Source organism: Ranitomeya variabilis, chromosome 5 (genome assembly GCF_051348905.1).
Source record: "Ranitomeya variabilis isolate aRanVar5 chromosome 5, aRanVar5.hap1, whole genome shotgun sequence".
Lineage (NCBI taxonomy): Eukaryota > Metazoa > Chordata > Amphibia > Anura > Dendrobatidae > Ranitomeya > Ranitomeya variabilis.
In genome coordinates, this window is record NC_135236.1 from 457,941,453 (window position 1) to 458,085,631 (window position 144,179).

A 144,179-nucleotide genomic window follows, 5' to 3' on the forward strand; every position below is an offset into this window, starting at 1 on the left:
AGGTACATAAATCTGTGACGGAGCCACCGGGTGGACCTAGAGTCTCGGGGATCGGTGGGCTCTATGAGAAGTCCTGCATTTATCTTGATTTTTATTTACAGCCCATCGTACTTAAACTGAACTCGTATATACGCTACTCCTCGTTCCTGATCCAGCAGTTGGACCCTCTTGTATTACCTGATAATATCTGTTATGATCCTTAGTGGTTGAGGATCACAAATTACTCCAGCTAAGTAACAAACATAGGACAAGCTCTAGGGAGGTGGCAAACTGGACTGACCGCAAATCTGAACCTATCCAAACACACTAGAAGTAGCCGGTGAACGTGCCTAAAAATCCTAGACGTCTCGAGCCAGCCTGAGGAACTAACTACCCCTAGAGAGAAAGAAAGACCTCTCTTGCCTCCAGAGAAATAATCCCCAAAGATATAGAAGCCCCCAACAAATAATAACGGTGAGGTAAGAGGAAGGCACATACACAGGGGTGAAAGCAGATTCAGCAAATGAGGCCCACTAATATTAGATAGCAGAAAACAGAAAAGGGAATCTATGCGGTCAGTAAAAAACCCTTACAAAATATCCACTCTGAGATTTCAAGAACCCCCGCACCAACTAACGGTGTGGGGGGAGGAACTCAGTCCCCTAGAGCAACCAGCAAGCGAGGAAATCACATTTTAGCAAGCTGGACAAGAAACATGATGAATGCTGATAATCAAAAAATGAACAAACAAAAACTTAGCTTGTCTTGGAGAGACTGGGAGCAAGGTAGTCACAAGGAATCTGAAGAGCACTGAATACATTGATAGCAGGCAAGGAACTGAGTATCCAGGTGAGCTAAATAGGAAACCAACCAAGGATAACGAACCAGCTGATGCAGCCATCCTGCAGAAAGACAACACTACACAGTACCACTTGTGACCACTAGAGGGAGCCCAAAAATAGAGTTCACAACAGATATCATTCTGGCCACAATGGACGTGGAAGCATTGTATACTAATATCAAGCACGACTTAGGTATTTCAGCTATTGGTTATTTCTTGGATAAATTTACAACAGGGAGTAGGGGGCATGACTCATTCGTCCTGCATCTTCTGAAAATGGTCCTAGAGAAGAGTTACTTCACCTTTGATAGGGTGTTCTACAAACAAGTGACTGGAACAGCTATGGGGGCTAGGTGCGTGCCCCCATATGCAAATCTCTTTATGGGGTGGTGGGAGGAAACCCAAGTATCCAAGAATTGGTACTTTCGACAAAATGTTTTAAAGTGGTACCGATTCATCGATGATATTGTTGTTTTGTGGACAGGTACGGCGGAGGCGCTTGAAAAGTTTGTCGACGAACTTAACACGAACCAATGTAATATTCAACTGACATCTTGTTACTCTAGGAGTTCGGTGGACTTCTTAGATTTGAAAATTACAGTCAAGGACAACCATATTAACACCACCCTTTTCCAGAAAAAGACTGCCACAAACAATGTTTTGCATTGCTCCAGTTTCTACCCAAACCACTTACGCAACAGTATCCCAAAGGGACAGTTCCTCAGTGTGAGAAGAAATTGCAGCACCACAACAGATTTCCAGAATGAATCGAGACAGCTCACGAATCGTTTCCACGAACGTGGATATCCACGGAAGGTTATTTCAAGGGCTTTTGAAAACTCACGGCAGAAACCAAGGGAAGAAGTTCTCAAAGTACAACAAAGAGCCAATAAGGACCAACTGAGTCTTATAACAAGATTTAACAATCAGTGGGATGATGTACGTCGCTTGATGGATGTGAACTGGGGGTCTTTATTGAGTGACATGAGGTTGAGGGCACTTGTCCCTAACAGACCAAGGATTGTGGCCAGAAGAGCGAGAAATCTGAAACACCATTTGCCCAGGAGCCACTTCAGAAGGCCCACATCCAGAACCCACTCAGGTAATGTTATTCTTGGCTCATATCCATGTGGCGGGTGTTCTATATGCCCACTGATGTTGGCTGATACGGGTATCTCTGTTCCCTCTTTGCCCTTTGGGGTAAAATCGAGATCTTATTTCAATTGCCGTACACGCAACCTAGTTTATGCCCTAATTTGTGGATGTAACAAAATTTATGTTGGACAAACTACTCAAGAACTGCGCCACAGGGTGCAGCAACACATCTCGAGTATATCCACAGCCAGAAGTGATAGAGATAAAGGCAAACAGATGACTACTGTGGCCACCCACTTTCTGGAACACCATAGTGACAGCTCCAGGACTCTCCGTGTAATGGGATTAGAGGGGGTCACCCCGAACATTAGGGGGGGCAGAGTAACAGATGAGTTACTGAGGAGAGAATCCCGTTGGATCTACGAGCTTAAGAATCTGATACCGGGTGGCCTGAATGGCGAACTCCTATATACAGGCTTCTACAAAAGACTATAGGATTTTGACCTATGTGTTCTTTGTGGACTGTAATGGGTATGGACTTGGCTGGGTTTAGTATTAGCATTGCCCACATGTGGATATATATGTTTTTTACTTTTTTCGTTACAGACTCAACACGATAGGACTACCGATTCCCTCATCTACAGTATCTTTTTCAAGGGATATTTGAACATGTGGTTCTTCTAACAAACGGAATGGAGATGAGTTTTCCGCTGATGGTTGGATGCCCACAGGACAGATGTACACATTCCATATAATATATTGTGGATTTTTTATGCTGTTTTTTTTTTTTTTTTTTATATACAACATGTAGGGCATGTATATGTATGCTCCCAATGTCCCTTTTGTCTGAATGACTGGGCTAAGTCTCTAGTGGATTCGTTCACCTTATTACTACTCTCCATTTCTGTGGGGAGATTGTTAACCTTGCCCTGAGTGGGGTAATTACTTCTCCACCTGGTGACTTATTATATTGTCTAACGGTTTGTGTGGACACTGCATTAAGATGCTATATTGTAACTATAGGACTCCCCGTGGGGGGTAATATCTATTTAATATCTATAAATTCCGCTACGCTGTTTGATTACGTGTGTTTGCACGATATCAGGGATACATTTTTTGAGGGTCTGATGTTAGGCCTCTAGCCTTTCCTCCATTAGGGTGGAGTAACTTTACTCCATCCATAAAAATGTATGCGCATACATATTCTATGGTCATATTTATTCACCGTACACATACGGTCATCTCCAAGAGATTCGAGTCCGTAATGACAAATGCTTTAAGTCTCGGCGCATCTATCCATTGTCCTTTTTTTCTTTTCTTTTTTTGTTTCGGCATTACTTAGATTATTGTGAATAGGAGCGAACTTACGCCCGTCCCAGTCCGTAAGGATAATCGTTGTATATATATATAGGCGCATCTTTCTTCTGCGCCACTATTCGGACCATTGGGGATAGGGGCGAACGTGTTCCCGTTTTAGTCCACACTGGCAATCGCCGTATACATTTAGGCATACTGATATACTGTTGTGTGTGCCATTCCCTATACTATTATTAACGGGAGCGAGTTTGCTTCCGTTTTAGACAATAATGGTAATTGCCACATATATATATCTTGATGTTTCTACTTACTGTACTCTGCGCCATATTTAGACTCTTGATAACTGGAGCGAGCTTGCGCTCACTTCAATGTTGACATACTCCTGCACGTTATGTGATGATGCCGGTATTGGGGGCGAGGACATACACACTCTCTCTGACAACAAGTGGTGCATGGGTGTAGAACCCATAACCCAAACGCGCAGGCATATTGGGAACTGTGCGACGCTGATTGATAGAGCTGTGCCTCCATTAACGCGCTCATGTACCCTGAGCATATGCTCTTACTGTTACCAGCAGCCTGGGTGATGTTTACATAGAGACGGGGGGTGTATAATCATGTAGTGCGCATGCGCCGGCCACAGTTGCTGTGCGATGATGATGAGCGCTGACGCATCTGCGCAGTAGACTTTGTGAGACGCCGAGAATGGCGTGCCATTGCCGACATTACTGCTCACACCTGGTAGGTGTAACAAGAAATGATCTAGCTATTTAAGTTAGGGAACGCGCCGTGTATGTTATATTGACCTTGAGGAAGACGCTATAGGCGTCGATACGCGTGGGTCTCAACTATTATACAGCCTGACAGAAATCCACCGAACCAACCCTGCCAGGAGCCCTATTACCACCTATGTGTTAGGTAGCGTAAGATGTATAGGACCTCAATATTAGGGTCAAGGTATCCGTATGGTGCTTAGCACGTCTTAAAATATACCACTCATTATCTCTTTTTTGGATTCCTTTTTTGTGGGGCATAGAATTAGGTGCCTAGCTCTATTTAAGGGTATATAATCTGGTTTGTGGTACCATATCACACTATACAACGTCCATATGTTGGGAATATTGGTTCTGTGATCTGTGTATTTATGCATATTGGCTGTATAATGTTATATGCTGTGTTATAGTATTTACTTGTTATCTGTATGGACCCGTTACCCCAGGTCATATTATGAGGTTTTTAAATGTTTTTATGCTTTTTGTGTGGTGTTCCCTAAATAAAGATGTTCTTTGTATAAATTTTGAATTGTTGTGGTGATCCCAATTTGTATGCATACACTTTGTTCCCTCTGGTCCTACTTATACTCAGTATGCAGGTGGTGATCCCCTATAGTGTATCTCATATGCAGATGGTGCCCGCTCATTAAGTGTTGTTTGGAGTGGTTAGCATTGCAGCGCTGAGGTCCTAGGCTCAAATTCAACTAATGCCGGAGTCACACTAGTGTATGGCATCCAAGCAGTAGCCGAGTGTCATGCGTCTGTGCTCCGAGCCTCTCGCACAGAGAGGATTGGAGCACAGCTGTGGAGGAGGCGGAGAAATGAACAGGTGCCAAACAAACAAATCCTGGCTGCACAGTTCCGCAGTCTGCACTCTCCTCCAGACTTACTTTCTCCTCAGTGTCTCTCCCCAACTGACCTAACTGCTCCTCCAGACCAGAACACTTAAAGCTGGGGAAGCTCCCCTGAATCCGGGTCCTGAGCTCCTTCTTTTGGCCTGGATTTGGAATGTGTTGTGTGTGGGGGCCTTACCTGGTGAAGGGAACCCTCCTTGCCTCCAAGCATGATATTGCCCTCCCCGAAAGGAAGGCAACATCACTGTAGCAACCGGTTACCTGGGGTGTTACACTTTCTTCTGGCGACTTGACAATGCAGCCCATTTTTCTTCAAATACCTCCTTATTGTGCATCTTGAAACAGTCACACCACTAGTTTTCAGAGAGTCCTGTATTTCAGCTGATGTTATTTGTGGGTTTTTCTTTGCATCACATACAATTTTCCTGGCAGTTGCAGACGGCATTTTTGTTGGTCTACCTGACTGTGGTTTTGTTTTTACAGAGCCAATGATTTTCCATTTGTTAATCACAGTTTGACCGCTGCTGACTGGGATTTTCAATTCCCTGGATATCTTTTTGTATCCCTTTCCTGTATTATACAGTTCAACTACCTTTTCCCGTAGATCCATTGACAATTCTTTTTCTTTCCCCATGACTCACAAACCAGAAACATCAGTGGCTGAATGAAAGATGCAAGAGTCTGTCTGGATCCCAGAAACTCACTCAGATTTTATGCACATTCACTTATTGCAAGCAAACAGGTCCCAGGTGAGGATGTTACCTTTAGTAGCCACTCAAACCCATTTGTGTCAATTTCTGTGCATGCTATCAGGCCAAAATCACCAGGGTATGTGAACTTTTGATCAGGGTCATGTGGATGTTTTGGGTTGTAGTTATGATTTAAAAAGAGAAAACACAGTAGTTAAAATGGCTTCACCAAACCACTAACCATGAGTGGAGAAAATATTTTGGTGTTATCAAAAGGCCAAGAAAGCAAAAATTATGCCGCGATATGTAAACTTTTGAGCACAACTGTATGTATATATATAAAACAGGTAGCCTGCAGAATTTTTAAATAACTTGGAAAGCAGACTAAAATATACGATATATACTCAGTGGCCCAATATGATGGACATCTTATTGAGGATTATTATTTTTGGGGGGCATAGAAAGGTTTGAAAGGTTGCATCTTTTTTGCGCAATGCGAGTTTGCAAGTAAAAAATGACCTCATTTAGCATTTAACACCATTTTTGCCAAGCACTGACAAAATTGGCTGTGCTGTAGTGTGATGAGGCTTGGCTAACCCCGCTTGTCAAATTTATGACGAGCGGTGACCTTGGCTGTACCACAAATCTTACTCCAGCAGGTACTGGAGCAAGACTTGTGGTAAAGTGTACCCGTCTTAATGGATCAGGCGAAGCGTGTAGTGGCATGTGCCTCTGCGCATGTCTCACCACAAATCCTAGTACAGTCCCTGTTGGAGTTAGATTTATTGAGTAGCAAATGCCGTTGCCCATCATAAATTTGACAAGCGGGGGTCGTCGCTTAATGAATAAAGTGAGCTTGCTCCAAAACACCGCATCATCAAGACTGGTGAGAAAATCGCCAATCTTGAGGAATCGGGGCCCATTTATTAAAAAATATATTACCGTATCACTAATCTTTTAGCAATTGTGTGTGTAAAACCAGTTGCATTTTATACAAGTGGAGAAATTCAGCTTGTACTTGTCATGAAGAAAAATATTTAAAAGGAAGATGCAGAAAATTTGAAAATGCAGACAATACTAGACTGTGGGAGAATTTAACATCTTGCTCATTAATCTTTCAAAAGAACAGGTGGTTGGCCTTCCTGCCAGTGCTGTAGAAAGAAGTACACTATTTTATTAGCATTAGTCAGTAGAAATGTGTTATTTGAGTCCAAACCAAGATTGAAATGTTAATGCTCAGTAATATACATAAAAAGGTTTAATTCATCAGGTTTCATGAGCAAAATAAAGATTAACTACTTGAACAAGGCGACTAAGCACAACCACAAATTATGGCATAAAATTTATTTTACATGTTTGCGCCATCTTTGTAATGTTTTACGTAATGTCTCACAATGTCTTCACCATTAATGAAATGGTGCCAAGCTGAAGTTGATATCTTGCCCATTTTCCTTCATGTACCTGATATGGAATTATCAGATCATTTTAATGGAAACATACCTCATAAGGGTTGGAGACCGCAAAAGCCAAACATTGTTTTGAAGGACCAAAGATAAATCTTTAGCAACTAAAGAATTCACAAACACCGGTTCAATGGCATCTCTTAGAAAACAGGCTGTTGATCTTATTCACAAACTGTATAAAACGTAGCAACGTATACATACACATAAAACCGCTAAGTAGAAAAGCAAATACAGTGAAAACTACTCACTTTGAAAGATTTCTTATTAGCTGCACTCATCAGTTTTTTTCTAACCCATTGCTTACATTTTAGCATTTTTTTTCATTTTAATTTTTTCATTTAATTCATCAAAATTGCTGTAAGTGCATTGAAGGTATGTTGATATACTCTGAGCGCATCAATAAGCCTCCAAAACGTAAAAAAAAGACTACGGTACTTAAAAAAAGTGGTTTGAATCAACATTTTCTGAGACCAATAACATTTTATTCTGCAAGTTAAGCTTTCTTCTGAGGCTTTGTTTTTTGCAGGAAGAGGGGTCAATTTTATTAGTACAATAATGCAGATTATTGCTGAACGTAAGATGGCAGATTTAGACCTACAGAAGGCCTTGCAACCACGGTACCTTGAGGTTATGATGCAGAAGGGGATCGATGGATGGTATTGAGAGGCTACCCTTTCACCTATTTAACTATTTAGATTATATATTCACTATTGTAGTTATCTATATAACAAAGCCAGCACCTGTTGTGTATAAAGTAGGCTCAGCTCTTACTAAATGCTCAAGGACCTTATTGGAGTTATTGGTAGGAGCTGATAAAAGAGTTCTTGAGACCCTTGAAAAAGAGATTGAGACTATACGGGAGCAGATTCAGGGTACCCTCTCTTGTGATGAATGAAAGAGATTTGGTTTATTCCTAGAAGAGGATCTTTCTAAGTGGGAACTGGAAATACAAAACAATAAAACTAAAAAATATCTATGTGACCTTGAAGACTATCAATCAAACCGAATTTACCGGTGGTCATAACAAACAATCAAGATCACAATCGATTTCTAATCTTTCCACTACCTCAGAGGGAGCATGTGGAGATCATTTTTTAGACAAAGGACATGCACCAACTGGAGGCAGCCCTCCAACAGACCTCCGTTCCCAGCACTCCTATACACCAGTAATAAAATGAAAAAACATCCAAACAACATGAGAGTAGTGTTGAGCATTCCGATACCGCAAGTATCGGGCATCGGCCGATATTTGCTGCATCGGAATTCCGATACCGAGTTCCAATATTTTTGTGATATCGGAAATCGGAATCGGAAGTTCCCAGTGTATGGTTCCCAGGGTCTGGAGGAGAGGAGACTCTCCTTCAGGCCCTGGGATCCATATTCATGTAAAAAATAAAGAATAAAAATAAAAAATATGGATATACTCACCCCTCCGGCGGACCCTGGACCTTAGCGGTGTAACCGGCAGCCTCCGTTCCTAAGAATACAGTGAGTGTAGGACCTGCGATGACGTCGCGGCTTGTGACTGGTCGCGTGAGCGGTCACATGAGCGGTCACACGACCAATCACAAGCCGCGACGTCATCGAAGGTCCTTCACTCTGCATTCTTAGGAACGGAGGCTGCCGGTTACATCGCTAAGGTCCAGGGTCCGCCGGAGGGGTGAGTATATCCATATTTTTTATTTTTATTCTTTATTTTTTACATGAATATGGATCCCAGGGCCTGAAGGAAAGTTTCCTCTCCTTCAGACCCTGGGAACCATCCAGGATACCTTCCGATATTTGTGTCCCATTGACTTGTATTGGTATCGGGTATCGGTATCGGTGAAATCCGATATTTTGCCGGTATTGGCTGATCCAATCCGATACCGATACTTTCGAATATCGGAAGGTATCGCTCAATACTACATGAGAGAAAAGAGAACAAAGAGGTTTAAAAGGTAATCAATCTGTCTCAACACTCCCTAAATCCATCACAAATCGAAGTATTATCTAGAGGCCTTTCCTTCTCAAAGGTGGAGGGTTCTGACTGTTTTACCTTGATCAAAGATTTAGAGCTTTTTGCTAGAAAACTAATTTTTAAAAAACATTTCCCCCCCAAATCTGAATCTCCCATACCTCTGATTGAACTGCAGGCCTTGAACGATTTAGAATCTCTGGAAGCTGAGAATTCACACTCTAATTCCTCCCCCATTCCAATACATCTGCATCAGCGTTCATGTGTTTTTCCCCCCTTGTCCGCCTGTCCTCAAGTTGAGATCTTTGTGAGATTGGTCAGGGAAGATTTAAATAGATTAGATCCCTATGTTCATCATGACAATCTCTCACCTTCATTGAGAAAAGCTATTAAATAACTAAAAGCCATGAAGGATGTGGTTATAAAACGGGCGGACAAGCGTGTCAATGTGGTGGTCTGGCCGGTACGACTGTACGAGGCAGAAGCCTTTAGGCAGCTTTATAGACCTGACCACTACAAAAAGCTAGATGCTTTACCACTACTTCCATTTCAATGTGAACTCAACCATCTCCTAGATGAGGGGGAGGAATGTTCCACTATCATCAGTAAAATGAAGGAGGCGCTCTTGCCGGAATTCCCTGTCGTTCCAACTTTTTACTTACTTCCCAAGGTTCACAAGGACCCCTCATGTCCACCTGGCAGGCCCATTGTCTCGGGCATGGGAGGTCTTTGTGAGTCGGCCTGTCAGTTCATTGACTTTTATTTACAAAAATGCGTGGAGACTCTCTCGTTCTTTGTCAAAGACACCACTGATGTCATGAGAAGACTGGATGGCCTTACAATTGAAGATGACATGTGGTTAGTTACCTGTGACGTGGAGTCCCTGTACACGTCGATAGGCCACGACCACGGGATGTGGGCTGCTAAATATTTTCTTGATATGACGAATTTCGAACCTAATCTGATCAATTTCATATTGGATTTATTACAGTTAATACTTACCCATAACTTTTTTGTGTTCAAGGACCGCCCCTTCCTACAGCTCCAGGGCACCACAATGGGGGCGTCTTGTGCGCCCTCATATGCCAATTTGTTCCTGGGGCTGTGGGAGAGGGATACGGTCCTTGACACACCTGGTCACAGCTCCGTCATCTCATGGCTCCGCTATATCGGCGATATTTTTTTCATCTGGCAGCGCTCCACGTCACGATTAGATACGTTTTTGAACCACCTAAATACCAACACATCCAATATTAGGTTAACATGGAAATATAGCCAAACCTCCTTTGACTTTTTGGATTTGGAAATTTCAAAATCTATAGATGGTATCATAAATACAGATATTTTTTGTAAAAAAATGGCCACTAATGCTCTTCTGCACTTTTCGTCCTCTCACCCACCAAAACTCAAAAGCTCTATACTGATAGGTCAATTCTTACGGGCACGTCACATCTGCTCAGATGAAAGTAGCTTCCATAAGCAAGATAGGGATCTAGCATGCAGCTTCAGAAATAGAGGCTACAAATACTCGGACATACATAGAGGCTATTCACGAGCTCTACATTCTGAAATGCCCACGCTGTTAGTGGGACCATCCAGGAAGACCTTTAAAAACTCGGATTCAAAACCAAAATTTATTATCAGATTTAATTCCAACTGGTCCGAGATAAACAATATCTTCAGAAAACACTGGCCGATCCTGCTGACAGACAGGGACCTGTTTAGCCAATTAACCCCTTATCCTCTTATCACATGGCATAAATCCCATACATTAGGAGATATACTGTGTAATAGTCACTATGTTCCCCCTGTAAGCAATCCCTTTGGTTCCAAAAAAAATGGCCCCCCCAGGGCTGTTTTTCATGCAGTAATTGTTCAGCTTGCAATTTCATAGCAAGAACAAAAGAGTTTGTTAACTCGGCTAGAGATAAAACCTACAAAATTGTTCATCACATCACTTGCAATACAGAAGCAGTCGTTTACTACGCCCGATGTCCATGCGATAGCATTTATGTTGGCATGACGACAAGATCTCTGAAAACCTGTGTGCAGGAGCATGTAAGGGACATTAAAAACTCAGCGAATTGCTCTGAACCACACTTACTTAAATCAATCCCCAGACACTTTTTTTGAAATCCATCATTGCAATCCGAATGGCTTTAGAGTCTGCGGAATTGATCATGTCTATATGGGGATTCGAGGTGGGAATATAAAACAAAAACTACTCCAAAAAGAAACACGATGGATGGTCACTTTAGATACACTTGCACCAAAAGGCCTTAATGAAGCCATCAGTTTCAAGTCTTTTCTATGATTCATATAGTTTTTAAATTAACCTGGGCTGGGTTTTTTTTAATTCGTACTCCTTCTTCACTGACATTGTGTGCTTTTTGTATATTATTTACGTTTCTATTTACATAGATGCTCTTGTGTATTCAGTCACACCCCTTATTCACTTATCTGAGGGAACCTTTGGCGGACATTCTGTTGGACGATATGGTCAATTTTGAGGATTTCTGGACTCCTGTTATTCATCTGTTTTTTTGTCTCCTATAATCTAATATTTATGGAAATTAGCTGTTTATGCAATCATATAATGATATGTCTCAGATGTTCTTAGTGTTCTTGTGTCCTTATTTAGGGTGATGCTTCACCTGTCCCCTCTAGATCAACTAATATTGTTTATTATATTTGGAGACTATGATGAGGGTGATTCTACTTTTGTGATCCATAATTTATTTTAATCACCTAAATGCTCCCTATTTTGGCAGCATGCATATACAGGTCCTTCTCAAAAAATTAGCATATAGTGTTAAATTTCATTATTTACCATAATGTAATGATTACAATTAAACTTTCATATACTATAGATTCATTATCCACCAACTGAAATTTGTCAGGTCTTTTATTGTTTTAATACTGATGATTTTGGCATACAACTCCTGATAACCCAAAAAACCTGTCTCAATAAATTAGCATATCAAGAAAAGGTTCTCTAAATGACCTATTACCCTAATCTTCTGAATCAACTAATTAACTCTAAACACATGCAAAAGATACCTGAGGCTTTTAAAAACTCCCTGCCTGGTTCATTACTCAAAACCCCCATCATGGGTAAGACTAGCGACCTGACAGATGTCAAGAAGGCCATCATTGACACCCTCAAGCAAGAGGGTAAGACCCAGAAAGAAATTTCTCAACAAATAGGCTGTTGCCAGAGTGCTGTATCAAGGCACCTCAATGGTAAGTCTGTTGGAAGGAAACAATGTGGCAGAAAACGCTGTACAACGAGAAGAGGTGACCGGAACCTGAGGAAGCAGTGGACTGAGTCTGGTGTGGAAACATCCAGAGCCACCGTGCACAGGCGTGTGCAGGAAATGGGCTACAGGTGCTGCATTCCCCAGGTAAAGCCACTTTTGAACCATAAACAGCGGCAGAAGCGCCTGACCTGGGCTACAGAGAAGCAGCACTGGACTGTTGCTAAGTGGTCCCAAGTACTTTTTTCTGATGAAAGCAAATTTTGCATGTCATTCGGAAATCAAGGTGCCAGAGTCTGGAGGAAGACTGGGGAGAAGGAAATGCCAAAATGCCTGAAGTCCAGTGTCAAGTACCCACAGTCAGTGATGGTGTGGGGTGCCATGTCAGCTGCTGGTGTTGGTCCACTGTGTTTCATCAAGGGCAGGGTCAAAGCAGCTAGCTATCAGGAGATTTTGGAGCACTTCATGCTTCCATCGGCTGAAATGCTTTATGGAGATGAAGATTTCATTTTTCAGCACGACCTGGCACCTGCTCACAGTGCCAAAACCACTGGTAAATGGTTTACTGACCATGGTATTACTGTGCTCACTTGGCCTGCCAACTCTCCTGACCTGAACCCCATAGAGAATCTGTGGGATATTGTGAAGAGAAAGTTGAGAGACGCAAGACCCAACACTCTGGATGAGCTTAAGGCCGCTATTGAAGCATCCTGGGCCTCCATAACATCTCAGCAGTGTCACAGGCTGATTGCCTCCATGCCACGCCGCATTGAAGCAGTCATTTCTGCCAAAGGATTCCCGACCAAGTATTGAGTGCATAACTGAACATTATTATTTGATGGTTTTTTTGTTTGGTATTAAAAAACACTTTTATTTGATTGGTCGGGTGAAATATGCTAATTTATTGAGACAGGTTTTTTGGGTTATCAGGAGTTGTATGCCAAAATCATCAGTATTAAAACAATAAAAGACCTGACAAATTTCAGTTGGTGGATAATGAATCTATAGTATATGAAAGTTTAATTGTAATCATTACATTATGGTAAATAATGAAATTTAACACTATATGCTAATTTTTTGAGAAGGACCTGTATTGGACCTTTGAATGTTTCATATTTATATTTGACTGGACTCTTTATATATCATATTTTTTTTTATCTGTATTTAAAGCTACATTGCTTGCAGCCCTAGGCAGCCCTTTTATTCCAGCATGCCTTATGAAAATCTAGCTGTCTTTTTCCCTTTATCCGTGTGATCATGACTACTAGGAAATTATGCTCTTATCTCGTGGGTGTGCTGTACTGATGCTACGGTGCAGTTGACTGAACATGCTGCTATGGAGGTGGATCAAGAATAATCTATGTGTCCTCTGTTACTCCAAACATATGTTTCCATCCATCAGCTCAGTATTATACATAGATGGCAGCGCCTTCTCTTCTGGATGCATACTTACCTCTATGGAGCCTCCTCTGGTGCAGAGGTGTCCCACGCATGCGCTGTGCTGCTATGGCGGAGTCGCAGGCTAGATGCGTTGACATGGTGATTGGCGGTGATGACGCACGTCCTCCCGCCCATGGTCCGTGGTGTGCGGCGGCCCGCCCCACCGCTGGAGCACGTCCATCATGATGGGTCTGTGCGCCGATTCGCCGAGGGTCCCTCTCACTTACCTATAAAATCTCCAGCCCCCTTTTTTGACCACGCCTCCTGACGAAGCCAAGGCAGTGAAACGCGCATCGAGGCCTTTCCTTATCCTGACAGCATGTCTTCACTCCTCTGCTAAGATGTTCCAAGGTATGAGTATACAGCTATGATTGGCAGAGATTGATGATTTATTACTTTAGATCGCAGTCATGTTTTCTATCAGCTACTATCAAAAGCACTAGTGAACTATTGGCAGGCTATTTACCCTAGTTATTTCCTTAGCACGTCCTCCCTATAGACTATCATTCCATATATGATGGTTTAGCTCAGTGCATTGCAGGTGTTGCAGCAGGATAATCATGTTTGCTACCAGTGTATTTATAACCACCTTTATAACATCTGTGGACACTGGTTATTATTTTTTAGCTGCTATCATTCATCCACTGTATATTTTGTCTATGTGAATGTACATTTTTTTAAATAAAATTTGTTATACTTTATGATTAACCCCTATTTTGGCATTTATTTGCACAATGACATTGTGAACAACGGTATATTGTTCTGACATTATTTATTGATCCACTGCCTTGCCCGTTTTGTAGGTTTATAGGCTCAGCTACTGAGCCTGCAGTATACATCTTTATCTGTTTTGTTTGATGGAACTGTACAGGCTGCAGCTGCTGATTGTCTGCTTTGCTCATGTGATGTAACAATGTCATGTGACCGCTAGTTAACACAGTTTTGACATTCCTGGAACAGTGCCTGTGCAGGAGGTATGTGCTCCTTTTATTTTACTAGGGCCACTTTAGCATCTATAAAGGGGTTACTCAATTGTAGGCAACCCCTTTAACTTACAGCTTTCAGTGCAAACTTACACAGGAGCAGAGATGATTCTCACTTAGACTTATCATCCAAAAAGCCACTGGGCTATTTGCTATCCCTCAGAAAATTCACCAGCATACTTACTTTACTTGATTTCACAGAGCAACATACTGTATAAACTCATAGATGGTGAATATGGGGGAATTCAGTATTAGTACCAACTACAGCAGAGGCAGGTGTAAGCTGTATAATAAACGAGCAATGTAACATGATTATAATGATTATTCTTAAAAAATTGCATTGTAGTATTTCCGCTTCGACAAAATTACTCTCTAACATTTGTGAACTGAGCCAAAATTTACAATGAAGTGTAATTTTACAAGATGTGAATATAACCCATCTCAATGAGTAGTAGTACATTATATAAAAATGAATTTATACAAGTGCATACTCGAAAATCATGATTGTTAATCATCATTTAAAATTTTTATATTAAAAATCTTTCTGGTTAGTTGCCAGTTGATTTTTTTTCAAAAGCCTTAGGTTTGATCTTGAGCCATGGCAACTTGATGAATGATCTGTAGGAACATCAATCTTGTGCAAATCTAGATAGGTCCAACAGGGTCTTCTCCACTGTTACCTTGATAGCATCAAGCAATCGAGTTGCTATCTTCCTTTTCTCCTTTTTCCTTCTATTCTTCCAGCCATGATGTCCTTCTCCAGTGATTTCTCTCTATGATGAGTCCAAAGTAGGCAAGTTGTAGCTTTGTGATCCTTGCTTCTAGTGACAAGTTTGGCTTGATTTCTTCCAAAATTGATTTGTTTTTCTTGCCATCCATGATATTGATGACTTCCTTCTCCAGCACCATATTTCAAAGGCATTGATTATTCTTCTGTTTTGTTTCTTTATTGTCCAGGTTTCGCATCCATATGTTACCACAGAAAACACCAAATTGTGTTAAAGTCATCTCTTCATCACCAGAGATATGTTCTTGTATTTGAAGACCTTGTCCAGTGACTTTATTGTTGACTTGCACTATTCTTCTTTTGACTTCAGGGTCATCCCTGCATCTTGAGTAATCATCGATATGAGTAGGTTGAAATCGTTTACAGCTTCCAGTTCATCACTGTCTACCTCAAATGTGTCCCGGTTCTACCCTGCAATAGTCGATATCTTTGTCTTCTTCGTGTTGAGTAGTAGTCCCAAGTTACAGCTTGCCATCTTGACACTGCATAATATGTCCTTCAATCCATCAATGCATGTTGCTATCAATGTTATATTGCCCTCGTATTTATGTAGAATTGTACTTTCCTCTAATATATTGTTTATTAAAGAATAAAAAAACTATATATACTGTATCTTGGTCAACCATAATTAAATGATCCAAAAGTGTTATTGAAAAATTATGAAAAAAAAACAATAAACAATTTCTTCCTTCAATATAAACAAATGTTATAGCAAATATATGTTCAAAAGTATGTACAGTAGTATTAAGTTTAGTACACAATATTAAGAAAAGCCAGGCTGATTAATTTCTTAGACATGATTTTATCTGATGCGATTCTAAATCCAGACTCTAATCCCAATCCATCTGTGTATAAAAATATTCTTGCCTCCTTTCATCTCAAAGTGAAGATTCAACCAAAACATTTATTTTATTTACACCTAATTCTTAAATATTAATTTAAATATTTATTTCATAGAGTTTTATCTATCTATTTTTCTAGTTATATAATAAATAAGCAAACTTCCGCATATACAGTGGGTACGGAAAGTATTCAGACCCCTTTACATTTTTCAATCTTTGTTTCATTGCAGCCATTTGGTAAATTCAAAAAAGTTCATTTTTTCTCATTATTGTACACTCTGCACCCCATCTTGACTGAAAAAACAGGAATGAAGAAATGTTTGCATATTTATTAAAAAAGAAAAACTGAAATATCACATGGTCATAAGTATTCAGACCCTTTACTCAGACACTCATATTTAAGTCACATGCTGTCCATTTCCTTGTTATCCTCCTTGAGATGGTTCCACTACTTCATTGGAGTCAAGCAGTGTTTAATTAAACTGATAGGACTTAATTTGTAAAGGCACACACCTGTCTACATAAGACCTCACAGTGCATGTCAGACCAAATGAGAATCATGAGGTCAAAGGAACTGGACAAAGAACTCATAGACATAACTGTGGCAAAACACAGATCTGGCTAAGGTTACAAAAGAATTTCTGCAGTAGTCAAGGTTCCTAAGAGCACAGTGGCCTCCATAATCCTTAAATGGAAGAAGTTTGGGACCACCAGAAGCCTTCCTAGACCTGGCCGTCCAGCCAAACTGAGCAATCGTGGGAGAAAAGCCTTGGTGAGAAAGGTAAAGAAGAATCCCAAGATCACTGTGACTGAACTCCAGAGATGCAGTAGAGAGATGGGAGAAAGTTCCACAAAGTCAACTGTCACTGCAACCCTCCACCAGTTGGGTCTTTATGGCAGCGTGGCTCGACGGAAGCTTCTCTTCAGTGCAAGACATATGAAAACCTGCATAGAGTTTGCTAAAAAACACATGAAGGACTCCCAGACTGTGAGAAATAAGATTCTCTGGTCTGAAGAGACGAAGATAGACCTCTTTGGTGATAATTCTAAGCGGTATGTGTGGAGAAAACCAGGAACTGCTCATCTCCTGCCCAATACAATCCCAACAGTGAAATGTGCTGGTGGCAGCATCATGCTATGGGGGTGTTTTTCAGCTTCAGGGACAGGACAACTGGTTGCCATTGAAGGAAACATGAATGCAGCAGGTACAGAGATATCCTGGATCAAAACCTCTTCCAGAGTGCTCTGGACCTCAGACTTGGCTGAATATGAACATTCAAACAAGACAAAGACCCTAAGCACACAGCTAAAATAACAAAGGAGTGGTTTCAGAACAAATCTGTGACCATTCTTGACTGGCCCAGCCAGAGCCCTGACCTAAACCCAATTGAGCATCTCTGGAGAGACCTGAAAATGGCTGTCCACATTCACCATCCAACCTGACGGAACTGGAGAGGATCTGCAAGGAAGAATGACAGAAGATCCCCAAATCCAGGTGTGAAAAACTTGTATCATTCCCAAGAACATTCATGGCTGTGCTAGCTCAAAATGGTGCTTCTACTCAATACTGAGCAAAGGCTCTGTATTTATGTCTATGTGATATTTCGGGTTTTGTTTTTAATAAATTTGCAAAAATTTCTACATTTCTTTTTTTTCAGTCAAGATGGGGTGCAGAGTGTTAGGCGTTGGGATTCTCCCGCTGTGTGGGATAGAACCCAAGCATTGTCTGATGCTGTGGTCTCCCATTCAGGTCCGGCCGAGGCAGGTGCTGCTCAGCACAGACGTCAGTCCCAGCATCTTGCTCAGCCTCATGATATTCACTTTGTTTCTGCTGGCTCTCCAGCTCAGTCTTTCGGAACCAGTGCTGTTCTGGTGCAGCCTTGCACTCTGGACTCTAAGTCCAGAGATCACCTTACTGAGCATGTCCATGATGTGGCGTCTTCTTTCTGATGTATATACAAAAAAGGTTGCACTCTATCATGCCAAAGCATGTCTAATATGGAATACTTGAAATTTGAATAGCAAAATGGCTTTTGAACATTAGAAAATTATTTAAGAGACGCTTAGCACAGAATTTGATATAATCAAATAGTGTGTGCCCATCAACCGACGTCAAGGTGGTCTCATAAACTGATGGGTCCCTGACCTCCCTGTCCAAATGTGAACACTTACCAAAGGCCAATGTCTGTATGCCTGGGTGAATGTGAAAACCTCTGTTCAGCACAGCCTACATATGAGTTGGCCGGGACCAAGTGTAATGAGATGCAATTAAAAACCACATGGTGATGGGAGGAGTGCTCAGTCAATAAGCTAGCATTGAAATGACAGAAAAAAGACTCGCACATCCTAACTTGACGTCGGTTGATGGGCACACACTATTTGATTATATCAAATTCTGTGCTAAGCGTCTCTTAAATAATTTTCTAATGTTCAAAAGCCATTTTGCTATTCAAATTTCAAGTATTCCATATTAGACATGCTTTGGCACGATAGAGTGCAACCTTTATTGTATATTTATGTATGGAGGTAGCTGCTCCTGGTATGCACCTATTCACACTAGTTAGGATGTGCGAGTCTTTTTTCTGTCATTTCAATGCTAGCTTATTGACTGAGCACTCCTCCTGGCTGCACCTTCTCCTGTATGCGGTCACGTGGGGCCTCTCATTTACAGTCATGAATAGGCGGTTCCACCCCTATGGGAGGTGGAGCCGCGTGTTCATGACTGTAATCGGCGGCCCCACGTGACCGCATACAGTAGAAGGTGCGGTCAGGACAGGAAGCAGCGACAGCCAACGAGGGAAGCGGGTGAGTATTATCAGAACAGCGGGGGGGCTGTTATGGACCTGGTGGTTAGGTGCACCAGGAATGACCTGATAGTTAAACACGGAATCAGGACGAGCTCTGGGGAAATGGGAACTCTGCTGACCGCAAACCCTACTCCTATCAACACAACTAGAAACAGCCGTGGAGCGTGCCTGACTCTGCCTAGACGCCTCTTCACAGCCTAAGAGCTAACTACCCCTAAAGAAAGGAAACAAAGCCTTACTTGCCTCAGAGAAATTTCCCCAAAGGTAAAAGCAGCTCCCCCACAAGTATTGACTGTGAGATAAGAGGAAATCACAAACACAGGATGAAATAGGTTTTAGCAAAGAGAGGCCAGTCTAACTAAACAGATTGAGGATAGAAAAGGGATCTTTGCGGTCAACACAAAAAGCTACAAAAACCACGCAGAGTGTGCAAAAAATACCCCCGCACCGACTCACGATGCGGTGGTGCCCCTCTGCACCCCCAGAGCTTCCAGCTAGCCAGGTAGTTTCATGATAGCAAGCTGGACTAGAACTTAGAAAGAAAAACCATATGTAACAAATGAACAAGCAGGAACTTAGCTTGTGCTGGAGTAGACAGGTCCTCAGAAAGATCCAGGAGAGATCTGAACCAGTACTAGAACATTGACAGCTGGCATGGAGTAACGATCTGAGTGGAGTTAAATAGAGAATCAGCCTAGCCCCAAACGAGGGCAGCTGGAGAAGGAATCTCAGAACCAGCAGCTCCACTCACAGCCACCAGAGGGAGTCCACGGACAGAACTCACCGAAGTACCATTCACGACCACAGGAGGGAGCCCGAGAACGGAATTCACAACAGTACCCCCCCTTGAGGAGGGGTCACCGAACCCTCACCAGAGCCCCCAGGCCGATCAGGACGAGCCAAATGAAAGGCACGAACAAAATCGGCAGCATGGACATCAGAGGCAACAACCCAGGAATTATCCTCCTGACCATAGCCCTTCCATTTGACCAAGTACTGAAGTTTTCGTCTCGAAATACGAGAATCGAAAATCTTCTCCACCACATACTCCAACTCCCCCTCAACCGACACCGGAGCAGGAGGATCAACGGAGGGAACCATAGGCGCCACATATCTCTGCAGCAACGACCTATGAAACACATTATGGATGGCAAAAGAAGCAGGAAGGGCCAAACGAAATGATACAGGATTAAGAATTTCAGAAATCTTATAAGGACCAATGAAACGAGGCTTAAACTTAGAAGAAGAAACCTTCATAGGAACATAATGAGAAGATAACCAAACCAAATCCCCAACACGAAGTCGGGGACCAACACGGCGACGGCGGTTAGCGAAACGTTGAGCCTTCTCTTGGGACAAGGCCAAATTGTCCACCACATGAGTCCAAATTTGTTGCAACCTGTCCACCACAGAATCCACACCAGGACAGTCCAAAGGCTCAACCTGCCCTGAAGAAAAACGAGGATGAAAACCAAAATTACAAAAAAAAGGCGAAACCAAAGTAGCCGAACTGGCCCGATTATTAAGGGCGAACTCAGCTAATGGCAAGAAGGTCACCCAATCATCCTGATCCACAGAAACAAAGCATCTCAGATAAGTTTCCAAAGTCTGATTGGTTCGTTCGGTTTGGCCATTTGTCTGAGGATGGAAAGCCGAAGAAAAAGACAAATCAATGCCCATCTTAGCACAAAAGGACCGCCAAAACCTTGAAACAAACTGGGAACCTCTGTCAGACACGATGTTCTCCGGAATGCCATGCAAACGAACCACATGTTGGAAAAATAATGGAACCAAATCAGAGGAAGAATGCAATTTAGGCAAGGGTACCAAATGGACCATTTTAGAGAAGCGATCGCAAACCACCCAGATAACCGACATCCTTTGAGAAACAGGAAGATCTGAAATAAAATCCATGGAAACATGCGTCCAAGGCCTTTTCGGGACCGGCAAGGGCAAAAGTAACCCATACCTCCCAACCGTCCCGATTTCAGCGGGACAGTCCCGCTTTGGCACCGGGGTCCCGCTGTCCCGCTTCGGGCATTTAAAATCCCGAATTTGCGGCCGCCGGTGAAGCCCAGCCCACTTCCGGGACGTAGAGAGAGCCAGCCTGTTTTTTTTTTTTTTATAAAAGCTGCCTCCTGACCGCCCGCGCAACACCCCCCCCCCCTCCCGCCCCCTGTGCGGCGCTGCCACGCTGAAGGAGAGAGCCTGCAGCAATCAAGAAGAAAGGTCAGCGATTCACTACCTCTGGCTGTGTGTGCACGGAGCTCCGGCTTCTGCTCTTAGCTGCTATCCCGGCAGAGAAGGAGAGACGGGGGAGGTGCCGGGATAGTGCAGAGCTGTGAGCAGGAGACTGAAGACTTCAGCAGAGAGCTGCACATGGACATCAGCCGCCCCTGCATCACAGAGGAGATTGTGTGTGTGTGATGTGTGTGATGGCTGCGTGTGTGTGTGTGTGATGGCTGCGTGTGTGTGTGTGATGGCTGCGTGTGTGTGTGTGATGGCTGCGTGTGTGTGTGTGATGGCTGCGTGTGTGTGTGATGGCTGCGTGTGTGTGTGATGGCTGCGTGTGTGTGTGTGTGATGGCTGCGTGTGTGTGTGTGATGGCTGTGTGTGTGTGATGGCTGCGTGTGTGTGTGTGTGTGTGTGATGGCTGCGTGTGTGTGATGGCTGCGTGTGTGTGATGGCTGCGTGTGTGTGATGGCTGTGTGTGTGTGTGTGATGGCTGTGTGTGTGTGTGTGATGGCTGCGTGTGTGTGATGGCTGTGTGTGTGTGATGGCTGTGTGTGTGTGATGGCTGTGTGTGTGTGATGGCTGCGTGTGTGTGTGTGTGTGAATGATGGCTGCGTGTGTGTGTGTGTGATGTCTGCGTGTGTGTGATGGCTGCGTGTGTGTGTGTGTGTGTGTGATGGCTGCGTGTGTGTGTGTGTGATGGCTGCGTGTGTGTGTGTGATGGCTGCGTGTGTGTGTGTGATGGCTGCGTGTGTGTGTGTGATGGCTGCGTGTGTGTGTGATGGCTGCGTGTGTGTGTGATGGCTGCGTGTGTGATGCATTTGTGTCAAAGCTGCATGTGTTTGTGAGCTGCGTGCGTGTGAGCTGCGTGCCTGTGTGTGAGCTGCGTGCCTGTATGTCATTATACAGTCTGGAGCATCATGTGCGGTCATTATACAGTATGGAGCATCATTTGCGGTCATACAGTATGGAGCATCATGTGCGGTCATTATACAGTATGGAGCATCATGTGCGGTCATTATACAGTATGGAGCATCATGTGGGGTCATTATACAGTATGGAGCATCATGTGCGGTCATTATACAGTCTGGAGCATCATGTGCGGTCATTATACAGTATGGAGCATCATTTGCGGTCATACAGTATGGAGCATCATGTGCGGTCATTATACAGTATGGAGCATCATGTGCGGCCATTATACAGTATGGAGCATCATGTAGGGTCATTATACAGTATGGAGCATCATGTGCGGTCATTATACAGTATGGAGCATCATGTGTGTTCATTATACAGTATGGAGCATCATGTGGGGTCATTATACAGTATGGAGCATCATGTGCGGTCATCATACAGTATGGGGCATCATGTGCGGTCATTATACGGTATGGAGCATCATGTGCAGTCATTATACGGTATGGAGCATCATGTGCAGTCATTATACGGTATGGAGCATCATGTGCAGTCATTATACGGTATGGAGCATCATGTGCAGTCATTATACGGTATGGAGCATCATGTGGGGTCATTATACAGTATGGAGCATCATGTGCGGTCATTATACAGTATGGAGCATCATGTGTGGCCATTATACAGTATGGGGCACTGTGTGGCCATATTTTTTTGTTTATAATTATTGTATATGAAACAGTGTGATCGGCAGTGCTAAATGGGTGTGGTTGGGATGTGGATATGGGTGTGACTAATTATGAATGGGTGTGGTCAGAGGCGTGGCCTAAAATTTGCCCACCAAAAGGACCTAGCCACCAAATCTCTGGTACCAAAAATCGCAGGATGACCAGCCAACACCGAACAATGAACCTCAGAGATAACTCTATTAGTCCATCTATCAGGGACAAACAGTTTCTCTGCTGGACAACGGTCAGGTCTATCAGCCTGGAACTCCTGCAGCACCCACCGCAAATCAGGGGAGATGGCAGAAAGAACTACCCCCTCTCTGAGAATACCAGCCAGCTCAGGAACCCCAGGAGAATCAGGAACAAAACTCCTTGAAAGGGCATCAGCCTTCACATTCTTAGAACCCGGAAGGTACGAAACCACAAAATTGAAATGGGAGAAAAACAGCGACCAACGAGCCTGTCTAGGATTCAACCGCTTGGCAGACTCGAGATAAGTCAGATTCTTGTGATCTGTCAAGACCACCACGCGATGCTTGGCTCCTTCAAGCCAATGTCGCCACTCCTCGAATGCCCACTTCATAGCCAACAACTCCCGATTGCCAACATCATAATTACGCTCAGCAGGCGAAAATTTTCTCGAAAAGAAAGCGCATGGCTTCATTACAGAGCAATCAGAACTTCTCTGAGACAAAACAGCCCCTGCTCCAATTTCAGAAGCATCAACCTCGACCTGAAAAGGGAGCGAAACATCTGGCTGACACAACACAGGAGCCGAAGATAAACGACGTTTAAACTCCTGAAAAGCCTCAACGGCCGCAGAGGACCAATTCACCACATCAGCATCCTTCTTAGTCAAATCAGTCAATGGTTTAACAACACTAGAAAAATTAGCGATGAAGCGACGGTAAAAATTGGCAAAGCCCAGAAATTTCTGAAGGCTCTTCACAGATGTAGGCCGAGTCCAATCATAAATAGCTTGGACTTTAACAGGATCCATCTCGATAGTAGAAGGGGAAAAAATGAAGCCCAAAAAGGAAACCATCTGAACTCCAAAGAGACACTTAGATCCCTTTACAAACAAGGAATTAGCACGAAGGACCTGGAACACCATTCTGACCTGCTTCACATGGGACTCGCAATCATCCGAAAAGACCAAAATATCATCCAAATATACGATCATGAATCTATCCAGATACTTTCGGAAGATGTCATGCATAAAGGACTGAAACACAGAGGGAGCATTAGAAAGGCCGAATGGCATCACCAGGTACTCAAAATGGCCCTCGGGCGTATTAAATGCTGTTTTCCATTCATCGCCCTGTTTAATACGCACGAGATTATACGCCCCTCGAAGGTCTATCTTGGTGAACCAACTAGCCCCCTTAATACGAGCAAATAAATCAGACAGTAGAGGCAAAGGGTACTGAAATTTGACCGTGTTTTTATTAAGAAGGCGGTAATCTATACAAGGTCTCAGAGAACCATCCTTCTTGGCCACAAAAAAGAACCCTGCTCCCAATGGTGACGACGACGACGGGCGAATATGCCCTTTCTCCAAGGACTCCTTTATATAACTCCGCATAGCGGCGTGTTCTGGCACAGACAAATTGAAAAGTCATCCCTTAGGGAACTTGCTACCAGGAATCAAATTAATAGCACAATCACAATCCCTATGAGGAGGTAGGGTACTAGATTTGGGCTCATCAAATACATCCCGGTAATCCGACAAAAACTCAGGGACTTCAGAAGGAGTGGAGGAAGAAATTGACAGTAATGAAACATCCCCATGTACCCCTTGACACCCCCAACTGGACACCGACATTGATTTCCAATCCAATACTGGATTATGGACCTGCAGCCATGGCAAACCCAACACGACCACATCATGCAGATTATGCAACACCAAAAAGCGAATATCCTCCTGATGCGCAGGAGCCATGCACATAGTCAACTGGGTCCAGTACTGAGGCTTATTCTTGGCCAAAGGCGTAGCATCAATTCCCCTCAAAGGAATGGGATGCTGCAAGGGCTCCAAGAAAAAACCACAGCGCCTGGCAAACTCCAAGTCCATCAAATTCAGGGCAGCGCCTGAATCCACAAATGCCATAACAGAATAGGATGACAAAGAGCAAATCAGAGTAAGGGACAGAAGAAATTTAGGCTGTGCAGTACCAATGGTGACGGACCTAGCGAACCGCTTAGTGCGCTTAGGACAATCAGAGATAGCATGAGTGGAGTCACCACAGTAAAAACACAGCCCCTTCTGACGTCTATGTTCTTGCCGTTCAGCTCTGGTCAAAGTCCTATCACATTGCATAGGCTCAGGCCTCTGCTCAGAGGATACCGCCAAATGGTGCACAGTTTTGCGCTCACATAAGCGCCGATCGATCTGTATGGCCAAGGACATTGATTCATTCAGACCAGCAGGCGTGGGGAACCCCACCATAACATCCTTAAGGGCTTCAGAAAGACCCTTTCTGAAAATTGCTGCCAGGGCACACTCATTCCACTGAGTAAGCACAGACCACTTTCTGAACTTCTGGCAATATACCTCCGCTTCATCCTGACCATGACACAAAGCCAGCAAAATTTTCTCTGCCTGATCCACAGAATTTGGTTCATCATAAAGCAAACCCAGCACCAGAAAAAACGCATCTACATTTCGCAATGCAGGATCTCCTGGCGCCAGGGCGAATGCCCAGTCTTGAGGGTCGCCACGCAACAAAGAAATAATGATTCTTACTTGCTAAATAGGGTCACCAGAAGAGCGGGGTTTCAGAGCAAGAAACAGTTTACAATTGTTTTTGAAATTCTGAAATTTAGATCTATCCCCAGAAAACAAATCAGGAATTGGAATTCTAGGCTCCAACATAGGATTCTGAACTACATAATCTTGAATGTTTTGTACCCTTGATCTACAATAGAGGACAAACCTTGAATGTCCATATCCACACCTAAGTTCTGAACCACCCAGAGTTTAAGGGGAAAAGAAAGGCAAAACACACTGCAGAGAAAAAAAAAATGGTCTCAGAACTTCTCTTTTCCCTCTATTGAGATGCATTAACACTTTGTGGGCCAGCTGTACTGTTATGGACCTGGTGGTTAGGTGCACCAGGAATGACCTGATAGTTAAACACGGAATCAGGACGAGCTCTGGGGAAATGGGAACTCTGCTGACCGCAAACCCTACTCCTATCAACACAACTAGAAACAGCCGTGGAGCGTGCCTGACTCTGCCTAGACGCCTCTTCACAGCCTAAGAGCTAACTACCCCTAAAGAAAGGAAACAAAGCCTTACTTGCCTCAGAGAAATTTCCCCAAAGGTAAAAGCAGCCCCCCCACAAGTATTGACTGTGAGATAAGAGGAAATCACAAACACAGGATGAAATAGGTTTTAGCAAAGAGAGGCCAGTCTAACTAAACAGATTGAGGATAGAAAAGGGATCTTTGCGGTCAACACAAAAAGCTACAAAAACCACGCAGAGTGTGCAAAAAATACCCCCGCACCGACTCACGATGCGGTGGTGCCCCTCTGCACCCCCAGAGCTTCCAGCTAGCCAGGTAGTTTCATGATAGCAAGCTGGACTAGAACTTAGCAAGAAAAACCATATGTAACAAATGAACAAGCAGGAACTTAGCTTGTGCTGGAGTAGACAGGTCCTCAGAAAGATCCAGGAGAGATCTGAACCAGTACTAGAACATTGACAGCTGGCATGGAGTAATGATCTGAGTGGAGTTAAATAGAGAATCAGCCTAGCCCCAAACGAGGGCAGCTGGAGAAGGAATCTCAGAACCAGCAGCTCCACTCACAGCCACCAGAGGGAGTCCATGGACAGAACTCACCGAAGTACCATTCACGACCACAGGAGGGAGCCCGAGAACGGAATTCACAACAGGGGGCGCACAGGGAGTGGGAGGGCGATGGACAGATAGATCTTTCTTTTAAACACTATTATTCATATCTTCTATGCAGCAAACGCTGCTGCACAGAAGATATGAATCGCGGCTTCAGCACCATGTGGGGGGACAGCGCTTACTGTAGCGCTGTCTCCTGCACGCCACACGGAGAACGTCCGTGTGAGGTACGTGTTTTACACGGACTCATTGACTTTAATGGGTCCATGTAATACGTGCGCTCCCAAGAACACTGACATGTCTCCGTGTTTGGCACACGGAGACACGGTCCGCAAAAAATCAATGACATCTGCACAGATGCATTGATTTTAATGTGTCTACGTCTGTCAGTGTCTCCGGTACGTGAGGAAACTGTCACCTCACGTACCTGAGCCACTGACGTGTGAAACCGGCCTTATACTGTGTGAAGTTAACGCAGTCTGATTAAGATTAACGCTCACTGCTTTGTTCCGCCATTGTTCACACTAGCAGCAGTTATACATCTGTGCATGGTGGAGCCCGGGTTGCGATTGCACTTTATTATTTAATTTTATTTAGTGCAATCCGCCAACCGTAACACAGAGTGTACATCAATGAGAAAAAAATGAACTTTTTTGAATTTACTAAATGGCTGCAATGAAACTAGGAGTGAAAAATTTAAAAGGGTCTGAATACGTCCGTAGCCACTGTATTTTATACAGTGGGGAAAAATAAGTATTTGATTCATTGCCGATATTGCACATTTTCCCACCTACAAAGAATGGAGAGGTCTGTAATTTTTATCGTAGGTACAGTGAGAGACAAAATCTAAAAAAAAAAAAGAAAAACTGAAAGTCATATTGTAAGATTTTTAAATAATTAAATTGCATTTTATTGCATGAAATAAGTATTTGAACTTCTACCAACCAGGAAGAATTATGGCTCTCACAGAATTCTTCCTACTCTGCACTCATTATCTGTATTAATTGCACCTGTTGGCACAAGGCTGTGACAATAGGCATGCAGCTTGCTGAGAAGCTAACAACTGGTGGAATAATTATTAGAAAATGGAAGAAACACAAGATGATTATCAATCTTCTCCAGTCTGGGGCTCCAAGATCTCACCCTGTGGGGTAAGGATAATTCTGAGAAAGGTCAGGAATCAGCTCATAACTACAAGGGAGGACCTGATCAATGACCTGATGAGAGCTGGGACCACAGTCTCGAACATTACCATTAGTAACATACAACGCTCTCATGGATTAAAATCCTGCAGGGCCTGCACATGTCGAAGCCCATTTGATGTTCACAAATGACCATCTGGATGATCCATGGGGAGGCATGGGAGAGGGTCATGTGGTCAGATGAGACCAAAATAGAACTTTTTGGTATCAACTCCACTTTCCATGTTTGGCGGAAGACAAAGGATGAGCACAACCCCAAGAACACCATCCCAACCATGAAGCATCATGCTTTTCCGCAAAGGTGACAAGATGACTACCCCATCCATCGTCTTTTCAATACGGTGCAATGTATTGCAAGATTTTGGCCAACAACCTCCTTCCCTCAGTAAGAGCATTGAAGATGGGTTGTATCTGGATCTTTTAACATTTCAATGACCTGAAACACACAGCTAGGGCAAGTAAGGTGTGGCTCTGTAAGAAGTATTTCAAGATCTTTGAGTGGCCTAGCCAGTCTCCAGACCTCAACTCAATAGAAAATCTTTGGAAGGAGCTGAAACTCAATGTTTCCCGGTGACAGCCTCGAAACCTTGAAAGATCTGGAGAAGATCTGTATGGAGGAGTGGGCCAAAATCCCTGCTGCAGTGTGTGCAAACTTGATCAAGATCTACAGGAAACATCTGACCTCTGTAATTGCAAACAAAGGTTTCTGTACCAAATATTAAGTTCTGTTTTTCTGTTTTATTAAATATTTATTTCATGCAACAAAATGCCAATTATTTATGTAAAAATCATACAATGTGATTTTCTGTTTTTTTATTTTTAGATTCTGTCTCTCACAGTTGAAGTGTACCTACAATAAAAATTACAGACCTCTTAATTCTTTGTAGGTGGGAAAATTTGAAAAATCGGCAGTGTATCAAATACTTATTTTCTCCACTGTATAGTAAGATGATAGCTAGCTAGATATATGGATAGATGGATGGATAGATAGATAGATAGATAGATAGATAGATAGATAGATAGATAGCAACATGTATTTCAAGTATTTAACTATTCAAAGCTGCCGATGATTAATTATCACATCTTGTACTATCCTGAAAAGTGACACCACACAATGTATTGTAGTGTTATGTTATAGTGTATTGTTTAGTATTGTAGTGTACTGTATTACATTTCTTAATTGCCTGGTAACTAACGCAAAATCACTTCCAAGGGGATATTTCTTCATTCTAAGCCATGAAGGTTTTTCATATGTATCTTTTCCAGCCACAGAACATTAATACTGAAGGGATCCATTTCCACTGTCTCTTTGATACATGATGGTTACATGAACACTAAGTGTTAAAAAATTTATCAACATAACTAAGATCAAAAAGCCTAACTTCCAGTTGCCTTGAACTATGAATTTTAATGCAGTCTGAATAATTAGGACAGAATGTCATTCATTCTCATGCAACACTTTTTAACATTGTTATTTAAAGTAAGAATTCAAGCTATTAAAAGATGAGCAAACTAAATATGGAACAAAAACCTTAACAACCTTAACATTGTCTTATTATAAGCCACTAATTATAATGAGACATAAAAGGATTTCTTCATAATTGGTATAGCATACAGTAGCAGATCATTATGACTATAAGGATCGGGAAATTAGTTTCTTTATAATAGGGTTATTTGGAAGTGAAATTTTGAATAGAGGAGTTAGGCGTAGCCTTCTCTTTACATACAGCATGTGTAAGAGCAAGAAATGGAGAAGTTGAATTTTTGTTCCCATTTCTCACACTGGACACAAATACAGGTGCGCCTGTGATCACAGTCTAAGAGATCTGACGAAAAAGCTTTAGTGAACATATCATGCCATATAAAGACTTGTAATGAAGTCGATATACAATGTATGCAATATTTACAGTACATGATGCCTTTAGAGGGGTTGGCCACTACTTTATACAGTAAGTACCTTTCTTGTGAATTAACTGCCAAAGATAGACTCTTGTAAATATTTTGCCTTCCTAAATCCTTCTATAACATGAGCTGCTCTCCTGGTCACATCTGACTTCCTGTGATGTCACGTCAAGATTTCCATGACTTCCTGGATCTGGAATCTGAGGGGTGACTTTCTTGCTCTGGGTGGGCTGGGCTCTATTCAGTAGAGTTTAATCACTGCTTATGTGCATATGGCTACAGACACAGCTCTCACATCTCTCCCTCCAGAGGTCTCCCTGGTATCTGTATGCATAAGGCACAGAATATGCATTTATGTACACACCCTGTGTATTATATATATACTGTGTTATCATGCAAATTGGATTAAGTGTCGTAAAGATGTAGGTTGTTTCTCAAATAAACTCATGGATGGTGTTGTCTCAGGGCTCTTTGGATCACTGTAATAAATCTCAAATACCTGTGATAATTAGTTTGTCAGGTGAGCACAAATAAAGGAAAACTACTTAAGAAGGACATTATGAAACCTGCCAAAAGCAATATGGGAAAGAAAAAGAATCTCTCTGCTTCCAAAAAGTGTCAAATAGTGTAATATATTGGACAATGTAAATAATCATTAGATATTTAATGTATCTTTAAGGCATAATCATTATACTGTACAGATGGGTTCAAGCAAATAAAGGTATAATAAGGAAGATTTCTGCTAAACAAATTAATCAGATTAAGAGATCTGCTGCTAAAATACCATTACAAAGAAGCAAACAGTTATTTGAAGCTGCTGGTGCCTCTGGAGTCCTATGAACCTCAAGGTGTATGATGCTCCAGAGACTTGCAGTTGTGCATAAACCTACTATTCAGCCACCCCTAAACAGGTGCTCACATGCAGAAATTATTACAATGGGCTCAGACATACATGAACATTAATTTTAAAACAGTCTTCTTTACTGATAAGTGTCGTGCAACCCTGGATGGTCCAGAGAGATGGAGTAATGGATGGTTGGTGGGTTGCTACCTTGTCTCAACCAGGCTGCGACATCAGCAAGGTGGGCACTGAGTCATGTTTTGGGACAGAAACATGTGGAGAGAGCTGTTAGGCAGCACCCAGATCCCTGAAAGTGTTAAAATGACCTCGGCAAAGCATATAGAGTTTCTGACTGACCACTTTCTTCCACTGTACAAAAAGAAGACTTGTGCCTTCATGCATGACAATGCACCATCTCAGAATATCTCTGAGTCATTGGCTGTTAAAGGCATTAAAAGAGAGAAACTCATAGGTAGCCAGTAGTGATGAGCGAATATACTCGTTACTGGAGATTTCCCGAGCACGCTTGGGTGTCCTCCGAGTATTTTTTAGTGCTCAGAGATTTAGTTTTCATCGCCGCAGCTGAATAATTTACATCTGTTAGCCAGCATAAGTACATGTGGGGGTTGTCGGGTTGCTAGAGAATCCCCACATGTAATCAAGCTGGCTAACAGATATAAATCATTCAGCTGAAGTGAAGAAAACTAAATCTCCAAGCACTAAAAAATACCCGGAGGACACCCGAGCGTGCTCGGGAAATCTCGAGTAACGAGTATATTCGCTTATCACTAGTAGCCACCATCCGCCACTGACTTCAACCCCATAGAGAACCTTTGGAGTATCCTCAAGCAACAGATCAATGAGGGTCAGAGGCAGTTCCCATCAAAACAGCAGCTCTGGGAGGCTATTCTGACATCTGCCAAAGAAATACAAGCAGAAATTATCCAAAAACTCACAAGTTCAATATATGCAAGAATTAGGCGATGCCAAAGAAGGGTTCCTATGTTAATATTTAAGTTGGGCTGTTCAGATGTTTTTGATTGAAAAAAATTTTGATTTCAGTGAATGTGACCTCCTAATGCTGCAAATTCAACAAATGACCGGTTTCAGTTCTTTACAACCTATGAAGTTTTTTTTAATTAAAAAGACATCACCAATTTTCTAAGTAAATATGTTTCTAAAGATGCTATTGACATGAAATTCTGCCCAGTATTCTTGTTGGTAACAACCCACGCAATCCACAAAAGCAAAGAAATCAAAATAGATAAAATGTTGCAAACAAAGGATAATTTGCTACAATTCTTTCAGAATATATTGGTGAGTGATGTCTTCTTTTAAACATTTATAGTTCTGATCTAGATGTGCACCCTGGTGTTACTAACCTTAGTGATAGGATGACGGTTGTTGAGGAGTGCTTTGCTTAAAGGGAACCTGACAGCTGATTTATGCTACTCGAACTACAGGCAGCATGAATCAGAGTCTGGCTCCATCATTTCAGGCAGTATGCTGCAGCATTTCAGAGAAAGCATACATTTAGTTGGCAGGTGCCCATGCCACTTGAATGACTAGTCCAAGAGCCCAGTCAGTGATGGCTTCTCTCTACCCCGCTTCCCGGAGTGACAGGTCTCTCTTTACATGTGTGCATTGAGAGAGACCTGTCAGTCATGGGGAGTGGGAAAGACACAAACCACCAGGGAACGGCTGCTTGGATTGGTCACCCGGCAGGTAACCCTAATAACATGTCACTGCCAGGTCTTTAAATGTATGTTTTCTCCCAAACCCTGAGGTTAGAGAAAAAACTTAGCAGTCTGATTACTGCTTCCCCTAATTCTTGCAGCACAAACCAGCTTGTAGGTCCACTTTAATGTAGAGTGGGTATTCTTCAGACGTCTGAATGATATATTAGACACTATGAGCAATATAAATATCCATTTGTGGGCAAGCTAAATAGGAATTTTAACTAGCTACCGAACTGCAACCAAGCTGATGAAATGAGCTAAGGGCTGTAAGGATGCACGGTTGTGGTCTGTACATACTGCTCTGCCTAAACTGTACTTACAGTTCTGCTCTGAAAGTAAATGGTTTCATTTGTAATATTGTTTAAAGTCAGACTTGACAAGTTCTTGCAAGGTTTCCACAACAGCAACAAACAAAGCCTATAAAGGCTAACATCTCTGATTATGCCACCCTTCCTTCCTTTGTGCTGAAGTAACAGTTTCCATCTTTCTAACTGTAGTTTCCTCTCACACTTTCTACTGATGTATTCACTCTGAATAATCCTTATCTTTTAAAAACAAATCACAAATAAATGTATTTGCTATATGTGCATGAGAAGATGAGCAAGGAGAATATTACACTGAAATAAAAGTGGCATTTACAAAAGATTTGTCAGCCTTTATTACTTACATGCATTTATAGCAAAGATAGTGTTGCTATTTAATAACACATTTCTTCATGAACAATCTTATCAATATACAATTTTTTTATATTAAGTATTAGAACAAAGTAAGAGAGCAACCCTGGATCCATGTGAATGTTGTTAAACTTTAAAGTATATATTGTATATATTGTATATTCTTTATTTTAACTAATAGAAATAAAAGTTAAATTTTATGGTCTTCTCGTGATGCTTTATTCAGAGTTCTCCCCAATTTGGAAATTATATATATATATATATATATATATATATATATATATATATATATATATATATATATATATATATATATATATATATATATCCTTCCAAAGACCATCTTAGTTCCTCCATTATTTTTGTTATGTTGTTGAACTGTTTATATTCCAATCTCAAAACCCATCTGCTGCCTGCCCCAATCCTTTGACTGCCTAGTAATTTAAGATAACTGTTATGACTCTATTGTCAGTTATCCCCAGCGCCAGGAGCCTCTTCACTGTCCCTAATGCTAGGGATGCCCTAGCTATCCCTGTTCCCTGGATTGCTTCTAATGGTGAAGACACCGGGGTCATTTACCTTGCAGAGCTCCTGAATCCACCCTTAGTCTGTTCCCATCCCCCACCCAAAAAAGAGGGGAGTAGTAACATATAGCTATGCACCAACCAGACTAACAAGGTAAGGTGAGCAGGGATAAAGGAAAATGCCAGTCATACAAAAATGCAAACACAAACAACAGAGGTAGACAACATGGAGTAAAATATGGGAAAAAACAAAGTAGGAGAAGGAGAGGATTTGCACAGTTTTCTGGCTCCTCTCTGTCTTGGAAATCCCATGACAATAATACTGTCTACACTGACCTCCTACCTGTCTACCAATTTTAGAAAAGTCCACCTGTCCTGATTTCAGCCTGACTATGCTATATGCTTCTCCTACTGGCTTTATGTATTAAATTCACCAGCTGTTGATAATTGGACTGCTCTAGGGTTGTGACTTGTGGATTCCTTGCAGCAAGGTCCAGGGGTAAAACCAGGGAGTCCCTTAGATTCCACTGCCCAATTTCACATCAAGCTAAATCTATTGCAACTCAAAGAGTCCTTAACTTCCCAGGTAGGCCTGGTGTCAAACACTTACCAAACTTTAGACATTGCTATAGTGGTCAACTTTTACGTAGACATTTTGAAAACACTGTGATATGATTGTCTCTGGATATGCTTGGCGCCTTGGATTTGAATGTTACATCTATTTAAAGTCCTGAAACGTCTGTATATGTATATTGTGGTGTCTTGAAGTCTTGTACTTTGAAACTCGTTGAATAAATCCACGATCTAATGGCTACATATTTGGACCTTGAATCATTCAGCAGCGCAGTTTAAATCCACACTTTACCCCCTTTTTTTACCTTTATTCATAGTAAATGAAAGACAGAAAATGGCCTGACTATACCACATATGGAAAGAACACTGATATTTGAAAAAGGTATCATAAATCAGGTCCATCTAAAAATAAGGGAGTTTAACATAAAAAAATCAATGAAGACCCTTTAAGAAAACCATGTTGCATCTGTTGTATTACAAAAAGCCAATATTTAATAGCAAACCATTCATAAAGGAGTATACAGGAGTATACAATATCTTGCAGGACAAAACTGGCAAAAAAAATTGGGGATGAAAATATATACTGCATTTTTTTTCTTTGCCAACAGATTCCATAATAATAATTTTTATTTCAATGGTGGCAACATATTCCACCGCACTTTACATTTCAGAGGGGACTTGTACAGATAATAAAGACATAACAGACTAAACACGTAATTCAACAAATACCTTGAGGTGGTCACCAGCCAGTACATGAACAAGTGCAGACACAGAGGGCTATTAAATGCATGGAGGCTGCGTAAACAGATGTTACAAGGGACCAGATTTGGAAGAAAATTTTGGAAGGGCAAAACGGGAATAGTTAAATAAGTAGGGTGAAACAATAGGCCAGTGCAATGTAGTGCGTTTTTAGGGTACGCTTAAAACTGTGGGTATTATGAATTGATAGAATTGTCCTAGCTAGTGCATTCCAGAGAACTGGTTCAGCTTGGGAAAGTGCAGAAGTGTGGAGAGCTTTGTGGTGAGAGTGATAAGTTTATATTGGACTTTTTAGCGGATGGGCAATCAGAATGATGACTATCACAGGGTAGAGGCATTGGTATAGCAGTTGGAGAGGAATATGATCCTGGCTACTGCATTCAGGATGGATTGAAGAGGGGAGAGTTTGGCTCTTAAATAATTTTTTTTTATCTTAGTTACTACAACTTTTATGTTCATATCAGTAAATTATCATTTTATTTTTAACACTGACTGTGACAGGAAACTCCACTTCCTGTCAATTCATAATACTTAAAATTATGATGTTATCGTTCTATAAAAAAAATAGCAACCATTTATAATTAAAGAATAACTGACATTTTAATTTTTATCTAAGAAATCAATAGTAGCTATGAAAATAAGAAACTAAATAGTATTTCTTATCAGAGAAATTTGCCTCTTTAAGCTCGTGGATTGATTTTTCACTTCAATTCATGGGTAATATCTGAAAAAAACTTTATTTGTGAACACATACCGTATTTTTTGGACTATAAGACGCACCGGACAATAAGACGCACCCAGGTTTTAGAGGTGGAAAATAGGGAAAAAAATATTTGAAGCAAAAAAGGTGGTAAAATTTTAATAACATACTATTATATGTGGTGTTATTATATATAATAGTATGCTATTATGTTGGAAGCTACGGGACCAGTGTGGTGGCTGTAAAGTACTGTATGAAGACGCTGGAGGGTGAGTATAAGAATGGGGGCACAGGGCTTATATTTAAAGCACCACTCCAGCACTGAAAAATAACACTGGAGTGCTGCTTTAAGAACCCATGGGAGAACTATTACTCCCAGCATGTCCTGCAGATCCTATAGCTTCCTGGGAGTTAGAGTTCACCACAGGATTGGCAGAGTGCTTTATTGTGTTTTGTAAAGACTAACCTCTTAATTGTGGCAGCCAGCCAGCTGTGGCTCTTGTTGCCTCTCCACAGCACAGGAGGAAGCCAGCAGATTGTAGTGTGGTGTCTTCAGGACCTGTGATGACATCAGAGGAGGGAGGGCTCTGTGCTGCTATGTGATGCTCCAGCCCACCCACTCCTGACATTACACAGGTCCTTGTGCTGGAGCACTCAGCACCCAGTACAGCCCCGGCAGGCAGGTATGCAGCGATCTTGTGTCTCCCCTCTGGCCCCTGCTCCTGCCTCCTCCTCCACCAGACACACAGATCTCCCCAGCTGCTGCTGCAGCGCTGGGGAAACTATGTGTGTCCCTCTGAAGGAGTATCCATTTGCTGCTCCCTGCTCACTGCTCAGCTGACAGGTGGGCGGGGAAGCAGCTAATGAATATTCACTGCACTTTAATGACCGGGACCATGTGGTTTCCCCAGCACTGATTCCTGAAGCCCGGCAAGGACATTTTTCTGCCTCCTGCCTCCCAGTGCAATCCCACTCGCTGATGCCCTCTCCCCACGTTACATCCCTACCATAAGACGCACCCACACGTTCCTCCCAAATTTGGAGGAAAAAAGTGCATCTTATGGTCAGAAAAATACGGTATTTCCTAGAAATGAGCAGATCTTTTGAAATTTTTATTTGCCATCTTCTCTGAATTTTCCACAAAAATTAGATTTGCAGAGAAAAAAAATTAGTGCATTTTTAAATATTGGAAAGCTTGTAACTCATCTGAAAATATAAGTTGGTGAGAGAGAGAGAACATCGATGACATCAAAATCGTACACTTTACAGATAGGAGAGACAGTGGATCCTGTTTACCAGAAAAGGTTACACTTTACATTAGAGATAGATGACTCTAATGACCATAAAAATTTACACTTTACAAGTGAGACAGAAGACCCAGCTGACCATAAAAGCTTATTCTCCACAGGAGAGAGAAAGAGAGTACCCTGATGACCATAAGGGTTTGCATTCTGAAAAAGGGAGAAAGAGAGGACCTTGCTGACCATAATAGATTAACTTGTACATGAGAGCGAGGAGCACACTGATCAAACAGCTTACACTCTACAATGATAGAGACTTACCCAGTGACTATGGAGAAAACGACCCTGCTGTATAAACTGTGCTCCACTGGAAACTACTAATCTGTGATGGCTCAGGTACTGACCATCACTGTGCAATGTTTTTTAAGGGATTTATACCAACGAAATGTACCCAAGAACATGAAATACTCTATGGGTGTTCAATATAATAATGATAAAATTTTTAACAAGTTTTTTTGAGGGTTAGATACCAACTAAATGTACCTGAGAACACGTAACACTGTATGTCTGAGAAATATAACCCAGCAAAATGTTTTAACTTTTTTAGTGTTATATATCACAAAAATGTAAACCAGAATACCACCAAAATTTGACAGAAAGCACATAATACTGTATGGATGAATAATCTAATCCTGAAATATTTTTCTATGCTGTTTGTAAGTTTTACATACCACTGTAATGCAACAATAACCATGTTAAACTGTATGGATGAGTCAATGAATCGATAAAAAATTAGAACAAAAATATTTTGAAAGTGATGTACTTATACAGTCATAAAGGCTTTGCATAAAGTGCTAAGCCAGACAGAAATTATGAAGATGGTCATCCATGGACCCCTGAAAGGCAACAACTCCTGGGCCTCTTTAAAATATTGTCATCTGGTGTTGTGGAAAAGTGTGGGCTAATCTAGGCTTTGTTCATTTTTATGATAGTGACCCCTCCGATGGCACTAAAAATCCTCTCAGACAAGACACTAGCGGCAGGGCAGCACAACACCTCCAGGGCATAGAGAAACAGCTCATACCAGGTGTCTAGATCTTCCTCGCAGAGGAACTAGTGAGTGCACTGGTTATGTTGGCCAAGTATTGCATGACCATCTCTAAAAATGTTTCCCTCCTTGTCAGCCAGAGGGGGTGCAGGTACTGCTGTAGGAGGTGGATGAAACCCTGATAGAAGTAGGGCCAGCAATGCTGGACATCAGGAGCACATGTGTGGCACCCCAGGAATCCAGTTGCCACAGTGGCATTGCCTCCCTCACAGGGGGTGATGTCATGCCTGGAAGCAAGGAGGGATTCCCTTAGCAGGTAATACATCAGCATGCAACACCTTTCCTACTCCAGACCAGAAAACGGGCTCTAACACCTGATTTCAGGGGAGCTTCCTGATATAAGTTTTGGCCTGGAGGCAGAGTTAGAGCATTCTGAAGAAGACAGAGAGAGAGGAAGTCAATGAAGAACCTTAGGAGTGGAGCTGTAGATAAGCTCACCTCAGGGCCAAGTGCTAGAGACTGGACGCCGGAGTCTGTGGTTGTGTGGGTACTGAAGTCCCAGCAGCTAAATCCAGAGGGCAGGGGACTGCAGGTCTCCTGGCCCATCACAACACCTGAAGACACAGCAGCAAATGAGAGCCTGGAGCCAACATGAAGGAGTGACATCTGTAATAGGCTCAAGCTACCTGCCATACAGGCAAGTACTACAGACCAATAAGAAACAGAGGACTGAGCATAGCTTTAGGCAGCAAGGACCTTAGAGAACAGCGCAGTAAGGTGGCCTCAAAACCCATCTGGCTAGTGGATCCTATGTTGCATCCAGGCTCCCCGGATCTCCATTGTCATCTGTAACTAGTGCCCACAGCCTTCACTTCAAACTGTGAGTAAACTGTGGAAACTGCACCCTGCCTGCTGTGTCCTCTGAATTATTGCTGTGCCACCTGCCCTGCATCAGTACATCACCATCATTAACATTAACACCATGGTTGCCCTTGGGCCCAGCTCTACCTGTGGAGAGCTGTAACAACTCTGCTGCATCACCATCAGCCACAGTGGTTCTCTTAAGCAGCTTTGGCCATTCCTAGCCGAGTACCACAGATGGCATCACAAACAATTCCCCTATAAACTTTATTCCCACTTCATTTCATCATTTTCATTTGATGCCCAGGGCCACGGACCGGGTTACTGCTGCCATGACACATCCCTTTAAGAACCAGCTCGGTACAGAGAATCCCCACAGCCCTGGCGGGTGCTTAAAATGCACCGTGCCAGGGTATGAATCAGCCCCAACCCCCACAATGTTCACCCAGTGAGCTGTCAGGGAGATGTTGGGTCCCTATCCTCTCTCTTTGATATAATGAGTCTTTTCCTTTTCCTATCGGCTTATGCACATGTTCACCGAAGCATAATCAAAGGATAGCTCATGTCTAATTGAATATAGGAAAACTGACTGAACAGCAATCTAGTCTGAACTGGTGCATAACCAAAAAAATCTTATATAGCAAATAGATCAATGGCTGCACTCAATTTTACTGTGCTAAAGCAAGGAAATGTGCGATACATGAAATGTGAATAGCATAATGGCTTGTGAAATCTATGAAAAAACACATGAGATGCTTAGCACAAGATTTGGCCAAAAATTGTGAGCCCATCCACCAAACGTCAAGGTAATCTCAGATCGGATGGGTACCTGACCTGTCTGCCTAGTGTGAACACTTACCTATGGCTAATAACATGGTAAAGCCTGCATTTATAGGAAGGTCGGAAACCAACTGTGTTTGGATGTAATTAAAATCACAGCATGGTGAAGGGCGGGGCATTCAAGTCAGAAAAAATAGTACATAGTAAATATAGGAAAACTGACTGAACACATGTCTAAGGCTGGTTTCACACTTGCGTTTTTGTCTGCATGCGTTTTTTAAAAAAAACGCATGTGTGAAAAACGCATGTAAACGCGGTAAAACGCATGCGTTTTTTAGACGCATGCGTTTTTATAGAAAAACACAAGAAAACACAAAACACAAGAAAAAACAAGAAAACCCTAACCCTACCCCTACCCCTAACCCTAACCCTAAACGTGACTGAAATACGTGGCACTGAAATACGTGCAACTGAAATACATGGTACTTAAATACGTGGCACTCAAATACGTGGCACGTGGCACTTAAATACGTGGCATGTGGCACTTAAATATGTGCCACGTGGCACTTAAATACGTGGCACTTAAATACGTGGCACGTGGCACTTAAATATGTGCCACGTGGCACTTAAATACGTGGCACGTGGCACGTGGCACTTTAATACGTGGCACATGGCACTTAAATATGTGGCACGTGGCACTTAAATACGTGGCACGTGGCATACGTGGCACTGAAATATGTGGCACGTGGCACTTAAATACGTGGCACGTGGCACTTAAATATGTGCCACGTGGCACTTAAATACGTGGCACGTGGCACGTGGCACTTAAATACGTGGCACGTGGCACTTAAATACGTGGCACATGGCATACGTGGCACTGAAATACGTGATACGTGGCACTTAAATACGTGGCAATATGACTGTCAGAAAATGTTCATTAAACGGTTAGGGGTGAGGTTAGGGGTAGAGTTAGGGTTAGGGTTTGGATCCCTTTATCACCTTGATGGTGGTGGGTGGCTTTTCAGTGTGTTTTCTGTTTTTTTTCTATAAAAACGCATGCGTTTTTAGCGCAAACAAACGCATGTGCTTAAAAACGCATGCGTTTACATAGACAGCAATGCATTTTTTTGCCGCGAAAAAACGCATGCGTTTTTTCGCGGTAAAAAAACGCGCAAGAAAATACTGCAGGTAGCATTTTTTAAAATGAACGCATGCAGACAAAAAACGCATGCGTTTGAAAACGCGACCAAACGCATGTGCAAAAAAACGCATGCGTTTTCAATGTTAAATATAGGAAAAAAAAACGCATGCGTTTTTTGTGCAAAAAACGCTGCAGACAAAAACGCAAGTGTGAAACCAGCCTAATTGAATCATGTGCTTCATTTGTCCTTCCCCTTTTCCTGTTTGCTATATATGCAAATCATTTTGGACACACACATGGTCAGGACTAAAAGCTTTACAGCTTGAAACACGTAGAACCGTGTCCTTTATCTTTCCACCCCCTCCCATGTCTACCTCCCCTTCTCCCCATCTTTTTTGCCATGTTTTTGTTCTCATAATTTTAATTTTTTCTAATTAAAAGTCATGTTTTTACTCTACATAAATAATCGTACACTGGACCCCTTATGTTTTTCCTCTACTTGTTGCCCTGCTGCCGGTCTGGAATATGTGCATTGCATTCTCTTGATGGAGGGAATTTTGCTGGTGAGATGAATACTCTCTTTTCCCCTTTTTTCATTCCTATCCACAAGCACTTGTCCACATGTTGGTTGTTAAATGGACAATGCCAGTAAGTGCGTTTGTAATGGCACAGGTGATGTTTCTGAACATGTGCATGTACAAAGCAGGGATGCCACACTGGAAGAAAAACTAACAGCTGGGGACCAAGTACCAAGGAATGGCTGTCGCCCTGAATGGCAGGAAATCTTCAGTGTCTACCAGCTTAAATGGCAACATTTCCACGGCAAGCAGCCTGGAAATGTGCCCGTTTACCATTTGGGCCTGTGGGTGGCTGGGAATTCTATTTTTGTTCCAAGGCTTGAGGTAGAGACAGCTAGACGTTGTGCTGGGACAAGGATTTTAAAGTGCCTGTTGATGGTAAGTTAGTATGTGCAATAGGTGTAGGGTAGGAGGTATTTGGACCTGTGTTTTGGACAGTGGATTGTGAAGTACTTAGCACTGGAGAAGAGGCAGTGGTGTCACCTAATGGCATTAATCGTGGACCCTGAAATTCTGCCTACCAAGTCTGGTGCTTAGATGACATATTCCTGATCAAGTGGTGGTGGTTAGGTTCTTAGTGGTCTCAGAACTCACTTTCAAAAAGTCCCAGATTGGGAAACACCTAACTCTTTGATTGAGAAATTCAGGAGTGTCAATGCTCCATGGTACAGTTTACTGCCTTGTCCGCTGGTCACCCCACTGCCTTTTCCTGTCTATTTGGGGGATGTTGATCTCGTCCCCTCAGTGTTGCAGGCCTCGCTCTGCAGGCCAGATTTCCAGGTTGGGTCGGTGACTTTGTCATCCACCACCTCGTCTTCCACCACCGCACCCTGGTCCTCCTGACTTTGTGACTTAACAACAAAATTTGGCAGCATTACTGTCTCATTATCATCTTCCTCCCTATCCCAAATTTGCCATTCCGCACCATCATGTACTTGTGGTCATGGCTGCTCTAAATTTTGTGCATCACTAAACAGCATATCCTTGTGTCCCTCTTGGGGCATGCAGGTTGAAAGGCCACAATCAAGAAAAGATGTTGTAAAGAGCTCCTCAGAGTGTCCTAGTGTGCAATCTCTTGTCTCCTGGTAATCAACATGGTGAGAGGAAGGAGGATCAGGGTGAGGAATAAGTGATCAAGACATTCAGCTGCTAAGACTGGATGTGTGAAAGACTGGGGGGTGCTGCCAAACCTGCTATCCAACCAACCACCTGTTTGCACTGCTCTGGCTTCAGAAGTGATGTACCTTGCCTCACTGCAAAAGTGGGACAGTAACCTATGTGTTGTGGATGGACTTGTTTCTTGTGCTCCAGCATTAGGCAGAGTCGCACCTGTCCCACATCCTCGGCATCTGCATGCACCATCTTCAGCACTTCCACTTTCCCATCCCTTAAAGCATGTCTTACACATTTTATAATTTCTAAGTCTCCCGAAACCAAGTTTTAAAAAAAGAAAAAAAATTGGTCACCTGCAGGAATCATAGCAATTTTTCAGGAGTTTACTCCATTGTAATGTAACAGAAAGAATGCAAAGATGTATGGATGACAATCAAATTCAACCCAGAAAAATGTTTCAATGTTTTCTTTCAGTTTTATAGATCACAAAAATGTTCACTGACCACGTAACATTTATGGCTTTTGAAGTGGAAGCCTTCAAAATTTTTTAAAGATTTTTTCAGTTTTAGAGATCAAAGAAATGTTCACAGACTATGTATTACTTTAAAGTTGACAAATGGAAGCCTACAAAATATTTGAAAGCATTTTTTCAGTTTCAGAGAATAGAGATCACAAAAATGTTCACAGACCATGTAACAAAGTATGGCTGAGAAATGGAAGCCTCCAAAATTTTTAAAAGCTTTTTCTCAGTTTTTGAGATCAACTTGATGGCTCAGCTTCAGCACCAGTATCAAGACTACAGGCCTCTGATTCATTATACTGACTGTGCATACAATCATAGTCAAGCACTCTCTCAAATACTAAGTCACAGAGCTGTGCAATGGTGGCAGTGTGCTGAGCCAGTCGGCATCTGTTCTATTATTATAATTATAATTATTATTATTATTAATTTATATAGCACCATTAATTCCATGGTGCTGTAGATGAGAAGGGGTTACATCAAATTACAAATATCACTTACAGTAAGCAAACTAACAATGACAGACTGGTACAGAGGGAAGAGGACCCTGCCCTTGTGGGCTTACATTCTACAGGATTATGGGGAAGGAGACAGTAGTTTGGAGGGTTGCAGTAGCTCCAATGGTGTGAAGGAGGCTGCTGACTGGTGGGTGTCAATGGGGATGTTCAAGTCACCCACGATGATGGTGGGAATGTCAGCAGAGAAAAAATGAAGAAGCCAGGTGGAGAATTGGTCAATAAAGGCAGTGGCTGGGCCCGGAGGTCGGTATATGACAGCCATTTGGAGGTTTGAGGGAGAGTAGATGCGGACAGAGTGGACTTCAAAAGAGGGGAGGATAAGTGAGGGAAGAGGTGGGATTGGGTTAAAGGTGCAGTTAGAAGAAAGGAGAAGGCCCACTCCTCCACCATGTCTGTTGCCAGGGTCAGGAGTGTGGGTGAAGTGGATGCCGCCGTAGCATAGTGCAGCAGGGTAGGCTGTGTCAGAGGGAGTCAGCCATGTTTCGATGAGGTCCAGGAAGGAAAGATTATGAGAGGTAAAGAGGTCGTGAATCACGTGGAGTTTATTGCAGATGGAGCGGGCATTCCTGAGTAATCCAGAGAGTGGTAGAACAATAAAAAGATGGTCAAAACTATGTGGTGTTTTATTTCATTAAAATACTTTTTTTCTGCGTGTGTGTGTGTTTATTTAACCCTTTGACTGCTATAGGATTAGTAATGGATAGGTGTTTTATTGACGCCTCTCCATTACTAAGCTGGCTTAATGTCACCTTACAATAGCATGGTGACATTAACCTCTTATTACCCCGCTTGCCACCGCTACAGGGCAAGTGGGAAGAGCTGGGCAAAGCGCCAGAATTGGTGCATCTAATAGATGCGCCTTTTCTGGGCAGCTGGGGGCTGCTATTTTTAGGCTGGGGGGCCTATATCAATGGCCCCTTTCCAGCCTGAGAATACCAGCACCCAGCTGTGAGCTTTAGCAAGGCTGGTTATCAAAATTGGGGGGACCCCATGCCATTTTTATAAATTATTTATTTAAATAATTAAAAAAAAAATGTGAGGACCCCTCTATTCTTGATAACTAGCCTTGCTGAAGCTGAAGCAGGGGGTTGCCCCCAGCTGTGAGTTTTGTCTGCCTGGTTATCAAAATTAGCGGAGAACCCATGCATTTTTTAAAATTATTTATGTATAGCACAGGAGCAGGAGATGAATGCTCCCATCCGCCGCTCCTGCTCTCACTGTGAATAGCAGATGTAGGTGTCAGATGATGGAATCAGTAGTCCCATCAGCTGACACCAGTGATGGGAGATGAGTTTACACCTCCAATCACAGCTGAACGCTCCCCGCTGTCTTCTGACAGTGGGGAGCTGCGGCTCTCTGACTGGCGGGAAGGATTTCCCCGCCGATCAGAAGTGGTGTTTACCACGCTGTTATGCGTATGACAGCATGTCAAACACTAATGTTGGACCCCCATTCAAGTAAATGGGGGGTCCACTGCTGGATGACAGGCTGCATGAAAGCATCATGCAGCCTGCCATCTAGATGTAGCAGAGCTTGAGGTCACATCCGGCTGTCCTTGACTTTTCTGCAGCAAATACGCTGCAAGAAATGTCAGCCTAGCATATTTGCAGCATTTTTTCACCATCCATTCAAGTCAATGGGTGAAAATGCTGAAAAAACGCTGAAGAAGTGACATGCCCTATGTAAAACAATGCAGCAAAGCACAAAATACTGATCACACAAAAACCCAATGTGTGTGCATGAGATTTCTGAAATCTCATAGGCTTTGCTGGTACTGTAAAATGCAGCTGAAAAACCCCAGCAAAAACGCCCTGTGTGAACTTACCCTATGTGAGTTGTTGGCCCCTTCCAGATATAATATAATAGTTGTGCTGTCTGGTCTGTACCAATCAGATGCCGCCCACCTGCTGCTCCTGTTAACCTGCCTTATGCTGTTTCAATTAAATATTATGGGAAATTGCAGATTCTTACCCTCTTCTCTGTCTACCATGATACTGTTGATGGCTTGGTGTTGAGAAGGGGGAATGAAGAGCTTTTTGTGAAGTAATTTAATATTGATTGTTTTATAAACTCTACGGTTCATAGCAGTGTCGGACTGGGGTAACAAGGGCCCACCAGTAACAGTGACTTTGGGGGCCACTTTTCACCTGCATACATATTACACGACCCTCAATCTCACATTTACCTCTATCTCTATATAATAATACACTGGGCAGTTTGGTTAATGAATGATGAAACGCTGCTTTATTTCTGTACAGAGTAAATCGTGAAAATGCCAAGTACTGCCCATACAGGGGGATTCCCCTGTTACCTTATGGGCCAGTCCGAGCCTAGTTCATAGTGATGAAGCTAGAGCATGCCAAGCCAGATGTAGATACACCCCTGCAAAGTTGCTAATACTAAAACAAAAAAAGACACAGATCTATCAAGTTCAACCTATAACTGCAACGTGCTGATCCAAAGAAAGACAAAAAAACCTTTATGAGATGGATTTCAACTGCTCAATATCAGAGGGAAAATCCTTCCCAACTCAAAATATTGCAATCAGAATAAACCCCTTGGAAATAATTTCAGTACCCATAACTTTAAATACATTTTTCAAGAAAGGGATCCAGGCCCTTCTGGAAATTGTTTATTGAACCAATCATCACAATGAAAAAATTAACATTGTGTGGCAGAGTAATCCAAAGTCATACTGTCATGGGTCTATGGCGACAGAGAGGAGCCAGGAGACTTCACCTTCATATTGATCAGTGCAAGTTTCTTTTAGCAGTGCAGGTGTTAATCTGCTCATTTGAGTGCTCGTGGAAGCCTTCCTGTGTTCAGGCTCAATTGTGCACTGCTAGCTGCTCCCATTTCCTACATAACCTGGGGTCTAGCTAGCACTCATTGTCAGAGCAAGCTTTTGCTGCATGGCTGGAGGTGTTAGCGGTTATAATTAGAGAAGGCGTTTGATGGATTTATTTATTTATTTGAGTGTTAGATAATTCCTTTTCTTCTCCTACTTCGGTTTAACCCCATCCTCTACTCCCCAGTGCATTCCTCTGTTGTATGTGTGAGTATATTTGCATGTTTGGTATTTTTAGTTACCCCTTTTTGTATTACCTTGTTAGTCTGGTTGGTGTATTATGGTACACTACTACTCCCCTGTTCCCTGGGTGGGGGAAGGGTACAGTCTGAGAACGGATTCAGGAGTTAGGGCAAGGTACTTTGCCCCGGTATCTTCACCACCATAAGTAATCCGGGAAATAGTGCAAGCCCGGGTGCCCCTAACGGTAGGGACAGGTAAGGAGCCCCTGGTTCCGGGACATTCGGCAACAGAATCAAGACACATACTACTACTTACAGTAAAGAATAAAAGATGATGATGATGATGATGAAACCTTCTTTTGTTTAGACGTAGAGGATGCCTGCCACTATGCCAAAAGATTATTAGAAAGATCTCTTTACTGTTCATTCATATACATTGTGATCATAGGTGATTATATATATATATATATATATATATATATATACAGTTACGTCCATATATATTTGGACAGAGACAACATTTTTTTTTGTTATAGACATTACCACAATTAATTTTAAACAAAACAATTCAGATGCAGTTGAAGTTCAGACTTTCAGCTTTCATTTGAGGGTATCCCCATTAAAATTGGATGAAGGGTTTAGGAGTTTCAGCTCCTTAACATGTGCCACCGTGTTTTTAAAGGGACCAAAAGTAATTGGACAGATTAAATAATTTTGAATAAAATGTTCATTTCTAGTACTTGGTTAAAAACCCTTTGTTGGCAATGACTGCCTGAAGTCTTGAACTCATGGACATCACCAGACGCTTTGTTTCCTCCTTTTTGAGGCTCTGCCAGGCCTTCACTGCGGTGGTTTTCAGTTGCTGTTTGTTTGTGGGCCTTTCTGTCTGAAGTTTGGACCCCATGGCGGTGCCCCGTTTCTGAAGGTAGTAATCATCCCCAAAGAGAAAATAATTTCTCCAGAGGATGAACTCCAACAGTGTGATGACCGATAGTGCACACTCTGGGGCCACGTCCGAGCCCAATAGCACCACATCGACAGCCTGCAACCCTCTCTCATGTTCAATTGCGGTATATAATGAAACAACATCAAAAGATGCTAATATGGTAGTCTCACTAACCTCTACTCCATTTATCTTACCCAAAAAGTCACTCGTGTCTCTAATATAGGATTTAGCTGTTGTAGAAAAATCTCGCAACACTTTATTCAGAAAAATAGCCAAACCAAAGCAAACGTAACCTCCTAAAAAATGCAACATGGTGGCTATTTTTCTGGATAAAGTGTTGCGAGATTTTTCTATATAGGAGACAGATATACGTGCACTTCGAGTTTTGTTATATTCTTATTGCCCTTGTGTGCTGATGTATTTTGGTGAAACTACCATGGAGATTAAATCAAGGATAAGTGAGCACGATTAGGACTAGATTGTTGGTTTTACCAGTACCTAAACATTTTTGTGAGTTTAGACATTCAGTGAATCAACTCTGGTTCAGGGTGATAGATGGTGTCCCGTTACTGAGGAGGGGTGGGGATAGATTGAAACTATTGAAAAAGAAGGAGATGAAATGGATTTCTACCCTGGGGACTTTACAACCTAGGGGTCTTAATGTTGATTACAACTTACAAATTTGTATATCCTAACCCCTCCTTTGATTTTTTCCTTAGACGGCATTTTTTTGAAGTGTCATTTGATGTTTTTAACCATTTTTTTAGTGTATGATATTTACATATTTTTTCTTTTTTTAGATAGCGTTGATGTCATGGGGGTTTGAATTGAGGACATGGGGAATGAACTCCAGAAGATGATAGTGACATGATAAAGGAGTTTCTGTATTAATAAGTTATTTGCATTGATCTTTCCCCATGCCTTCTCTTTGTCTTCCCCTCTTTTGTTATTTTGACATTTGATGCTAGATTATTGATTTTTGATTCTTGTTTAGCGTGCTTGATGAACCCTTTCTCTGCTTGACACAGATGTGTAAGACAGAGGGATAATGAATAAAACATATGGGGTATATTTCCGGTTATCCGGATTAGACATATTTGCCAGGTGCCTTGGTGCTTTTCGTTTTTGATACATGAAGGTGTTAAATTTTGAGGGGAGTTACCCAGGTTGCTGGGGAGATAACATTATGCTCCCTGCTTTACAGGTTGTCAGGGAGACAACAGGACACTCTTTATGTGATTCGTCAGCTATGTGGCCGGGGATGGGAGTGCGGTCATGTGACTTGGGGTATGTGCACACGTCCGGATTTCTTGCAGAAATTTCCTGAAGAAAACCGAAAATTTTCTGCAAGAAATCCGCATTTTTTTTGTGTGGTTTTTTTCCATTTTTTTCGCGGTTTTTTTAGCATTCTGCAGGCGTAATTAGCTTGCAGAATGCTAAAGTTTCCCAGCGATCTGTAGCATCGCTTGGAAAACTGACTGACAGGTTGGTCACACTTGTCAAACATAATGTTTGACAAGTGTGACCAACTTTTTACTATAGATGCTGCTTATGCAGCATCTATAGTAAAAGATAGAATGTTTAAAAATAATAAAAAAAATAAAAAAATGGTTATACTCACCCTCTGCAGACAGCCAATCTCCTCAGCGGCGTCCGTTCCTATAGATGCCGGTGTGGTTCAGGACCTTCGATGAGTCACATGAGCGGTCACGCGACCAATCACAAGACAGCGACGTCATCACAGGTCCTGAACCACACCATCTATAGGAACGGAAGAGAGAGCATGCACCGGAGAGGCGGGAACACTTCGGGGGCCATCAGAGGGTGAGTATATCACTATTTTTTATTTTAATTCTTTTTTTTTTACCAATTATATGGTGCCCAGTTCGTGGAGGAGAGTCTCCTCTCCTCCACCCTGGGTACCAACCGCACATAATCTGCTTACTTCCCGCATGGTGGGCATAGCCCCGTGCGGGAAGTAAGCAGATCAATGCACTCCTAGGTGTGCGGAATCCCCGCAATTCCGCATTTTTAATGAACATGTTGCTTTTTTTTCCGCGATGCGATTTTTTTCGTGGAAAAAAATGCAACATTTGCACAAAAAATGCGGAATACCCTGTAAATAATAGGAGGCATATGTAAGTGTTTTTTTCACGTTTTTATCACGTTTTTATAGCGAAAAAATGCGAAAAAAACGCAAAAAATCCTGAACGTGTGCACATGGCCTTAGTCACGTGCAGTGCTTATGTCAGCGGCCTTTTGCGCGTTTGCACCAGGGACATGGAGGAGAGAGCGGCGAATAGGGATAGTTCTTAAGAGATACTGCTGTGAGTACTTGTGATTGGCCCATTGCTGGGCGTTTTGAGCACCAGCATTGATCTCCATGATGATAGGTTCTGGCTGTGTTTATATATGATAGTTGAACCCGATAGGCTCTTTGGTTTCTGTGACAACAAGGAAACCTGGCTGTGATTGGTCAGGTCTATATACAAAGGGTTAATATGCACATATTTCTTTTTGTTTATATTGTATTGTTCTGTTATTTTTTTGTTTTAATGTTGGAGATTTAAGATGAAGACATTGATGGGGTTAATTGTGTATTTTTAATGTATTTTATATGTATTGGGTAATGGGCGGTACCTTGATAGTGACTAGTGAGCTTGTGCCACCACACTATAAAAGGCAGCCATTATGTGTTTTGTGCATGCTTGCCAAAGACCATTTTAGGTCGAAACGTTGCATTATGGCAGAATAAAGATATTGGATTCTTTTATCACCTGGACTGGATGCTGAATCCCCTTTAAGTGCCGGACCCGGTACCGAGTACCCTTAGGCCCTGGCGGGTGACTCATGTCATTTTTTAATTTAACTCAATTTTAGTAATAACCTGGCTTTTTATAATCAACCTTAAACCCTGGACAACCCCATTTACATATGATGGGATATGAAAGTTGGCTTTCTCTTTTAACTGGAATAAAACTGAAAGAGATCTTACTCAAAGTGAAATAAATCATCCCTATGAAAGGTAATCAATTTAATGAAAACCTTTAAGCCAACAAGATGATTGTTAAATTTAGAGTTGTACTTCACCGTCGTTTGTAGAAAAATCTCTTTATGTTAACTGAACAATTCTTAGGTAAAAAAAAAAAAAAATCATTGTTTTTGTAAATAAGAAGGTAGAATTAAAGAAAATAACATACAAAGTAATAAGCAGGATGTGCACCTTATGCTTGTTTAGAATCTAAAGGCATTGTTTGAGGAGAAATATTATTAAGACAGTAGTTATTTAAACAGGAATTTCATTATGTGTTCTATAATTAAGACAGCATTTATTTAAACAGCTTTCATTAAATGCAATGTTCTAGTGTAAGGGGTGGTCATGGTTACAATATTGTATTTATTCTTATACAGTAGGTTTATAATTTACCTTTGTGGAAAATGTTCAACGTTTAATTATATTGTTCCTACTGATAATATGGTGCGCTGTCTTTGATTGCAAGGTTAAAATACATTCATTCAAAATAATATGGTTAGATTATGAGTTTTGACTCGTTTGCATTACTTTGTTTTCATCTGGATCATTTGAACTGATTCGGCCCACCGTACTGTGATTAAATCAAATATTACCACTTTGCTAAGAGCACTCTTTACTCCATAAACAGTGTATGTACAGTGGAATAACTGAGGGCTTAGCTTTTCTCTCCCTGACACAATACGACATTGCATTTAAGGTCTGCTTTCAGTAAGCTTACCAAGTTTGGCTAAAACAGAAGGACAGGAGCTACACTGTGTTTAGTCAAGTACCAAGATAGGCAAAATGTTTAATGCTCCTCTGAGTTCTTCTTTTATACAAGTAGAACATTTACATTGCACAGGGATTGAAAGAGATCGCAGTTCTCATGCATTTGAGTCATTTACTAAGTTGATGTCCAAAATGACTATAATATAAAGGTAAAGGTGTGTTTGCTTTGATAATGACTTATTAAAGCTAAAGTAATATTCCCTAAATAGCAATATATCCCCTACTCATGGGATATCTACTTAATCATGGGGCTACAACCACTGGTATACAGGACTATTGAACATCTAGAATGGACCAAAGCAACTTGTTCTTGAATGGAGCCGCACTATGCCGACCTGTCCAACCTTCACTCCATTAATTGCGCTATGCCTGCCCAACCTTCACTCCATTCATTGTCTATTGGGCTGCTGGAAATCGAGAGGAACTGTACTCGGCCTTCTCTGGCAGACCCATAGACAATGGAGCGGAGGTTGAGAATGTTATGTTCCATTCTATTTGATATAGGGCTACAGAGCCCTGTTCTCGGGGTTCCAGAGCCATGTTCTTGGAATCGATGGGTGTTTATTAGTCAGTTATCCATTGTATGAGTGGAAACTTGCTATTTTTGAAATAACACTTTGAAAAGGTTTGCCTCATAAATACAAACTATTTTTAAACAAAATGTGGCTCAGCATCTACATGATAGACTAGGATCTTTTATTAGCTCTGGGCAGCCTAGTGGCATAGTGGTTCACCATGTTGCTTTGTAGGCTGGTGTTTCTGAGAAGAGATGAGCAAATCTGACAAAATTCAAATTCATCAAATCGCACGGATTTTCCAAAGAAATTTGTTTCACAGCTATTTTATTCTCAGTAAAATTGAATGTACCTTATTGTGCTCTTGGGTCTGGAAAGTAAGATATAGTAGAAAAACAATCTCTCCACTCACCTCTGCAGCTCACTGTCCCTGTACGATTCCCAGTACCTTTTCTTACTGCAATTGCATGCTGAAAACCCAGGTATTTTCATGCTAATCCAAGACTTCTAGCCTTGGCCTTGGCCTTGCCCGTGATGTTGCTATGAAAGTCTGGGCTTAGACGCAACTGAAAGTCCCAGCCTAGAGTGTGAGTTGCAAGTTCGAGGCTGTGACCATATATTGCATCTGCACAGAGACGTCCCAGGCCTAGACACAGTCAGAAATTTCAACTTAGCGTGTGCGACTAGACCTGGAATGTCACTGCACTTATGTGATGCAATGTCGCAACAACATAATGAGGTCTTTATGTGCAGCAAAACTAGGCCTGTATATACATAATGGTGTCACAGGCCTAGTCTTGGCCCAAAGTCCTTTCCTACCATGGTGCCTGTGGTTTCAGAGTATGGCAGTGTTAGAAAAGGCATCAAAAGAGTGATAGGGAGGTTGCCAGACAGGTGAATGTTAGTTGTTTGCTTTTCTACTTTTTGCTGGCCCTCTACAGTTCAGCACAATGGTGGCCATTTTGCTGAACTTGCACTGAGCAAATTGCCAAAAACTCATATTCTGAAGAATAATGATTTTTGTAAGATTCAAGTCAAATCAAATTCCACTCAAAGAAATTCACCCAGCTCCAGTTCTGGTCTCAAATGTCACAACATTGTGGCCAACATTTGCATTTAGTTTGCATATTCTCCTCATGTTTTCATGAGTTTTCTCCCCATACTCCAGTTTCCTTCCACATTATGGTCCCTTTATTTAATAATGTTCTCCATCCTGGGCCACTTCTTGATATGTTTCCATCCTAAGCCCCTTCCATTAGTGTCCCCCATCCTGAGCCACTTCCTGATAATATGTTTACAATGCTGGGCCCCTTCCAGTAGTATTGTCCCTCATCCTAGCACCCTTCTATACGTATGTCCTCCACACTGGCCCCTTTATTTAGTCCCCTATCCTAGGCTCTATTCTATAACAATGTCCCTCATCCTGAGCTCCTTACAGTAATAATGGCCCCCATCCTGGCTCCTTTCTATTACAATATCCTCCATCCTGGCCCTTTTATTTAATAATGTTCCCCATCCTGGGTCCCTTCCTATAATAATATTCTCCATCCTAGCTCCTTCCTGATATAAGGTTCCTCATCTTTGGCCCCTTTACATAATAATTTTCCCTATCCTGCTCTAATGTCTCCAATCCTGGGCCCTTTACAATAATAATGTCCCACGTCCTGGACCCTTTCCTGGTATAATGTTCCCCTTCCTAGGCACCTTCCTGTTATAATGTCCTCCATCCTAGCTCCTTCCTGGTATAATGTTTCCCATCTTTGTTCCCTTTGCATAATAATGTCCCCCATCCTGGGCCCTTTCCAGTAATAATGTCCCACATCCTGGACTCCTTCTTGGTATAATGTTCCCCTTCCTAAGCCCCTTCCTGCTATAATGTTCCACATCCATTGCCTGGGACTCACATCTAGGTGAAATAAGCACGAGCATTGGCATACATACCCTACCGCAGAGATCATTACGTCAGATATTAGAAATTAGGCACTACAGCAATTACTCCTGCTAAAGCTATGTCAGTGACAATTAGTCGTACCATACCAGAATTCCTATGCAATCAGGATTTCTAATAGAACATTAAAAGTAAATGTTTGATGATATTTTCTGTTTGTCTAACTGAATATACCAAAAAACTAGGACAAGGAAAGTACAATGATGACTCCTTTCATGTTTCCCATTAACTATCCTTTCTGACACCTTTTATGATGAATGGAGTTGGGCAAACAACAGCTGGATAAAGAGTTACACAGGCCTGATTATAATTCATGTTGATCTCAATGCAATTCTACTAAGAGTCCCTAAATTGTAACTGGGAAATTCCCTCTGTGGCCAATTTAAACAATTTACATTATACAAGGGGCAAATCTGCCTTTGCAGCTTAAGAAAACTGGACTAACCTGATGGTCATTACTTAGACATACTATATCTCAGAGAATTGTAAAGTCTCTGCTTCTTAAAGACAGAGAACAAAGACAGACAGAGCCACAGTGGATGTTTTCTGATTTTTAAACATAACAAGATATTAGATAAAGGAACCTTCAGTTGACACCATGCATCAATTGTGAATTATAGCAACATTTACATGGAAATCCAACAAACATATCAGTCATTTGAATAAGTAACTATCCCTGAAGTGTGTGTGTCAATAGGAGCAACAAGCAAAATGACTAAACTTTTCACAGAATTTGATATTAGTCACAACTAGTGTTGAGCATTCCGATACCGCAAGTATCGGGTATCGGCCGATATTTGCTGTATCGGAATTCCGATACCGAGATCCGATACTTTTGTGGTATCGGGTATCGGTATCGAAACAACATTAATGTGTAAAATAAAGAATTAAAATAAAAAATATTGCTATACTCACCTCTCCGACGCAGCCTGCACCTTACCGAGGGAACCGGCAGCCTTCTTTGCTTAAAATTCGCGCTTTAACTTCCTTACGCGAAGTCCCGGCTTGTGATAGGTCGCGCGCCACCCATGTGGCCGGGACGCAACCAATCACAGCAAGCCGTGACGTAATTTCAGGTCCTTCAGGATTTTAAAATTACATTCCGGCGTTGTGATTGGTTGCGTCGCGGTCACATGGGCGACGCGACCAATCACAAGCCGTGACGTCACGGGAGGCAGGAGACGCGCGCATTTTAAAAAGCGGCTAACAGTGAACAGCTGAGAACCTTAATGCAGGAAAGCTTCCAGGAGCTCTCAACTGAGCAGATTAACCCCTGCACTGCTAAAAGAAATTTACACCATTTAATATGAAGATGAAGTGCTTCTAATTAATGTAGAAATAAGAGAAATTAGACGTGGTGGTCTTCTGGCTCCTCTCTGTCGTGGTAAACCTGTGAAACCGTAGAAGTAAATCTTCATTCTGTCTAACAGAGAAAGGACCTCTGTATGGGCTATTAGGGTATATAGAAAGAGGGGATCCTATTGAGATTCAATTTTTCATGGACAGTTCTAATTTCTAAATGTGTGAGTTTAATTTATTAATGTGTATATTTATAGTAATATAATATTACATTTGGTTTAAATATTTGAAATAATTAACATGGACGACAAAGATGCAATAATGTGGATGTCTTTAGAGAGCAAAAAACAACTGGCAAACTGTTTAATAAAAATGTAGAATATTTCATTTTCAGTAATTATGGAAGTTTCTATAAAATCTGCTGGAAGAGTGACCTTGAGGAGTAAGATGCTAGTTTATAGTTAAGAGGACCTTTAGAACATTCAGAACATCATGTTTTATGAGTTTGGAAAATGTGGCATTCTTAAAAGGCAATAGACTATTCAGCGTGCCATGAAAGTCAATTGGGAATAGTATTCTGCTGTCACACCACAGTGATTCAGCTGTCAATGCTCCAGAATAGAATTGTGAAGATGTGACAGGGATACAGAGTACTCTATTCACTTTCATGATATGCCGACTAGATCATAGTTTTACAATGGTGCTATTTCCTAAATAAAAAAGCAAGAATAAATGCATTATCCTAAGGCTTTCCGTCTATAACCTCCCTAATGCTACTAAGGACAGAATTGAATTCTTTTTTTAAATAGTGCAAATTTAATTCAATAAATTTGTTATAGGCAAATTATTTCTGCCTCCGTTGTGACTTTGATCTGTTAGCAACAATAAGAATTGTTGCATGTTTTTATATCAAGCATTGAAAAGGTTATTTATTCATAAATTGTGACTAGTGCATTGCAGAATGGCATCTGGTTATCCATCCTTCAGTTTGCTGTCTTATCTCTGTTTCTATATACACTGGTTCAAGCTTGTCGGTCCCTCTACTAGCACTTTGCCCAAGTTGCACATGCCCCATCAGCAACATTCCTGGTACTGTACCAATGTCTTTGGCTGTATGTTCCCATAATTTTCAACCGTGAAATGCATCTTAATTAGTTTGAAGCAGGAGATTGAAAAAAAGGAAAGTGGCACTCACCAATGGTATGTGAAAAAATGGCAACTTTATTTGGTCAAGATTTGAAAAGAGATGTAAAGGGATGAATGGGCATCTTTTGCCAAATGGTGCTCATTCATCCCTTTATGTCTGCTCTCCTCACATGATGACCAAATAAATTTGCTGTTTTTTCACACACCAGTGGTGAGTGCCGCTTTTTCTTTCAATCTCCTGCTTCCAACTGAGTATATTCTCGACGAGCTGTGTACCGCCTAATCTGGTTACCCGCTATTTGTTCTGCCAAAATCTACAAAGCTTATGGACTAATATTGTTAAAGTGTTCCACTAGTACCAACGTTAGTTTTTTTTTTTCCTTTAACATCCTAATTTATTTTATATACACGTTGTTTTCACCACCTTAAAATGTAACAGATGTACTGTATCATATATCAGGCATACTTTTAGTCTATTCATACTGTGATAAAGGTGCAGCAGGGTATAAAACGCTGCATTTACTACCCATTTTATTTAAAATCTTTGATAGCAAAGCTAAAGAGGTTGTCTGGCCTTAGACTACAAGTCTGCAGTCACTCTATGTGACTGCAAACATGTGAATCCTCACATCGCGTGCACTGTGGCGGCGCCCTGAGAATTAGGTGTGACCGTATGTATGTGATTTGCATACAAGTGGTTACATGTCGACTAAATAGGTACAGCCATGCTCAATACAAGTGTATTAAACAAGGCTGGATACAGTCTAGTCGGAAGTATGCGTATCACATACCGACTGCCACAAGTGCATGCAATGTGATGATTCACAAGTCTGCAGTCATGTAGAGTGACTGTAGACTTCTACTCTAAGACCAGGTAACCCATGTTAGTACAAAACAAAGGGGAAAAAAAGGTGAAAAAGAAGAAAGGTTTGTTCAAGATTTATTCAGATGCTCAGGCCAACGTGCACAGAAGAGTGGTGTATAGCAGGGTTTAAGTGTACAAAAAAAGCGTTGGTAAATTACAAAGAAATCATAGGGTCAAATGTCAGGCGAGTAATACAAGATAAAGCATAGAAACATAATATTGTTGCACAGTGAAATATCCAAAGAAACGCATTCGGTACAAAAAAAATACATGAATGAATATGTGAGCGTTGTATTCTGATTAGCGTCCGCGCCATTACAATAACTGGGTTTATCACAACCAGAGCTGTTGTGTCCTGAGTTTTCCTGCTGCCTCTGGCTCTTTGAGCCCTGGTTATACATAGATTAAGATCACAGAAACATTTCTGCCTTCTCTTTTGGCAGCAATGCAACTCTCTATGAAATCATCATTCTTTAACACTTTTATGCCACTGCATAATAAAGTCCCATAAAAATATGCATAGGGTTAAGGACTCTATGAGGCTATGGTATACAAAGATCAATATCTAGTCATGAATCAAGTGAATTACAAGATATCTAATTTTCTACTATATCCGGAATGATCACCTTTGTTTCCCCAGAAGCAGCATTCACTGAGAGTAATATAGATGTTGGATCGATAATATCATCTATTTTACAGCAAGCAACGAAATCTCCATAAAAATACTGTCAATAATGTAATTTTCAGGCTGTGAGGTATTTCTATGAAAAAGTAATATAAGCGCACAGCTGGACATCACTAACAATTTTAATTATAGCCTCAAATATTTACAAAGACGTCAAGAAAAACAAAGACACCCTCCGTGTCAAACTATTTCTATTACTTTTTCACGAGAACGTTATGAAGCGCGTAGCTTGGTAGTATGAATCTATGCTATGAATAAACACGGTGGCCAACCGTTATGTTATGATTTTATTATGATTTTACTAATTATTGTTTTTATACATTTCTGTCTTTAATCTAGTTGAGATTTCATGTTGGAATTGCTTAGAATCAGGATATCTCTCTTCTAGATTTGGTACATGTTCAAGCTGCAGAAACAAACACCCCAGTTGCATGTTACGTATGGAGCACTACACCAAAAATTGGTGCAATGGACCACAGCCAAAGAATACTCACTCCAAACAAACATGGAAAAACAGAAGAATGTGTAGTATAATAGGTATAAGTAATCATTGTTAAATAGCAAATTTCATATAGAACAACAATTTATAAACAACGTGTGAAAAAGACAGGCAAACTAGTGGCAGCCATGATGAGTTAATCAAACATCTCTTATAGCAAAATCAATCCATCATAAAGTATGCTTGTGGGCAAGGGCACACACAGAACCAAGCACTATGACATATTATTCTCAGGACAAGTGGATATTTAGGTATATACAGTATGTACACAGTTGGAAGAGGTCCCTCTTACCTGTGTGAGGAGAAGTACTCAGGCTGTGATGGGAATCAGGTAAGAATGACCCCCGATGCGCATTTCATGTGTTAAAATACCACTTTCTCATGGGGATATAAAATAATCAGCGATGAGTGAATAGTGAAATATTTGGATTCGGGAAAATCGGCACAAATAATTTCTAATATCTGTGTATTCGTACCGAATAACGAATCCAATGCAAATCAGTGGGAAAGGCAAATATTTTTTCTGCTGGAACCAACAAACAGGTCTGGGGGCATGGGGAAAAAGCTGAAATGGATGGGAAAGAGCTAAAACTAAATGAGAACAGCATGGAGAAGATGCCTGCATGAATGTCTGACCCACATATGGCATCTGGAAATAAGGTTCTTAGACTATTATGCCGGTTTTACGGATTTATAAGAAGACCTACCAAGCCAAACATAATTTTTTTAAAAATGGAAACATATGAATAAACATTTTTTCCTTCATAATTACATGTGTATAACGCAAAATAAAAAATATTTAATATACCTCCCCTTTAGCATATGTTTACACGGAGTGTATTGGCTTTATTTTTTCCTTTAACATTTGTGAGGGCTTTCACTCCTACATTTGGGAGGTTTCTCCCTCATTCCAAATTGTTAGCTAGATAGTGGAACACATTTTCCCCAGCTAAAACATGCCCATTTAAATTTTGGACTTCGGCCGCCACCACCACTACATCCACCGCCATGTGGATATGCAGCCGTCGCTTCACATTTTCATAGGGTCAGTAGGTGCCATGAAACCTGAGTTTGGGAAGAGTCCTCAGGTGGCCCTGTATCATACATTTGGGAGAGCTCTCTCCCCATATTTGGGAGGTCCCTCCTTCATTCCAAATTGTTAGCTAGATAGGGGAATAAATGCTTCACATCACTTTACAATGCCAGAAAAAAACATGCCCATTTGAATTTTGGGCCTCTCACGCCACCTCCATCACGTCCACCACTATGTGTATAGGTGGCCCTCGCTTCACATTTTCAAAGGGCCAGCAGGTGCCGTGAAACCTGAGTTTGGGAAGGCTCTAAGGTGGCCCTGTATCATACATTTGTGAGGGCTCTCACTCCTACATTTGGGAGGTCCCTCCCTCATTCAAAATTGTTAGCTAGATATTCCCCATCACTTTACAATGCCAGATAAAACATGCTCATTTGAATTTTACCCTACACCACCAACACATCCACCACCATATCAATGTGCAGCCCCCACTTCACGTTTTCAGCAGGCCAGCAGGAGCCGTGAAACCGGAGTTTTCTGAGATCCAATAGAGAAAAAGTCCAGCGAATGGCATATGTTGCCAGAAAGTAACTTTTATTCCACAAAAATAAAAAAGACCAACATATTGCCACCGGATCGCAATGGAGCCACTGTCATAGTGAGTGAAGCTGCTGTAAGGTGAATATAATACAGTGGTTGGCGGATCTGTATGCTCAATGTCAGTAAATTGGATTCTACCAGACACCAAAAGCATTAGAATTACATTCTGAATACAGTGTATGCAAGCGATGGCCTGTATTGTGGTCAGTCTGTCAGGTCTGAAACCCATGTCAGGAACATGTACAAGCCTCATTTTACTTGGAAGCAGCCTCCTCAAGGGAAAGAGGCAGGAGTGCCATTAACCAATCTGCACAAGCCTGTGCACTTCTTCTGGAAACTACCCAACCAGGCAGAATGTATATTTTTCATGGTTTTGAGCAACAATGGAGTAACTACAGGATATGTCCCAGAGAGTGTAGAGGTCTGTGGAGTGTATTACTCAGGTGACAGGCAGTACTACAGAGCTCAGGTAAAGGCCTTAGCATGGCAATGACCATGTTCCAATATGTGTAAGACTTCAGCCTGAATAGGTCTATGGAGCGTATTAACCCAGTCTCTTAGACGTGCGCAAAATATACAGAAACTGGGTAATACCCCACCACCATATTTTTTTACCCAAATGTAGAAAATTTAAGGTAACTGACAGTCTAATAAAGAGACACAAGTCTCAATTAGGAGCCTAGAAAAGTCAGCATTGGTCTTTGTCAAGCATCAGACAATGCAAAGTGCTAAAGAATATGTATGCCCTAGCTATCTAACAATTTGGGAAGAGACATATATTCTGACAACGGACATCTGAACTTTGAGAACAAACTGGACATGGTTGCTTACTGTTGTGCCTGTGCAGCTGCAGCTTGTGGGCTAAAACCATCAGCTCCTCCTTCATGGACTGCAGCTTGGGAAGGATATAACACAGGGGAAGGGCCAGTGGTTTCACCCTCAGACACAGATTTTGCACCCAGGAATTCCATCCACCTACTGGGGTGCTGAGTATGTCAGCAGAATATGGCATATGCTAACAAAGGTATTATGTCGAATTTCCCTTTATAAAGGGATGTGTGAGTAAGATTTTTCAAACTAGCAGCATATATATAGAGAATGTTTCATTACTCATTTTATTATTCTGTGTAAGGCTGAAACCTGAAGAAGTGTGTGGAGCATATTAATGGATTGATGTTCCACTATGTCCAAGTGCAGACCCAGAAATCAATATCAGCCTCCCTGTCATGTCGGACGCTGTTCAGACCAGGTCGTTCGACAGACAGCGGTAATTCCGCTTTTGACCACTATTTGCTCATTGGCGTCGGCTAGGTTTTGTCCAGCTGTTCCAGGGTTAATTTACCTGATCCTCGGATTGGAAGCTGGGCCATGCCCATGGCCTTTAAATAGTTCTCCGGATCATTGGGCGTCACCGATTATAGCTTCTGTCTTGCATTGTTATCTCGGTCTGGAGTGGAGAGCTGGTTGTTGGAGAATCGTTGCTGGTGGTGTATTTTCCTTTGTCTTATTTACTCCTTCCTATATTTGTGTTTATTTTGCCCTGCACATTTATAGTGTATTCCTGAGTGACTGCGGCGTGGTGTATATTTTCCTTTATCCTTGTCTGTGCTAACTGTGGGTATTGGTGTATTACATTCACTGGGTGGAGGTGGAGGTTTTCAGCTTAGGGTTGTAACAGGAGGCAGGGTGAGGTTCGAGGCCTGGGCATGCACACCATCAGTGTAAACTTCAGGTAGAGGGTCAGTCAGCATTTCCTTAGTCTGAGGGAAATTGCAGGGGTTATTAGCTCTCACCCACCTAGTCTCCCCGTGACATTATAATCGGCCCAACAACAAAAAAAAAAAGGTGTTTCTTTTTTTGTGTGTGTTTTGTCATGGATCCCATGACTTCCATAACCCGCCAGTTGGAGGCGCTGTCCCTACAGGTCACGGAGTTGAGGGGGGCAGTACAACAACAGGGACTAGCAGTATCTAATGTGCAAGCTAGAGCAACAGAAAGAGTTGCTAAGCCTAAATTTCCTTGCCTGAAACATTTGCTGGGGAACGCAGTAAATTTGTTTCTTTTCGTGAAGCTTGCAAACTATATTTCTGTATGCGCCCGATCTCCTCGGGTAATGAGGCTCAGCGTGTGGGCCTGGTGTTGTCATTGTTGAGCGGGGATCCCCAAGCATGGGCATTTTCTTTGCCATCTGATTCTGCTGCATTTGACTCGGTGGAGAGTTTTTTTTCTTCTCTTGGGAAAATCTATGATGAACCGACAGAATGGCTCTGGCAGAATCAAAGATACGCTCCATTCGCCAGGGGGAGCGAGTAGCAGAGGATTACTGTTCTGAATTCCGCCGCTGGGCGATCGATACCCAATGGAATGATCCAGCATTGCGGAGTCAGTTTATTCATGGGGTTTCTGGAAGGGTTAAAAAAGCCCTTCTGATGTACGAGACTCCTGCTTCTCTAGATTCCGCTATGAGTCTGGTTGTCCGCATTGATCGCCGTCTGCGTCAGGGGGAGCATGAGACACCGCCTGTGGGTGAAAGTTTAGGTTCACGTGAGGTTGCTGCAGGTGAGCCCACGGAGCCTATGCAAATCGCAGGGGTGTCACATGTAAAGCGTCGAGCCCCAGAGATCAGGAAGCAGGGAGCCTGTTTTTACTGTGGTAAAATTGGTCATTTTATTAACATCTGTCCTTAGCTGTCTAAGAAAAACGCAACGGCGGAAAACTTCTAAGCTCAGATGGTGTGGAGGAGACCAATCTGAGCTTATGTATATCCTTCATGGTGGTTTCTCAATGCATGCTCCCTGCTAAGGTTTTTATCGCTGGCAGTGAGCTGCCAATTACTGTTTTTGTGGATAGTGGTTCAGCCACAAATCTCATTGATGAGGAGTTTGCGCACACAGCAGGTTTTAGGATTGAAAAACTGTCTCTTCCTATCCGTGTGGTCACCATCAATGCTGCTCCTCTCTCTCAAGGGGAGATTACTGAATTTGTGGCTGAGGTGAAACTCCACATTGGGGTTCTACATTCCGAGCGGGTTACATGTAAGGTGCTCAGGAATCTTCCTGCTCAGGTGGTTTTGGGTTTTCCTTGGTTTTCCATGCACAACCCGGTAATTGACTGGAAAACTCAGGACATAATTCAGTGGAGCGAGTTCTGCCAGGAGAATTGCCTGGCTACATGTGTGGCTGCGGTGACTACAAGCGTTCCGGAGTCACTTCTGGATTTTGCGGATGTGTTCTCTGAAAAGGGTTGCTCAGAGTTGCCGCCACATCGTCCCTATGACTGTTCTATCAGGTTTAAACCAGGGGCCAAGTTGCCTAAAGCAAGGATGTTTAAGATCTCCGGTCCGGAGAGACAAGCGTTAAAAGATTATATTGCTGAAAGCTTGAGCAAAGGGCACATCAGGCCGTCATCCTCGCCGGTGGCAGCAGGGTTCTTCTTCGTGAAGAAGAAAGATGGCGGATTATGCCCGTGTTTGGATTTCAGGGAGTTGAACCAGATTACGGTTCGTGATCCATACCCGATGCCACTGATTCCAGATTTGTTCAACCAGGTGGGGGGTGCTAAGTGGTTTACCAAGCTTGATCTCAGGGGGGCGTACAACCTCATAAGAGTCCGTCAAGGTGATGAGTGGAAGACGGTTTTAATACCCCTGAGGGTCATTTTGAGAATTTGGTGATGCCTTTTGGGTTGACTAACGCACCTGCAGTGTTCCAACATTTCATCAATGATGTGTTCTCACATGTTTTGGGGAAATTCGTTATCGTGTACCTAGATGACATCCTCATATATTCTTGCGACCGTGATGCTCATTTAGATCATGTCAGGCAGGTTTTACAGCTTCTCAGAGAGAATAAGCTGTATGCTAAACTTGAGAAATGTGTATTTTCTGTTCAAGAGTTGCCTTTCCTGGGTTATATTGTGTCTGCTTCTGGTTTTAAAATGGACGCCGCTAAGGTGCAAGCGGTGCTGCATTGGGAACGTCCTGATAACCTGAAAGCACTTCAGCGGTTCCTTGGGTTTTCTAACTACTATAGGAAATTTATCAAGGATTTTTCCATCATTGCTAAACCGCTAACTGACATGACTAAAAAGGGTACCAATTTCTCCTTTTGGCCTGAGGCTGCTGTGCGCGCATTTGAATTTCTTAAGAACAGTTTTGTTTCAGCCCCCATTCTTGTGCAGCCAGACGTATCAAAACCCTTTGTTGTGGAAGTCGATGCGTCTGAGGTTGGTGTGGGGGCGGTGCTATCTCAAGGCTCAACTTTGAGTGGTTTGCGTCCGTGCGCCTATTTCTCCAAGAAACTGTCGTCCGCCGAATGTAACTACGATATCGGCAACAGGTAGTTGTTGGCAATCAAGTTGGCCTTTGAGGAATGGCGACACTTCTTGGAGGGGTCGGTACATCAGGTTACTGTTATAACCGATCATAAGAATCTGCTGTATTTGGAGTCAGCCAAGCGTCTGTCCCCCAGGCAGGCTCGCTGGGCATTGTTTTTCACGCGGTTCAATTTTGTTGTCACTTACAGACCGGGGTCTAAAAACACTAAGGCGGATGCTCTGTCCAGGTGTTTTCCGGGGGGTGAACCTCGGGAGGATCCAGTACCCATCCTCCAAAAGGGTGTTGTGGTTTCGGCACTCACTACCGAGGTTGAGGCTGAGATTGCCGAGGCTCAGGAGGAGGTACCATCTGAGCTTCCCATCAACAAATCTTTTGTACCGCTTCATCTCCGCCTAAAGGTTTTGGCGGAGCATCATGATGCTGTCCTGGCTGGCCACCCAGGGGTTAGAGGTACCTTGGAGTTGGTGTCACGTCGGTTTTGGTGGCCCAAGATCTGACAGGATGTGGTCTCATACGTGTCAGCTTGTACTGTGAAGGAACAAATTATGAAAGGTTCTCCATTTTGTGCTAGATTCTCCATTTAGTGCTTTTGACTCCATTTTCTTGTTGCTTTAAGATAAATTCTGTTATTTAATTAGGTAAAAGGTTACAGCTGCCATGAAGTAATTTTATCTTGTTGTTCACAAGCCTGGTATGCAACTAGGCTATGTTTCATAATTGGTATAAAGACCTTGAGTCTTCTGTCTCGAGCCAGATAATAGATTCGGGGGTATATCACTATACAAGACTGAGGCATCTGTTAGAAAAACACATACTATGCCAAAAAGACATGACCATATCTGTAGTTTCCATTTTTTCCTGCATTCTTATAGGTTAAGAACTGTGAGCGTGTTCTTATGCTGATTGGTTGAAGTATAATTTCTATGACAATGAAAACTCATATACAAAATAAACGGGGGCCAGAGATCTGCTCGATCCCCCATACAGAGACACACGTCTCCGTCTGGTCATTTTCAGTTGCCGGCAACACCTTGTATATTAATTTGGAAATCACTGGGTTAACCGTGAAGGATCACTTTAGATCCTCCCTCAACAGTTGGCGCCCGTGAACGTGGGGCTCCAAGCAGGAACGCTTCTGCCCCCCGGAGGACAACAAGACAAAGGATCCTCGGACTGGACACAGGCACTGGAAAATTGGGACTGATCATCCCCCACAACAACCACGGTAAGTTGGCAGTTATACTGTCCAGACTGACCGTTTGGTGTGGTTTTCCTGTGTTTGTTGCTGCAAAGAGGATCTGAGGTTTGTCCCCGGAGGTGGGATGATTTTTGGGTGGAATCATATAGAGGTGTAGTTCCGTTGGAAGCCCAGTGCTCGAACCGTACCTCATAAGGGACGGACACCCCGGATTGACCAGTGATGTAATTCTCTTTACAGTCAAAATATCCTGAATTCCTGATCACTGTTAGAATCAGGCGCGGTGAGGTGATCGAAGATTGGGTAGGATGCGTAACTCAGGAATACATAGATATATATGTGTATTTCCAGGGGTGTCCGGAGGGTTAAGTCTAAGACGCCCTCCTCCTTTCACTGAGTACCGCGTTTTTGGGTTGTCCCAGCGGGGGACAGAGAGACCCAGTGGAATAAAACCGTAAGGCCGTCGGTATTATGCACAACTAAGAAGGATATTTAACTCTAAAGGAGAATCCGTTTTTGTGGAAGGAAAAGAAGTCTTTGAATTGTGTGATGAAGGTTTCGTAGGCTCCTTTCTCTGCGCTGAGGAATGCTGTGATTTTTCTTATCTCTGTTTCTGAAAAAGGAGGGGGCATATGCCTGCGCTCTTGAATTTCTCTTTGTTTTCTCAGTGTAGTACGCGCTGGTAGATATGTGTTTTGTTTAAAGCAACAATATTGTTTTGAAGTACAAAGAAATATTGTAAAATGAAAATGAAATCTAGTGCCTAGTTTTAGAAGGAAATTTGTAAATGAGTGTTTAATTATCAGTGTAATTGAAAGATTGATAATGGTTTGTTTAAAGATGCTGTGGAATTCCATGATCTGGCACATGAATTATGTGACGAAGGGTATGTGGAGGTAGAAGAGGAAGTGAGTTCTGATTGTCTCTGTTATTGCTACGTGGAAAAAGGAAAGCTGTCTACTCCTATGATAAAGTCTGGATGTTTTGTGGTGCAGGAAGGTATTGAGAAAGCGATTGAGAATAATGTGTCAGAAAGACAAATAATTAAAAATGATGATCTGGAACAGGGGGTCTCCCTGTTAGATGATATGGTCCCTCCCCAGGAAATCAAGCCTCTACTCCCGACTGTAAGCTCCATGCCCCTCAATCCCAAAGCACCAATATATACTGGGTTGCCAAAACTTAGTGCGCTTCCACCCTATGATCCTGACGGGTGGATTTGTGATGTATGCGGAGTTACTAATTCTCAGTGTAGAGAGGTCTGTTACAATTGTGGAGCGAGGAGATCCAGGGTCGTAGCCCCCACCTTTCCCTTGCTAAACGCTGACAGTATCTATTATCGGCCACTGCCAGAACCAGCCACAGCAATTCCCCGCTCCAATTCCAGCCCCCCCCCCTCACAGCTGCAATGAAACAGCTCCCCTTATCAGCGGTTCATGTAACAGACTCCAACTCCAGTCCTCCCACCTTATATGAATTCAGTCCCCTACTCAAATATTTCTTTTAACCCTATGTCTGGGAATCTCACTCCCCAGCCTCGTCATGTCAATTTTCAGACCAAGAGCTTGTTTTAATCGGTGTAAATGGCAGACCCCCCCAGCCCGGAAAGGCCCCTACATCTCCTCCTCCCGTGAAACCTTCACACTTACAAGGCCAGACTCTCCAAGAACCTGAAGTTTGGTTCCCCTGTCATTCACGCTACTACATTACACCTCAGGGCTCCCAGGTTCTTTTCTCAGTGAGGTATGGGGACATGATTACCCACCAGGTGGGAGCCATAGTGAACCCAGCTAACTCTACCCTGTCACATAGAGGTGGTTTGGCCCAACAGATAGCCAGAAAGCCCAGTCTTAGTCCAAGAGTGTCAGGCCTACCTTGCCGCTTATGGCCCCTTGCAACCAGGAGAGGCTATGGCCACCCCACACGATGTACATAGTATCCTTAATCAAGTACAACCTAGCCACATGTCCATGACAGCTGCGACTTCGGTGTGCTATTCTCATGCCTACTAATGTGATTTTGAAAAGGTGCACTGTCCTAAACCCCGCTACTCCTCCTAGTTCCTATGGATGCAAAGGGGGGAGGAGTAGGTGACATGAAAAAGGACACTCTTTTTCTTTCTAGAATGGATCCAGAGGAACAAGATTAGGTTTCCAAACCACATGATTGTCCGGAATTGATGTCTCAGGAAACGGCTGGTCTCTAGTGTGCCTATTCTAATGCTGATTTTGAGCTTTTTGTAGATGGATCCCGTCACCAAAATGACCAAGGACGCTACTGTACGAGATATGCTGTGGTCTCAGAACATGAGGTAATCAAGGCAGAGTCAATGCCAGCTCATATGTCTGCACAGGAAGCAGAGCTCAAGGCGCTCATAGAAGCGTGCAAACTAGCAGAAGGTAAGACTGTAAATATCTACACTGATTCCAGGTATGCTTTTGGCATTGCACACTATTATGGGCCTATCTGGAGAGCCAGGGCTTTCCTGACAGAAAATGGCCGCCCCTTTAAACATGCTGAGGCAGTCCAGCAACTTATGAATGCACTACAGCTTCCCACCCAAGCAGGCATCATAAAGGTAAAGGCACATACCAAAGGCACTGATGGACGGACAAAGGGTAACGCACTGGCAGACCAGGCTGCCAAGAAAGCAGCAAGCACTCCTGTAGCCTCTGAAGTACATCACCTAGACACCCCACCATCTCCACTTGTGTTGAAAGACATCTTAGCCCGGTTACAAGAACAGGCAAGTAAGGAGGAGAAAGATAGGTGGCAAAAGATAGGGGCTTGCTCTGATACCATCACTGGACTATGGGGGAGGGGTGAAAAGGTCTGCCTACCACAGGTACTGTACCCAATGATGGCACAGGTTCTGCACGGGAATGTGCACCACTCGAAGATGGCCATGTGTGACACCCTACAGAAACAATGGATTGCCCCCGGGTTTTCCACCTGCGCAGAAAGGCAGGTACAGAGCTGCATGATATGTGCCACACATAATCAGGGTAGGACAGTGAAAACTCCATCCAAACACACTCCCCGGCCCCTTTAACCAATTCCAGAGACTGCAGATTGATTAAATTCAGTTACCTAGGGTAGGGACGTATGAGTATGTGTTGGTCTGCATTGATTTATTTTCAGGTTGGCCAGAAGCCTACCCAGTTGCCAAAGCTACGGCTAAGACAACGGCGAAGAAACTGATGGCTGAGATCATATGCAGGTATGGAGTTCCTGAAGTCATCGAAAGCGATCAGGGTTCCCATTTTACTGGAGAGATCATGTCAGAGGTAATGGCAGCACTGGGGGTAAGTCAAGCATTGCATACTCCATACCATCCGCAGAGTAGTGGAAGAGTGGAGAGACTAAATGGAATTTTTAAGCTTAAAATCCAGAAGGCAATGACAGAGACTGGTAAACCATGGACAGAATGCCTTCCTCTAGCTTTGTTTTCAGTAAGATATACCCCAAACAGGAAGACAGGACTGTCACCGTATGAGATTCTGTTTGGCAGGAGCCCCAGTCTTGAATGTTTCTTTCCATAACTGTTGCAACCCAAGTACCAGGACTTGACTAGCTATGTGCAGGCCTTACATGAACACCTTGCCAAAGTGCATTTAACTGTCTTCAGTTCTCTTCCAGACCCAGACAAGGTTCCTGGACACTATGACTTTGTGCCAGGAGACCTGGTGTATGTGAAAAAGTTTGTGCGCAGAGATTGTCTCCAGCCGAGATTTGAAGGACCCCACACGGTGATTCTGGTCACCCCCACTGCAGTAAAACTTGAAGGAAAGAGCACCTGGATCCACGCCTCAGACTGTAAAAGAGACCGAACCAGTGTTTAGTCACAGTAGTGACTGAAGGGAAATGTTGCTGTTGTTTTTGATCCTGGAACTGAGGGCTATCCTCGCCCCTACCTTTTCGGCCCCTATTGCAAAAATAAGAATTCTGGTCCCACTATTCTCTGGGTAAACCTGACAGCCCCGGTGAATATCTGGCGATTTGATTTCTGTGATGTAGTCAAGTGCCTCGAGACTGAACGGGTGGTAGAGAGAATCATCCAGTTTTATATATGTGTTACCAGAAATGATAACAATAACTGTTATTATTGGACAGATGCTGCCTGGAATGCGGGAGATGATTGGGGATATAAACCTAGTGAAGCCATGTTCCCAAGGATGGGACGGGTAGGAGTCTTCGTGAGAGAATGCATCTAACAGCCCTTCTGCAACCACTTAGGGGCTGTAAATGGGGTAAAAGTTGTCACCCCCTCCTCCTAAATCTTGAAAGCCCCCAATCTGCTGACCTGCAGACATTTGTACTGGGAAGGCATTATAATTATATATTTAGTAGTGGATACCATGGGAATTTAGGCCATATACAGCTCTAGGATATTAGTTTCAGACCAACCAAGGCCCCTGTTACCAGTACACCTAAAGCAGGCCCAGGTGAGCGTTTGCAAAATGTAGTTAATGAAGTGATCCCCATTCCAGGTCTCAGTTGGCAAGAGGTTTTCTCCATAAGAAACACAAACAGCCCCAAGGAAAAACCTGTGGTTAGAATGGGTGAGATACAATGTAAGAGTCCAGAATATCTCTGTAGGATGTATTGTTTGTGCTGCTGCGAATACACACCTATACACACATGCACTGCTTTTTCCTGATGACAACACCACCGCCTGTGTCATGAATTTGTTGAAAGGTTTGAAGTCCACTTATTGCCCAGATTATGTCCCACTATTTCATAAGGAACCTAAACTAAAGGTCCCAGGAGAAGTAACCGTATTAGCTGACAATTACACCTGCTATAATTCCCACGACACCACAGGTACACCAGTAGGGATCTTCGAGACAAGTTTCTGCAAAGAGAACAGTTCTCTAGATACTGATTTGCTAATTAAACATACACAATATATGTACACCAAAGATACCTGATGAACCTACCAGAAAGAGGAGAAGTTTTGATCAGCTCCACATGAGTTATGAAGAAGATCCATTAGTATATATTGATGCCATTGGAGTGCCAAGGGGGGTGCCTGACCAGTTTAAAGCCCAGAACCAGATTTATGCCGGCTTTGCTTCTATAATCCCACAAGTGCAGATTAATAAAAATGTTGAATGGATCAAATATATATATATTACAGTGAACAAAGATTTGTCAATTATAGCTGTGATGCCTTCCAGGGTATAGTTGAGGATTTGGGCCCTAACACTTGTATGACCCGTGCTGCAACCCGACCTAAGAGAATTACACTGAATCCTGTCCAGACAAGATCACATGCAGTGATATAAGAAGCTGACACAGGATTGTGGTTGGTGGATAGTGGAGACATTAACTTTTGGGAGTAGGCTGACAGTAATCCTTTTGGGAAGGAGCTGTAGACCAGCATGTCATGTCGCCCCCACCACCAGAGAAGCAACCACATCAGGTAGGGTAAGACAGATACAGGAGTATTATCCCTGGAGGCCCCCTGACTAGCTAGCTACGCAAAAACAATTGGCTGACCCTGAGAACCAACCTTTCCCATTTTACAGACAAAGACAATATGATAGATGTATAAGTACACCTGGGCAGGCCTAGGTAGTTAGTGAATGCAATCCCGACTGGCACCTTCCTCAATCAAGAAGTAGACCCACCAGAGTACGATGGTACTGATCCAGGGGAGATCCCTAAGTATGTCCCCCTCAAGAGAGTAGACAGAACCCCCCATTCTCAGATGATGCTAAGAGATTTAGTTTAGGGACAGTGGGAGAACTCCATGTGAGGTTAGTGAAGGGTTCAGCTGCCTGGAGGCCTCTCGCTAGGGGAGAGTTTCTGAGGTGTCTGGATGAAGAAATCCACCTCCCCTTTTCCCATCACATGGACAGTCTCGAAGGATCTTTAAGGGAAAAACTTAGTGTTTAGGGGGGATTGTCAAGGTGAAAATATATTTTCTTATATACTTTTTGTACTTCTATATCTTATACTGTGAAATAATAAGATTTTTCCCTCGCTTGTAGATATTAATGAAACTGTATTTAAAATGGCTGGTAACATGGCACCAGTCATGTGAAGACTAGTGTTGAGCATTCCGATACCGCAAGTATCGGGTATCGGCCGATATTTGCTGTATTGGAATTCCGATACCGAGATCCGATATTTTTGTGGTATCGGGTATCGGTATCGAAACAACATTAATGTGTAAAATAAAGAATTAAAATAAAAAATATTGCTATACTCACCTCTCCGACGCAGCCTGGACCTCACCGAGGGAACCGGCAGCGTTGTTTGCTTAAAATTCGCGCGTTTCCTTCCTTACGTGAAGTCCCGGCTTGTGATTGGTCGCGTGCCGCCCATGTGGCCGCGACGCGACCAATCACAGCAAGCCGTGACGTAATTTCAGGTCCTTCAGGATTTTAAAATTACGTTCCGGCTTTGTGATTGGTCGCGTCGCGGTCACATGGGCGACGCGACCAATCACAAGCCGTGACGTCACGGGAGGCAGGACAAGCGCGCATTTTAAAATGTGCGCGTGTCCAGCCTCCCGTGACGTCACGGCTTGTGATTGGTCGCGTCGCCCATGTGACCGCGACGCGACCAATCACAAAGCCGGAACGTAATTTTAAAATCCTGAAGGACCTGAAATTATGTCACGGCTTGCTGTGATTGGTCGCGTCGCGGCCACATGGGCGGCACGCGACCAATCACAAGCCGGGACTTCACGTAAGGAAGGAAACGCGCGAATTTTAAGCAAACAACGCTGCCGGTTCCCTCGGTGAGGTCCAGGCTGCGTCGGAGAGGTGAGTATAGCAATATTTTTTATTTTAATTCTTTCTTTTACACATTAATATGGATCCCAGGGCCTGAAGGAGAGTTTCCTCTCCTTCAGACCCTGGGAACCATCAGGAATACCGTCCGATACTTGAGTCCCATTGACTTGTATTGGTATCGGGTATCGGTATCGGATTGGATCCGATACTTTGCCGGTATCGGCCGATACTTTCCGATACCGATACTTTCAAGTATCGGACGGTATCGCTCAACACTAGTGAAGACCAGTACCCCTCGAGCTTAGAGCTTGGGATAGTATCTCTGATGCTGGATATTAATTAACAAAATTTATCTAGGGGGGAATGTGAAGGAACAAATTATGAAAGGTTCTCCATTTTGTGCTAGATTCTCCATTTTGTGCTTTTGACTCCATTTTCTTGTTGCTTTAAGATAAATTCTGTTATTTAATTAGGTAAAAGGTTACAGCTGCCATGAAGTAATTTTATCTTGTTGTTCACAAGCCTGGTATGCAACTAGGCTATGTTTCATAATTGGTATAAAGACCTTGAGTCTTCTGTCTCGAGCCAGATAATAGATTCGGGGGTGTATCACTATACAAGACTGAGGCATCTGTTAGAAAAACACATACTATGCCAAAAAGACATGACCATATCTGTAGTTTCCATTTTTTCCTGCATTCTTATAGGTTAAGAACTGTGAGCGTGTTCTTATGCTGATTGGTTGAAGTATAATTTCTATGACAATGAAAACTCATATACAAAATAAACGGGGCCAGAGATCTGCTCGATCCCCCATACAGAGACACACGTCTCCGTCTGGTCATTTTCAGTTGCCGGCAACACCTTGTATATTAATTTGGAAATCACTGGGTTAACCGTGAAGGATCACTTTAGATCCTCCCTCAACAGTACCACGTGCGCTAGGGCTAAGACGCCCCGCTCCCGTCCTGTTGGCACACTACTTCCTCTTGAAGTACCTAGTAAGCCATGAACAGAAATCTCCATGGATTTCATCACTGATTTGCCCTCATCAGCTGGGAACACGGTCATCTTGGTGATTGTTGATCGGTTATCAAAAATGTCGCACTTTGTGCCTTTGCCTTCGTTGCCTAATGCTAAGACTCTGGCTCAGGTATTTGTGCAGGAGGTGGTCAGACTTCATGGGGTTCCATCTGACATCGTGTCTGATAGGGGGTCTCAGTTTGTGGCAAAATTTTGGAGAGCATTTTGCTCACGGCTGGGGATCAAGTTGTCTCATTCTTCGGCATTCCATCCTCAGTCAAATGGTCAGACTGAGCGTATGAACCAAAATTTGGAACAGTACTTATGCTGCTTTGTCTCTGATAACCAGGAGGAGTGGTCTACCTTTCTTCCTTTGGCTGAGTTTGCCATCAATAATCATCACCAGGAGTCGACTGGGGAGTCTCCGTTTTTTTGTGTTTATGGGCTACAGCCTCAATTTTGTACCTTGAGTCAGAGGGGCTCTTCCGGCGTTCCAGAGGAGGATCAGTTAGGAGCACAATTATCATCATTCTGGAGGAGAGTTAAACAGCACCTGTTGAGTGTGGGTGCTAGGTACAAACGTGTGGCTGACAGTAGGCGTGTGCCAGGTCCGGACCTGAGTGTGGATGACTGGGTGTGGTTATCCACAAAAAACATAAGACTCAAAATACCATCCTTTAAATTGGGTCCACGGTTTATTGGTCCATTTAGGGTCACCGCCATCATTAACCCAGTAGCGTACCGATTGGAGCTCCCTACAGTGTATAAGATACACAACGTGTTCCACAGGTCTCTTCTAAAGAAGGTGGTGGGTTCTGTGGACGCGGCGCCTATGCCACCTCCAGTCTTGGTGGATGGTAATTTGGAGTTTGAAGTCTCCAAGGTGGTTGACTCTCGTGTAGTGCGTCGTACTTTACAGTACTTGGTACACTGGCGTGGTTATGGGCCTGAGGAGAGGTCCTGGGTACCAGCCTCGGATATTCATGCGGATCGGCTGGTCAGGTTTTTTCATCGTCGCCATCCAGACAAGCCGGGTCCTATAAGCCGTGAGGGCCCTGGGGTCCCTCGTAGAAGGCGGGGTACTGTCATGTCAGACGCTGTTCAGACCAGGTCGTTCGACAGACAGCGGTAATTCCGCTTTTGACCACTATTTGCTCATTGGCGTCGGCTAGGTTTTGTCCAGCTGTTCCAGGGTTAATTTACCTGATCCTCGGATTGGAAGCTGGGCCATGCCCATGGCCTTTAAATAGTTCTCCGGATCATTGGGCGTCGCCGATTATAGCTTCTGTCTTGCGTTGTTATCTCGGTCTGGAGTGGAGAGCTGGTTGTTGGAGAATCGTTGCTGGTGGTGTATTTTCCTTTGTCTTATTTACTCCTTCCTATATCTGTGTTTATTTTGCCCTGCACATTTATAGTGTATTCCTGAGTGACTGCGGCGTGGTGTATATTTTCCTTTATCCTTGTCTGTGCTAACTGTGGGTATTGGTGTATTACATTCACTGGGTGGAGGTGGAGGTTTTCAGCTTAGGGTTGTAACAGGAGGCAGGGTGAGGTTTGAGGCCTGGACATGAACACCATCAGTGTAAACTTCAGGTAGAGGGTCAGTCAGCATTTCCCTAGTCTGAGGGAAATTTCAGGGGGGCGGGTTATTAGCTCTCACCCACCTAGTCTCCCCGTGACACTCCCAGATACACGCTTAAAGAGACAAAGAGAAGGGCAACACAATAAAAAATTATAATAATAGTATATATAGAGATTAAGAGTACAAGTTTCAACATTACACAATGCACAAAGTTTTCAAAAAAGTTACCCAAAGGGTTTGTATCACACACGCTGAAAGAGACCATGATGGGGACCTCACAATACATTTTGCAGTTATTAGAATAGGTAGGGATAGGGAGTACAAGTTTCCCTATTGCACAATGTGCAAAGTTTTCCAAAACTTACCCAAGGGGCCTGTATCATAAATGTTCAAAGAGACCATGATGGGGACCTCACAATATATTTTACAGTTAGTAGAGTAAGTAGACATAGAGAGTACAAGTTTCACCATTGCACAATGTACAAAGCTTTCCAAAAATTTAAAGACATTACCCATGTGATGTATACATATATGAACACTAAGTACTTGTTGCAGAAGCAAGAGGAGTAGCACGTGATTTCCTGAACAAAATGGGTGTGGATAGTAAGGCATAGACGGTAAGACAACTTCAAAAAAATAATATTTGGGCTTCATTTATGTTAGGTTGCTGTCATCCGTAGGGCTTACAAAGTCGTAGGAAATCCAGCCCTTATTTAATTTTAGAAGTCAGCTTGTCTGCACTTTACGTTGACAGGCGTGTGCACCTATTAGTTATGATTGCTGAACTAAAAACCCACTCAGACAACACACTTGCTACAGGGCATGGCAGCACCTCCAAAGTGTTCAAGGAAAGGTTGGGCCAAGTGTGCAGCTTGGACAACCAATAGTAAAATTGCACTGAAAAACCAGGAAGGGCTGTGGTATGGTCATTTATAATAATAATTTTATTTCTATAGCGCCAACATATTAAGCAGCACTTTGCATTTTAGAGGGGACTTGTACAGACAATTAAAGACATTACAGCATTAAAATAATCACATAAATCAACAAATACCATGAGGAGTTAGTTCCTTGCTCGCAAGCTTACAATCGATAAGATGTAACCCCTTTACCCCCAAGGGTGGTTTGCACCTTAATGACCAGGCCAATTTTTACAATTCTGACCACTGTCCCTTTATGAGGTAATAACTCTGGAATGCTTGAGTGGATCCCGGTGATTCTGAGATTGTTTTCTTGTAACATATTGTACTGACATTGTCATAACAGTGGTAAAATTTCTTTGATATGACTTGCATTTATTTGTGAAATAAACGGAAATTTGGTGAAAATTTTCCAACTTTGAATTTTCATGCCCTTAAATCACAGAGCTATAGCACACAAAATGGTTAATAAGTAAGATTTCCCACATGTCTACTTTACATCAGCACAATTTTGGAACCAAAATATATTTTTTTAAGAAGTTATAAGGGTTAAATTTGAACAGCGATTTCTCATTTTTACAGCACTATTTTTTTAGGGACCACATCACACTTGAAGTCAGTTCAGAGGTCTATATGACAGAAGATACCCAAAAGTGACATCGTTCTAAAAACTGCACCCCTCAATGTGCTGAAGACTACATTCAAGAAGTTTATTAACCCTTCTGGTGCTCCACAGTATTTTTTAAAATGTTTTTTAAAAAAGAACATTTAACTTTTTTTTCACAAAAAAATTACTTTAGATCCAATTTTTTTTATTTTCCCAAGTGTAATATGAGAAATTGGACCCCAAAAGTCGTTGGGTAATTTGTCCTTAGTATGCTGATACCCCATATGTGGGGGTAAACCACAGTTTGGGCGCATGGGAGAGCTCGGAATGGAAGGAGCCCTGTTTGACTATTTCAATGCAAAATTGGCTGCAATTGAGATCAGACACCATCACGTCACGTTTGGAGAGCCCTTGATGTGCCTAAACAATGGAAACTCCTCCCAAGTGAACCCATTTTGGAAACTATACCCCTCAAGGAACTTATATAGATGTGTGGTGAGCACTTTAAACTCCTAAGTGCTTCACAGACGTTTATCACGTTGAGCCATGAAAATTAAAAATCATATTTTTTCCACAAAAATGTTTTTTCGCCCCCAATTTTTTATTTTCCCAAGGGTAACAGGAGAAATTGGACCCCAAAAGTTGTTGTGCAATTTGTCCTGACTATGCTGATACCCCATATGTGGGGGTAAGCCGCTGTTTGGGTGCATGGCAGTGCACAGAAGGAAAGGAGCGCCTTTTGACTTTTTGAACGCAAAAATTGGCTGGAATTGAGATGGGACAGCATGTCGCGTTTGGAGGGCCTCTGATGTGCCTATGGCTGGGCTCTCCCATCCCATCGTTGTATGCATGGCTCGACTCAGCTCCCCCATCCTCCCCCATCATACTCACCCTCCTTGTGCCATTGCTGCACTTCCCTGCATCTCCATTGTCCCGATGCGGCAGCTCTTCCTGTGCTGAGCGGTCACGTGGTACCGCTCACTAAGGTAATGAATATGCGCTCCAGGCCAATGGAAATGGAGATGCGTGCATATTCATTACCTTAATGAGCAGTATCATGTGACCGCTCAGCACAGGAAGAGCTGCTGCAACTGGACAATGGAGATGCAGGGATGTTCAGCAACGGCGCGAGGAGGGTGAGTATGATGTCACAGCCACCGGCTCCTGCCGCTGCTCCCCTCCCCCACTGGCTTTCCTGGACAATGACTCATGTATAAGCCGAGAGGGGCTTTTTCAGCACAAAAAAATTTGCTGCAAATCTCGGCTTATGCACGAGTATATATGGTATCTAGATGTGTGATGACCTCTTTGAATCCCCAGGTCCTTCACAGAAGTTTATAACATTGAGCTGTGAAAATAATAAAATCACATTTTCCTCACAAAAATGTTATTTTAGCTCCAAATTTTGCAATTTCATAAGGGTAACAAGAGAAATTACACCATACAATTTGTTGTGCAATTTCTCCTGAGTACACCGATACCACATATGTAGGGGAATACTACTTTTGAGGCACAATGCAAAGCCCACAAGGGAAGAGGTACCATATTGAAGTTCAGATTTTTCTGGAATAGTTTGAGGGCGACATGTCATATTGGCAGAGCTCCTGAGGTGCCATAACAACAGAAACCCCCTATATGTGAACTCATTTTGTAAACTACACTCCCCAATGAATTCATCTAAGGGTGCAGTGATCATATTGACACCACATGTGCCTCACAGAATTTTATACCACTGAGCGGTGAATAAAGAATAAATTACATTTTTACCACTTATATTTTGTTTTAGCCCCAAGTTTTTAATTTTTCTAAGGGCTAATAGGACATTTTTCTACAACAAACTGAGGTCCATTTTTTCCTGAGTGCGCCAACACCCTACATGTAATCGGAAATATTTTTCAGGCACAGTGCAAAGCTCAGAAGGCAAGGAGCGCCAGATTTTACTGTTATGGTTTGCAGGTGCCATGACTCACTGGGAGAGCCCATGAGGTGCCAGAACAGCAGAACCCCCATAACTGACCCCATTTTATGAACTACACCTCTCAATGAATTAATCTAAGGGTGCAGTGATCATATTGACACCATGAGTGTGTCACAGAATTTTATACCATTGGGCATTGAAGACAAAATATCCATATTTTTACCACCAAAATTTTGTTTTAATCAAAGATTTTACAGTTTCACACAAGAAGTGGGTAAAAATGGCACCAACATTTTTCCCACAATTTCTATTGAACGTGGCAATACCCCATGTGTGACTATACAGTACTACTTAGCCATACGGAGGGACTCGGGAGGAACGGAGTGCTATTTGCCTCACGGAGAGCAGATTTTCCTAGAACAGTTTGCGGACTCCATATACAGAGCCCCTAATTGCTAGAAGAGCAGAATTCCTCCTCAATTGACCCCATTTTGGAAACTATACCCCTTGGGGAATTTATCTACAGGTGTAGTCACGATTTTGACTTCATGGGTATTTTCCAGAAAGAAGCAGCAATGAATGTTGCCAAGTGAAAATTGCAAACTAAAAAAAAGGGGAGAAGCCAGCGTTGCTTATGGTCAGAACGCAAAACATAAAGTGCAAATGCACATATTGATTTCTAACTGTATTTCAAAATAAGACATTTAGCAAACAATTGATCAATTCTTTGAGCCACCACGCCACGTCATGGCATTCTCATAATGGGGCAGTCCTACTCTACGTTTTTTATATTCGATGTGCCATTAAGGCCTCCTAAATGTATTAAAAGCAAGACCACATTAAATGCAAGCTGTACCTGAAGCATTTCTGAATCACTCCCATGGCGCCAGAAAGAGCAAGCACAGATAAAGGTTGATCAGGTCTGGACACAGACATTTCAAGTACAACCTCCACACTGCCTAAGCAACACCACAGGCAGTGTGGAGGTTGTACTTGAAATGTCTACGTCCGGACCTAGTCAACTTTTATCTGTGATTGCTCTTTCTGGCGCCATGGGAGTGATTCAGAAATGCTTCAGGTACAACTTGCATTAAATGTGGTCTTGCTTTTAATATATTTAGGAGGCCATAATGGCACAGTGATTATAAAAAACGTAGAGTAGGACTGCCCCATTATGAGAATGCCATGACGTGGCGGGGTGGCTCAAAGAATTGATCAATTGTTTGCTAAATGTCTCATTTTGAAATACAGTTAGAAATCAAATATGTGCATTTGCACTTTATGTTTTGCGTTCTGACCATAAGCAGCGCTGGCTTCTCCCGTTTTTTTTAAATTGCAAACTGCCATTGTAGTGACCAGTATGCTGTAGTTACCAGTAATTTGCAGTCACCAGTATGTTATGCCCGGCCCATGCTTCTGGAGACATGCACCTGTAAGTAGTGTTGAGCTTTCCGATACCGCAAGTATCGGGTATCGGCCGATACTTGCGGTATCGGAATTCCGATACCGAGATCCGATACTTTTGTGGTATCGGGAATCGGAATTGGAAGTTCCCAGTGTATGGTTCCCACGGTCTGAAGGAGAGGAAACTCTCCTTCAGGCCCTGGGATCCATATCCATGTAAAAAATAAAGAATTAAAATAAAAAATAGGGATATACTCACCCTCTGACGCGCCCTGGTAGTAACCGGCAGCCTGCTTTGCTTAAAATGAGCGCGTTCAGCACCTTCCATGACGTCACGGATTCTGATTGGTTGCGTGCCACTCATGTGACCACCACGCGACCAATCACAAGCAGCGACGTCATTCTCAGGCCCTAAACTCCTCATTCTAGGAATTTAGGACCTGAGAATGACGTCGCGGCTTGTGATTGGTCGCGTGGCGGTCACATGAGCGGCACGTGACCAATCAGAAGCCATGACGTCATGGAAGGTGCTGAACGCGCTCATTTTAAGCAAAGCAGGCTGCCGGTTAACAGCGGTAAGGTGCAGGGGCCTCCGGACGGGTGAGTATATCAATATTTTTTATTTTTATTCTTTATTTTACACATTAATATGGATCCCAGGGCCTGAAGGAGAGTTTCCTCTCCTTCAGACCCTGGGAACCATGAGGATACCTTCCGATACTTGGTGTCCCATTGACTTGTATTGGTATCGGGTACCGGTATAGGCGATATCCGATACTTTTCGGGTATCGGCTGATACTATCTGATACCGATACTTTCAAGTATCGGACGGTATCGCTCAACACTACCTGTAAGTTATGCGGGCTCTCATCGCTTCAGAAATGCCAAACGTGGATGCAATATGTATTTCGGTACACTGTGGGGCTCAGAAGGGAGGGGGCATTTGGATTTGGGAGCGCAGAATTTGCTGAATTTCTTTTAGAGGGTGAGGAGCCATTTCGCTTTTCCAGAGCCTTTGTGCTACCAGTAATGTGGAAGCCCACTATATTTCCGTTAACAGATGGTAGACTTTAGTGAGGGCTTGCTTTTTTGTGGATTGAGTTTGAAGCTTTTATTTGGAATATTCTGTGTAATGTTTGGGATCACATTTATCCAGAGCTCTACGCTGAGCACTTACTTTGGGGTTTCCATCTAAATCTCTGAGTGACGTGATTCAGATGAAACCCTCAAGGGGTCCATTCACTATAATGAGGCAACAGAGTTACTCTGGACTCCATCTGGCCTCCTTCTTTTCAGAAGTGCACAAAACTGTGGTCAACGTCACTATTATGCAATCCTAAAAAGACTGACACCGACGGATCACAGGTCAGTTTTCGTCCACAGTGCCTCCATCTGTCTCATCATAGGGAATATTCTGCCAGAGGTTCCGTCTGAATCAAGTATTTCAGAGATTTACATGAAAACCCCAGTGTAAGAGCTCAATGCTGAATAAATGTGCGCCGAACCTTACTGCGATCTTTGGGAGGCAAAATGAAAAAATCAATAGCATGTGAAGAATTTGTTTTATTTATTTTTTATGCCATTCCTCATGTGGTATAAGTGATTAGGTGACTTTATTCTTCGAGTCAATGCAATTACAGCTACGCCAGATTTATTTTGTGTGTTTATGTTTGTCTGCTGTAAAACACTAAATATGCTTTTTATTGCATAAAATAGTTTTTGCATCACCACATTTAGAGAGCTATAACTTTTCCATATTTTGGCCCACATAGTTATGTGAGGTCTTATTTTTTATGGACCAAGTTGACGTTTTTATTGGTAACAATTTCAGGCACATGACAATTTTTGGTCGCTTTCTATTCCGGTTTTTGGGAGGTAGAATGAACAAAACGCATTAATTTTTGAATTTCTTTTGGGGGGGTTATGCTGTTTTGTGTGTGGTAAAATTGATAAGGCAGTTTTATTATTCAGGTCAGTACGATTACGGCAATACTATAATAATAATAATAATAATAATAATAAGACTAATAAATACTGCGATACCACGTTTATATCATTTTTTTATGTTTTGGCACTTTTATACAATAAAATCTATTTTATAGAAAAAAACAATTATTTTTGTATCACTTTATTCTGAGAGTTATAAATTTTTTATTTTTCTGCTGATTAAGCTGTATGGCAGCTTGTTTTTTGTGGAACAAGATGATGCTTTCAGCAGTACCATGTTTATTTATATCCGTGTTTTTGATCGCATGTTATTCCACTTTTGGTTCAGCAGTATGATGATAAAGCATTGTGTTTTGCCTTTTTTAATTTTTTTTATGGTGTTTGCGAAAGGAGTTAACTAGTGGGACAGTTTTATAGGGCGGGCTGTTGCGGACGCGACAATGCCAAATATGTGTACTTTTATTGTTTTTTTTTTTTCATTCAAATATTTATTTAGAGATGTAATATATATTGGTTTTTTTCATCATTTTTGATTTTTTTTTTTTTTTTTAAATATTTTTACAATTTTTTAACTTTTTTTTACTTTTTTTCTAACTTTTTTTACTTTGTCCCACTATGGGACAATAATTTTTTGCAGGCGGATCACTTTTATACCATATGTGAAGCGGTGACTCGTGTCACAGGTAGGGGTCGCTGTGTGTTCTCACCAGGTTTTGCATAGAGACAGATGAAGTCTATAGGTGTGCATGGCAGTCACGGATTTCCGGTCTGGGTTTTCCATGTGGTTGAAAGCCACAGGTTTGTTTGTTAAAAACCCTGCAGTAAGGGGTATGGGTGTGTCAGATGTCAGGTGCAATATCAGTGTCAGTCTGGTGTGTGCTGTTGTGCAGAGCAGAGGCCTGCAATGCACTGGCTGTGCATGTATAAAGTAGCACAGGCAAGTGGAGCCAGCAGCTATGGCAGCTGAATAGCCTGGCACCTTCAGCGTATGCAGCGATGCAAGTCATGCATGGTGGCTGGTTTCGGATGTGGACTGTCCTGTGCCCGGAGGTGAACCGGAGGTGGATGTCCTGTGGCCGAAAGAGGACTGGCATGTGTAACAATTGCAAACAGGTGGATATAGTGCCCGGCTGCTATCCAGAGGATATCCTGGGCTGCGTATGGCTGTGTGAGTAAAGAGACTGTGATACAGCGGTGCAGGACACCCATGGAAACTAGTCAGAGGAGGACTGGCGTGTGTAGTGTCTGCAACATGTGAAGCTGTGTTTGGAGACTGTAATATAGCTAGCAGTCGCCACACAGATCCTGGACAAGGAGAAGTCCGGCGTGTTTAAGGACTGCAATCTAAAAGCCATATGATGTGGAAACGGGCACTGAGACAAGATGCAACTGTGTGTATTGAACTTTGATGACGTGTACTATAAAATGCTATGCACCTTTATGTGTGATGTAACACATTAAAGAGACTTTTCTGTTTGAACTTTGTGGGTCACTGCCTCTTCACTGTGTACAGTGCTACCACAGCATTACACATGGAGATGAAGCAACAAGTGCATGCTAAAGAAACTGTCAGTTCTGCACTGACGTAGAGACCTGCTGATCTTGCACTGCGCATGATCAATAAGTTTCCTAGCTCTGGTGACCTGGATGCCATGATGATGACATCGGGTCACCGTGACAACAATCGGGTCCCCTCGTCACGCCATGATCCAAAGTCAGAGGGGCTGTCAGTCCACTGTGGGCTTCCAGAATGCTGCAATCATGTTTGATTACAGAATTTGGGGGGTTAAAATGCCAGGAACGGTCTGTGACAGCTCCTGGCACCTAGTGCCGGGCGTCAGCTGTCAGAATCAGCTGACACCCTGCGGAAATCGCCTGCGCACCCCCCTGTGTGCGCTGGCAATCATGATGATTGGTCATGGGGGCAGAATATTACGTCCGATGCTAGAAAGGGGTTATGTACTCCTTTACTATCTTAGCTAACTTCTCCCTACTTGTTTTAGTTACACCCACAGATAACCCTTGCTGATGTGACAGTTTCATGAAAATTGTCCAGTTGGTGGACATTCCCCCCCTGATCGCATCTGGCGTACGTGTCCCTCCCCTATAATCCTTGTGGGTGAAAAGGGCCGGTATCTCTGCATCAGTGTTGTCTGAGGGTAATCTTTTCAGCAAGTCTTCCACAACGGCTCACTGGCATTCATGCACTGAAAATGGCACGTCTGCCTCTAATATGAGAGAAGGAAATTTCTCCTTGTACTGTGGGTCAAGAATGGTGCACAGACAGTATTTCATGTTGTACTAAATGTCTTTCATGCGAGAGTCTTGGGAAAGGCATCTGGACATGAACTCTGCCATGTGTGGCAGGCTACAAAGAGTCCAATATTCAGTGTCCCCACCAGGACAAACACTAACAATCCTCTCCTCCTCACAACGCATCGCCTACTCCTCCTCTTCAAGCCATCCAAGAGGACAGGCATAAAGCTGAGATTGGAAGCCCCCTCTGCAGTGCAGACCAAAAACTCCTGTTCCTCCTCCTTCTCCTGTTCCTCGTCATCACTCAATGTGGCCTGAGAATATCGTGTGAGGCTAGGCTGTGTGGTATCAGCCACTGTAAAATCTTGCTCCATAGCCACCTGCTTGGCATTCAAAGCTTCCTCTTTGAGATTCTGCAGCGATCATTTTAATAGACAGAGGAGTGTGATGGTTATGCTGATAATAGCATCATCAGCACTCACCATCTTGATGCTGTACACAAAGTTTTGAAGAGCCTCACAAATGTCAGCGATCCACACCCACTCAGCAGTTGTTATGTGTGGGGACTGTGTTACTCTGATGGGCATTGAGAAACTGGAATTCAGATACTGCCCTCTGCTGCTCACTAAGCCTTGCCAACATATGAAAGGTCAAATTCCAGCACGTGGGCAGGTCACAAATCAGTCGGTAATGAGGCAAATTAAAGCGCTGCTGCAGCAAAGCCAGACAGGCAAAAGCCTGAGATGACTTTCGGAAATGGGCGCTGACATGGCGTACCTTGGCAAGTAGGTCAGGCAAGTCATGGTATGCTTTTAAAAACCACTGTACAACCAAGTTCAGCACGTGGGCCAAGCATGAAGCGTGTACCAGCTTGCTGATCTTTAACTCCTTACTGACCTCGGACGGGATAGTACGTCCGAGGTCAGCTCCCCTGCTTTGATGCAGGGCTCCGCGGTGAGCCCGCATCAAAGCCGGGACATGTCAGCTGTTTTGAACAGCTGACATGTGCCCGCAATAGCGGCGGGTGAAATCGCGATTCACCCGCCGCTGTTAACTAGTTAAATGCCGCTGTCAAACGCAGACAGCAGCATTTAACTACCGCATCCGGCCGGGCGGCCGGATATGAGCGCATCGCCGACCCCCGTCACATGATCGGAGGTCGGCGATGCTTCTCCATTGTAACCATTGAGGTCCTTGAGACTTCTATGGTTACTGATCGCCGGTAGCTGTGAGCGCCACCCTGTGGTCAGTGCTCACAGCACACCTGATTTTCTGCTACATAGCAGCGAACAGCAGATCGCTGCTATGCAGCAGAGGTGATCGTGCTGTGCCTGCTTCTAGTCTCCCATGGAGGCTATTGAAGCATGGCAAAAGTAAAAAAAAAAAGTTAAAAAAAATGTGAAAAAAATAAAAAAATATAAAAGTTTAAATCACCCCCCTTTCGCCCCTATCAAAATAAATCAATAAAAAAAAATCAAATCTACACATGTTTGGTATCGCCGCATTCAGAATCGCCCAATCTATCAATAAAAAAAAGCATTAACCTGATCGCTAAACGGCGTAACGAGAAAAAATTAGAAATGCCAGAATTACGGTTTTTTGGTCGCCGCGACATTGCATTAAAATGCAATAACGGGCGATCAAAAGAACGTATCTGCACTGAATTAGAATCATTAAAAACGTCAGCTCGGCATGCAAAAAATAAGCCCTGAAACGACCCCAGATCATGAAAAATGGAGACGCTACGAGTATTGGAAAATGGCACAATTTTTTTATTTTTTTTTTAGCAAAGTTTGGAATTTTTTTTCACCACTTAGGTAAAAAATAACCTAGTCATGTTAGGTGTCTATGAACTCGTAGTGGCCTGGAGAATCATAATGGCAGGTCAGTTTTAGCATTTAGAGAACGTAGCAAAAAAGCCAAGCAAAAACAAGTGTGGGATGGCACTTTTTTTGCAATTTCATTGCACTTGGAATTTTTTTCCCGTTTTCTAGTACACGACATGGTAAAACCAATGATGTCGTTCAAAAGTACAACTTGTCCCACAAAAAATAAGCCCTCACATGGCCAAATTGACGGAAAAATAAAAAAGTTATGGCTCTGGGAATGATGGGAGTGAAAAACGAACACGGAATAACGAAAAATCCCAAGGTCATGAAGGGGTTAAAGCCGCCACCAAGTTACGCCCATTATCGCACACAACGAGACCTGGTTGAACATTCGACGGGAGAGCAACTGATCAGTCTGGTCTTTTATCCCTTTCAACAGCTCTGCTGCGTTTTGAGCTTTATCATCTAAACAGATGAGTTTCATCAGAGCATGTTGCCGCTTTGCCAAGTCATTGCTGCAGAACTCCCTGCTGGGGAGTGATAGAGAGGCTAGTTACGATGAGGATGAGGAGGAGTCGGAGGAAAGACAGGAACAGGACTATGATGAAAATGAAACCCTGATGGAATTGGGGCCCGCTGTTCTTGGTGTTTGTAAGATGTGTGATGTCCCAACCTCTGACTCTGTCCCAGACTCCATCAGGTTAATCCAGTTGCCATCAGGGAGCTGTAAATACTAGTAGGGTTGAGCGAAACGGATCGTTCATTTTCATAAGTCGCCGACTTTTGGCAAAGTCGGCGTCTCATGAAACCGAGCCGATCCCTGTGTGGGGTCTGCCATGCGGTACGCGACTTTCGCGCCAAAGTCGCGTTTCAATTACGCTAAAAGCGCCATTTCTCAGCCAATGAAGGTGGACGCAGAGTGTGGGCAGTGTGATGACATAGATCTCAGTCCCCACCATCTTAGAGAAGGGCATTGCAGTGATTGGCTTGCTTTCTGCGGCGTCACAGGGGCTATAAAGGGGCGTTCCTGCCGACCGCCATCTTACTGCTGCTGATCTGAGCGTAGGGAGAGGTTGCTGCAGCTTCTTCGGAAGCAGGGATAGTGATAGGCAGGGTACATAAAGCTACAAACCGCTTGTGCTGTAGCGATTTCCACTGTCCAACACCTTTTGATTGCAGGGACAGTGGAAGCTACATTTTTTTTCCCTCAGCGCTGTAGCTCATTGGGCTGCACTAGAAGGCTCCCTGACCCTGATAGCTGCGTTGCTGTGCCTGTGTGTTTGCCGCTGTGCAAACCAACTGCTTTTTTCAAAGCACAAATCCTGTTTTTCCTTCCTTTCTGCACAGCTATCTTGTGTGTTTGTCCACACTTTTGTGTGCAGCAGTCCTTTTTATAGCTGCCTGCCATACTTTTCTGAGATAACTGCAGGGAGATAAATATTGGCAAGTCTGCCTCTGTGCCATTGCTGTGTGTGGTATCTGTCTCTCATTGTGTGGCACCGAAAACACTGTGTAATACTTGGCCTTTTTTTTTTTTTTTGCTAAATTCTCCCTTTTCCCAAAAAAAAATTAGTGGGAGATAAATATTGGCAAGTCTGCCTCCGTGCCATTGCTGTGTGTGGCATCTGTCTGTCATTGTGTGGCACCGAAAACACTGTGTAATACTTGGCCATTTTTTTTCTTTTTTTGGGTACATTCTCCCTTTTCCCAAAAAAAAATTAGTGGGAGATAAGTATTGGCAAGTCTGCCTCCGTGCCATTGCTGTGTGTGGCATCTGTCTGTCATTGTGTGGCACCGAAAACACTGTGTAATACTTGGCCATTTTTTTTCTTTTTTTGGGTACATTCTCCCTTTTCCAAAAAAAAAATTAGTGGGAGATAAATATTGGCAAGTCTGCCTCCGTGCCATTGCTGTGTGTGGCATCTGTCTGTCATTGTGTGGCACCGAAAACACTGTGTAATACTTGGCCATTTTTTTTCTTTTTTTGGGTACATTCTCCCTTTTCCAAAAAAAAAATTAGTGGGAGATAAATATTGGCAAGTCTGCCTCCGTGCCATTGCTGTGTGTGGTATCTGTCTCTCATTGTGTGCCACCGAAAACACTGTGTAATACTTGGCCATTTTTTTTTGGGGGGGGTACATTCTCCCTTTTCCCCAAAAAAAATTAGTGGGAGATAAATATTGGCAAGTGTGCCTCCGTGCCATTGCTGTGTGTGGTTTCTGTCTCTCATTGTGTGCCACCGAAAACACTGTGTAATACTTGGCCATTTTTTTTTTTTTGCTAAATTCTCCCTTTTCCAAAAAAAAAAAATTAGTGGTAGATAAATATTGGCAAGTCTGCCTCCGTGCCATTGCTGTGTGTGGTATCTGTCTCTCATTGTGTGCCACCGAAAACACTGTGTAATACTTGGCCATTTTTTTTTTTTTTTTGCTAAATTCTCCCTTTTCCAAAAAAAAAATTAGTGGGAGATAAATATTGGCAAGTCTGCCTCCGTGCCATTGCTGTGTGTGGTATCTGTCTGTCATTGTGTGGCACCGAAAACACTGTGTGATACTTGGCCATTTTTTTTTTTTTAGGGGGTACATTCTCCCTTTTCCAAAAAAAAAAATTAGTGGGAGATAAATATTGGCAAGTCTGCCTCCGTGCCATTGCTGTGTGTGGTATCTGTCTCTCATTGTGTGCCACCGAAAACACTGTGTAATACTTGGCCATTTTTTTTTTTTAGGGGGTACATTCTCCCTTTTCCAAAAAAAAAAATTAGTGGGAGATAAATATTGGCAAGTCTGCCTCCGTGCCATTGCTGTGTGTGGTATCTGTCTCTCATTGTGTGGCACCGAAAACACTGTGTAATACTTGGCCATTTTTTTTCTTTTTTTGGGTACATTCTCCCTTTTCCAAAAAAAAAATTAGTGGGAGATAAATATTGGCAAGTCTGCCTCCGTGCCATTGCTGTGTGTGGTATCTGTCTCTCATTGTGTGCCACCGAAAACACTGTGTAATACTTGGCCATTTTTTTTGGGGGGGGGTACATTCTCCCTTTTCCCCCCAAAAAATTAGTGGGAGATAAATATTGGCAAGTCTGCCTCCGTGCCATTGCTGTGTGTGGTTTCTGTCTCTCATTGTGTGCCACCGAAAACACTGTGTAATACTTGGCCATTTTTTTTTTTGCTAAATTCTCCCTTTTCCAAAAAAAAAATTAGTGGGAGATAAATATTGGCAAGTCTGCCTCCGTGCCATTGCTGTGTGTGGTATCTGTCTGTCATTGTGTGGCACCGAAAACACTGTGTAATACTTGGCCATTTTTTTTTTTTTAGGGGGTACATTCTCCCTTTTCCAAAAAAAAAAATTAGTGGGAGATAAATATTGGCAAGTCTGCCTCCGTGCCATTGCTGTGTGTGGTATCTGTCTCTCATTGTGTGCCACCGAAAACACTGTGTAATACTTGGCCATTTTTTTTTTTTTAGGGGGTACATTCTCCCTTTTCCAAAAAAAAAAATTAGTGGGAGATAAATATTGGCAAGTCTGCCTCCGTGCCATTGCTGTGTGTGGTATCTGTCTCTCATTGTGTGCCACCGAAAACACTGTGTAATACATGGCCATTTTTTTTTTTAGGGTAAATTCTCCCAGAAAAAAAAAAAAAATAGTGGGAGATTAAGATTGGCATTTCTGCTTGAGTGCTGGTCCTGTGTGTGCCATCTGTCTCAAATTTTTGGGGCACAGAAAACCTAGTGTGTAACACTGGGCCTGATTTTCCTTTCAGTGTCAGGCACCTATAAAGGTATATATAAATCCTACAGAAGTTTAAGTTCACCTGATAAGTTGTTTTACAGTAACAAATAGCGTTACTTTGGTTACGTTTTGCAAACAATGAGGAAGTCTAGTGGAAGAGGTCGTGGCCGTGGGCGGTCATTGTCAGCTGGTAATGATGGTAGTGGTGGTGGAGCATCAGGTGGTCGTGGTAAAAGCAGTACAGCACCTAAGTCTCGAGTTGTTGAGCCAGGTTTGTTGTCTGGCTACACAAGGCCTCGAACGCTCTCTTTTCTGGGAGTAGGAAAACCACTTTTGAAGCCGGAGCAGGAGGAACAAGTATTGGCTTTCATTGCTGACTCTGCCTCTAACTCTTTCGCCTCCTCCTCAGAAAGTGCAAAATGTCAGAGCAGTGCATCGTCAGTGGGTGCTCCCGGTCAGGAACAAGTCGCTTCCTTGTGTCCTTCACTAAAAACAACAGTGAAGGATGCGTCAGTCGACACAACAGGTTACTCCATGGAGCTCTTTATACATACCGTTCCTGGGTTACACAGTGAAACAGTTAACAGGCTATGCCCATTAGAAGTTGAATCGGACATGGAGTGCACAGATGCACAGCCACAGCCAGATTACTATGCTGTTCCTTTGACTCAGACCAGAACATTGCCCTCGCAGTGTACTGAGGCAGAATCAAAACCAGCGGAGACTATGGTGCTCCGTCACGAACGCAATACCACCGGCTTACACGGTGACACAGACGAAGTTGCACACAACATAGAAGAGGAGGTCATAGATGACCCAGTTGTGGACCCCGATTGGCAGCCATTGGGGGAACAGGGTGCAGGCGGCAGTAGTTCTAAAGCGGAGGAGGAGGAGCCGCAGCAGGCATCAACATCACAACAGGTTCCATCTACCGGGCCCGTATCTGGCCAAAAACGCGTGGCAAAACCTAAACCAGTTGGAGGACAGCATGGCCATCCAGTTAAAGAAGCTCAGTCTGCAATGCCTGAAAAGGTATCCGATAGTAGAAAGAGTGCAGTCTGGCATTTTTTTAAACAACATCCAAATGATCAGCGCAAAGTCATCTGTCAAAAATGTTCAACTACCTTAAGCAGAGGGCAGAATCTTAAAAGTCTAAATACAAGTTGCATGCATAGACATTTATCCACCATGCATTTGCAAGTCTGGACTAACTACCAAACGTCCCTAAAGGTTGCAGCACCCTCGGCCAATGAAGCTAGTCAGCAACGCTACATCCCTTCCCTCCCTGTAAGCCGACCATTTCCCACACCACCTGCAGTATCTGTGCAGCTTTCGTCGCCAGGCCAAAGCAGTCAGGGAATCACCAGGTTAGTAGTAGGAAACACTGCATGTAGGGCACCGGCAAGAATACCATCTCCAACCCTCTCTCACTCACCCATGTCCACCGGCACCACCGCTAGTTCCACGATCTCCAGCTCTCCAGTCCAGCTCACCCTACATGAGACTCTTGTTAGGAAAAGGAAGTACTCATCCTCGCATCCGCGTACACAGGGTTTGAACGCCCACATTGCTAGACTAATCTCATTAGAGATGATGCCCTACCGGTTAGTTGAAAGCGAAGCTTTCAAAGCGCTGATGGACTACGCTGTACCACGCTGCGAGCTACCCAGTCGGCACTTCTTTTCTAGAAAAGCCATCCCAGCCCTCCAACAGCATGTTAAAGACCGCATTGTCCATGCACTCAGGCAGTCTGTGACTACAAAGGTGCACCTGACAACAGATGCATGGACCAGTAGGCATGGCCAGGGACGCTACGTGTCCATCACGGCACACTGGGTGAATGTGGTGGATGCAGGCTCCACAAGGGACAGCAATATTGGGACAGTTCTGCCTAGCCCACGGTCAAGGAAAGAGTTGGCTGTAGGCGTTCGCCCCCCCTCCTCCTCTTCCTCCTCCTCCTGCAGAAGCGAGAGCTCGTTCACAGACCGCAGTCACACATCCACTCCATCCGCAGCTGCCACTGTTGCACACCAGGTGTGCCATTATGGGACAGCTAGTGGCAAGCGTCAGCAGGCTGTATTGGCAATGAAGTGTTTGGGCGACAACAGACACACCGCGGAAGTTCTGTCCGAGTTCTTGCAGAAAGAAACTCAGTCATGGCTGGGCATGTACATCTTGAGGCAGGCAAGGTAGTGAGTGATAACGGAAGGAATTTCATGGCTGCCATAGCCCTTTCCCAACTGAAACACATTCCTTGCCTGGCTCACACCTTAAACCTGGTGGTGCAGTGCTTCCTCAAAGTGCGCAGACTTTGCTCGCATATCCGCCGTTCGCCTGTACACTCCAGCCGTATGCAGAACTATCAGCGTTCTTTGAACCTTCCTCAGCATCGCCTAATCATCGACGTTGCAACAAGGTGGAACTCCACACTGCACATGCTTCAGAGAGTGTGCGAACAGAGGCGTGCTGTTATGTATTTGTGGGAGGATACACGGGCAGGCAGTTGGATGGCAGACATGGAGTTGTCAGGTGTGCAGTGGTCGAAGCTACAAGACCTGTGTCAAGTCTTTCAGTGTTTTGAGGAATGCACACGGCTGGTTAGTGCAGACAACGCAATAATAAGCATGAGCATCCCCCTAATGCGTCTGCTGATGCAAAGTTTGACGCACATAAAGGAGCAGGCGTCTGCAGCCGAGGAAGAGGAAAGCCTTGATGACAGTCAGCCATTGTCTGGTCAGGGCCGTGTAGAGGACGTGGTAGCGGGTGAAGAGGAGGAGGAGGACGAGGAGGATGATGGGGATGAGTACTTTTTTACTGAGGAAGCTTCTCCTGGGCCAACAGAAATTAGAGGCGTTGCAAGGCCGGGTTCTGTTTTTGTAAGGGAGACAAGTGACGTAGATTTGCCTGTAACTGCCCCTCAAACCAGCACAACCGCAGATTTGCCAACTGGAACTTTGGCCCACATGGCGGATTATGCCTTATGTATCCTCAAAAAGGACCCACGCATTATTAAAATGATGAGCGATGACGATTACTGGTTGGCCTGCATCCTTGACCCTCGCTATAAATGCAAATTGCAAAATATTATGCCACATGAGAACCTCGAACAAATATTAGCAACCAAACAAGCTACTCTTGTAGACCGTTTGATTCAGGCATTCCCAGCACACAGCGCCGGTGATGGTTCTCACACGAGCTGCAGGGGGCTACAGGGCAGAGGTGTTAGAGGTGCACAGATCAGAAGTGGCGTTGGACAGAGGGGTTTTCTGACCAGGTTGTGGAGTGATTTCGCAATGACCGCAGACAGGACAGGTACTGCAGCATCTATTCAAAGTGACAGGAGACAACATTTGTCCAGTATGGTTACTAACTATTTTTCATCCCTTATCGATGTTCTCCCTCAACCGTCATTCCCATTTGATTACTGGGCATCCAAATTAGACACCTGGCCTGAATTGGCAGAATATGCGTTGCAGGAGCTTGCTTGCCCAGCAGCTAGTGTGCTATCAGAAAGAGTATTCAGTGCTGCTGGTTCAATATTAACCGAAAAAAGGACTCGTCTGGCTACCCAAAATGTGGATGATCTCACCTTCATTAAAATGAACCACTCCTGGATTTCAAATTATTTTGCCCCACCTTTCCCGGCTGACACCTAGCTTTCCTATAAAAAGGTCTTGCTTGTGGACTGGTCTTACTGAGTGTTAAAATCTCTTAATTTGCAGCAGCTGTTTGACCAGCATACGACATGTTTACACCTCCCCCAATGGGAAAACTCCCCCCACGGGGCCGTTGTCTCACTCTCGACACTTGGCGCAAGCACCCGTTAGTTACAGTGCTGTTTGTCAGAAGAGGTGGGTGTGCTCGCTTTTGGTCGACGGCATTGCCACTGGGTCCCTCATAGTACAATGTAGTGTCTCTGGCGGTGATGGTGCGCACCCAACGTCAGACACACCGTTGTAACATGAGGGGCCCTGGGGCGGTACCGCCGGCCACAAGAGAGTTCCCCCCCCAGCTCAAACTGTGCTCTACCACGTGCCAAATTATCTCGCACAGCTCCACCAATGTTTAGTCTATGCGCTGACATCATTCAATGCCTGGCACTGACAATCAATACCAATTTGTTGACATCTATGATGACAGTTACAGTAGTCTGGGTCAGTGTCCTATATTGACACCAGTAAATACTAATTTACTGCCAAATTACTTTGTCATAAACTCTGCAGATGAGCCCACCCCTGTACCTAAGCATGCCACCCTTTTTTTTATTTATAGTTGTTTTGCGAGACATTAACATCTATTTATCTTTTGGGAGTACTAACTGTGTCAGACACTTCTTGCAATACTCCTCCACTGACCACAATGCTGCCTGCCTGTGTATCCATGTAACCGATTTAAAACTGCCATGCCTGCCTATTGCTTGTTATTTTAGGCCTTTGATAGCCTGTCTGCGGCCCCTACTTGCAATACTCCTCCACTGACCACAATGCTGCCTGGAGTGCCTGCCTGTGTATCCATGTAACCGATTTTAAACTGCCATGCCTGCCTATTGTTTGTTATTTTAGGCCTTTGATAGCCTGTCTGCGGCCCCTACTTGCAATACTCCTCCACTGACCACAATGCTGCCTGCCTGTGTATCCATGTAACCGATTTAAAACTGCCATGCCTGCCTATTGTTTGTTATTTTAGGCCTTTGATAGCCTGTCTGCGGCCCCTACCTGCAATACTCCTCCACTGACCACAATGCTGCCTGCCTGTGTATCCATGTAACCGATTTAAAACTGCCATGCCTGCCTATTGTTTGTTATTTTAGGCCTTTGATAGCCTGTCTGCGGCCCCTACTTGCAATACTCCTCCACTGACCACAATGCTGCCTGCTTGTGTATCCATGTAACCGATTTAAAACTGCCATGCCTGCCTATTGTTTGTTATTTTAGGCCTTTGATAGCTTGTCTGCGGCCCCTACCTGCAATACTCCTCCACTGACCACAATGCTGCCTGCCTGTGTATCCATGTAACCGATTTAAAACTGCCATGCCTGCCTATTGTTTGTTATTTTAGGCCTTTGATAGCCTGTCTGCGGCCCCTACTTGCAATACTCCTCCACTGACCACAATGCTGCCTGCCTGTGTATCCATGTAACCGATTTAAAACTGCCATGCCTGCCTATTGTTTGTTATTTTAGGCCTTTGATAGCCTGTCTGCGGCCCCTACCTGCAATACTCCTCCACTGACCACAATGCTGCCTGCCTGTGTATCCATGTAACCGATTTAAAACTGCCATGCCTGCCTATTGTTTGTTATTTTAGGCCTTTGATAGCCTGTCTGCGGCCCCTACCTGCAATACTCCTCCACTGACCACAATGCTGCCTGCCTGTGTATCCATGTAACCGATTTAAAACTGCCATGCCTGCCTATTGTTTGTTATTTTAGGCCTTTGTTAGCCTGTCTGCGGCCCCTACTTGCAATACTCCTCCACTGACCACACCAATGCTGCCCGTGTACCCCTGGAACCTATTTAAAAGTTCATAGAGCCTAGTTATATATTTTATTTACTAATAATAAGGCCATGATGGACTACGCTGTACCACGCTACAAGCTAACCAGTCGACACTTCTTTTGCGAGAAAAGCCATCCCAACCCTCCACCAGCATGTAAAAGACCGCATTGTCCATGCACTCTGGCAATCTGTGAGTACAAAGGTGCACCTGACAACAGATGCATGGACCTGTAGGCATGGCCACGGAAGATTACGTGTCCATTAAGGCGCAATGGGTTAATGTGGTGGATGCATGGTCCACAGGGGACAGCCTACTAAGTCTGTCTGCAGTCCCTAATTCAAATTGTCCTCAACTGAATAAAGCTGAGCTTCCACCTTCTGGCTTTCGGCCTATAGTATCAGATATTAAACTGCATTTGGCCTTCAACTTTGGTTACGGCCTACTAACGGTGTCTGCCCCTGCCTGGTGTTTGTCCTCAACTGAATAAAGCTGAGCTTCAACCTTCTGGCTCTCATTAAGTGCTGTGTTTTTAAAAATTGGTGGTTAGGGCCTACTAACGGTGTCTGCCCCTCCCTGGTGTTTGCCCTCAACTGAATAAAGCTGAGCTTCAGTCTTAGGCTTTTGGCCTAAAGTATCAGATATTAAACTGCATTTGGCCTATTAGTGTGTTTGGCCCCTTAAAACCGTGTCTGCTGCTCCTGGGTTTGCTACTCCACTGAACAAAGCAATGCCGCCTGTTTAGTCCTGTTACCAATTTTGAACTGCATTTAGCCTACTTTATTCTTTGGCCCTATATCTGTTTCCTCCTCATCCTGCCCATTGCCCAGCCACTGCTAGATGAGTCTGCTGGTACATTGACCTAGACCACTACATTCCCCTTGCACTCTACACAGCCAGAATCTGACCCTGCTGAAAGTAAGGTTCCCCTTCCCGCATGTTATACCACCTTACACAGGGACAAAGAGGAAGGTGCAGATGAAAGTGCAGGTTCCTTCATCAGGTGGGGGGGGCATACTCGTTGGCGACGTCACTGGCACAGGGCCCCTCAGAGTACGCAAAAGTGTTGCTGCTGGTGGGAGGCGCCCCCGCCGTGCAAACACCGCTGTACTTTGAGGGGCCCTGTGCCAGTGCCAATGCGAACAAGTGTGCCCCCCTGCTTGCTCAGGATCACAGCACTTGCAACGTTGAAATACTTACCTCTCCCTGCTCCACCGCCGTGACGTAGTCCACGATTCCTGGGCCCACTAAAACCTTGAACCAGCCCTACCCCCCACAAATTTGTCAAATGACCCCCAAGTTCCATTGAACAACTATTATTATAAAGTTAATTAAGATTGACAAGCTTCAGAAACAAGAATGGATGTTTTTGGCATTAAAATGGGCACTGTAGGTGTTTTCCTGGCCTCCACTCACTGCCGACTATGCTTCCCCATTGACTTGCATTGGGTTTCGTGTTTCGGTCGATCCCCGACTTTTAGCGATAATCAGCCGACTGCACTCGACTCGACTCTGGACAAAGTCGGGTTTCACAAAACCCGACTCGATCTTTAAAAAATGAAAGTCGCTCAACCCTAAATACTAGGATTTCATCAGCTCACTCAACCAGACGTATTAGAGTCCAATTCTCAATTGACATGTGAAGAGCACAGATCACCAACAAGTTCCTGCCGGCCGACTCCCAGGTGAAAATGCAAATCACTCACTTGTCCAGCTCATGCAAATATTGAATGGAGGAGATGAAAATAGAATAAAATCTTGCCCTTTATTAGTGCATCATAAAAACAAGCTGACGCATTTCTGGCAGTACTGCCCTTAGTCATAGCATAATAAAAAACACATTACAACACAATATATATAAAAGCACATAACAAAAGGCTACATCCAATCACAATACATGTCAATTAACCATATATCAAACACCTGAGTACCCATTGGACAAAGACACACACCCTGCCCAACCTGAGTGTTAGACAAATGTTATAGCCACTAAGTCTATATACAATATTGCAAATATAAACTGCAAGAATACAAAAATACCCATCGCCAATATATATGTATATATAATACATAAAATACCCCCACATATATACATAAAGCACATATCTTTATTATATTTATACATGAAAACATCACTTAATAAAAATACATATCTGTTTTATAATTCATTCCTTTGGGGAAACAAGTATCTAATTTTAAAAGCCAAGCTGCCTCTCTGGCTCACAGAGTAGATCCTGTATCCTCTACCCTGACTGCCCTCTTTACTTGTTCAATGGCAGTTACTCTCATAGAAGTTGTGTCACCAGCATGAACCTCCTTGAAGTGTCTGCTTTTTCTTGGTTTTCCTGCTACTTCCCTGACCACTCCTTCACTGTAAAATTTGTCTGCTCATCTTCCTCTCCCCTTCCCTTTAATGTCAAGGTTTCTCGGGACTCACTCCTGGGCTCCCTCTTCTTCTCTCTATATACTGCCCTTATTGGATAAACCATCAGCAGAATTGGTTTCCAGTGCCATCTATATGCTGATGATACCCAGTTATGCACATTTTTACATCTTCTCCTGATATCACTCCCACCTTAGTACAAAATGCCAGGGATTGCATTTCTGCTGTCTCTAGCATCATGTCCTCCCTCTATTTGAAACTGAATCTCTCCAAAACTGAACTTCTCATGATTCCTCCTTCAACTAATCTCCCTATACCCCATATAGCAATTTCCTTGGGTGGTTCAACCATAACTCTCAAGCAGTACGCTTGCTTTCTTGGGGTAATATTTGACATAAAACTTTCCTTTATCTAATCACTCGCTCACTCATGTCATCTGCATCTAAAAACATCCATCTTTTTCTCACCATTGAAACTGAAAAACTCTACTACCACTCTCTATTGATTGGTCTCTCTCTTGCCAAACTTTCTCCTCTCCAATCCGTCCTGGATGTGGCAACCAGGACTGTATTTTGTCCAACTGCTATACTGATACCTTCACATTGTGCCAGTCATTGCTCAGGTGACCCATCCACTACAGAGTCCAATATAAATTTATTATTGTAACATCAAATTGTCCACCACCATACATCTCCTCCATCATCTCTTTAATTTAGAGTATCTGTGCTCTTCTTTCTGCAATTGATCTATGACTAACATCCTCCATATTCCGAACCTCCCACTTCCATCAAAGACTTCTGTGCCAGTTTTCTGGAACGCACTACCCTGGAAGATCTGATTAATACCTAGCCCCCATATTTTTCATTGTGCTTTGAAAACACATCACTTCACTAATCTAACTCTCCTGATCTCCCTTCTTATTTTTCCTCAGAATTTGGTCCCTCTTATTCATCTGTCTCCACATCCTCCATGTACCAATAGGACTTGCTAACTTAACTTAGACAGATACTGTTTTATTAACTGCTCGTGTAGCTTTATATCATAACCCCCATTTATTAAAATGATGGCCGGATCATACATGACAAGCATGTTCTACATAATGTGCCATCCCCATTTTCTTATAGACCCTAAGCTTGCGAGCAGGGTACTTACTCCTCCTGTAACTGTTGAACTATGGTTTACTTTGTAATATATTTATTGTCTGTACATGTACTCCTCAATTTTACAGTGATGTGAAATATGTTGGCAATATATAGATACCATCATTATTATTAAATCAACCACTATAACTCAACAATTATAAAATATCATACTTTATTAGTACAACTGTCAAATAAATCTTTAAAAAGCCCATTAAAAACCTAAATAAAAAGTGTAGTCAAATTACATGGTTGTTCAAAAACATAATACAGTATCACTCATAATATGACAATCATAAAGTTTGGTAACAAGTAATTTACACACTCAAATGGTCAAAGATTTTCCCTTATAAATACATAAACTACTGTTATGGCTATAATCAACCACTCTAACAATATTAATGTAAACACAGGTCCAAAAACAGGGGGACCTTGAATTTAACACTTTCCAAGCATTGTATCAATAGACCTCATGTGACGACACAGCATTTCTTCTTAATTATGCCAGATGTAAATTGTGTAGGCTCAGAATCTTAAACTGTTGTCTGAAGTATTGACTCTTCTTGTAAGATGAATATTTACCTCTAATATTATCTCCTACAGTTTATTTTCTACTATTTTGCAAAACAGTAATGCCTGGCTACTGAACAATGATGTTTGCTGATAAGTTGATTACATACATTGTCCATGCTAAACAGTTTGTTGGCATTCCCAAACAGAGGAGGAAAAACATACAATTCACGTATAGCTTCATCAAGAGGGAATTAAAAATGTATTTTTGTGCTCCGTAACCAGCCTGAGCAAGTGCTAAATAAATGTTAAATGGATGAATAAATACAATGCGATGTAAAAACGATTTACCGGGCATATGTTCAGTCTTTTAAGCTTTTATTAACCAGTTCAGGTTACAGGTTTCCAAAGATGCAAAGCCATTAAAAGACGTAACCTGCCTATTGTTCAGGCAGCTTCTCCTTGGAAGTCGCTCTGTAGGCTATTCAATTCAGATTAATAAAAAAAAAGGTCTGGCGGAAAAGTCATTGCAAAAAGGCACCAAATAGTCTTCAGCACAAAGTATCCCTGAATATGAAGCATCTTCCTCACGAAAAACTTGCCAGTTCACGTTTATCTAAAAGACATTGTGTGCACATTTCTGCAGGGTCACAGATGGTACTTTCAAAGTATTCATTCATTTGATAGATTTATTGATAATTAATTTAACAATTTTGCACAGATTTCATTTATATGCTTTCAAAAGACACTTTACAGGCTTTACATTTCCTTTATTTCATCTATCTTTTTTTGCAACTAGCATAAGCAATTTCAAACATGCAAATAAATGATACAAAAGTTTGTGTTGTCATAATAATATAAATACCGTAGGTAGTTTTGATGAACTTGTGCTTAGATTGTAGAATTGTACAATAAAGGCAATGTTTACTTATAATGGAAATACACATGAAAAATGTCATATTGTCCTAATCACAACCAAGTAAACATTTTCCTTAGCAATCATTCCTGCAGTCTTCCAAAAGCCACATTAGTTCAAAACTTCCTGTTACTATTTATATTACAAAAGAAAGTGGTTTCTTTTTTTCATTGGATAGATAAAGCAAGAAAATAAATGCATTTTTTTTTTCACTTTTTTACACTGGCCAAACCTAAATTAGTATCCTGTAGCTAAATTCAACAATCCATATGAACAGAAACAGAAACAAAAAACAATAAGAGAAATGTGCAGTGCTCAATAAGTTAAACATATATTTGTTATCGAAACATGATTAAAAAAAAGTCAGACTCATTAACAGCTAGATGAGCAAAAATGTTCCCAAATGAGTATTTTACATATACTAAATAGTAATAATAATCTGCATCTCTGTATTGAGATGTGCAAGAGTCCAAGGTTAGCAATCCACAGCAAAAGAAAGAAGAATTACATATGAAGGCAAATGTACATAATGGTGTTGGTATAAGTTCACTCTAGAGAAAATGCACAAAATGCATGTTCCTCAACAAGCTTCATCAATGGGATGGTTATACATTGCCCATGCACTTTAAGTATTCATGGACCAATGAAAGTATTCATAGCACATATGGCACCATATATGCAGCTTAAAAAATTGTCATCTTACTTAGATAGTAGGTTTAACAGCGGACCCATAAGGAAGGTCATAGATGAATTGCAGGTGCATGTATGCTGAAAATTATGTAGAATTTATCTATGTTAGTAACAGCTTGGTCAAATGGCCAATCAAATAAAGATGATAGCCAGAAATCATCAGTGTGACCACTCTGTGCAAAGAAAAGCTAAGCAGCTGAACAGCAGGAATGTAATTGACAGGAAATATATGGAATTACAACACATACACCCGACATTCAATTGACATAGAAGTCACATGAATTGATCACTGGTAATTTGCTTGGTCACATGATCATATTGTTTATATTTTTTTAATACTTAGATTAAAATTTGCTGTGACTAAATATGAGCAGACCATTGGAAATTTGAATTCACGAGGTTCGCTGAATTGTAAAAAGAAAATTGATTCACTTTAAAAACGTTTGATGCGAATAACCAGATTGCTCTAATTGTTCATAAACTACATGTATAAACATCTTAGCTTTGTAAGGATAGAAGAGAAAGATTTTGTTTCAATATGATCTGTCTAGTCTGTGCTCCAACGGTACCCGATAATTTCTGATAACTCGGGTACTGGCCACAAACTAACAAGACATGATAATGCAGCGCCCCAGAGTCCTGGTCGTTGCAGTACTGTGGCTCCGCCACTATGGGGAGCCATGGTGCGTCCGATGGCACTGAAGGAGTTCATCTGATCAGGTATCACAGACACCAATAGATTTCACAGCTGGGCCTCCGGGGGGAGCTAAGGGTTCTATTCATTAGGCCACTCCCCACCATAGTGGATAAACTGGGGGTCAGGCAGGAAGTTAGAGGAGAAAGCTGACTGGATTGGACGAAGCAACACCTAGTGGCAGAGGGTGTTGTGGAGGAAGAGACAGTAGGGTCTCTGTCAGGGGTGGGATCCTGACAGAGGCTTGGCATTGAAAAGAACGTAACGGGTCCGCGCCAGCTCCGGGAAGCGGCGGGACCCAAGAAAGGACTAGAAGCGAGATAGATTGTGCTGAGTGAGAAACGAGATCAAGCAATAGGAGAATACCAGTAGGGGTCGTGCTGTAAGACCGGAGCAACATCCTACTGAGGCGCACTACCGGCGGCCGGAACGCCGAGGGAGTATTTCATTAGACAGCTTCAAGCAATACTCTAAACAGCGGCAGGACAGTCAGTCTCAGGCGGGCTGTCTCACCTAAATCACCTATGAAGTCTTGGGAGGCAATTGCGGGAGAGGGGCGTCTCTAGGGTCCCGGAAGAACTCCAGGCCTACCCGACAAACGGGTGCCGTTCTAACTGTAACATCAGGAAGGGACGGAAGATTAGCAGAAGATCAGTTAATCGAGTTGTGAGGGAACACGAGAAACAGACACAACGGTTGTGGGGTACTTTCCGTAAGCATAGCAGGGAAGGACTACAACACATAGCGCTAAGAAGGAAGGCACCGATTTCCACCTGTGAAGTGAACTCTGGAGGTGCCATTGGACCGGCCGGACTTGCGCAGCCTGGTGAACCGTATTCTGGACTGAGGACTCAGAGATCTCCAGTAAAGAGGTAAAGAGACTGCAACCTGGTGTCCTCGTTATTTACCGCGACCTGCACCCCACAACTGCACCACCAACATCCACACCTATCTTTCACTGTGCGCCCCACGGCAGGGTCACGGGCTGGGGCCTAGCCGCCGTGACAACCCCAGAAGCAGAGACCCAGAGGCCCGGTACCGGGTACCCCTCGGCCCTGCGGCAGTGGGGGCGCTACAACTTGGCGTCATGAACAGGATCTACTTAAGCCTGAAGAATCGGGTCATGTGTGCCTTGGAACTGTAATTTGTTGTGCTTGGACTGTACTTTATTGCAAAGACTGTGTTGCGCCATTTACCGCCAAAATCCGCCGCCATTGCAGCGCTGAAGAGAGAAGGGGCGTGAAGTAGGCATAGATAAGCTGGAGAGCGCGAACAGCGATGACCGCCCAGTCTAAGTATTTCTGTGTCCTGAGGACGTGCCCGTCAACAGCCGAGGTCCGCCTCCTGATCCTGGTTGGAGGGTGGAGACCATGGGGACGGGGCCGCCCACTAAAGAGACCGCGGGAAGAAGACATTGGAGGAGAGGCCAAGATGGCGACACCAGGAGCACCATGCGGGGCTGACCCGGTCTGGCCTGAGGCTGCGCAACCTGACATAGCCCCAGAAACGCCAACGCTGCGGGGTCTGACCCTCACAGGGTCACCGATGGGCCGACCCCCTCTGCCGCTGTCTGAGGAATGTGTGGCTGCAGCCGAGGCCCGACAGCTAGCCCGCAGGCTGGAGGCTGATGCCCGTGTGCTTACTCGGCTAGGCCCGCCCACGGAGATCCATTTGTCCCCAGTGTCCCCTGCTCCTTCCCACCTGGCCGCGGCTGAAGGTACGCTACAGACGCCGGGCCTGAAGATCATGCCGGACGCCGAACATCTACGGCGTCTGATGGCAGCGTGGCGGAGCCGGCCCCAGCCTGTAGAGCAGATTGATTTAATTAGCGCTCCGGAGATCCCGCCATCACACTGGGGTTTAGTGGTGGCCTTTAACCCTCAGTGTGGAAGAGGAGTGATCCAGGAGATCGGGGAGCCGCTACAAGTCCGCGTAGACCGGGAGGAGGTGGAGCCCTGCAGCGGGAGATTCACTCGTGATCTGGAGCCAGGTGATGCCGTAACCTACACGAGGTGGAGGAGGGACGCTGGCGAGACGGGCTGGGTCGCCCGAGGCGTCCAGCAATGCATCGCCCTCCAGGCTGCTGCCGAAACACCGGAAGAAGGTGATCCCAGGGGGAAAGCAGCAGAGCCCGGCCCCGCGGAACCTCGAGAAGCCCGGCCTCGCTGTGCCCCGGAGGAACGTGTGCGCCTGCCAACGAGAAGGGCCTCCCGGCGAGGGATTTTATCGCTGCTGGGACCGGAACCGCTTCCTGGCTCACCAGTGCGATCCGTTGGCCTGGTGAGGCCAGATCGGAGACCACCACAGTAAGATTCTACTGTACTTTCTTACTTGTAAAATAGTTACTGTTTTATTGCCTTTTATGATTGCTAAAACCCGTCCAGGGTAAATTCTTAAGGGGACCCTTCTATGGACCTGGGATCCCTTTTGTTTTTGGTTATTTTCTATTTTTCTACGTTACTTCAAAAACTGTGAAATCATGAACAGTGCATGATCCGAACTTTTTGTAAATAGTTTGCACCTTATTAAAGGCGCTCCCTACTGGTTTTATTTAAAGACTCTTTGCGAAGATACCGCACTGGAACCTTTGCTGAGCATGGACTGGTAGTCTGAGAAGACGAACTACCTCAGAAAGACTTGATCCCCTCTTAAAGGGGATGTTCATTTGCCGCATTTTGATAGTAATATTGCTTAAGACAAGTAGCAATAACGTTGATGAAGAGAAAAGTGATGATAATGTTGTACGAGAAAAGTTATATGTGTTTAATTAGTTAAATGTGAAGAAATACTGATGATGTGCTCTGAGAATTAAAAGGTGAAAGATAGAAGAAGGATGCAGTGGGCCCGTAGAGATAGATGTGGTGTCCAGCATGCAAGAAAGGAAGAAAGATAATGAGAAGGCTTAATGTTCGATAGAAAATGTTTAGATAATGTTGATAGATAGTTAGGATAGAAGGTAAACCTTGAGTCCTCATAGGAGTCATGTAGAGATGACTTAGTGCTCTTAAACTGAAAGTAATGTTATGTTCTATACTGTGTATAGTAGTTGAAAAGGCAGTAGGCCCTGGCTGAACGGGGCGGTCCTGTAACAGAAAGGAGAGGCAGTAGGTCTGGTGCCGATAGGACAGGCGGTCCTGCAGATTTAAAGAAGGCGAATGGGAAAGTTAAAATACCTTATAATGTGATTATAGGAAGGTCTTTAGTGGATTTAGAGTGTGAGTCCTTAAAGGCAATGTTAAATTATTGTTCAACAATTTTGTACTTAGTAGAATACCCGGTTGGGTAACAGGAGTTATTTATAGCCTGTAATTTATAATGTTAACCATGTTTGTAACGTTCAAGTGTCCTCACCTCCCATAAAGGGAAGCTCTGTTCAAGTATACTTATTATTATTTGCACTCAACAAAAATTGTATGTCTTTTTGCTAACCTGTATTGTTGTTTTCTTCCCAGTCCCGGAGTACTGTGTTTAACCAGGGGGGAGTGCAGCGCCCCAGAGTCCTGGTCGTTGCAGTACTGTGGCTCCGCCACTATGGGGAGCCATGGTGCGTCCGATGGCACTGAAGGAGTTCATCTGATCAGGTATCACAGACACCAATAGATTTCACAGCTGGGCCTCCGGGGGGAGCTAAGGGTTCTATTCATTAGGCCACTCCCCACCATAGTGGATAAACTGGGGGTCAGGCAGGAAGTTAGAGGAGAAAGCTGACTGGATTGGACGAAGCAACACCTAGTGGCAGAGGGTGTTGTGGAGGAAGAGACAGTAGGGTCTCTGTCAGGGGTGGGATCCTGACAGAGGCTTGGCATTGAAAAGAACGTAACGGGTCCGCGTCAGCTCCGGGAAGCGGCGGGACCCAAGAAAGGACTAGAAGCGAGATAGATTGTGCTGAGTGAGAAACGAGATCAAGCAATAGGAGAATACCAGTAGGGGTCGTGCTGTAAGACCGGAGCAACATCCTACTGAGGCGCACTACCGGCGGCCGGAACGCCGAGGGAGTATTTCATTAGACAGCTTCAAGCAATACTCTAAACAGTGGCAGGACAGTCAGTCTCAGGTGGGCTGTCTCACCTAAATCACCTATGAAGTCTTGGGAGGCAATTGCGGGAGAGGGGCGTCTCTAGGGTCCCGGAAGAACTCCAGGCCTACCCGACAAACGGGTGCCGTTCTAACTGTAACATCAGGAAGGGACGGAAGATTAGCAGAAGATCAGTTAATCGAGTTGTGAGGGAACACGAGAAACAGACACAACGGTTGTGGGGTACTTTCCGTAAGCATAGCAGGGAAGGACTACAACACATAGCGCTAAGAAGGAAGGCACCGATTTCCACCTGTGAAGTGAACTCTGGAGGTGCCATTGGACCGGCCGGACTTGCGCAGCCTGGTGAACCGTATTCTGGACTGAGGACTCAGAGATCTCCAGTAAAGAGGTAAAGAGACTGCAACCTGGTGTCCTCGTTATTTACCGCGACCTGCACCCCACAACTGCACCACCAACATCCACACCTATCTTTCACTGTGCGCCCCACGGCAGGGTCACGGGCCGGGGCCTAGCCGCCGTGACAACCCCAGAAGCAGAGACCCAGAGGCCCAGTACCGGGTACCCCTCGGCCCTGCGGCAGTGGGGGCGCTACAATAACCTTCTTGACTAACTAGGAATAACTATGCAGTGTCACAGATGCAGGGTGTTACGAGGAAGCCATTGGCAGCATGGTGACTTAGTAGTTAGCACTGCTGCTTTGCTGCGCTGGGGTACTGGATTCAAATCCCACCAAGGACAACATCTGCAAGATGTTTGTATGTTCTCCCCGTGTTTGAGTGGGTTTGGGTTTCCTCCGGGTTCTCCGATTTCCTTTCACACTTTAAAGACATTCTGATTGGGAATTTAGATTGTGAGCCTCAATGGTGACAGTACTGATGATGTCTGTAAAGTGTTGTGGAATTAATGGAGCTATATAAGGGAATAAAATAAAATAAGCCACTCAAAACATCATTAGACCACTTCATTGGCCCAATCTCGGGTGATTGTGGCAAATGGTAGTGGACAAGTTTACTTCACGAATCAAATCTCAAAGAATTCAAATTTGTGTGAAACCTCTGCTGATCGATCAGCTCATTTCTAGCTATGACCATAAAATAACTCATAAAACAGTTATAAAAGTAGCAGTTCCATTAGAAATGTGCTTCAATATGGATGCCATCAAAGGCTTGTGTGTTTTAGTCCACTATTTCACCGCTCCAGGAATTCAACATTTTCTTCTTTCACATGACCATCAAACTGGTATTGATATAGAAAAGAGAAGGTGTGACTGACCATTCCTTTAAAGAATCCCAAATTTTATTGAAGCATCATGGTAAAAAACTAGATTCTAGGAACCACGCCAAATGGCCATCATCCATCCATTAGTAAATCACATTTACTCCTGCAAACATTTTTTGCAATGATCTTTCTCTACGTCAATGTTATGGACGAATTCTTGGTGGGCACCCATGATCATTTTAGCGTGTGATCTGACCCATACATTACACATGTGGAGTTTTACCAATCCTTTAAAAAATCACAAATGTTATTAAAAACATCATAGTAAGAAACTAGCTTCTGATACCCATTGAAATGCAAAGAAGCACAAGCAGCCGTCATCCATCCATTAATATATCACATTTCTGGCAACCATTTTTTCACCATGATGTTTCAGTAAAATTTGGGATTTTTTAAAAGAACAGTGAGTGTAACTTTCTCCTGTCTTTGTCAATATTATGGACTAATTGTTGGTGGGCAGCCATGATCTGTTTAGCGTAGCTATTTGACCCATACATTACACATGTGGAACTTTACAGATTTACAGATTCCAATTTTCCTCTTCCTAAGATATGACTATGGACCTGTTCTGTAGGTTGAGTCCATTCCATCAGCTTTAGGGTTCATACAAAGCCAGTACCTGCTTATCTCCACTTTAAACCAATGCCCGAGTGGAAAAAGATTCTTCAAAACCCTTCATCTAATGCATTGTGCCTGAGCAATGAGATCCCTCAGATTCCCGTGGCTGCAAAGATGTATGTTACAGCTCTGTTTGGTATCGGCTCAGCTTGTGTTCTTGACCACGTCTTCTTATCTGTCAGAGAATATCCCTTTTTTTAACTACAGCCCTCTAGGCATGTTAACATAAAAGTTTAGAAACAGGAATAAAGGGAAACACCCACACTTGTTCAAACTCCAAAAGGTAATACTAAAAGCATCAAAGTGACAAAGATACACCCCTCGTGGTGTAGGGAGGTAAAAAAACTAACTATATAAATTTATATGACACTGCGCTAAATGGAATTATACATTATTTGGCATATAAATATATATGTAGATGAGGACACCAAGGCAACAAACAACTGAGAGTAAAAATTACTACAAAAGTGAAAATTAATGAAAATATAGTTGATAGCTGAACTACCGTGTACCTGCAATAGTTAGTGTCAACTTGGTACAATGAATGAATGAACAAAAAAGACCAGCATAGGCTATTATTAATAGTAGAAAATTAGTATAAACTAACAAGGTTGTAAATAATATAGCAAATGGAGTGAGAAAAAATAAAAAAAAATGAACAACCTGTTTGGTGTACAACTGGATTAAATAGCCTAAGAAAGCGAGTTGTTAAGCATGTGTTGGTGCAAGTGGGCTAAAGCTGTAAATATTGAGTTATGTTGAACCCCAATAGTAAGCACCAAATAAAACAATAGACACCGGTAACTTATTGTACATAATACTGTTGCCTATAGCAAATATTGCAATAGCCCATAGAGGGAGCACAATGTCTCTGAACACTCACTGCTGTGATGAAAGTCCTGTGAAAGGAGCGGTAAAAAAGTCCATAGGTGTTCACCGTGGCTGCGATGATACCTGAAGGAGCAGTGCAAGGCTGGAACCAGACAGGCGCGGTAAAAGCTCCCAGGGAGTCCAGGCCAGAGGCACACCTGGTACTTGTGCTGGACCACGGATGGGAGCAAGTGGCACGTTACGTCACACTCCTTGGTACGATAACCACAAGGGGCCGCACCTCGCTTACGCGTTTCGGAGATGAGGTGATCTCATTCATCAGAGGGCATAAAAGTTTAACTGCATTTTCAGATGACTTATGAGAGCAATTGCTCCTGAAAATGAAGTATTTCTCCCACAAAAATATTGCAATTAGACATGCTTTGTTATACACATGTTTATTTCCTTTGTGTGTATTGGAACAAAACAAAAAAAATTTGAAAGAAAGGAAAATTGAACATCATTTCATACAAAACCCCAAAAATGGGTCTGACAAAATTGATGGCACCCTCAACTGAATGTTTGGTTGCACATCCTTTGGAATAAATAACTGCAATAAATTGCTTCCTATAACCATCAACAAGCTTACACCTCTCAACAGGAATTTTGAACCACTCTTCTTTTGTAAATTGCTCCAGGACTCTCATATTTGAAAGGTGCCTTCTCCCAACTGCTAGTTTAAGATCTTTACACAGGTGTTCAATGGGATTTAGATCCAGACTCATTGCTGACAGTTTAGAACTCTCCAGTACTTTGTTTCCTTCCATTGCTGGGTGTTTCTTGAAGTATGTTTGGGGTCATTATCCTACTGAAAGACCCATAACATAGGACACAAACCCAGCTTTCTGACACTGGGCACTAAATTGCAACCCAAAATCCTTTGGTAATCTTCAGATTTGATGCCTTGCACCCAGTCAAGGCACCCAGTGCCAGAGGCAGCAAAACAAACCCAAAATTTCTTTGAACTGGAAGTTCAATTTGACTATAGAATGATGTGCTTTACCAAACCACTCTAACTTGATCTCATCTCTCCACAAGATGCTTTACAAGAAGGATTTTGACTTACTCATGTACATTTTGGAAAACTGGAGCTTATCTTTTTTATGTCTCCGTGTCAGCAGTGGAGTCCTCCAGAATCTCTTGCCATAGGGCGTCACTTCATTCAAATTTTGATGGATTATTCGCTCTGACACTGATGCACCCTAAGCCAGCAGGGCAGCTTGAATTTCTTTGAAACTTGATTGGGGCAGCTTATCCACCATCCGGACTATACTGCATTCCAACCTTTTATCAATTTTTATCTGCCATCCACATCCAGGTTGATTAGCTACAGTGTCATGGGTTCTAAACTTCTTAATTATGCTACGCTCTGTGGGCAAAGGAACATCAAGATCTCTGGAGATGGACTTGTAACCTTGAGATTGTTGAAATTTTGGTTCTCGAGTTTACAGACTGTTGTCTTCTGTCTGTTCTCCATTTTTAGTGTGGCACACACAGACACACATTGCAATGATTTGGTCAACTTCTCCCCATTTAATCTGTTTTCAGGTGTGATTTTCATATTGCCCTCATATGTTACTTGCCACCAGTGAGTTTTAATGAGAATCACATGCTTGAAACACAGTTGTTTACCCACAATTTTGGAAAGGCGCCAACAATTTTTTCCTTCCCATTTTTGGGAATTTGTGTGGAATGATGTTCATTTTTTGTGTTGCTCCAATACACAGAAAAGAAACAAGCATATTTATAGGAAAACATGTGTAATTGCAATACACAACACTTTAAGCCATGACTGTATCTGGTATCTTGCGCTTTTAGTCATTTTTTCCCTTTGAACTAGAAGGCTCAGGATATTCTCTTTGCTGCTCTGCCTTTTTTTTACCTCAAGCTTCAACTCCCTCCACTCTCCGAAGTATTTAATAGACAAAACGTGTAATTTGATACCTTCCTGCAGACATTTCATCACAGATATCAAGGTATCTTTTTTTTTTTTACTTTCAATGACCTACAAGTCCATATAGGTGGCTTAGGAGAAATTATTCTACTGACAGATTTAAGTGATGAGAAAAAAAATTGAAAATTCCTAAAAAAACCTTGTGTCACCAATTTCTAAGACCTGTAATGTTTTAATCTCTTGGTCGATGAAGCTGTGGGAGGGCTTGATTTTTTACACTTGGGAAGACATTTTTATTGAAACCATTCTGGGATCAATACAATGCTTGGAACTAGTGTTGAGCGATACTTTCCGATATCGGAAAGTATCGGTATCGGAAAGTATCGGCCGATACCGTCACAGTATCGGAATCCAATCCGATACCGATACCCGATCCCAATGCAAGTCAATGGGACGAAAATATCGGAATCAAAATAAACCCTTTATACACTTGTAGGTTCATTCTACATGAAGGAAAACAACTAAGAATATTGTAGGATGTATTGGGGGACGTGGCGGAGATATTAAAGGGACAGAGGTTTAGCCCAATGTAATAGAATAGCAGGATTTTTTATTTTTTTTTATGAAGTTCGGCGTTAGAAAGAATTTGACTATGTTGTTTTTTTTTTTTTTTATGTCAGATATTGATGTTTCACTACTTCCACGCCCTTCACCTTCTTTTTTACTTCTCCCACGCTTTCTTCTTAATTATCCTCATCATCAGCTTCTTTGACATCAACTTCTTCACCTTATTCATCTTCTTCTTCATCTTCTACCTATTATTTTTTGGGTTACATTGTTCATATTCTTTTTATTTTACTATTATCTTCATCATATTCAACTTCTTCATCATATTCTTATTTGTGACAGGCATTCCCGTAGTTGTTATCTATAAAAGTTTGAAGATTACACCTTCCGTTCTGCCTGTCACAAAACAGTTACATTTGTCCGCGTTCAGTTTGGCCTGCAGCATCAGGCTTTATCCAGGGGCACCACGAGGAGGAACGGACTCACCCCCATACACTGCTTAGTCTTCTTCTGCTTATAATTTACATAATATTTTTTGCTCTGATATTTTGTGTTATGCTTAATGTCCTTCTGCTCTTTGTTCTGCAGCCTCTTGTTCTTCTGCTTCTCGGTCTTCCAGGTCGTCGTCGTCTCCAGGGTCGTCGTCTCCGGGGTCGTCGTCATCGGGGTGGTCTTCAGGGTCGTCGTCTCCGGGGTCGTCGTCATCGGGGTGGTCTTCGGGGTCATCGTCTCCAGGGTCGTCGTCATCACGGTGGTTGTCGTCTCTGGTGTCGTCGTCATCTTAGGGGTGGTCTTCTGGGTCATTGTGTTTAGTCTCTTGAACTTGGAAATGTAGCAGAAGGTACAAGAAGGCTGAGAAAATGCCGAGAACCAGCTGATGGAACTGGAACTCGGATGGCTACCCGAAGGTCCAAGAGCCAATGGAACTACCGAGGACCAGCTGACGTTACTGGAACCCGGTTACTAAGCAGGAGGTACCTGTGCTGAAAGCACTACCAAGGACCACCTGACGTTGGTGGAACTCGGATACCCAGAGGGAGGCACCTAAGCCAAAGGCTCTGCCCGGAACCAGCTGACGGTACTGGAACCAGGATGGGGAGCAGAAGGTACAAGAGCAAAAGACACTGCCGAGAACCAGCTGACGGTGCTGGAACCCGGATGGGTAGCCGAAGGTCCAAGAGCCAATGGAACTACCGAGGACCAGCTGACGTTACTGGAACCCGGTTACTAAGCAGGAGGTACCCGTGCCTGAAAGCACTACCAAGGACCACCTGACGTTGGTGGAACTCGGATACCAAAGGGAGGCACCTAAGCCAAAGGCTCTGCCCGGAACCAGCTGACGGTACTGGAACCAGGATGGGGAGCAGAAGGTACAAGAGCAAGTGTCTGCGTGGCTTTTGCAGGACACGATGCCGGCTGCACAGCAGGGGAACAGCTGGCGGTGCTGGACCCCACTGACACATTGGCGAGGTGTTTTTCTCTGTGCAGCTAGCACATCTGGGCCCCAACTGGCGGTTTGTTAGAGCCCAGGGTCAGCAGGAGGAGGAGCAGGAGGAGGAGGAGCAGGGGGAGGGGAGTGTAGGCCGAAGCCTGCACTGGCGGCAGCTTTGGGTCTGTTGTGTCTGCGTGGCTTTTGCAGGACACGTTGCCGGCTACACAGCAGGGGAACAGCTGGCGGTGCTGGACCCCACTGACACATTGGCGAGGTGTTTGGCTCTGTGCAGCCAGCACTTCCGGACAGCAACGATCGGTGTTGGAGCCCGGGCTCTGCAGGGGGAGCAGAGTGTAGGCCGAAGCCTACTTGAACCGATTTCAAAGGTCACCTTTAACCCCCCCTCAGGGGTTAGAAAGTAGAAGAGCCACAGCTTATGCAGCAGTAGTGCTGCACAAGTCAAAGGTTGCTCTTTTAATTTTTCTCCTTGCACACGCTGAATGAAACACGTATAACATTCAGCCCTTTATACAGTCAAACTGTGTAATGGAGGCGAGAGTTCCCTTTGTAATGAGACGCAGCACAGATGTCAAGAATCCCACCTTGGTGCTGGGTGCAGCCTCCCGAGCGTTGTTATTTGCTGTACAGGAGTCTGCGCTGTCGTGTTATCCCCTGGCCTAGCGCCGTTAGCGCTGCCCATCTTCTGGCATCATGTAATGTCGGCCGGTGCGGTTCGCGATGCCCATGAATCCCAGCCCCGCAGTGTCTTAACATTGTTAAAACACTGCGGGGCTGGGATTCAGGGCCTGGCGCAGCACATATGTTGGCCTCTCACACTCGGGTCCTTACACCCGCTTCAGACTGTGCGGCGTCATCTGATCCCTTATCGCATGCCACGGCCATGAAGCCGCACAGTCCGAAGAAGGCGGAAGGAGAGGAGGGACAGGCGAACTGATGCACTGATCCTGCCCATCAATCACACCCTCGCAGTCCCAATAAATAAGACACCGAGGGGCGTTGTGTGGGTCAGGGCGGCCGCAGAGGCGCAGGCAGCCAAACAATGATGCCAGAAGATGGGCAGCGCTACCAAGGGGGTTGCAGCGTGTCATTACAAAGGAAAGTCACACCACCGGGACGGTTAAATGGTCACACAGAGGACACATTTCAGACGTGTTTTCAGTTCCACATGTGCGAGGAGAATACGTTTCTGAGCCACCTTGCACACATGCAGCATTACCGCTGTACAAGGTGGCTGGATAACGTAAAAACGCCTGGGGGAGGGGGGACAGGTTCCCTTCAATTTCAGTTCTTGTGTCTGCGTGGCTTTTGCAGGACACGTTGCCGGCTGCACAGCAGGGGAACAGCTGGCAGTGCTGGACCCCACTGACACATTGGCTGGTGTTTTTCTCTGTGCAGCTAGCACATCTGGGCCCCAACTGGCGGTGTGTTAGAGCCCAGGGACAGCAGGAGGAGGAGCAGGAGGAGGAGGAGCAGGGGGAGGGGAGTGTAGGCCGAAGCCTGCACTGGCGGCAGCTTTGGGTCTGTTGTGTCTGCGTGGCTTTTGCAGGACACGTTGCCGGCTACACAGCAGGGGAACAGCTGGCGGTGCTGGACCCCACTGACACATTGGCGAGGTGTTTGGCTCTGTGCAGCCAGCACTTCCGGACAGCAACTAGCGTTGTTGGAGCCCGGGCTCTGCAGGTGGAGCAGAGTGTAGGCCGAAGCCTAATTGAACCGATTTCAAAAGTCACCTTTAACCCCCCCTCAGGGGTTACAAAGTAGAAGAGCCACAGCTTATGCAGCAGCAGTGCTGCGCAAGTCAAAGGTTGCTCTTGTAATTTTTCTCCTTGCACACGCTGAATGGAACACGTATAACATTCAGCCCTTTATACAGTCAAACTGTGTAATGGAGGCGAGAGTTCCCTTTGTAATGAGACGCAGCACAGGTGTCAAGAATCCCACCTTGGTGCTGGGTGCAGCCTCCCGAGCGTTGTTATTTGCTGTACAGGAGTCTGCGCTGTCGTGTTATCCCCTGGCCTAGCGCCGTTAGCGCTGCCCATCTTCTGGCATCATGTAATGTCGGCCGGTGCGGTTCGCGATGCCCATGAATCCCAGCCCCGCAGTGTCTTAACATTGTTAAAACACTGCGGGGCTGGGATTCAGGGCCTGGCGCAGCACATATGTTGGCCTCTCACACTCGGGTCCTTACACCCGCTTCAGACTGTGCGGCGTCATCTGATCCCTTATCGCATGCCACGGCCATGAAGCCGCACAGTCCGAAGAAGGCGGAAGGAGAGGAGGGACAGGCGAACTGATGCACTTATCCTGCCCATCAATCACACCCTCGCAGTCCCAATAAATAAGACACCGAGGGGCGTTGTGTGGGTCAGGGCGGCCGCAGAGGCGCAGGCAGCCAAACAATGATGCCAGAAGACGGGCAGCGCTACCAAGGGGGTTGCAGCGTGTCATTACAAAGGAAAGTCACACCACCGGGACGGTTAAATGGTCACACAGAGGACACATTTCAGACGTGTTTTCAGTTCCACATGTGCGAGGAGAATACGTTTCTGAGCCACCTTGCACACATGCAGCATTACCGCTGTACAAGGTGGCTGGATAACGTAAAAACGCCTGGGGGAGGGGGGACAGGTTCCCTTCAATTTCAGTTCTTGTGTCTGCGTGGCTTTTGCAGGACACGTTGCCGGCTGCACAGCAGGGGAACAGCTGGCGGTGCTGGACCCCACTGACACATTGGCTGGTGTTTTTCTCTGTGCAGCTAGCACATCTGGGCCCCAACTGGCGGTGTGTTAGAGCCCAGGGACAGCAGGAGGAGGAGCAGGAGGAGGAGGAGCAGGGGGAGGGGAGTGTAGGCCGAAGCCTGCACTGGCGGCAGCTTTGGGTCTGTTGTGTCTGCGTGGCTTTTGCAGGACACGTTGCCGGCTACACAGCAGGGGAACAGCTGGCGGTGCTGGACCCCACTGACACATTGGCGAGGTGTTTGGCTCTGTGCAGCCAGCACTTCCGGACAGCAACTAGCGTTGTTGGAGCCCGGGCTCTGCAGGTGGAGCAGAGTGTAGGCCGAAGCCTAATTGAACCGATTTCAAAAGTCACCTTTAACCCCCCCTCAGGGGTTACAAAGTAGAAGAGCCACAGCTTATGCAGCAGCAGTGCTGCGCAAGTCAAAGGTTGCTCTTGTAATTTTTCTCCTTGCACACGCTGAATGGAACACGTATAACATTCAGCCCTTTATACAGTCAAACTGTGTAATGGAGGCGAGAGTTCCCTTTGTAATGAGACGCAGCACAGGTGTCAAGAATCCCACCTTGGTGCTGGGTGCAGCCTCCCGAGCGTTGTTATTTGCTGTACAGGAGTCTGCGCTGTCGTGTTATCCCCTGGCCTAGCGCCGTTAGCGCTGCCCATCTTCTGGCATCATGTAATGTCGGCCGGTGCGGTTCGCGATGCCCATGAATCCCAGCCCCGCAGTGTCTTAACATTGTTAAAACACTGCGGGGCTGGGATTCAGGGCCTGGCGCAGCACATATGTTGGCCTCTCACACTCGGGTCCTTACACCCGCTTCAGACTGTGCGGCGTCATCTGATCCCTTATCGCATGCCACGGCCATGAAGCCGCACAGTCCGAAGAAGGCGGAAGGAGAGGAGGGACAGGCGAACTGATGCACTGATCCTGCCCATCAATCACACCCTCGCAGTCCCAATAAATAAGACACCGAGGGGCGTTGTGTGGGTCAGGGCGGCCGCAGAGGCGCAGGCAGCCAAACAATGATGCCAGAAGACGGGCAGCGCTACCAAGGGGGTTGCAGCGTGTCATTACAAAGGAAAGTCACACCACCGGGACGGTTAAATGGTCACACAGAGGACACATTTCAGACGTGTTTTCAGTTCCACATGTGCGAGGAGAATACGTTTCTGAGCCACCTTGCACACATGCAGCATTACCGCTGTACAAGGTGGCTGGATAACGTAAAAACGCCTGGGGGAGGGGGGACAGGTTCCCTTCAATTTCAGTTCTTGTGTCTGCGTGGCTTTTGCAGGACACGTTGCCGGCTGCACAGCAGGGGAACAGCTGGCGGTGCTGGACCCCACTGACACATTGGCTGGTGTTTTTCTCTGTGCAGCTAGCACATCTGGGCCCCAACTGGCGGTGTGTTAGAGCCCAGGGACAGCAGGAGGAGGAGCAGGAGGAGGAGGAGCAGGGGGAGGGGAGTGTAGGCCGAAGCCTGCACTGGCGGCAGCTTTGGGTCTGTTGTGTCTGCGTGGCTTTTGCAGGACACGTTGCCGGCTACACAGCAGGGGAACAGCTGGCGGTGCTGGACCCCACTGACACATTGGCGAGGTGTTTGGCTCTGTGCAGCCAGCACTTCCGGACAGCAACTAGCGTTGTTGGAGCCCGGGCTCTGCAGGTGGAGCAGAGTGTAGGCCGAAGCCTAATTGAACCGATTTCAAAAGTCACCTTTAACCCCCCCTCAGGGGTTACAAAGTAGAAGAGCCACAGCTTATGCAGCAGCAGTGCTGCGCAAGTCAAAGGTTGCTCTTGTAATTTTTCTCCTTGCACACGCTGAATGGAACACGTATAACATTCAGCCCTTTATACAGTCAAACTGTGTAATGGAGGCGAGAGTTCCCTTTGTAATGAGACGCAGCACAGGTGTCAAGAATCCCACCTTGGTGCTGGGTGCAGCCTCCCGAGCGTTGTTATTTGCTGTACAGGAGTCTGCGCTGTCGTGTTATCCCCTGGCCTAGCGCCGTTAGCGCTGCCCATCTTCTGGCATCATGTAATGTCGGCCGGTGCGGTTCGCGATGCCCATGAATCCCAGCCCCGCAGTGTCTTAACATTGTTAAAACACTGCGGGGCTGGGATTCAGGGCCTGGCGCAGCACATATGTTGGCCTCTCACACTCGGGTCCTTACACCCGCTTCAGACTGTGCGGCGTCATCTGATCCCTTATCGCATGCCACGGCCATGAAGCCGCACAGTCCGAAGAAGGCGGAAGGAGAGGAGGGACAGGCGAACTGATGCACTGATCCTGCCCATCAATCACACCCTCGCAGTCCCAATAAATAAGACACCGAGGGGCGTTGTGTGGGTCAGGGCGGCCGCAGAGGCGCAGGCAGCCAAACAATGATGCCAGAAGACGGGCAGCGCTACCAAGGGGGTTGCAGCGTGTCATTACAAAGGAAAGTCACACCACCGGGACGGTTAAATGGTCACACAGAGGACACATTTCAGACGTGTTTTCAGTTCCACATGTGCGAGGAGAATACGTTTCTGAGCCACCTTGCACACATGCAGCATTACCGCTGTACAAGGTGGCTGGATAACGTAAAAACGCCTGGGGGAGGGGGGACAGGTTCCCTTCAATTTCAGTTCTTGTGTCTGCGTGGCTTTTGCAGGACACGTTGCCGGCTGCACAGCAGGGGAACAGCTGGCGGTGCTGGACCCCACTGACACATTGGCTGGTGTTTTTCTCTGTGCAGCTAGCACATCTGGGCCCCAACTGGCGGTGTGTTAGAGCCCAGGGACAGCAGGAGGAGGAGCAGGAGGAGGAGGAGCAGGGGGAGGGGAGTGTAGGCCGAAGCCTGCACTGGCGGCAGCTTTGGGTCTGTTGTGTCTGCGTGGCTTTTGCAGGACACGTTGCCGGCTACACAGCAGGGGAACAGCTGGCGGTGCTGGACCCCACTGACACATTGGCGAGGTGTTTGGCTCTGTGCAGCCAGCACTTCCGGACAGCAACTAGCGTTGTTGGAGCCCGGGCTCTGCAGGTGGAGCAGAGTGTAGGCCGAAGCCTAATTGAACCGATTTCAAAAGTCACCTTTAACCCCCCCTCAGGGGTTACAAAGTAGAAGAGCCACAGCTTATGCAGCAGCAGTGCTGCGCAAGTCAAAGGTTGCTCTTGTAATTTTTCTCCTTGCACACGCTGAATGGAACACGTATAACATTCAGCCCTTTATACAGTCAAACTGTGTAATGGAGGCGAGAGTTCCCTTTGTAATGAGACGCAGCACAGGTGTCAAGAATCCCACCTTGGTGCTGGGTGCAGCCTCCCGAGCGTTGTTATTTGCTGTACAGGAGTCTGCGCTGTCGTGTTATCCCCTGGCCTAGCGCCGTTAGCGCTGCCCATCTTCTGGCATCATGTAATGTCGGCCGGTGCGGTTCGTGATGCCCATGAATCCCAGCCCCGCAGTGTCTTAACATTGTTAAAACACTGCGGGGCTGGGATTCAGGGCCTGGCGCAGCACATATGTTGGCCTCTCACACTCGGGTCCTTACACCCGCTTCAGACTGTGCGGCGTCATCTGATCCCTTATCGCATGCCACGGCCATGAAGCCGCACAGTCCGAAGAAGGCGGAAGGAGAGGAGGGACAGGCGAACTGATGCACTGATCCTGCCCATCAATCACACCCTCGCAGTCCCAATAAATAAGACACCGAGGGGCGTTGTGTGGGTCAGGGCGGCCGCAGAGGCGCAGGCAGCCAAACAATGATGCCAGAAGACGGGCAGCGCTACCAAGGGGGTTGCAGCGTGTCATTACAAAGGAAAGTCACACCACCGGGACGGTTAAATGGTCACACAGAGGACACATTTCAGACGTGTTTTCAGTTCCACATGTGCGAGGAGAATACGTTTCTGAGCCACCTTGCACACATGCAGCATTACCGCTGTACAAGGTGGCTGGATAACGTAAAAACGCCTGGGGGAGGGGGGACAGGTTCCCTTCAATTTCAGTTCTTGTGTCTGCGTGGCTTTTGCAGGACACGTTGCCGGCTGCACAGCAGGGGAACAGCTGGCGGTGCTGGACCCCACTGACACATTGGCTGGTGTTTTTCTCTGTGCAGCTAGCACATCTGGGCCCCAACTGGCGGTGTGTTAGAGCCCAGGGACAGCAGGAGGAGGAGCAGGAGGAGGAGGAGCAGGGGGAGGGGAGTGTAGGCCGAAGCCTGCACTGGCGGCAGCTTTGGGTCTGTTGTGTCTGCGTGGCTTTTGCAGGACACGTTGCCGGCTACACAGCAGGGGAACAGCTGGCGGTGCTGGACCCCACTGACACATTGGCGAGGTGTTTGGCTCTGTGCAGCCAGCACTTCCGGACAGCAACTAGCGTTGTTGGAGCCCGGGCTCTGCAGGTGGAGCAGAGTGTAGGCCGAAGCCTAATTGAACCGATTTCAAAAGTCACCTTTAACCCCCCCTCAGGGGTTACAAAGTAGAAGAGCCACAGCTTATGCAGCAGCAGTGCTGCGCAAGTCAAAGGTTGCTCTTGTAATTTTTCTCCTTGCACACGCTGAATGGAACACGTATAACATTCAGCCCTTTATACAGTCAAACTGTGTAATGGAGGCGAGAGTTCCCTTTGTAATGAGACGCAGCACAGGTGTCAAGAATCCCACCTTGGTGCTGGGTGCAGCCTCCCGAGCGTTGTTATTTGCTGTACAGGAGTCTGCGCTGTCGTGTTATCCCCTGGCCTAGCGCCGTTAGCGCTGCCCATCTTCTGGCATCATGTAATGTCGGCCGGTGCGGTTCGCGATGCCCATGAATCCCAGCCCCGCAGTGTCTTAACATTGTTAAAACACTGCGGGGCTGGGATTCAGGGCCTGGCGCAGCACATATGTTGGCCTCTCACACTCGGGTCCTTACACCCGCTTCAGACTGTGCGGCGTCATCTGATCCCTTATCGCATGCCACGGCCATGAAGCCGCACAGTCCGAAGAAGGCGGAAGGAGAGGAGGGACAGGCGAACTGATGCACTGATCCTGCCCATCAATCACACCCTCGCAGTCCCAATAAATAAGACACCGAGGGGCGTTGTGTGGGTCAGGGCGGCCGCAGAGGCGCAGGCAGCCAAACAATGATGCCAGAAGACGGGCAGCGCTACCAAGGGGGTTGCAGCGTGTCATTACAAAGGAAAGTCACACCACCGGGACGGTTAAATGGTCACACAGAGGACACATTTCAGACGTGTTTTCAGTTCCACATGTGCGAGGAGAATACGTTTCTGAGCCACCTTGCACACATGCAGCATTACCGCTGTACAAGGTGGCTGGATAACGTAAAAACGCCTGGGGGAGGGGGGACAGGTTCCCTTCAATTTCAGTTCTTGTGTCTGCGTGGCTTTTGCAGGACACGTTGCCGGCTGCACAGCAGGGGAACAGCTGGCGGTGCTGGACCCCACTGACACATTGGCTGGTGTTTTTCTCTGTGCAGCTAGCACATCTGGGCCCCAACTGGCGGTGTGTTAGAGCCCAGGGACAGCAGGAGGAGGAGCAGGAGGAGGAGGAGCAGGGGGAGGGGAGTGTAGGCCGAAGCCTGCACTGGCGGCAGCTTTGGGTCTGTTGTGTCTGCGTGGCTTTTGCAGGACACGTTGCCGGCTACACAGCAGGGGAACAGCTGGCGGTGCTGGACCCCACTGACACATTGGCGAGGTGTTTGGCTCTGTGCAGCCAGCACTTCCGGACAGCAACTAGCGTTGTTGGAGCCCGGGCTCTGCAGGTGGAGCAGAGTGTAGGCCGAAGCCTAATTGAACCGATTTCAAAAGTCACCTTTAACCCCCCCTCAGGGGTTACAAAGTAGAAGAGCCACAGCTTATGCAGCAGCAGTGCTGCGCAAGTCAAAGGTTGCTCTTGTAATTTTTCTCCTTGCACACGCTGAATGGAACACGTATAACATTCAGCCCTTTATACAGTCAAACTGTGTAATGGAGGCGAGAGTTCCCTTTGTAATGAGACGCAGCACAGGTGTCAAGAATCCCACCTTGGTGCTGGGTGCAGCCTCCCGAGCGTTGTTATTTGCTGTACAGGAGTCTGCGCTGTCGTGTTATCCCCTGGCCTAGCGCCGTTAGCGCTGCCCATCTTCTGGCATCATGTAATGTCGGCCGGTGCGGTTCGCGATGCCCATGAATCCCAGCCCCGCAGTGTCTTAACATTGTTAAAACACTGCGGGGCTGGGATTCAGGGCCTGGCGCAGCACATATGTTGGCCTCTCACACTCGGGTCCTTACACCCGCTTCAGACTGTGCGGCGTCATCTGATCCCTTATCGCATGCCACGGCCATGAAGCCGCACAGTCCGAAGAAGGCGGAAGGAGAGGAGGGACAGGCGAACTGATGCACTGATCCTGCCCATCAATCACACCCTCGCAGTCCCAATAAATAAGACACCGAGGGGCGTTGTGTGGGTCAGGGCGGCCGCAGAGGCGCAGGCAGCCAAACAATGATGCCAGAAGACGGGCAGCGCTACCAAGGGGGTTGCAGCGTGTCATTACAAAGGAAAGTCACACCACCGGGACGGTTAAATGGTCACACAGAGGACACATTTCAGACGTGTTTTCAGTTCCACATGTGCGAGGAGAATACGTTTCTGAGCCACCTTGCACACATGCAGCATTACCGCTGTACAAGGTGGCTGGATAACGTAAAAACGCCTGGGGGAGGGGGGACAGGTTCCCTTCAATTTCAGTTCTTGTGTCTGCGTGGCTTTTGCAGGACACGTTGCCGGCTGCACAGCAGGGGAACAGCTGGCGGTGCTGGACCCCACTGACACATTGGCTGGTGTTTTTCTCTGTGCAGCTAGCACATCTGGGCCCCAACTGGCGGTGTGTTAGAGCCCAGGGACAGCAGGAGGAGGAGCAGGAGGAGGAGGAGCAGGGGGAGGGGAGTGTAGGCCGAAGCCTGCACTGGCGGCAGCTTTGGGTCTGTTGTGTCTGCGTGGCTTTTGCAGGACACGTTGCCGGCTACACAGCAGGGGAACAGCTGGCGGTGCTGGACCCCACTGACACATTGGCGAGGTGTTTGGCTCTGTGCAGCCAGCACTTCCGGACAGCAACTAGCGTTGTTGGAGCCCGGGCTCTGCAGGTGGAGCAGAGTGTAGGCCGAAGCCTAATTGAACCGATTTCAAAAGTCACCTTTAACCCCCCCTCAGGGGTTACAAAGTAGAAGAGCCACAGCTTATGCAGCAGCAGTGCTGCGCAAGTCAAAGGTTGCTCTTGTAATTTTTCTCCTTGCACACGCTGAATGGAACACGTATAACATTCAGCCCTTTATACAGTCAAACTGTGTAATGGAGGCGAGAGTTCCCTTTGTAATGAGACGCAGCACAGGTGTCAAGAATCCCACCTTGGTGCTGGGTGCAGCCTCCCGAGCGTTGTTATTTGCTGTACAGGAGTCTGCGCTGTCGTGTTATCCCCTGGCCTAGCGCCGTTAGCGCTGCCCATCTTCTGGCATCATGTAATGTCGGCCGGTGCGGTTCGCGATGCCCATGAATCCCAGCCCCGCAGTGTCTTAACATTGTTAAAACACTGCGGGGCTGGGATTCAGGGCCTGGCGCAGCACATATGTTGGCCTCTCACACTCGGGTCCTTACACCCGCTTCAGACTGTGCGGCGTCATCTGATCCCTTATCGCATGCCACGGCCATGAAGCCGCACAGTCCGAAGAAGGCGGAAGGAGAGGAGGGACAGGCGAACTGATGCACTGATCCTGCCCATCAATCACACCCTCGCAGTCCCAATAAATAAGACACCGAGGGGCGTTGTGTGGGTCAGGGCGGCCGCAGAGGCGCAGGCAGCCAAACAATGATGCCAGAAGACGGGCAGCGCTACCAAGGGGGTTGCAGCGTGTCATTACAAAGGAAAGTCACACCACCGGGACGGTTAAATGGTCACACAGAGGACACATTTCAGACGTGTTTTCAGTTCCACATGTGCGAGGAGAATACGTTTCTGAGCCACCTTGCACACATGCAGCATTACCGCTGTACAAGGTGGCTGGATAACGTAAAAACGCCTGGGGGAGGGGGGACAGGTTCCCTTCAATTTCAGTTCTTGTGTCTGCGTGGCTTTTGCAGGACACGTTGCCGGCTGCACAGCAGGGGAACAGCTGGCGGTGCTGGACCCCACTGACACATTGGCTGGTGTTTTTCTCTGTGCAGCTAGCACATCTGGGCCCCAACTGGCGGTGTGTTAGAGCCCAGGGACAGCAGGAGGAGGAGCAGGAGGAGGAGGAGCAGGGGGAGGGGAGTGTAGGCCGAAGCCTGCACTGGCGGCAGCTTTGGGTCTGTTGTGTCTGCGTGGCTTTTGCAGGACACGTTGCCGGCTACACAGCAGGGGAACAGCTGGCGGTGCTGGACCCCACTGACACATTGGCGAGGTGTTTGGCTCTGTGCAGCCAGCACTTCCGGACAGCAACTAGCGTTGTTGGAGCCCGGGCTCTGCAGGTGGAGCAGAGTGTAGGCCGAAGCCTAATTGAACCGATTTCAAAAGTCACCTTTAACCCCCCCTCAGGGGTTACAAAGTAGAAGAGCCACAGCTTATGCAGCAGCAGTGCTGCGCAAGTCAAAGGTTGCTCTTGTAATTTTTCTCCTTGCACACGCTGAATGGAACACGTATAACATTCAGCCCTTTATACAGTCAAACTGTGTAATGGAGGCGAGAGTTCCCTTTGTAATAAGACGCAGCACAGGTGTCAAGAATCCCACCTTGGTGCTGGGTGCAGCCTCCCGAGCGTTGTTATTTGCTGTACAGGAGTCTGCGCTGTCGTGTTATCCCCTGGCCTAGCGCCGTTAGCGCTGCCCATCTTCTGGCATCATGTAATGTCGGCCGGTGCGGTTCGCGATGCCCATGAATCCCAGCCCCGCAGTGTCTTAACATTGTTAAAACACTGCGGGGCTGGGATTCAGGGCCTGGCGCAGCACATATGTTGGCCTCTCACACTCGGGTCCTTACACCCGCTTCAGACTGTGCGGCGTCATCTGATCCCTTATCGCATGCCACGGCCATGAAGCCGCACAGTCCGAAGAAGGCGGAAGGAGAGGAGGGACAGGCGAACTGATGCACTGATCCTGCCCATCAATCACACCCTCGCAGTCCCAATAAATAAGACACCGAGGGGCGTTGTGTGGGTCAGGGCGGCCGCAGAGGCGCAGGCAGCCAAACAATGATGCCAGAAGACGGGCAGCGCTACCAAGGGGGTTGCAGCGTGTCATTACAAAGGAAAGTCACACCACCGGGACGGTTAAATGGTCACACAGAGGACACATTTCAGACGTGTTTTCAGTTCCACATGTGCGAGGAGAATACGTTTCTGAGCCACCTTGCACACATGCAGCATTACCGCTGTACAAGGTGGCTGGATAACGTAAAAACGCCTGGGGGAGGGGGGACAGGTTCCCTTCAATTTCAGTTCTTGTGTCTGCGTGGCTTTTGCAGGACACGTTGCCGGCTGCACAGCAGGGGAACAGCTGGCGGTGCTGGACCCCACTGACACATTGGCTGGTGTTTTTCTCTGTGCAGCTAGCACATCTGGGCCCCAACTGGCGGTGTGTTAGAGCCCAGGGACAGCAGGAGGAGGAGCAGGAGGAGGAGGAGCAGGGGGAGGGGAGTGTAGGCCGAAGCCTGCACTGGCGGCAGCTTTGGGTCTGTTGTGTCTGCGTGGCTTTTGCAGGACACGTTGCCGGCTACACAGCAGGGGAACAGCTGGCGGTGCTGGACCCCACTGACACATTGGCGAGGTGTTTGGCTCTGTGCAGCCAGCACTTCCGGACAGCAACTAGCGTTGTTGGAGCCCGGGCTCTGCAGGTGGAGCAGAGTGTAGGCCGAAGCCTAATTGAACCGATTTCAAAAGTCACCTTTAACCCCCCCTCAGGGGTTACAAAGTAGAAGAGCCACAGCTTATGCAGCAGCAGTGCTGCGCAAGTCAAAGGTTGCTCTTGTAATTTTTCTCCTTGCACACGCTGAATGGAACACGTATAACATTCAGCCCTTTATACAGTCAAACTGTGTAATGGAGGCGAGAGTTCCCTTTGTAATGAGACGCAGCACAGGTGTCAAGAATCCCACCTTGGTGCTGGGTGCAGCCTCCCGAGCGTTGTTATTTGCTGTACAGGAGTCTGCGCTGTCGTGTTATCCCCTGGCCTAGCGCCGTTAGCGCTGCCCATCTTCTGGCATCATGTAATGTCGGCCGGTGCGGTTCGCGATGCCCATGAATCCCAGCCCCGCAGTGTCTTAACATTGTTAAAACACTGCGGGGCTGGGATTCAGGGCCTGGCGCAGCACATATGTTGGCCTCTCACACTCGGGTCCTTACACCCGCTTCAGACTGTGCGGCGTCATCTGATCCCTTATCGCATGCCACGGCCATGAAGCCGCACAGTCCGAAGAAGGCGGAAGGAGAGGAGGGACAGGCGAACTGATGCACTGATCCTGCCCATCAATCACACCCTCGCAGTCCCAATAAATAAGACACCGAGGGGCGTTGTGTGGGTCAGGGCGGCCGCAGAGGCGCAGGCAGCCAAACAATGATGCCAGAAGACGGGCAGCGCTACCAAGGGGGTTGCAGCGTGTCATTACAAAGGAAAGTCACACCACCGGGACGGTTAAATGGTCACACAGAGGACACATTTCAGACGTGTTTTCAGTTCCACATGTGCGAGGAGAATACGTTTCTGAGCCACCTTGCACACATGCAGCATTACCGCTGTACAAGGTGGCTGGATAACGTAAAAACGCCTGGGGGAGGGGGGACAGGTTCCCTTCAATTTCAGTTCTTGTGTCTGCGTGGCTTTTGCAGGACACGTTGCCGGCTGCACAGCAGGGGAACAGCTGGCGGTGCTGGACCCCACTGACACATTGGCTGGTGTTTTTCTCTGTGCAGCTAGCACATCTGGGCCCCAACTGGCGGTGTGTTAGAGCCCAGGGACAGCAGGAGGAGGAGCAGGAGGAGGAGGAGCAGGGGGAGGGGAGTGTAGGCCGAAGCCTGCACTGGCGGCAGCTTTGGGTCTGTTGTGTCTGCGTGGCTTTTGCAGGACACGTTGCCGGCTACACAGCAGGGGAACAGCTGGCGGTGCTGGACCCCACTGACACATTGGCGAGGTGTTTGGCTCTGTGCAGCCAGCACTTCCGGACAGCAACTAGCGTTGTTGGAGCCCGGGCTCTGCAGGTGGAGCAGAGTGTAGGCCGAAGCCTAATTGAACCGATTTCAAAAGTCACCTTTAACCCCCCCTCAGGGGTTACAAAGTAGAAGAGCCACAGCTTATGCAGCAGCAGTGCTGCGCAAGTCAAAGGTTGCTCTTGTAATTTTTCTCCTTGCACACGCTGAATGGAACACGTATAACATTCAGCCCTTTATACAGTCAAACTGTGTAATGGAGGCGAGAGTTCCCTTTGTAATGAGACGCAGCACAGGTGTCAAGAATCCCACCTTGGTGCTGGGTGCAGCCTCCCGAGCGTTGTTATTTGCTGTACAGGAGTCTGCGCTGTCGTGTTATCCCCTGGCCTAGCGCCGTTAGCGCTGCCCATCTTCTGGCATCATGTAATGTCGGCCGGTGCGGTTCGCGATGCCCATGAATCCCAGCCCCGCAGTGTCTTAACATTGTTAAAACACTGCGGGGCTGGGATTCAGGGCCTGGCGCAGCACATATGTTGGCCTCTCACACTCGGGTCCTTACACCCGCTTCAGACTGTGCGGCGTCATCTGATCCCTTATCGCATGCCACGGCCATGAAGCCGCACAGTCCGAAGAAGGCGGAAGGAGAGGAGGGACAGGCGAACTGATGCACTGATCCTGCCCATCAATCACACCCTCGCAGTCCCAATAAATAAGACACCGAGGGGCGTTGTGTGGGTCAGGGCGGCCGCAGAGGCGCAGGCAGCCAAACAATGATGCCAGAAGACGGGCAGCGCTACCAAGGGGGTTGCAGCGTGTCATTACAAAGGAAAGTCACACCACCGGGACGGTTAAATGGTCACACAGAGGACACATTTCAGACGTGTTTTCAGTTCCACATGTGCGAGGAGAATACGTTTCTGAGCCACCTTGCACACATGCAGCATTACCGCTGTACAAGGTGGCTGGATAACGTAAAAACGCCTGGGGGAGGGGGGACAGGTTCCCTTCAATTTCAGTTCTTGTGTCTGCGTGGCTTTTGCAGGACACGTTGCCGGCTGCACAGCAGGGGAACAGCTGGCGGTGCTGGACCCCACTGACACATTGGCTGGTGTTTTTCTCTGTGCAGCTAGCACATCTGGGCCCCAACTGGCGGTGTGTTAGAGCCCAGGGACAGCAGGAGGAGGAGCAGGAGGAGGAGGAGCAGGGGGAGGGGAGTGTAGGCCGAAGCCTGCACTGGCGGCAGCTTTGGGTCTGTTGTGTCTGCGTGGCTTTTGCAGGACACGTTGCCGGCTACACAGCAGGGGAACAGCTGGCGGTGCTGGACCCCACTGACACATTGGCGAGGTGTTTGGCTCTGTGCAGCCAGCACTTCCGGACAGCAACTAGCGTTGTTGGAGCCCGGGCTCTGCAGGTGGAGCAGAGTGTAGGCCGAAGCCTAATTGAACCGATTTCAAAAGTCACCTTTAACCCCCCCTCAGGGGTTACAAAGTAGAAGAGCCACAGCTTATGCAGCAGCAGTGCTGCGCAAGTCAAAGGTTGCTCTTGTAATTTTTCTCCTTGCACACGCTGAATGGAACACGTATAACATTCAGCCCTTTATACAGTCAAACTGTGTAATGGAGGCGAGAGTTCCCTTTGTAATGAGACGCAGCACAGGTGTCAAGAATCCCACCTTGGTGCTGGGTGCAGCCTCCCGAGCGTTGTTATTTGCTGTACAGGAGTCTGCGCTGTCGTGTTATCCCCTGGCCTAGCGCCGTTAGCGCTGCCCATCTTCTGGCATCATGTAATGTCGGCCGGTGCGGTTCGCGATGCCCATGAATCCCAGCCCCGCAGTGTCTTAACATTGTTAAAACACTGCGGGGCTGGGATTCAGGGCCTGGCGCAGCACATATGTTGGCCTCTCACACTCGGGTCCTTACACCCGCTTCAGACTGTGCGGCGTCATCTGATCCCTTATCGCATGCCACGGCCATGAAGCCGCACAGTCCGAAGAAGGCGGAAGGAGAGGAGGGACAGGCGAACTGATGCACTGATCCTGCCCATCAATCACACCCTCGCAGTCCCAATAAATAAGACACCGAGGGGCGTTGTGTGGGTCAGGGCGGCCGCAGAGGCGCAGGCAGCCAAACAATGATGCCAGAAGACGGGCAGCGCTACCAAGGGGGTTGCAGCGTGTCATTACAAAGGAAAGTCACACCACCGGGACGGTTAAATGGTCACACAGAGGACACATTTCAGACGTGTTTTCAGTTCCACATGTGCGAGGAGAATACGTTTCTGAGCCACCTTGCACACATGCAGCATTACCGCTGTACAAGGTGGCTGGATAACGTAAAAACGCCTGGGGGAGGGGGGACAGGTTCCCTTCAATTTCAGTTCTTGTGTCTGCGTGGCTTTTGCAGGACACGTTGCCGGCTGCACAGCAGGGGAACAGCTGGCGGTGCTGGACCCCACTGACACATTGGCTGGTGTTTTTCTCTGTGCAGCTAGCACATCTGGGCCCCAACTGGCGGTGTGTTAGAGCCCAGGGACAGCAGGAGGAGGAGCAGGAGGAGGAGGAGCAGGGGGAGGGGAGTGTAGGCCGAAGCCTGCACTGGCGGCAGCTTTGGGTCTGTTGTGTCTGCGTGGCTTTTGCAGGACACGTTGCCGGCTACACAGCAGGGGAACAGCTGGCGGTGCTGGACCCCACTGACACATTGGCGAGGTGTTTGGCTCTGTGCAGCCAGCACTTCCGGACAGCAACTAGCGTTGTTGGAGCCCGGGCTCTGCAGGTGGAGCAGAGTGTAGGCCGAAGCCTAATTGAACCGATTTCAAAAGTCACCTTTAACCCCCCCTCAGGGGTTACAAAGTAGAAGAGCCACAGCTTATGCAGCAGCAGTGCTGCGCAAGTCAAAGGTTGCTCTTGTAATTTTTCTCCTTGCACACGCTGAATGGAACACGTATAACATTCAGCCCTTTATACAGTCAAACTGTGTAATGGAGGCGAGAGTTCCCTTTGTAATGAGACGCAGCACAGGTGTCAAGAATCCCACCTTGGTGCTGGGTGCAGCCTCCCGAGCGTTGTTATTTGCTGTACAGGAGTCTGCGCTGTCGTGTTATCCCCTGGCCTAGCGCCGTTAGCGCTGCCCATCTTCTGGCATCATGTAATGTCGGCCGGTGCGGTTCGTGATGCCCATGAATCCCAGCCCCGCAGTGTCTTAACATTGTTAAAACACTGCGGGGCTGGGATTCAGGGCCTGGCGCAGCACATATGTTGGCCTCTCACACTCGGGTCCTTACACCCGCTTCAGACTGTGCGGCGTCATCTGATCCCTTATCGCATGCCACGGCCATGAAGCCGCACAGTCCGAAGAAGGCGGAAGGAGAGGAGGGACAGGCGAACTGATGCACTGATCCTGCCCATCAATCACACCCTCGCAGTCCCAATAAATAAGACACCGAGGGGCGTTGTGTGGGTCAGGGCGGCCGCAGAGGCGCAGGCAGCCAAACAATGATGCCAGAAGACGGGCAGCGCTACCAAGGGGGTTGCAGCGTGTCATTACAAAGGAAAGTCACACCACCGGGACGGTTAAATGGTCACACAGAGGACACATTTCAGACGTGTTTTCAGTTCCACATGTGCGAGGAGAATACGTTTCTGAGCCACCTTGCACACATGCAGCATTACCGCTGTACAAGGTGGCTGGATAACGTAAAAACGCCTGGGGGAGGGGGGACAGGTTCCCTTCAATTTCAGTTCTTGTGTCTGCGTGGCTTTTGCAGGACACGTTGCCGGCTGCACAGCAGGGGAACAGCTGGCGGTGCTGGACCCCACTGACACATTGGCTGGTGTTTTTCTCTGTGCAGCTAGCACATCTGGGCCCCAACTGGCGGTGTGTTAGAGCCCAGGGACAGCAGGAGGAGGAGCAGGAGGAGGAGGAGCAGGGGGAGGGGAGTGTAGGCCGAAGCCTGCACTGGCGGCAGCTTTGGGTCTGTTGTGTCTGCGTGGCTTTTGCAGGACACGTTGCCGGCTACACAGCAGGGGAACAGCTGGCGGTGCTGGACCCCACTGACACATTGGCGAGGTGTTTGGCTCTGTGCAGCCAGCACTTCCGGACAGCAACTAGCGTTGTTGGAGCCCGGGCTCTGCAGGTGGAGCAGAGTGTAGGCCGAAGCCTAATTGAACCGATTTCAAAAGTCACCTTTAACCCCCCCTCAGGGGTTACAAAGTAGAAGAGCCACAGCTTATGCAGCAGCAGTGCTGCGCAAGTCAAAGGTTGCTCTTGTAATTTTTCTCCTTGCACACGCTGAATGGAACACGTATAACATTCAGCCCTTTATACAGTCAAACTGTGTAATGGAGGCGAGAGTTCCCTTTGTAATGAGACGCAGCACAGGTGTCAAGAATCCCACCTTGGTGCTGGGTGCAGCCTCCCGAGCGTTGTTATTTGCTGTACAGGAGTCTGCGCTGTCGTGTTATCCCCTGGCCTAGCGCCGTTAGCGCTGCCCATCTTCTGGCATCATGTAATGTCGGCCGGTGCGGTTCGCGATGCCCATGAATCCCAGCCCCGCAGTGTCTTAACATTGTTAAAACACTGCGGGGCTGGGATTCAGGGCCTGGCGCAGCACATATGTTGGCCTCTCACACTCGGGTCCTTACACCCGCTTCAGACTGTGCGGCGTCATCTGATCCCTTATCGCATGCCACGGCCATGAAGCCGCACAGTCCGAAGAAGGCGGAAGGAGAGGAGGGACAGGCGAACTGATGCACTGATCCTGCCCATCAATCACACCCTCGCAGTCCCAATAAATAAGACACCGAGGGGCGTTGTGTGGGTCAGGGCGGCCGCAGAGGCGCAGGCAGCCAAACAATGATGCCAGAAGACGGGCAGCGCTACCAAGGGGGTTGCAGCGTGTCATTACAAAGGAAAGTCACACCACCGGGACGGTTAAATGGTCACACAGAGGACACATTTCAGACGTGTTTTCAGTTCCACATGTGCGAGGAGAATACGTTTCTGAGCCACCTTGCACACATGCAGCATTACCGCTGTACAAGGTGGCTGGATAACGTAAAAACGCCTGGGGGAGGGGGGACAGGTTCCCTTCAATTTCAGTTCTTGTGTCTGCGTGGCTTTTGCAGGACACGTTGCCGGCTGCACAGCAGGGGAACAGCTGGCGGTGCTGGACCCCACTGACACATTGGCTGGTGTTTTTCTCTGTGCAGCTAGCACATCTGGGCCCCAACTGGCGGTGTGTTAGAGCCCAGGGACAGCAGGAGGAGGAGCAGGAGGAGGAGGAGCAGGGGGAGGGGAGTGTAGGCCGAAGCCTGCACTGGCGGCAGCTTTGGGTCTGTTGTGTCTGCGTGGCTTTTGCAGGACACGTTGCCGGCTACACAGCAGGGGAACAGCTGGCGGTGCTGGACCCCACTGACACATTGGCGAGGTGTTTGGCTCTGTGCAGCCAGCACTTCCGGACAGCAACTAGCGTTGTTGGAGCCCGGGCTCTGCAGGTGGAGCAGAGTGTAGGCCGAAGCCTAATTGAACCGATTTCAAAAGTCACCTTTAACCCCCCCTCAGGGGTTACAAAGTAGAAGAGCCACAGCTTATGCAGCAGCAGTGCTGCGCAAGTCAAAGGTTGCTCTTGTAATTTTTCTCCTTGCACACGCTGAATGGAACACGTATAACATTCAGCCCTTTATACAGTCAAACTGTGTAATGGAGGCGAGAGTTCCCTTTGTAATGAGACGCAGCACAGGTGTCAAGAATCCCACCTTGGTGCTGGGTGCAGCCTCCCGAGCGTTGTTATTTGCTGTACAGGAGTCTGCGCTGTCGTGTTATCCCCTGGCCTAGCGCCGTTAGCGCTGCCCATCTTCTGGCATCATGTAATGTCGGCCGGTGCGGTTCGTGATGCCCATGAATCCCAGCCCCGCAGTGTCTTAACATTGTTAAAACACTGCGGGGCTGGGATTCAGGGCCTGGCGCAGCACATATGTTGGCCTCTCACACTCGGGTCCTTACACCCGCTTCAGACTGTGCGGCGTCATCTGATCCCTTATCGCATGCCACGGCCATGAAGCCGCACAGTCCGAAGAAGGCGGAAGGAGAGGAGGGACAGGCGAACTGATGCACTGATCCTGCCCATCAATCACACCCTCGCAGTCCCATTAAATAAGACAACGAGGGGCGTTGTGTGGGTCAGGGCGGCCGCAGAGGCGCAGCCAGCCAAACAATGATGCCAGAAGACGGGCAGCGTTACCAAGGAGCTTGTTGCGTGTGTCAATACAAAGTCAAATCACACCTGAGGGACGTTTTAATGGTCACAGAGGACACATTTTAGACGTGTTCACTTCAACATGGGCAAGGAGAATAAGTTTCTGAGCCACCTTGAACACATGCAGCATTACTGCTGTTCAAGGTAGCTGTAAAACATAGAAACACCTGGGGGAGGGGGGACAGGTTCCCTTCAATTTCAGTTCTTGTGTCTGCGTGGCGGTCGCAGGACACGTTGCCGGCTACACAGCAGGGGAACAGCTGGCGGTGCTGAACCCCACTGACACATTGGCTGGTGTTTTTCTCTGTGCAGCTAGCACATCTGGGCAAAAACTGGCGGTGTTAGAGCCCAGGGTCAGCAGGAGGAGCAGGGGGAGCGGAGTGTAGGCCGAAGCCTGCACTCGAGCAAGTTGAAAGGAAACCTTTAACCCCCCCCCCCCCCCCAGGCGTTTGTAGCTGAAAGAGCCATTGTGTACAGCACTAATGCTGGAAAAGGTAAACTTAGCTCTTTTAATTATGGTCCTTGTACATGCGGAACCTAACATTTATGAAATGTGTCTCCTCACAGCGTTAAACCGTCCGGTAGGTGGAACTTTCCTTTGTCGTGTGACGCAGCACAGCCATCATTTTTACCCCCTTGGCGCCGTGCGCCGCCTCCTCAGCGTTGTTTGAATCTGTCCCGGAGCCTGCGCTGTTAGGTTAGCCCTTGGCCATGCACACATGTTGCGCTGCCCGTCTTCTGACCTCATTTGGTGTCAGGCTGGCTGCGCCTGTGCGGGTGCGCTGGCCGAGATCCCGCCTCGCAGTGTCGTCTAATGTAATCCCACCGCGGGCCTGTGATCCGTGCCCGTGCGCAGTGCATATCCTCTCCTCTCACTCCCCTCCCTACGGCTTTTTCAGACTGTGCGGTGTCACGGCCGTGGCATGCTATTAGGGACCAGCTGACATCGCACAGTCTGAAGAAGCCGTAGGGAGGGGAGTGAGAGGAGAGGATATGCACTGCGCACGGGCACGGATCACAGGCCCGCGGTGGGATTACATTAGACGACACTGCGAGGCGGGATCTCGGCCAGCGCACCCGCACAGGCGCAGCCAGCCTGACACCAAATGAGGTCAGAAGACGGGCAGCGCAACATGTGTGCATGGCCAAGGGCTAACCTAACAGCGCAGGCTCCGGGACAGATTCAAACAACGCTGAGGAGGGGGCGCACGGCGCCAAGGGGGTAAAAATGATGGCTGTGCTGCGTCACACGACAAAGGAAAGTTCCACCTACCGGACGGTTTAACGCTGTGTGGGGACACATTTCATAAGTGTTAGGTTCAGCATGTGCAAGGAGCATCACGAAAAGAGGCACTTTTTCCCTTTGCATCATTACTGCTGCACAAGGTGGCTCCTTCAGTAACAAACGCCTGGGGGGGGGGGGGTCAGGTTCCCTTACATTTAACTTGTTGTGTCTGCGTGGCGGTCGCAGTACACGTTGCCGTATACACAGCAGGGGAACAGCTGGCGGTGCTGAACCCCACTAACACATTGGCGAGGTGTTTGGCTCTGTGCGTACAGCACTTCTGGACGGCAACTAGCGGTGTTGGAGCCCAGGGACAGGTGGAGGAGGAGGAGGTTGGAGGAGGTTGGAGGAGGTAGGAGGGATAGCCACACACACAGCAGGGGAACAGCTGACGTTACTGAACCCCAATAACAGAGGAGGGACTGTTGACTGTGCGTACAGCACTTCTGGACGGCAACTGGCGGTGTTGGAGCCCAGGGACAGGTGGAGGAGGAGGAGGTTGGAGGAGGTTGGAGGAGGTAGGAGGGATTGCCACACACACAGCAGGGGAACAGCTGACGTTACTGAACCCCAATAACAGAGGAGGGACTGTTGACTGTGCGTACAGCACTTCTGGACGGCAACTGGCGGTGTTGGAGCCCAGGGACAGGTGGAGGAGGAGGAGGTTGGAGGAGGTTGGAGGAGGTAGGAGGGATTGCCACACACACAGCAGGGGAACAGCTGACGTTACTGAACCCCAATAACAGAGGAGGGACTGTTGACTGTGCGTACAGCACTTCTGGACGGCAACTGGCGGTGTTGGAGCCCAGGGACAGGTGGAGGAGGAGGAGGTTGGAGGAGGTTGGAGGAGGTAGGAGGGATTGCCACACACACAGCAGGGGAACAGCTGACGTTACTGAACCCCAATAACAGAGGAGGGACTGTTGACTGTGCGTACAGCACTTCTGGACGGCAACTGGCGGTGTTGGAGCCCAGGGACAGGTGGAGGAGGAGGAGGTTGGAGGAGGTAGGAGGGATTGCCACACACACAGCAGGGGAACAGCTGACGTTACTGAACCCCAATAACAGAGGAGCGACTGTTGACTGTGCGTACAGCACTTCTGGACGGCAACTAGCGGTGTTGGAGCCCAGGGGCAGGTGGAGGAGGAGGAGGTTGGAGGAGGTTGGAGGAGGTAGGAGGGATTGCCACACACACAGCAGGGGAACAGCTGACGTTACTGAACCCCAATAACAGAGGAGGGACTGTTGGGACTGTGCGTACAGCACTACCAGGCAACAACTAGCGGTGTTGGAGCCCAGGGACAGGTGGAGGAGGAGGTGGTTGGAGGAGGTTGGAGGAGGTAGGAGGGATTGCCACACACACAGCAGGGGAACAGCTGACGTTACTGAACCCCAATAACAGAGGAGGGACTGTTGACTGTGCGTACAGCACTTCTGGACGGCAACTGGCGGTGTTGGAGCCCAGGGACAGGTGGAGGAGGAGGAGGTTGGAGGAGGTTGGAGGAGGTAGGAGGGATTGCCACACACACAGCAGGGGAACAGCTGACGTTACTGAACCCCAATAACAGAGGAGCGACTGTTGACTGTGCGTACAGCACTTCTGGACGGCAACTAGCGGTGTTGGAGCCCAGGGGCAGGTGGAGGAGGAGGAGGTTGGAGGAGGTAGGAGGGATTGCCACACACACAGCAGGGGAACAGCTGACATTACTGAACCCCAATAACAGAGGAGCGACTGTTGACTGTGCGTACAGCACTTCTGGACGGCAACTAGCGGTGTTGGAGCCCAGGGGCAGGTGGAAAAGCAGAGGAACACAATGTAGGCCGAAGCCTGAGAAAGTCGAAAGGGAACCTTTAACCCCCCCCCCAAGGCGTTTGTAGCTGAAAGAGCCAGCTTGTGCAGCACAAAAGATGCAAAAGGAAAAGGTGGCTCTTTTCATCATGCTCCTTGCAAACACAGAACTAAACACTTATAAAATGTGTCCCCTGAAGCCGTGAAACCGTCCCGGAGGTGGGACTTTCCTTCGTAATATGACGCAGCACAGCCATCATTACTACTTCCCCGCCGCCGTGCCCCGGCTCCTCAGCGTTGTTTGATTCCGTCCCGGAGCCTGCGCTGTTATGTTATCCCGTGGCCAGGCACACTTAGCGCTGCCCATCTTCTGACATCATTTGGTGTCAGGCTGGCTGCGCCTGTGCGGCCGCGCTGGCCGAGAGCCCGCCTCGCAGTGTCTTCTGATGTAATCCCACTGGGGGCCTGGGATCCATGGCCATGCGCAGTGCATATCCTCGCCTCTCACTCCCCTCCCTACGGCTTCTTTTCCAGACTGTGCGGTGTCACGGCCGTGGCATGCTATTAGGGACCAGCTGACACCGAACAGTCTGAAGAAGCCATAGGGAGATGAGTGAGAGGTGGAGGTTCAGATATGCACTGCGCATGTCCATAGATCCCAGGCCCCCAGTGGGATTAAATCAGAAGACACTGCGAGGCGGGCTCTCGGCCAGCGTGGCCGCACAGGCGCAGCCAGCCTGACACCAAATGATGCCAGAAGACGGGCAGCGCTAAGTGTGCCTGGCCACGGGATAACATAACAGCGCAGGCTCCGGGACGGAATCAAACAACGCTGAGGAGCCGGGGCGCGGCGCCGGGGGGGTAGGAATGACGGCTGTGCTGCGTCATATTACGAAGGAAAGTCCCACCTCCGGGACGGTTTTACGGTATCAGTGGACACATTTTATAAGTGTTAAGTTTTGCGTGTGCAAGGAGCAAAACCAAAATAGCTACCTTTTTCCTTGTGCAGCATTACTGCTGCACAAGGTGGCTCTTTCAGTAACAAACGCCTTGGGGGGGGGGGGGACAGATTCCCTTACATTTCAGTTGTTGTGTCAGCGTGGCGGTCGCATGACACATTGCCGGCTACACAGCTGGGGATCAGCTGACGTTACTGAAACCCAATAACACTGGGTCGTATGTTTTCACTGTGCAGACGGCACGTCTGAGCCTCAACTGGCGGTGTTGGAGCCCAGGAATTAAAGTTCAGGTGGTAGAAAGATGAACACAACAGGAGACCTGGATAACGTATACAGTGACCTAATTTTTTAATCAGGAGGAGGAGTGGCAAATTCCTGCGAGATCCAGGCCTTGTTCATTTTCAGGAAAGTAAGCCGGTCAACGTTATCGGAGGATAGTCGCATGCGACGGTCAGTTAGTACACCACCTGCAGCACTAAAGACACGTTCCGATAATACACTGGCCGCAGGGCAAGACAGCACCTCCAATGCATACTGGCTTAGCTCTGGCCATGTATCCAGCTTTGAGACCCAAAACTTGAAAGGGGAAGAGCCGTCTGGGAGTACAGCAAGAGGGCAAGACATGTAGTCTGTCACCATCTGACGGAACCGTTGCCTCCTGCTGACTGGAGCCGTCTGTGATGGTGTAGACTTTTGTGGGGGGCACACAAAACTGTGCCACAGTTGGGCCATACTGGTCTTGCCTTGGGCAGAGGCACTGCTTCTGCTCCCTCTTTGTGCAGAGCCTCCACCACTGCCTGGACGCACTGAGCTGCTTTGGAATGCAGTAGCAGCACTTCTCTCAGTTGGAATGGAGAAGATGATGGAACTGACCAGTGTGTCTTGGTACTCCCGCATTTTTCGCTCCCGGTTCAACGGTGTGATGAGGCTTTCTACGTTGTCCCGGTAGCGAGGATCGAGGAGGGTGAACACCCAATAATCAGACATGTTGAGAATGTGGTCGATGCGGCGGTCGTTTCTCAGGCACTGCAGCATGTAATCCACCATGTGCTGCAGACTGCCAACTGCCCAAGAAACGCTGTCCCCAGCTGGAGGCGTGATCTCTGCCCGCTCGTCATCACCCCACCCTCGCTGTACACACTGAGTACTGGACAATTCGGGAACTCCCTCCTCTGGACGGATGTCTTCCTCCTCCATTGACTCCTCCTCATCCTCCTCACAAACTGTCCCCTGCCTACGCGTTTGTGAGGAACCACGTGGCGCTGACTGTCCAGAAGATGATGGAAGTGGTGAATCCTCATCCTCCACCTCTTCCACAACATCATCCCTTAGCGCTTGCAGTGATTTTTCAAGCAGGCAGATAAGGGGGACAGTCATGCTGACTAGTGCATCATCTGCACTCGCCATCCGCGTGGAATAATCAAAGGGACGCAAAACCTGGCAGACATCCTTCATAGTGGCCCACTCTGTGGTTGTGAAGTCTGTACGGCGCTGACTGCGACTTTTTTGCGCCTGATACAGCTGGTACTCCATTACAGCTTGCTGCTGCTCACACAACCGCTCCAACATATGTAACGTGGAATTCCACCTGGTAGGTAGGTCACATATGATGCGATGTTCCGGCAGGCGGTGTCGGCGCTGCAGAGCCGCAATGCGCACTTTTGCCGTGCTGGAACGCCGCAAGTGAGCACACTCTAGGCGGACCTTGTGCAGCAGTGCATCAAGATCCGGATAGTCCCTCAAAAAACTCTGCACGACCAAATTGAGCACATGTGCCAGACATGGGATGTGAGTGAGGTTGCCGAGGCCCAGGGCTGCCACCAGATTTCGGCCATTATCACACACTACCATGCCTGGCTGGAGATTCGCTGGCTCAAACCACACATCGCTCTCCTGCTTGATGGCATTCCAGAGCTCCTGCGCTGTGTGGCTACGATTCCCCAAAAAAATTAATTTCAAGACGGCCTGTTGACGTTTGGCCACGGCTGTGCTCATGTCGGTCGTAACAGGTACACGTTCATCACGGGTCCATGTGGAGGTGGACTGTGACGGCTCCTGCAGCGATGATTCTGAGGAACTGGTGTAAGAGGAGGAGTCAATGCGTACAGAATGGATTCCTGCAATCCTTGGAGTGGGCAGGACACGTCCTGCGCCACTCGCACGGTCTGTACCCGGCTCAACTACATTAACCCAATGGGCAGTGAGGGAAAGGTATCGCCCCTGTCCATGTTGACTGGTCCACGCATCGGTGGTGAGGTGGACCTTGCTACTGACGGCGTTCAGTAGCGCGTGTTTTATGTGTCCCTCAACATGCTTGTGCAGGGCAGGGATGGCTTGCCTGCTGAAGTAAAAGCGGCTGGGCACACTGTACTGTGGGACTGCCAATGACATCAAGTCACGGAAGCTGTCAGTCTCCACCAGCCTGAATGACAGCATTTCCAGTGACAGAAGTTTGGCAATGCCTGCAGTCAGAGCCTGTGCTCGTGGGTGGTTTGACGAGAAAGGCCGCCTTTTCTCCCATGCCTGTACTACCGATGGCTGTAGACTGGGCTGGGAGTGTGTGGTTGACTGGGAAAGTGGTGCTGCGGGTGGAATGACAGCGGGTCTCTGGACAACAGGGCCAGAGGTTCTTCCACGGCGATCCTGGGAGGAAGCCGAACCAGCTGCGTGTGAGCTAGAGGAAGAGGCAACACGAGCTGAAGAGGTGGTAGCTGCCGCTGTTGGTTGGCCTAGCTCTTCAGTGTGTTTGTCTAACTCCGCCGGGTGCCTGTTGCGCACATGTTTCCACATGTTGGAGGTATTGAGGTTGGCGACTTTTTGACCTCTTTTGATTTTTTGATGACACACCTTGCATCTGACATAGCAAATGTCATCTGCAACTGTGTCAAAAAAGGACCAGGCACTGCAAGTCTTGGGAGCCCCCCTTTTGACTTTTGGAAGAGACATGCTCCTTACGGGTGCCAAAGCGGAGGCTGCAGGATCCGCAGTCTTCCCCCTCCCTCTCCCTCTTTGGGCCGTACGGGGAATCTCTTCCTCAGAGCTGCTCCCACCACCTTCCTGTCCCTGACGCCAAGATGGGTCAAGGACCTCATCATCTACACTACCCTCTGCCCCCAACTGCTCCTCCTGGGTAGTCTCAGCAGCAGAGCACGCACCAGTAAGTGGCACCTGAGTGTCATCATCAGCTGATGCGGCCTGCGAGGTGGTGACCGGAGCCACTGGCCCACCCGCCTCTTCAGAGGAAGACAGAAAAAGCGGTTGGGCATCACTGCACCCTGCCTCTTCTTCCATTTCTCCAATGCTGCTTGGCTGGCCCCCTGTTTCCAAGCCAAGAGATGATTCAGAGAACAGAAGTAGAGACTGCTCCTGTCCTGGGATCTCTGTCTGCCTGGGCAATTTTGCAGGTGGTGAAGAGACAGATGGCTGCTCTCCAGTGCTCTGTGTCTGAGAGGATGTGGCACTAATGGAAGTTGATGCATTAGCTGCCATCCATCCCACAACGGCTTCAATTTGGTCTTGACGCAGCAGCGGTGTACGGCGCTCGGCGACAAAGCTGCGCATGAACGACTGTTCCCTTGTGAAAGTGGGTGCTGATGACTCACCGGTGCCCGCAGCAGGCACAGAATCCCCACGTCCCCTCCCTGCTCCGCGCCCACGCCCACGCCCACGTGCCTTACTCACTGCCTTCTTCATCTTGGTTGACTGATAAAGATAAGCAGAAAAGTACTAACGGCTTTGTGTGCTTATTCCTGAGCAACTCCTCCTAACAGGTATAAGACACACTAATTTTCTAAAGTGTGGACTAGACTTGAATATGAGCTAATGTGGCCTACACAAATGTAAAGTGGTGTAACTGGTGTGTTTGGTGAACTTTATTATTTATTTATTTTTTTGGGGCTGAACTGACAACGGATAGAGCTGCAGTCACACGGAGACCGTGCAGACAGACGTAAACGGCGCTGCAAGGCCCAAAAACCCTCCTCTACTTTATCCTATGTAGTGTTTTTCCACAAATTAGCTGGAGACGGGTGGAAAGACACTAATAGGATTTTTTTAAATTAATTAGCAGCAGACTACACTACTTGAAAACAAAATGAAAATTGATTTGGCGGTATGACGCAGTGAACAACCCTGAGCTGGAGACAACCAAGCTACGGCTGCTCACAGACTACAGGGCGAGCTGCAGTCACACGGAGACCGTGCAGACAGCCGTAAACGGCGCTGCAAGGCCCAAAAACCCTCCTCTACTTTATCCTATGTAGTGTTTTTCCACAAATTAGCTGGAGACGGGTGGAAAGACACTAATAGGATTTTTTTAAATTAATTAGCAGCAGACTACACTACTTGAAAACAAAATGAAAATTGATTTGGCGGTATGACGCAGTGAACAACCCTGAGCTGGAGACAACCAAGCTACGGCTGCTCACAGACTACAGGGCGAGCTGCAGTCACACGGAGACCGTGCAGACAGCCGTAAACGGCGCTGCAAGGCCCAAAAACCCTCCTCTACTTTATCCTATGTAGTGTTTTTCCACAAATTAGCTGGAGACGGGTGGAAAGACACTAATAGGAATTTTTGGAAAAAATGTGCAGCAGCCTGCACTACTTCAAAAAAAAAAAAAAAAAGGACAGTATGAGGCAATGAACCACCCTCCCTGAACTGAATACAACCAGCTATGGATGGCCTATGTGGCTGCACTCAGACTAGAGAGTGGGCTGCACTCACACACACACACAGAGAGACCTTGCAGATCGCTGTGAAAACAGCGCTACAAGGCAAAAGGAAGGTGAATAGTAGGTGAACACAGCGGTTGCTAAATTAGCCTTTGGAAAGCACAAAGAAGCAAATCGCTATCTCTAAACTGTCCCTCAGTCAGCAAACAGCGTCCTGTCACTAACTGAATTCACAGCAGAGTGATCGCAAAATGGCGCCAGCGACTTTTAAACTGCATCATGACATCATTTAAGCAGCCAATCACAGCCTTGCCAGTAGTTTCATGCCCTCCATGCTAAACAGGATGTGCCCACACTTGGAATCTTTCTCATTGGCTGAATTTCTGAATTTTGAATCATGGAACTTCCGATTCCGGTATCCGATACGCGCCAAGTATCGGAATCCCGGTATCGGAATTCCGATACCGCAAGTATCGGCCGATACCCGATACTTGCGGTATCGGAATGCTCAACACTACTTGGAACACTTTTTTTGCATTTTTTCAGGTGTTGCGGTGGCTGAAAAAAAACATAATGGTGGGGTAAAGATTTTTCTTCTCATTACGCTGTATACCATTCAGATTAATTAATTTTGTATTTTGATAGATCAGACTTTAAAAAAATGTGCAATTATACATGTGTGTTTTTTATTTTTAATGGGGAAAAAGAGGGAAGGTTCTAATGTTCATATATATATACAGTACAGACCAAAAGTTTGGACACACCTTTTCATTTAAAGATTTCTCTGTATTTTCAAGACTATGAAAATTGTAAATTCACACTGAAGGCATCAAAACTATGAATTAACACTTGTGGAATTATATACTTAACAAGAAAGTGTGAAACAACTGAAATTATGTCTTATATTCTAGTTTCTTCAAAGCAGCTACCTTTTCCTTTGATGACTGCTTTGCACACTCTTGGCATTGTCTTGATCAGCTTCAAGAGGTAGTCACTGGGAATGGTCTTCCAACAATCTTGAAGGAGTTCCCAGAGATGCTTAGCACTTGTTGGGCTTTTGCCTTCACTCTGCGGTCTAGCTCACCCCAAACCATCTCGATTGGGTTCAGGTCTGGTGACTGTGGAGGCCAGGTCATCTGGCGTAGCACCCCATCACTCTCCTTCTTGGTCAAATAGCCCTTACACAGCATGGAGGTGTGCTTGGGGTCATTGTCCTGTTGAAAAATAAATGATGGTCCAACTAAACGCAAACCGGATGGAATACCATGCCGCTGCAAGATGCTGCGGTAGCCATGCTGGTTCAGTATGCCTTCAATTTTAAACAAATCCCCAACGGTGTCACCAGCAAAGCAACCCCACACCATCACACCTCCTCCATGCTTCATGGTGGGAACCAGGCATGTAGAGTCCATCCGTTCACCTTTTTTGCGTTGCACAAAGACACAGTGGTTGGAACCAAAGATCTCAAATTTGGACTCATCAGACCAAAGCACAGATTTCCACTGGTCTAATGTCTATTCCTTGTGTTCTTTAGCCCAAACAAGTCTCTTCTGCTTGTTGCCTATCCTTAGCAGTGGTTTCCTAGCAGCTATTTTACCATGAAGGCCTGCTGCACAAAATCTCCTCTTAACAGTTGCTGTAGAGATGTGTCTGCTGCTAGTACTCTGTGTGGCATTGACCTGGTGTCTAATCTGAGCTGCTGTTAACCTGCGATTTCTGAGGCTGGTGACTCTGATAAACTTATCCTCAGAAGCAGATCTGACTCTTGGTCTTCCTTTCCTGGGGCGGTCCTCATGTGAGCCAGTTTCTTTGTAGCACTTGATGTTTTTTGCAACTGCACTTGGGGACACTTTCAAAGTTTTCCCAATTTTTCAGACTGGCTGACCTTCATTTCTTAAAGTAATGATGGCCACTCATTTTTCTTTACTTAGCTGCTTTTTTCTTGCCTTAATACAAATTCTAACAGTCTATTCAGTAGGACTATCAGCTGTGTATCCACCAGACTTCTGCACAACACAACTGATGGTCCCAACCCATTTATAAGGCAGGAAATCACACTTATTAAACCTGACAGGGCACACCTGTGAAGTGAAAACCATTCCTGGTGACTACCTCTTGAAGCTCATCAAGAGAATGCCAAGAAATAAATAAATCACCAAGCTTCTATCCTTTTCATTGTTAGATGCAGACAGCATACACATGGCTCATGGCATGGACCCATAGACTTGTATTTGCCCTTTTCATCCATGCTGCCGGAACAAAACAGATATGTTGCGTGAGTTTTACATGGACACACGGTCCGTAACAAAACAGACACGTGAACAGCTGCCATAGACGATAAGGAGTATGTGCTGCATCTATGAAAACCACGGACTGAACATGTACATGCAACATAGACTTCTGAATAAGGCCCTAAAAACATTACAAAGGATATTTCTTCTTTAAACTTTCGCATTGCCTCTTGTTGCCTCTAGTTGCTTAAGTAAATGGAGCTTGGGATTGTTTAAAGTCAAGCACTGTGCCCTTACCTGACTAGTGGTGGATCATGTGGCTAGCATACATAGATTTTTATGTGCAAATATCAGAATGTTCACTTAAATTATAACTCTTAATCGTAATTTTGCTAAAATGTATAAATATATATATACACTCACCGGCCACTTTATTAGGTACACCATGCTAGTAACGGGTTGGACCCCTTTTGCCTTCAGAACTGCCTCAATTCTTCGTGGCATAGATTCAACAAGGTGCTGGAAGCATTCCTCAGAGATTTTGGTCCATATTGACATGATGGCATCACACAGTTGCCGCAGATTTGTCGGCTGCACATCCCAAAGATGCTCCATACAAGGCAGGATGGATCCATGCTTTCATGTTGTTTACGCCAAATTCTGACCCTACCATCCGAATGTCGCAGCAGAAATCGAGACTCATCAGACCAAGCAACGTTTTTCCAATCTTCTACTGTCCAATTTCGATGAGCTTGTACAAATTGTAGCCTCAGTTTCCTGTTCTTAGCTGAAATGAGTGGTACCCGGTGTGGTCTTCTGCTGCTGTAGCCCATCTGCCTCAAAGTTCGACGCACTGTGCGTTCAGAGATGCTCTTAGGCCTACCTTGGTTGTAACGGGTGGCGATTTGAGTCACTGTTGCCTTTCTATCAGCTCGAACCAGTCTGCCCATTCTCCTCTGACCTCTGGCATCAACAAGGCATTTCCGCCCACAGAACTGCCGCTCACTGGATTTTTTTTCTTTTTCGGACCATTCTCTGTAAACCCTAGAGATGGTTGTGCGTGAAAATCCCAGTAGATCAGCAGTTTCTGAAATACTCAGACCAGCCCTTCTGGCACCAACAACCATGCCACGTTCAAAGGCACTCAAATCACCTTTCTTCCCCATACTGATGCTCGGTTTGAACTGCA